This window comes from Callorhinus ursinus, unplaced genomic scaffold (genome assembly GCF_003265705.2).
Source record: "Callorhinus ursinus isolate GAN/ISIS: 27379988/994484 unplaced genomic scaffold, GSC_fseal_2.0 scaffold1, whole genome shotgun sequence".
Classification (NCBI taxonomy): Eukaryota; Metazoa; Chordata; class Mammalia; order Carnivora; family Otariidae; genus Callorhinus; species Callorhinus ursinus.
The window spans coordinates 35475317-35619495 of record NW_027397063.1 but is presented as its reverse complement, the minus strand read 5'-3'; the positions used below and the strand labels follow the sequence as shown (position 1 = coordinate 35619495).

Sequence of the window (144179 nt, the reverse complement as noted above, 5' to 3'; positions counted from 1 at the left end):
CAAGAAAATTAAGCTAATAAATATGATTAGATTTCACTGCTTTCAATTCATTATTCATAATATGCTACATGTTGTAACTTATAATACACGTTACCTAACTGATTGTTGGGTAATGTGTTCCTTTTTAAGAATGAATCATTACCCATGGACCACTTCTAAAGATGGTGTATAGGGATTATTACTCTTTTAAAAGCTCTTTATTTCATCAAATACTCATTTGAACAATTTTCTATGCACTTTATTATATATATTGATATGAAAAATTATTCAAATTAAATTGAGGTAATAACCATTGAAAATCTGAACTGGTAAAATCCTTGCGCTTAGAAGGAAAAAAGGGAAATGATTCAATGTATGCTTCTATCTGCCAGTTCTGTTACAATAAATTTTAAAAGCTTATCTCTCAATGCTTAATTATAAAACAAAAGCAGTTTAGAAGAATGCTTCCATTTTGACTTTCTACTTCAAGATATTTTCTGCTTTCTCTTTTCTCTATATTCATGTTTAATAACAGGAAAATCTTTATAAAAGAACATTTTTTTTCTTTTAGTGTCTTTATTTCTAAGAACCAAAGTACTGTTGTAGAAATTTGCAGTCTAGTTAATAAAGAACATAGAAAAGTAAGTCTGGAATATTTACTCTTTTTACAAAGCTTGTACTTGTTTTCTTTTCTTTAATAATAAGAATATGCTGGGATAAAAAAATACTTTCTTCCCCAAATCTTCCATATATCTCTTTTGTAACTTATGTGATTTTAAAGCCCCTATTTCTCCCAGAAAAGAATATTTAGGTAACATGTTCACAGACACAGCTTAAAGTAAGTCAACATTTCCTATTTGGAGTGAGAATATTTGCCCTTTTATAGTTACATTTTATGTTCACACCCAAATCTCCTGCCCAAAGTTTCTTCAGGTCTGTCTGTGAAGGAAAGGACAGCAAATCTGAATTCAAATATCTATCTCATGTTCAAGGAATCTTGGATGAAAATTTTAGTCTTCTGATTGAAATGATGAGTTTAAAACAACTTTTAAAGAAAGGGTTTCCAAACATTTACAAGGCTGGGCTAATTTTGAACTTAAGATTTGTTGAATTTGAAGAAGGCTTGTAAATGGAGCGGTGGCCTAAAGAGATAGCTAAATGTTTTGTACTTAAAATCATCAGGTCAGAGTGAGTCTTCTATCACTAAGCATTTTTGTGAGATATGCAACAAAGACTAACTAATGTCCAATTAGTCAAATTGGCTTCAAATGTCATTCAAAGCTATAGAAATTTAGAAACCTATTTGCTTCTTCAGAAATAACTTAGAAAATACTTAAAAATGTGTTATAGCATCTGAAGGAAAGTTTTATGTTCAAGCATTTTGCACCTGCTTATGTCCTATTTTTTCAAATGAAAAGTTTTATCTCACTAACAATATTTTTGATAATGCAATGCAAAATTGTCATTGACGAAATTGAAGTAAGTACCCATTTTTGTCATTGAAACACGCTGGATGATACACACCATTTTAATGAATCATATTGAATGATTTCTAATATTATGTGCCTGAATGTGTATGTAGGTATACGTGTTCACTGTACATATGAGATAAGAAAAGAGATAGACTGTTTTGTTTTATAATAATATACTACATTTTAATATTTGTTATAACATAAAGGGGAATGAAGAAGCTAAATTCTATTTCTAGTTCTGTTACTCCCTATGTGACATTGGACAACTTAATTTCCCTTGATATTTGTTTCATTTTGTAATGCTCACTCCTTTTTTAAAAAAAAGATTTTATTTATTTAATTGTCAGAGAGAGAGAGAGCACAAGCAGGGGGAGTTGGGGGCAGAGGGAGAAGCAGGCTCCCCACTAAGCAGGGAGCCCAATGCGGGACTCAGTACCAGGACCCTGGGATCATGACCTGAGCCGCAGGCAGATGCTTAACTGACTGGGCCACCCAGGCATCCCATGCTCACTCCTTTTTAAGATTTCTGAGTTTTATGTGGTACTTTGAAATAAATGGGTTTACATATAAATACATTTTGGTCTTTGGGTAATTTAGTGGTGAAATCAACAATTAAGTAAGACCTTTATAGATAAGAAAACATCTATACAACAGAAAGTCGTATGATTTCTTTGCTTTTAAAAAAGAAACTGAGTACCAAATCTAAGAGCAGAGTTATAAGGACCAAAAATGAACTAAAGGTATGGATTCTGCTCTTCTGGAAATAAATCAGAGGTATTTTGAATTTATGTTTAAAAATAATTATAAAAGCAAAATGTGTCAATAGCCAAAACAAATCCTTGAATATTATGAAAAGCAGCCAATTTTAATTTTAATTTACTGACTTAGACACATAAAAAACTGGCCCCTTTTAAACAGTTTTCATATGTTTACTTCACTTGGCATTCTAACCCGCATATGAGCTGTGACCATTTAACCAGCATAGAGTTAGAGAAGTGTGAACCTCTTGACCTTGTAAATTACTAATTACCGTTAAATTGGTTTCAATCAACTTGAGTGTAATTGAAGTAGCATGGTTCTCTGTTTAGGTGAACAGCTTATTGAATGCTTATTTTGCTACATCAAGCTGAAAATGTTAAATGATAAAGCAATGTACTTCCTGAATCAATGTGAGACATGTCTCAATTATCAACGGTAAGACTTCAAATTGCATTGTTGACGTTTTGTGTGTGTGGTATAGGTAACTATGCATAGCCAACTACAAATCAAACCTATATGATTTTAGCTTGTTAGTCGATAGTTGCAGGTAAGGATGGGTCTAATATTTTTGAGAACTAGTTTTAATTTTTAAAATGGATTAAAGTATTGATCATAATAACATTAAATAATTCTAGTATAATAGTTGGGTATATTTCATAAAAAAATTTTGAATTGGTATTTCTACCATTTTAGTATAAATTCAGTATTAGAGAGCTCACCTATTAAAGACTGCAATATGTGGAATGTATCAGAATTTTTATTTTAATTTCATCAGTTTAACTGGGTATTGGATTAAATGTCTTTCATTTATCATCTTCCGTATGTTCAAAGAAGCTTTAACCCTCTGTAGAATTTCATATATTATCTAATATTAAATAAAGTATAAAATATAATGATTTTGAAAATAAATGGTTCCAGGGAAAATATTCATATATCTTTATTAGCTTTACTGAGATATAATTCACATATCATACAATTCACCCATTTAAAGTACACAATTTAATGATTTTTTCTCCTTTAAAATAATTCCCAGGGTTGTGAAATTCCATCCAAATTTAATTTTAGAACCTCCTCTCTCCTCAAAGAGGGTATATACTCATTAGTATTCGCACCTTATTCCCTATCTAATCCCCCTTGATCCCCAACCCCAGCCCTAGGCAACCCTTAATTTACTATGTTTTTCTATATTAATGAGGTATAATTGACATACAATTTTATATTATTTTCAGGTGTACAGCATAGTGATTTGACATTTGTATACACTGTGAAATGGTCACCACAATAAGTCTAGTTACCACCTGTCATCCTACAAAGTTAATATAATATTACTGCCTTTATTCACCATGTTGTACACTGTATCCCTATGACTTATCTATTTTTTTAAATATTTTATTGTCAGAGAGATAGAGAAAGAGCACAAGCAGGGGAAAGTGGCAGGCAGAGGGAGAAGCAGACTCCCTGCTGAGCAAGGAGTCCAATGCAGGGCTAGATCCCAGGACCCTGGGATCATGACCTGAGCCGAAGGCAGACACTCAACCAACTGAGTGACCCATCCCTGACTTATCTATTTTATCACTGGAAGTTTGTACTTCTTAATTCCCTTTGCCCAACTCACCCCCCACCTGGCTTTGGCAACCACCAATCTGTTCTCTGCATTTATAAATCTGGGTTTTGTTTTTTAGATTCCACAGATAAGTGAGATCATGTATTAGTTGTCTTTCTCCATCTGACTTATTTCACTTAGCATAATACCCTCAAGGTCCATCCATGTTGTCACAATTGGTAAAACTTAATTCTCTTTTATGGCTGAGTAATATTTCAGTGTGTGTGTATGTGTGTGCGTGTGTGTGTGTGTGTGTGTGTGTATCACATCTCCTTTATTCATCAGTGTAATTTTCTTTTTGTCTCTATAGATTTGCCTGTTCTGGATATTTCATATAAATGGAATTGTCATATAGTAGTGGTCTTTTGTGACTGGTTTGTTCCCCTTAGCATGTTGGGTTTAAGATTTATCTATGCTGTAACATGTATGAGGACTTCATTCTGTTTTATTGGTGAATAATATTCTAATGTATGGGGTATACCACATTTTAAAATCAGTTCATCGGTTGATTACTGAGTTGTGTCAACTCTTTGGCTATCATAAATAATGTGGCTATAAATTTTTGTGTACATGTTTTTGCATAGATGTATGTTTTCATTTATCTTGTCTGTATACCTAAATGTAGAATTGCTGATAACTCTATGTTTAAAAAATTGAGGAACTTCTCAGGCTATTTGCAAAGGCTGCTTCACTATTTTACATTTTCACCAGCTGTATATGAGATTTCCAGTTCCTACATATACTTGTCAAATTTTAACATTTTTATAATAAAATTACACTCAGAAGCAAATGTCTTGCTTAACTCATATATTTGTCAGCACTACTAGGTTTACTATAACATCATCCAAGTTTCCTGATGTATATAAATCAGGAAATCTTCATCATAAAGATGAGACATAATATTATAGGTTGGCCTAGGCTATCTTTAAGGTAGATATAAACTGTTTGAGGAAGAATAAGGAGACATGCACAGAGCCACATTCATTTTTACAGGTAATATTTCAGAAAGCTAAACACATGTATTTTTGACTTTGAAAGATTGGCCACTTGCCCTACATATATAAATATATTACAAAACAATGAAATTTTTATATCCTATGACTCCGATGAAGTTGTAGTATCTTTATTCCATATGGATATAGTGACAAATATTTTATAGGCAAGTACTGAGTCTTTTTACTTTAGATCTCAATTTTCTTATTCCAATTACAATGAATAAAAAGAGAGAGATATAAATTTTGGTGAATTTAAAGTCTATTGAATATTAGTGATGAAATTAAATAGGACTAAGGGACATTTTAAAAAAGCAATTAAGCATCATTTGGGGCGCCTGTGTGGCTCAGTTGTTAATAAATAAATAAATAAATAAAATCTTTAAAAAAGTAAATAAATAAATTAAATAAATAAATAAAAAGCAATTAAGTATCATTAAAGAAAAAAGAAGAAATGACCAAATGTAACTTTGAATGTTTATTATTACTTTGATATTTTCTAAAAACAAAGTATTTTATTATACATTTTGATTTCCATATACTGTCTTTTGTTTTTTTGTTTCATGTGTAAAAGTGTCAAGATTTTTAAGTGTAGAATAATACACTTTGTATTTTTATAATAGAGTATCTATTTTTATACCACATACCTTCGTAAATATTTTTTGCCTGTCCATCTCTTTGAATATATAGCTAAGAGTGGATGTTTTAACTTAAGTACAGAGTGGAAAAAAAAAAAAACCCTATTTCACAGATATTTCAGTTCAGCTTTTTAGTCAAGCATAAATTCATTTTTTGTACGACATGGGTATTCCCAATTAGTAAAATAGTTATTTACCTTATAATATGGCTGTGTGTCTGGTTAGATAAAGCAAAACAAGTTTTTTAAAATTTATTTCTAAGGTTTCTATACATAATGACATAATGATTTCACTGCATTTTAAGTTATGTTCTCTATATTTAATGCGTGTTTGAATATTTTGTTCTCTGAATTTAGTATGCTAAGAGTAATTTAACACTAAATTTATATGTTGACCATAATTTAATGCCATATTTTACACAGAATTTGAAAAATTATGTGACTAAATAATAATTTTGGTAAGCAAGTATATGCATACATATATTTTGTGTGAAGACATTATATTTAGATTCCACATTTCCACTGTTTTCATGATCAACATAATACATAATACTGTTTAAAATTTCATAGTTTTAAAATATTATTCATAGTATGACAGTGAGAGTAATGTTTATTTCAAATATTCATGATATTTAAGGGTGTTTAGTTTTAAAGCTACACAACCAATTGAGCTATTTTTATATTTCATTAGGCTCAAATCTTGCAAACCAAAGAAACTCAGCTTAAATTATTAAATAGATGTCTTTCAGAATTTATCCAGAGCCTTTGATGATCATGGAGTATCATTATGAACACAAAAGAACAATGGAGTTTGAAAGATTCATTATAGCAAAGAATGATACACCAGGAATGTAAGTTAACAAAATAAACTTTAAGTTTTATTTCTAATTATACCTTGCATGAAGAAAGAGAAGGAAAATATTATCTTCAAAATTCCCTATTTTGAAAGTTATAAAATCCATGGAATTTGAAATTTACTGTATGATTTTAATCTAACATAATCTCAAAAATGTAATCCTATAAAAATTGTCAGTATTTAAGAATTAAAATAAAACTTGATTATGCATTTTTTGAAATCCAATTATCTCTGTATAGTATTCAAGTAAAAGATGTGCTTTACTATAAAACAAGTGCTGGCACTGTATATTTAGATTATTAATAATATTTAACATTTTCTGAAATTTCTCCTACCCACTCCTCAATGAATGAGTTCCTTCTGGATCTAGATTGTATGCACATATTTGTGTCACTTTTTCCGAGGAGCCATAATTTTAAAAACTCATAAAATGGTAGACATGAAAGAGCAAGTATCAAATATTTCTTACTGGAAGATATTCCTCAGAACCTTGGGTGGCAATTCTCAATTGTAAGAATCACCATTTAGCAACAATCCCTAAGAATGCAAGGATTTTTGTTTTAATATTTTTAAGGACATTTTGTTAAGAAACAACAAGAAAATAAGGACATGAGTTAGAGGTTTGTGGAATAATGCCAGAATTCTCCATTTCTGTTCATGAATATAAACCAAAAACATTGGGAAAACAAGAAATAAAAGTACAAACTATATTTTGGAAAACTAGACGAAAACAAACACCATATGCAAAGGAAATTTTTCTTAAAAAGTTTCAGAAAGCAGTGAAAACCAAACAGAAAGATGTCAAAAGTATGCGGCTAAAAAAAAATTTATGATTTTAAATCATAAAAAGAACGAAAAAAGTACATGTCAAACTTAAATGGTATACACACAGATGCAAAATCCAAATCCTTATTCCTAACAGCATGAATGGAACGTCAAGGCTAACAGCAGATATTTCCCTAGATCTACATAGAATCACACATTTATCAAGCCACAAGTGCATGAATTAAGCTTTCTCAGTGGCTCTGGGGCACAAAAGAAATTTCCCATTGTGAAAAATTCAGTTTCTTTCTCCATTTGGTAGTGAGATACAACAGTTAAAGAAATTCACATTAAAAAAAAAACCCCGAGTTTTGGAGAATAGTTTATATAGTTTTGAACACTATTGTGTGTGTTCATTTACAAAATAAATTTGTTCTAAATCACTCTTCCAGAATACAAACATGCTCACCTTCTTCTAAGAAGATAATTAAATAGAAAAGAGAACGGTATGTATGCAAAAATAGAGAAAAACATGGAGGATTAACAGAAGGTGCAAATGCTAAAGCATTAGCCTTACCCTTCCTCAAATATTGCTACTGGTTCAGTGAAAAAATTAGTACGTTAAAATATTTAAAAATTTATATAGTTAAATTTTTTTATTTTCATTTTTTAAATTATTTTAATTAAAATTTATTTTTTATTTTAAAATTTTTATTTAAAAATTTCATGAAAGATGTAAGATTCAACATAAAGGAAAACAGGGTGATACAGGTCTTAACAGAGTGCAGAAAAGATGTGGAAGGAATAATTAAAAAAATAAAGGAAAAATTTGGTATAAAGGAAAAATATGTACTGATGAAAACACAGTAAGAGAAATCTAAAAATACAGGGAAAAGGAAGAATAATAAAGAACAAAATAAACCCTGTAAATGAACAAATATATGTACATGAAAATTCCATCCAACATCCCTACCAAGGTATCTCCCAAAGAATAAAAACTTAAAAATGAAAAATGACAAATATTTACATGTTATAATACAAGCATTTTTTAAAGTTTAAATCAAGGTTTAGAAACGCTTGAAAGGGCAAAGTATTTTTCAGCAAAAAAAATAATTTAGAATGATATACATAAAAAATTCTATTAAAGTTATTGGATTTCAATGTAAAGAATCCATTTGCAGTAAGGCAAAATACAATGTCATTTATTAATAAAATGCTCATATTTCTCCAGTTGTCCAGGGCAGTGCCAGTCTAGTCCTGGTGTCCCAAGTCCAAGCATGTCATTTTTTAATGTGTTTTACTATTATAATTACTATTATTGCTATTAAGAGTTGCCTTAAAATAAATCAGAGTGAGTTAGATAGAGCTCCATTTTTGGTTCCAGTTTCTGTCCCGGTGTCCCTGATGGTGTATGAATGCAGGTGCAAAGCTCATAATGTTCTCAACTTTGACAGGTGACTGAAAGAGGAAGACCAACAGGAATGACCTTCTCTTTGACCCTTTTCAGATACACCGTAACTGCCATCTCCCCCAGCACTGCATACACGGATCTTACTGGTAAAACAAAGTGCCCCCAACAGAGGCTGGAGACTTCTTGAAATCTTGCCTTTTGCAACGATGTGGATGGAACTCCAGTCTATTTAAAAGTACTCCACTCTTCTTTCTTATCTGGCCACTTGGTGTAGCAATCAGTTGTGCAGTGTGTGTGTGTGTGTGTGTGTGTGTGTGTGTGTGTGTGTGTGTGTTGGGGGAGGGGTATTTTATTGTTTCCTCACTCTTATTTTGCAGTAAGCCATTTCTTTTTTATCACTGAGCTGATAAAGAGAAACATGTATCTTTATTCAAAAACTAAGACCTGAATTTCCACTGCTCAATAAAGTTTTTAGTGAACATGTAACTTAAAACATGTTTGCCCGCATTTGCCTAGATTACTAGTGTTTACTGTTGAGTACCATAGTGCTATCACTAACCATATGCAAATCAGAACACATGGCTGTGCTGAAGCAGCATCAGCACCACTCTCTTGATTTCAGCTCAGGTCATGATCTCAGGGTCATGAGATTGAGCCTGGCATCAGGCTCCCCACTGGATGTGGGGTTGGCTTAAGATTCTCTCCCTCTCCCTCTGCTCCTCTCTCTCTCTCTAAAACTAATAATAATAATAATTTTAAAAAAAGAAAAAAGGAAAAGAATTCAAATACGTTTTAAATTTAGGGGTACATGTAGTGAAATCAATTATCACTGCCTCTTTTAGAATCCATCATTCTCCTACTGGTTTTAAGCCTGTGTGAACACTCTGAAGCATGCTGGCAGAAATTTATTTTCTCATAGTTCTAGAGGCTTGAAGTCCAAGATCAGGGTGCCATCAGGTTGGTTTCTGTTGTGGCCTGTCTTACAGATGACAACCTTCTCGCTCTATCCTCACATGGTGTTTCCTCTCTTCCCAAGTGTGAAGACAAAGAAATGTTTGGTGCCTCTTCCAGTTTTATAAAGACACCAGTTCTATAGGATTAGTGTCTTACTCTTATGACCTCATCCAACCTTAATTGCCTCCTTAAAGGCCTTTTCTCCAAATGCAGTCACATCAGTGGTTAGAGCTATAACATCCGAGTTTGAAGGGGACATGATTTAGTATATAACAATAGTGAAAGAAATTTTTTAAAAGGAATATGACCCTTGGATGATACCCTTTTAAGAAAAAATAAACATGGTGGTGAAGATGATGGCTGAGGTTCTTACTGGTTATGGTAATGAGACAGAGACATTAGAAAAGCACAATTTGGTTGCTGTATGGTCAGAGAAGCTGTTTAAAATGTCTTTAGGGTAAGCTATGTGAAAGGGAAAATAAGTAAGCAATTATAAGTAATAAGTAAGTCATTGTAAAGAATATCAGTAATTTATATCAATGCATGGTTATTAATTTGTGTTGGTATTAACATTATTTGTTAACAGATTGCATTTTATAATGCCAATGGAGAATTTTGCTTTATAAATTGTTCTACTTTGAAAATTATTTTTTTGTTTTTATATGTAAAAATAGACATTACCCATGCATTTACATATTGGTGCTATATGAAAATTATGTTTTTGATACAAGAATTATCAAAGGAAATTCTCAACTTGAAATTTAATAATATCTTAATATTTTTCTTATTTAGATAACATCTAAATAAATAAATAAATAGATAAATAAATAAAATCTATTATTACATCACAGAGTTTATGTTCAGATCTTACCACTTAATGAATAATTCTTAATATATTTCCCATTCAAGCACATCTGAGAATTATACAAATCTCCTTTCTGTAAGTATGTCTGAGATATAAAAAAGGAAGAGAAAAGATTATCTAACTTTCTTTCAGATGAGAGGAAAGAAAGAGTTTGAAGGCATGAATGTAATATGATTCCCAACCTGGTTAAGAATAATCAGACATGTTCTTCTTGCTTGCCTTATTTTGGTAAAAATTTTTAAATTATTTTATTTTCATTAATTGCTCAAATAGAGAAAACAATCTTTTATAAGCTAGAAGTGAAATACTTCTTCTCTTTTTCTGGTTAATTCCTTCAATTTCTTGTGCTTGCTTGATTTTCATGAGAACTACAGACTCTTTCCAATACAGGTCATATATTATCATTGCTGCTTTCAGTGAAAATTAGGTAGGATTTATCCTTTTGCTTTAAGTCATGATACAAGTAATTCAACTTGAACATGTTCAGCTCTTTACCCACAGCTTATGTTAATACTTTAGCTGCTCTATGTTCATTTTCTGCTTCTGCAACTCAACCACTATTACTTGTTACTTAAGCTTTTGATGCCAGGCAGGTAGTCATAGCCCTGAAGTATGGGCTTGCTGCAAAAAATAAGTTCAGTTAAAAATACAGTGAACTTAGCATGAACTGATAAAAAGTATGAAGTTTTCAAAGCAAAAGCAGTTTTGTTTTTGTTTTTGTTTTTTAAGTGTTATATATCCAGAGGACTGGCTTCTCCAGGGATGAGTGGCAATCAAAGTAAGTTAACATATAGAAATAATTGAGTATTTGATTAAATTAAATGTTTACTATTGTACTTCAGGAAGGAAAAGGAATTTCATAATGCTGAAGTAGGTCTATGTTAAGAGAAATAAGGTGGACTTTGAGATTTATACACTGCATTAATACCAACACTCCTACTCACCATTTCTTTCCTGAAATGCAAACTCAAGCATTATCTAAGAAATCCATGTCCTTAGAATAAACCGCTATATATTTCATTGCATTTAAATATAAATTAAACTAATAAGGAAATTGCTGTTCTGGAATTCTGTGAGCAAATGATGCAGATAATTAATGAAATTATTGTTTGGCCAATTGTCATTTAGCCCTCATAAGTGTAATGAAGCCTAGGGATCTTTCACCAATGTTGACCAAAGGAGAATCGAACATGAACTTGAGCTGTTGGTACTTTGAAAAATTGCAGGTTCATTTGAAAAAGTGTACAATGTTAGAGAGACTCTACCCATCCTGGAAAGTTCAAATCAAAATTGAAAACTAGATTAATTTTGTCTTTAGCTCCCTTTCACTCCTCAGGGCTCTTGCAAGGCACTCAATATGCCTGTCCTCCCCTGGCACACATATGGATTTGGGTAATTTGTTCAGTTAATCCCTGTAAAGGGATAACTGATAATTTTCTATGTTGTTTTATACATGACATGTTATTAAGGAAATATAGATTTGGAGGCTTCAAATCCAGAGAAACAAGTTCTTAGGGTAAAATTGCAAGACTTGTCATGAAGTCATTACTCCTGGCTGCAAATCCTTCACTAGACACTCACAGATTCCACCTATTTGTGAAGTCAAAGCTATTTCAATTGCTTTTAAGAAAGCTATTCTGTAATAATAATATTGATATTAACACAAAAAACAGCTAACATTTATTGAGCAATTACCACTTGCTATTATTTGTTCCAGTCATTTTACTTCTATTAATTCATCGCTCCTCAAAATAACCCTATGATATGAGCATTGTTGCCATCCTAATTTGACATCTGAAAAAATCTTAAGGAATAGAGACATTAAGCTATATGCCAAGATTACAAAACTAGGAAATGACAGATTCAGGATTCTAACAGTTCATGGTGCTAGTAATTTAACCTGAGCAGCTATAGCTCTTTTAAATCCAGTTTACAGTGATATTTTTAGATATTCTGCTTCTCAAAATATTTTCGATACTCTGTTTCCCAAGCCCTAATCTTAACTGCTATATGGCCTTCAAATACACATATAAAATGTATTTATGTTGTATGTATTCATGAAGTTCATATATTTATGTATTTATCTCATTTTTTACTAAGGTATAATTGACATAAAATTGTAAGATATTTAAGGTATAAAATGTGATGATTTGATTTACAGTGTGAAAGGATTCTCCCCATTGAGTTAATACATCTATCACCTCACATACATATGTATGTCTGTGTCTATATATCTCTCTATATATATTTTTCTATATATTTTGGGGAGAGTATTTAAGTTCTACTCTTAGCAAACTTCAATTATACAACATGGTGTTATCAACTATAGTCATTATGTTATACATTAGATCCTCAGACCTTATTCATCTCACAACTGAAAGTTTATTTCCTTTTACCAACCTCTCCTTATTTCCCCTACTCTCTTGTCCCTGGAAACAATTTTCTACTTTTTTTTAGACTTTACATGTAAGTGACCATGCATTATTTGCCTTTCTCTGTTTGGCTTGCTTCACTTAACTTTAAATACTTTTGAGTAGAAGGCTGCAGTTTATAACACTTGCTTCAATATAAATCCATAATGTTTTTTTTTTTTTTTTTTTTGGTGGTTGTCTCTGGGCAGTGTGATTACTGGTAATTTTTATTTTTACAAGTTTTCTGACACAGATTAGTTTTATAATCAGAAAGTTATCACAATATATTGCTACATGAAAAAGATTATAAAAAGTCATATACAATATCTCACATTTGCTATTTAAAAATATATATGCATATAAAAATACTAACATATAAAATAACTCCATTTGAATAGTGGAATTATAAATTTTTATCCATTATTTTCGAAATTCTTATAATGAGAATGCATTACCTTTGTAACTATGAAACAAGTTAAAGAGGAAAAAATTCTCCTTTGCTCGCTCAGGAAGGGCCTCATATCTCTTGATCTCAATGTGACATGTTGCTATGGATCTACTTCCCACCCCAGTCCTTCTTCTGAAAGTGCTCCTGTTTCACCCCCCAACATGGGTTTCTTCATCTCCCTCCCCACCACCAAATCTATCTAAATCTCTTTCTGCTATTCAGCTCTGAAGTTCCCCAGAAATGGTTCAGGGGACCCTTCCAGTCCAGATGAGAGATGAGGAAGAGCACAAAGGTAGCGGCAGTCTGGATGGAGAGACTGGGCTGAATTTGGAAGATATTTCTAATGTTAAAGATTTTAGTCCCTGGTGGTGAAGGACAGAGAGGAACAGCGATTCCTAATCTGGGCAGCTGGATGGATGGTGATCAAGAACATGGGAAAGAAGGTTTTTTTTTTTTTTTTTTTTAAGAGTTTATTTATTAGAGAGAGAGAGCACACAAGCATGGGGAGTGGCAGGCAGAGGGAGAAGCAGGCTCCCTGCCAAGCAAGGAGCCCGATGTGGGACTCAATCCCAGGACCCTGGGATCATGACCTGAGCCGAAGGCAGACGCTTAACAGTCTGAGCCACCCAGGCATCCCGGGAGAGAAGCAGGTTTAAACAGTAAGGTGAGTTTGACACTGCCGTGGTCCTGGGGGAGATGTCCAGTAAGTGGTTAGGTACTGGATGTTAAAAGTTCAGGAAAGGTCTAGATTTGGGAATGATGAATCCATGGGTGAACAAGTCATGGGAGTGGATGCAATCAGCCAGAAGTGCTAGGAGCAAAGAGCAAACAAGGACCCTGGATGGAATCTTCGGGATTCTCTCCTAAGAGGTGAGAAGGACTCTTTTATAAAAAAGACAGGCAGACAGGCAGGCAGGCAGGCATGCAAGCCAACCTGAGTAGGTGAGGTGAATGAGAGTTAGGGAAGTGGAGGCAGCAAATATTTAGACAGTTCTACCACCTGTGGTGGAAGAGGTCACAAAACTGATGGTCTACCACGTTTTTACAGAATACTGAATTAGCTGTCAGGATTTACAATTAAGTAAATTTCTCATAAATCTGGAAATCCATAATGTTTTTTTAAACATAGCTGGAAAATAAACATACATGGAAAATAAACATACATGGAAAATAAATATACAAGTAAAATCACTCCAGGTTCAGGTTCATCCATGTTGTTGGAAATGGCAGGATTTCCTTGTTGTTGTTTTTTTTTTTAATGTTTTAAAAGACTGGTATGAATAAAATGTGTCAAAAGAATGACATGAATAAAATCTTAAAAATATATTTTCTAAATATCATTGTCTTCTAGTTTCTATGGAATTATATGCAGACACCCTTTAGAATAAACAGCTATATTTATCTCATTGCATTTAAATGTAAGTTAGACTAATAAAGAACTTGCTGTTCTGGTTAATAACAAGTAAAGTAGAGTCATTATTGATATAGTATTAGCAAACGAACCCAATAAATCCATGCATTTTTTTGTTATATCTACATTCTTGAAACTCAACAGATAAGTAAATGACAGGAAAGTTCAGTTTCCTCCCTTATCAATACCAAAGTAAAGTAGGATTTAAAGTAGCTTTGAAACTTGAAACAGAATTGAATGGTGGGTAAGCAATTTTAGACCATTATAAGGAAAAACAAAAAGCCATTTCAAATGGAGGGATAGATAAACTATTGTTTACTTTAGTAAAACTTTTATTTAAGTAAATTTACTTAACAGTATTTTTCTTTAAATACCAAAATCATATGAAAAATCTATGTTAAAATCATCCAAACTTTATGATAATGGAATGAAACATTTTTACTTTGTTTTTCATGCATCATCAAAAAAAATTATTCATCATAAATAAGAAAAAAGGAATTGATGAGAAATAGCTTGGGAGTAGTATATTAAAAGTTTCAGGTTTTAATAATCCTTGAAACAATTCAGGTATCTGTTTTATTGTTTTATTGATGATTACACTAATGCTTTATTATTGTTGGCCAAGTTTGAATGAAAATCCAAGGATAAAGATCATTTGTTTTACTTTTTTAATGAATTGAATTTGACCTTTAATGGCTCTCTTACAGGTATTAATAATAAAGAAAAATCTTTTCTGGGAACGCCTGGGTGGCTCAGTCATTAAGTGTCTGCCTTCGGCTCAGGTCATGGTCCCAGGGTCTTGGGATTGAGTGCCGCATCGGGCTCCCTGCTCAGCAGGAAGCCTGCTTCTCCCCCTCCCACTCTCCCGCTTGTGTTCCCTCTCTCGCTGTGTCTCTCTCTGTCAAATAAAAAAAAAAAAAATTTTTTCCCTATCATATTACCTCTATTTTATAAAGCATTAACTGTCCTATCATAGTCTATAATATTCTATATAATATTAACTATGGTTTTATTCACCACTTAATAAACAACCATTTTTTCCTTTTAATGTTAATATTCTACATAATGTTAACTGTAATTTTATTTACTGGTTTTCTAGACTTAAGATACACTACAGCAGAAGGTTCATTGCATCCTTAAATTTTCTTCATTTTTCTTTGATCAGGATGTAGGAGTGATACCTGTTTTATGAGGACAACATTAATTCAGCTAAAGAGTTGTTCATTATAGGACAAATGACTGCAGGTTGTTTATTCTTGTCATTTATTGGGGGCATGTATACCACATAATATTGAAATGGATTGATGGACATAGTTTACTAGTGACATTGTTGAATTGTTCAAGTTCAAGGGGCCCTTTTTCTGTCTTATGTCATTTAAACTGTTTAAACATAGCACCATTTAATAAATATATTTTTAAATTATAAATTATTATAAAAGATAAACATTTTAAAATACAAAACACAGAGTAGAAAATAAAATCTCTAGTGCCATCTTCACTACCACCAGAATGTTGTGCTGTGTTCCCTCCATTTGTACCTATTGTTTTATATTACTGATATATTACAGTAAGTACACTTGTTTACTAATTTTTTAATATTAACAATGGAACCAACTCTAATCTCCATAGTTCTCTTTTCAGAACATTTACTAGGTTGTAGTTACTTTAGTTATGTGTATCTATGGATCTCATCCCATATTCTTATTATATTTCTGAAATTTCTAAAAATTCTGCATATTGTAACATACTATTTCTTATTTACACAACAATGTTGGATTTAATATTTTCTTTAAATACTTTTGAGTAGAAGGCTGCTGGTTATCACACTTGCTTCAATATAAATCTATAGTGATTTTTAAACATAGCTATAAATATATGGAAAATAAATGTACAAGTAAAATCACTTAGATCGACAAATATCTTTCTTTTTTTAATTAATTAACTTATTTTTTATTATTATGTTATGGTAATCACCATATATTACATCATTAGTTTTTGATGTAGTGTTCCATGAGTCATTGCTTGCAAATAATACCCAGTGCTCCACGCAGAAATCTTTCCAGTATGTAGTTTTCTAATAAACTTTGTTCAAATTTATTTAGCCAACAATCATTGAATACTTACTATGAACTAGACTCTAATGATTAAGCAGTGGAATAAAAGCAGTTTCTCTGCTTAAATAACCATACATATACTAGAAGGGCAAGTTAAGTGAAAAAGTAAAAGGATAACCAAAATAATTTTAAATAGCAGTATGTGCTTGAATAATATTCATATTAATACCTATCTAATATTAATACAGACACATAATCATGCAGGATTATGTGTAGGTATGTAAGTAACTGCTGGTAAGAGACCTCTACACATTAAAGGAAGGATTTTCAGAGTAAGTTAGGCCTAGTGAGTCATCAACGAATGGAATCAGCAGTGGGAAAGATAGTGGGATAAAGATGTTAGGCTTAAGGAATATCAAGTGGAAATGCACTAAGAAAGGCACTGTATTGATTGTTTTAGGAACAGTATTAAGGAGAATCTAGGGGAAGTGAGATGGGATTCACACATATTAAAGTTGGAACAGGAAGAACTTGAAAGCTTCAAAGAGGTCATTTTTATTTTGGTAGAGATTTTGGCTAAGTTTAGTGGAAAGCAATTTAAGTCTAAATCAAGATGACAGTGGTATGATTTTTTTTTTTCCAAAGGACTATTCTAGATGCGGCGGTGGGGGGGTGGGTGGTGCGGCAGGGTAGGGGTATGGGAGGTTGTAAAGGGAACAAGTCAGCTGGGTCCACCACTACTATTCCCAGGAAATTTGGATGCCCTGGGAGGTTTCTGGGAAACTGGGTGCTGGGACTCCTGAGGCTCATGCCTGGGTGCTACGACTGTGGATGGCCCAGAATGTGCCTCATTTGGGCCCTAGATTCAGTTTTTGCTCTGTTCCTTGGGCCTGGATGGTGGAGGCACAGTCTTCAGAAGCTATTGGTTCAATTTTCTACCCTGTTTTTAGCAATCCAGGTCTTTTCTTTTTTTTTTTTTTAAGATTTTATTTATTTATTTGACAGAGAGAGACATAGCGAGAGAGGGAACACAAGCAGGGCGAGTAGGAAAGAGAGAAGCAGGCTGCGGGGAGCCCGATGTAAGGCTCAATCCCAGGACCCTGGGATCACGACCTGAGCCGAAGGCAGCCGGTTAACGACTGAGCCAACCAGGCGCTCCGCAATCCAGTTCTTTTCAAAGCCCTAGAGGGAATCACAGTGGCAAGGAAAATTGTGCTCCATAAAGTCATTTTGGGATGGAATACAGAGAAAGTCATCTGAAACCTGAGAATGAATACTGGTTTATGCTCGGAAGATGTATTTAAAGCATGGAAAGAAAATCACATTTAGAGAGTATCTGTTCAGCCATTAGCTGACCCTTAACCTCCTCTGAGACTTTAGTGACTGCACATGACAAAAAATAAACTTAACATAATTAGGACAGAAAAGTTATTAACCAAATAAATACCAAATAGCAACAACAATAACAAAAAACCTAAGGGTGGGAAGAATCTGATATGCACAGTTTGCCACTTTATTTAAAATGTGCAGTAGGGGCACCTGGTGGCTGAGTCAGTTAAGCAGCCAACTCTTGGTTTCAGCTGAGGTCAGGTTCAGGATCCTGAGATGGAGGCCCCCCCTTGGGCTCCCTGCTCAGTGGGGATTCTGCTTGAAGATTCTCTCCCTCTACCCCTATCCCCCCATTGCATGCTCTCTCTCTCTCTCATAAATAAATCTTTTTTTTAAAAAATGTACAGTATTCAACCACAACACACTTATGAGAAATGCCAAAAACCCAGAATGTATGGCTCATACCCAGGAGAAAATTAGTAAATAGATGCAAGAGAAATATTTTTGAAAACCAAGAAAAGAAGTAGAGAAACCAGGTAAGCTCCACCCTCACTGTTTACCATGAAAAGTACCTCTATTTAGTACCATACTGATATGAAATAATTTACTCTCTGTTCTTTATTGTTGAACAATTTTATTTTAAGATTTCACCATTCTCTATACTACTGTGAAGAATATTATAAATATAGATTATTTTTTTTAAAATATCTCTTTGGGATTAATAGCTCAAACAAGAATTATTTCATTCTTGTCTTAATTTTTTCATGAGTTTTAATTTTTGATGTTCTGTACACTCGCAAATTAAAAGCTTTAGAAATATATGCTCCCAAAAGCTATGCTCAAGACTAATCAACCATCTTTCCTAATTTTATAAGCATTTGTTTTTCAATATTTCCAAAATATTAACATGTCACTTACTCTTTTTATCATTAATACAAATAAACACACTCGCCTGACTGTATTTCTTCCTTGTAAATTGTTCATCCATGCCCTTTGCTTTCATTACATTCTCTGTGGTAATGATTTGAAAGAGTTCTTTTGATATTAACGAACTAACTGACTTGGCAGGAGACTTTTCATAATTTCAATATTCAAAATTGATCCACTGTTGTCTTTATAGGTTGAACAGAATTATTGATAAATCTTGTGTAAGATCTAGGAAAGAAAGTTCTTGATAAGAGGTACTTACAATTTTTATCATTTTCTGGAGATTTTATTGTCATCTTTTGTGTGCTAAATTTAAATTTTAGTTCTTGAAAAAGCTATAGAAAATTAATGAATATTAGTAGGGAAATTTTTTTCTATTTTAAGCTAGATAGAACTATACAAAGCTGGAAATTTTAGTGTAACTCCCAAATATATTTTAATAAAATGGTGTGAATTATCTTTGTTATAGGAATCACCTGTTCGGGATGCCTGGGTGGCTCAGTCGATTAAGCAACTGCCTTCAGCTCAGGTCATGATCCCAGGGTCCTGGGATCGAGCCCCACATGAGGCTCCCTGTTCAGCGGGGAGACTGCTTCTCCCTCTCCCACCCCCCCGGCTTGTGTTTCCTCTCTCGCTGTTTCTCTGTCAAATAAATAAATAAAATCTTTAAAGAAAAAAAAAAGGAATCACCTGTTCAAGAGTTTAAAAATGCTTAGTATTTTGTGAGGAATCATTGTGACATTAAATGAGATTTGTAGTTTCTTTGGTTTGTTAATTTTTATTTAATTGAACAATCGCTGGTTATTTTTATTCTAAACTGATAAAAGTCAAGATCCTATATTTAAATTAAAATAGAAATGCAGTATTTAATTTCAGTATAAACCAGGAACTAATAAACCATATATGCATTTTCTGTCCAAATAATTTTACTCATATTCAATAGACAAAACCATTCATGATGTGTTCAATATTCCCTTCTTGCTTTCTCTCTTAATTAGAGAGAGAGAGAGAGTGCATGTGCATGGGGGGAGGGACGAGAGAGAGAATCTCAAGCAGGCTCCATGTTGGGCATGGAGCCTGATGTGGAGCTGGATCTCTCGACCTGAGATCATGAACACAGCCGAAATAAAGAGTCCAACACTTAACCACCTGAGCCACCCAGGCACCTCTCAATATTTTATTTCTAAATTTGTATAGATTAATCATCTGGGGGTGGTATAGAAACATATTAACTAGTGTTATTGTTTCTGTTATAGTTCATAATTTTGAATTAATTTGTATGCTGAAATTTAAATGGCAAATTATCAGAGAATTCATTAGTATATAATCATTATTGGGATCATATCCCTTCATTTTACTTGGATGTTTCTAAACACCAAAATTAGTATTTTTGGAAAATGTCATTTATTAATGCAAATCATATTTTCTTTAATCTGTTACAGACTTGATGGTGGCTTTGTATTTGGAGATTGATACTGTATATATGCATATTGTTTATATTATACATATAGCTAAATAAACAAATTGCTTTTTCTCCAGGACACTTGCATCATATATCCATTTGTTTCTCCTTATCATGTTTCTTTATTCAAAGTTTACTTCATGTGAATCTTATAGACATAGTATTAAAGATATTTGCAACCTGATGGCATTACATACTTGCTAATTTAGTCCCATGGTTGTTTTGCACAGGAAATTGTGTGTACAGATACCTTGATTAGATTCACATTCTCAGTCTAAGTTCTCAAAATTTATCATTGAAAAAGTAAATTTACATTTCAATGTTCTCCTGCTACAGCTACAAGTTAAATTCCAATTTAGCCCTGTCAACAAAAATTAAGCTTACATATACAAAAGTCTAATCTGATGGAGTGACGATCAGGTATCATGTAGATAACTTTGAATTTGATGTTAGTTAATACTTTCTAAATAGGCAGATAATTATAAGTTACAGACTGAAGCTTAGGAATTTGAATGCTGTTATATAAAAACTTCTAAATTGAGTTTCCCAAGTTTGTGATGAAAAGCTGCATTTGTGAATCAAGTGAAGGGGGTGAAGAGAAAGAGTGGAAAGGATTGGGAATGAAGGGAGGAGAATAAACTGTGACTGACAAGACTTCAGATTAATATTCCCAGCAAGTGGCATAGTTCCTGTTTTTAAAATGCTATGAATTATTTTAAAATGTGTACTTTTTTGGATTGCTATATCATCAAACCTTTCAGGAAGGGAAAGCCTTGAAATTATTACTTGTTAAATTAATGAATACTCATAAAAATGTATCTAATAAAGTACTCTTGTCTATACTTTGCACACAAGAAAAAATTGTAAAAATGAATAACCTACCACTAATTAGAGAAAAGCCTTTTCTAAAAATTCAATCAAAGGGAGGTCATTAGAGTGTATGACTATTTGACAGAGTGGTTTTGTTAAATTTTTAGGCAATGGATTATCTACTCTAGGTACTCTAGGTATAAAAGACAACAAACACCAAAGAACAAAAAACAATGATGCCAAAACAAAGTACTAAAGAAATTTTTGAAATTTGTGTTAAATTCATAGAATATATTTTAGAAACTGTCATTTTTTTAACTGCTTTGCCATGCTTAGATTTCATGCAAGTTTGCTGGTTATTATTAGTTTTGTTTTCTGAATCAAATGCTTATGTTCCAGTGATTTGAAATATGTTAGAGGAAGTAAGACTGGCACAGGGGCCTGATGAATGTGGCAGAACCATTGAAATCATTCAGGCTGAAAATAATTTTTTCGGTATGATGACTATGGTTATCCAAGTCAAGGTTCAGGGGACTTCACTCGAGAAAGCACTGGGGATGTTAAATTGGAGCAGGGAATTAAAGAGGGAAAGTTTATAATGCCAAGAGATTAGGAGAGGATTTGTGAACAATTCTTAGATCTTAACTTTATATAGGGCCCCATGTAGAGTAAGCTGTGTAATATGTGCACTGTATTTGGGAACTAAACTTCAATCTTATCTTAAAGTTATACACAAAGTGGAGTGTACATATCATCTTTCATGATTGGAATACAAATTCTGCCTCTAACCTCATCATTCAGTACACAATTTATTTTGTTATTTGGTTGTAAGAATGTTTCAACGTTTACAGTTTTTTTAATTGACTGTTCTCATTGCCTTTGTAATTCCCATTCTCTTTTATGTGATTTTTCAAATTTTTACTTTAAAAGTTTTTGTGTTACTTTCTTTATACATGCAATATTTTAAAATGTGTATGTGTCTAAGTAGAATCCTTTTTCCTTTCATCTACTTTTCAAATTTGGGGAAAAATCTTATTTCAGCCCATGTATATGTTTAAACATGTAAAGATTTTAAAGATGCAAATATTTTTAGCATATTTATGACACTGTATCCTTAAAATTGGGAAATAAGACAGGAAAAATATGTAATTTGTTCAGAAAAAGAAGACTCCAGCCCTGGAGAGCTGACAGAGTTACTTCCATGGACAGAAAATTGCAACAGGACTGGGCACCGGCTATCCATGGCGAGCACAAGAATGGAGACTTTGGAAGTGTTCCTTGGGTAAGGAGGGACATTCTTAGATAACATAGAATGATTTAGAAGTGATACAATTTTAAAGCATATTTACAGCAAATAGTGGGGGCAAACACAGTACCGATTTTTGAAGTAATGATAGAAAATTATAATTTGAGTGGCAGAAGTGTTAATTTCTAAGCAAAACAGAGAGGGGATAAAATCAATCAAAAGGAAGATAAATAAGGTAGGCAGCAAATTGAAATGTAGAAATAAAATACACTGTATGAATGAAGTTCATAATGGAGCCTGAAGAAAATTAAGCCAGAAAATAAATCCCTCCCAGAATAAACAGATAAAACATGGAGATAAAAATAGACAGAATATGATGAAGCTGAAGATCAGTTACTTGAGTACCTGTATTGAGTATTCTTCAAAAAAAAAGTATGACAATATTTAATATATAATGGAAAAAGAATTGTCTGAGAAAAATGAGAACAAATGAGTGCACACTGAAAAATCTCACTATCACAGAAAAAAGTCCATTTTTTTCTTTTAAAATGAAATCACACCAAATAAATCTTAGAATAAACAAATTTAATAATGAAGATAAATAAAATATTACTTAATTTTGTAAAATCTGTAAAGTAAAACTTCGTAGATGCACATAAGAAGTTAACTTTATTTTTAGTGCTCTCTGTAATACTAATTTCCTGAACACAACAGGATTATGAAATAGCTTAGTTCAAAGAAGACCCACACATATTCTTATTGATATTAAATATGAAAAAGCACCTTAAACCTAAGAAACATCAATACAAATAACACAGAGCTGACTACTACAGTTTTCCTCCAGTATTTTACTAATGCAAATCCTGCATTTATGTAATAGACCTCATGCCCTGCATTGTCTTTTGAGTGTAACTTCCCAAGACTTTCAGTATTCCAGGAAAAGACAATACATTGTGTGGTCAATGGCTAATCTAGTTGAAGCAGAAATACACCATTACCACAAAGAAAGCAGACCTCTAATTGCATCTGCCATGTCCTAGTAACTAATCTATTTCTAATATACTATATTAAAATATGTTAAATTTGTGAGCTATTGTCTTGATCAAACTATTTGCTACTAATTAAAAATAAAGCTTTGTTATTTTTATTATAATTGATAATCTGCTAATCACATTATTTCACATGTCTCAAGGTCAATACATTAATATAGAAACATAAATATATAATAGATTAATATATATGCTCTGAGACTTTAGTCTTTTAATGTTGCATAATTGTCATTACATAGTCTGACTAAACAAGTTCTTTGACAATCCATCTAGATTGAATTACTAGTACGTATGATAAACCAATCTTTGCACATCCCTCATTACTTTCTATGGATTTACTTCTAAATGTGCAATTTCCAAATTGAACTAGAAGGATGTAATATTCTTCTCAACCCAAAGTTTACGAAGAAATATTATATAATATTGATAAAAGCAATAATCCCTTACTTGGTTCTCACATAAATGATGATATAAATGTTTTCTCAATGAGTACTATGCTGGATATTGACTTAAGGTGATTATGAAATAGCATGCTAATGACTAGAAACCATTAAAACTGATCAAATGATATAACAAAATTATAAACCTCTATGGTGGTCTTAAATATGCTAATAATAAATTTAAAAAAAAAAGACTTGGAACAAAAGGTGTAAATTTCATAATTTGGGCTTGTTGACTTATGAATATTTTTCTATATGTTTAAACATTTCCATAATTCCTACAGTTTCAACAGCCAACTTGTATTAATATTATTTCCTGAAGTGGAGCTCTAAAATAACTATAATTCAATATTAGTAATATTATTGATCTTTAAACTTCTAAATTAAACAGTTTCTTAAATTAACTACATTTGTACATTTCAGTGTGGTCTGGTATACTCCGCTCAACTTCAGGGAAAGGAGATATATAGTATGCAAGACATTCAATATCTAGAAAGAATAAGATATTTGAAATCATTAAAGGTTGAAATTAGAATATGTCTCACATGATAAAATATATTAAAAATTAATACCAGAGATACAGAAGGAAAAAATAGTTTATTTGGAGATGTACTATCATAGTATAAATTCAGTTTTAAAGATGGAATAAAAATTCAGATAGAACTTCCCTAACTGCTACCTATTTTTCAAGATATTGGGATCTACACAGTTGGGAATTGCCTAAAATATTAATGTGTATTAAAATAGTTGTAAATTCACTTAGCGTTTATTCACTATTATGATTTGAGAGAAAATAAATTTCATCAAAAATTCATTATACTATACCCCTCACCTCCTTCCCTCTTCACGTCCCCCCCAAAAAAACTCATTACATTATCGGTACCCTTTATATGTTAGGAAAATGCATATAGTTCAATGTTTTACAGTAGTGTATACAAACTTAAACAGTACTGAATAATTATAAGCATACCATAAAATGTGAGGATATTTAAATGTATTATGTTTTTGTTCATTAAAATACTTAGTTCAGTGCTTTTAGCATTGTCTATTTCCTTTTTCCCTTCTCTTTCTTTTGGAATTAATGTTTTCTTGCACCTTTCTAGTAAACTCCCAGACATTATTGAAAAAAATCTAACTGTATAAATTATCTAGGAGAATGACAGTGTGTTTTATGTACTTGTATTCTCCAATGCGACTATCTCATGTGTTTCACATAGTAGGTGTTCTATAACTATTGATTAAATGCAGATAATTTGAGATCTATAAATTACACACAAATCTATTTCATGCTTCCTACTTAAATGGAACAGATTAGGATATATTTCAAACAAGGCAGGTCAATTCCTTTTGTTCATTTGTAATCTTGTTGAAGTTAATAGACCCCATAATTCACTCTCTGGGAGTAAGTAACTCAGTTGAAAAGACATATTAACTCTTTCAGTGCACAATGGAACCATTCATATTTTAGAGATGGAATTACTACAAGTCACTTAGGTACTAGTGATCATATGTTTATTAAGGAAGTTTAGGATACTGAACTGTCACTTGAATAAACAATATTTCATGTTAATATACAGTAGAATAGAAAATATAAGAGCCAATATTATACCAATGATCCGATATTCTTATTGAGAAAAAGCTGTCAATTTTATTTTATTTTTTTTAAAGATTTTATTTATTTATTTAAGAGCGAGAAGCAGGCCCCCCATTGAACGTGGGGCTCCATCCCAGGACCCCGGGATCATGACCTAAGCCAAAGGCAGACACTTAACTGACTGAGCCACCCGGGTGCCCAAAAGCTGTCAATTTTAAAAGAACTTCTCTGTCAAACCACTATTTCATCACACTACTTTTTAGAGTATGTAAATGGTTTAAAGACAAGGTGAAAAATATGCAAAATGTCCTCTGTTTATCACTCAAGGAAAATATGGCCTTCTAATGAAGAGAGGCAGAAATCCAGGATATGATAGATGACCTCTATCCCCGACCCTCTACCCCTCCTCACACAGAGGGTACTCTGTTCCAAAGCAGTTAAGATGCTACTGGGATGTATGTTTTAAAAAATAAGAGGGACAAAGAACTTACTCTCCGTCTCCAAAATCCTGCAATTTTACTTTCTTTCTTAAGAAAATTTCATTACATATAGAATACAGAGAACTCATAAAGGTGAAGCATATGTATGTCATATTGCATCTGCCTACATGGGCAAAAGGAAATAAAAATTCTACAATTTGTTTGTTTTTATGTAACTTTAATGCCATATTCTTGGTCTTATGATCCTAAATAAATAAAAGCATATGGACATTATCCTCTAAGAACTGATGCTGACTTAAAAGTTAATATAAAATATCTAATTTGCTATTTAAGCCCATATGATAGCAAGAGAATTTGATTTTATTATTAATTTTTAGGAGTAAAATCCTGAATGAAATTTCTTTCTCATTGGCACCTTCTCTCTTTTATATCTCTCATATTTATAGAGGTGAATGAGCATGGAAACCAAGAGGTTGTACATTTTAAGTTTTAGTCCTAGGATTCAGGATACAAAAGTCACTTTTCCACCCTATCCCTACTTACATCTATAAACTTTAGCAAGGCAATAAAACTGTGGACCTTGGTTCTCCTCATACATAAAATTCAAGGATTTCATAGCAACTCAGTTCTATGACTCTCTAACAGCCCTTCCCTGCAAACATTTTTCTTCTTATTTATTACAGATTCCATGATTTCTCATCTTAATAATTTCCATACAACTAACTCATCCCTCTTAATTCCCTCTTTTTTTTTGTTACAATTACATGTAAATAACCAACTCTTGATGAATCAGCAAGGTGCTGTAAAAATGTACAATTTAATTAATATTTTTGATCAACTATGTAACAGGCACCTTTCAAGGCTCTAGGAAGCAGAAAATAACAAAATATACAAAGATTCCTGGGCTTGTGTTCTAATGAGGGAGACACATAATAAATGAGATAAACTAGAAAATTTTATGGTGATAACATAAATGCTAAGGAAGAAAAGATAAAGCAAGGAAAAGGCATAAGGTTCGGGAGTGTGTTGAAAGAAGATTCATGAGAAGGCAAACATTTAGTAAGACCTGAAGGGAGAGCTCAAAGAAGTTAGGACATGATCTATACTGATATATGTAGGAAGAGCATTACTAGCAGAGGGAACAGCATGTGCAAAATCCTAAGGCAAGATCAGGCTTGGCACGTTTTCAAGTTGCAAGAAGGCTAGTTCACTTAGACAAAGGATCAAGGGAAATTATTATGCGTGATTAAAGTCAGGGCAGGTAATAGGACACAAGGGCCTTAGAACACACACACACACAAACACACATGTGGCTAATGTGATGTGATTATTGGTGCTAGTAGGTTATTTAAGAACACTCACACACACACACAAACACACCTGTGGCTAATGTGATGTGATTATTGGTGCTAGTAGGTTTAAAATCTGTAAGGCAAATCCAACACCCTGGAAACTCAGATAGGAGTTGTTATATAAATGGGCCAAAAATGACCCCTATACATTAGTGCTTAAATTGGTTACTTTTTCACAGAAAGCTAGGAATGCTAGCCCTGAGATTTCCAAAGGCCCTTCCACCATTCCATGAAACCGTCTGATTCAGGATGATGGGCAACATGGCAAGACCATGGAATCACATGAGCATAGGCCTTTTGCCACAGTTTTTTGTTGTGAAGTGAGTTCTTTTAGCAGAAGCAGTGCCACTATGACAGTGGGTAAGCCATTCTGCATGTAAGCAAGCAGTAGTCTTGACAGAAGCATTGCATGTACGGAGGATAGACCTGTATCCAGACTGAACTAGTCTCTTTTATGATGAAAGCATCCAAAGATATTAACCTGCAAATCTGGTAGCTGGCTGATTGCCCTGAAGAAAGGTGCCATAATGGGGACTCAGTGTTGGTCCCTACTGCTGGCTGATTGGTCATTCAGCAGTGGCTATCAGGTCAGGTCAGCCTTTGTGAATGGAAGTCTGTTACTGAGCACATACATAACCTCCCCTCATGGCCGTTTAGTTTTTGAGCCCACTGGGCAATAATACAAGGGCCTGGGGAAAGAGGCTGACTTGTATACCCAAAGTGGGTCACCCTGTGAAATTGATTATTAAAATCCTCCTCTGCTGAGGTCACACTTTGGTGAACATTGACATGGCATACAAATATCTTCTCATTTTTTTTGCCCATTCTGAGATGTGTTTCCAGATTCTTCTTCCCTAGACCTTCTTGTCATCTCTGATTATTTTCCTTCCAAGACCTTGATCATCCAGCCAAACCATTTGGCCTGAATCCATGAGTAAGTATGCAATTGCTCATCTGACTATTTTCTCCTTGCTAGTAAAACAAGAAATCATGTGCACTGCTCAAAGTTCTGCCCACTGGGAGGATTTTCCTTCCTCGCTGTCCTTCAGGGATGTCACAAGAAGTAGTTTATAGTGCTAGAGCTCTCCACTTTCAGGTGGTACCAGCATATCCCACAGGACTACCTGGAAACCCCTGCCAAGTTTTCTCTTCCTCAGTCAATTGATTGTAGGGAATTTTCCTTGAGGCTATATGTGCAGGCTGGGAGAGAGAAGGTAATGTAGCAGGAATGACATGGACATTTGGGCCACTTTCTTAGTAATTGACTTCTGCTTTCAGAGGCTGCTGTAGTCCAGTTTTATATTATACCCCCTTGTATTTGATGAAGTGTTGCTGTGCGTGCCCAAACTTTATTGCTAGCTGTGTCAGATGGCACCCAATTCATAATGCTCAGATCACAAGGTAACTGGGGCTCAGAGTTAATATTTTATTCCCTACTAAGGGCCAGAGGACAAAAGCTGTTTCTCAAAAGGAGAGTAGTTATCTCCAGAAAATGGCCTGATTTGCTCCCAAGTCCTAAGGGTCTATGCTGTGATTCAACTAGAAGGGCTATTTGTGTTATATATGTACTATACTATATTTGGACGGCCAAATATGAACAACGAGTGAACGTGTATAAAGGCTATTCATGATTTTTCTAGTATTACTGCTGCAATTTCTTAGTTTGATTTTTTTTAAACATTATTTATTTGAGAGAGAGAGGGAGAGAGAGAGAGAGTACGGAGGGAGAAGGAGAAGCAGACTCCCTGCTGAGCAAGGAGCCCGACATGGGGCTCCATCCCAGGAGCTTGAGATTATGACCTGAGCCAAAGGTAGATGCCCACCCAACTGAGCCACCCAGGCGTCCCTTAGTTTGACTTTATCTCAACATATATCATTTATTTTCTCTGCTCGTTTCTCTCCCCTATGAAATTTCTATTTACTTTGAACTTGGTTCCCATTCTTGAACATAGTAAACACTTAACTTCTGTGTGCTAAATCCTTAGAAATAAAGTAATTTAGAAGTGGTGAAGGTTCATTTAAAGAAGGCTATGTGTTTATCCTTCCACAGTATGTGTTAAAAGATGTTTTCTGATAGTTATTCCTTTGATTTATAAAAATAATTTTTTTTCATCTAAGCTATGATATCAAAATCTGTTGTCTTTGGGAAGTATTTTTGTTTAAACCCTTAGTTTACAAAATGTTTTCTTTTTTCTAAAATGGGCTGATTCTTTCCTTCAAATAATAAGGAAAGTTAACAGAGCTAGAGAGACTCTTTAATACTGTGAAATAATTTGTTTTTGTTTTGTTCCCATTCTTTCTCCCACTTTTCTAACAGAACTTTGATAATTTTTCTGGACTATAATTTTGATATTGCTTAAATGCAGTATTTCCAAAGTGACATTTTTAATTTTTTTTCTGCATCTTGGTGATCACATTTATTGAAAGGGTTGGAAAAAAACTAAAATTCCCTTTTAGCTTAAGAATTTTTTAGTTATCTGCAAATAACTCGTTTCAGGAGTGGAAGAATCCTTGGTCATTTCTTAATATCAAAATTTATGCAGGTTTCTCTTTTGAGTGTCTTCTACATTTAAAGAGGCAATCATACAAAAGCTCCTATATTCCATACATGATAAATTCTTAGTTTCAGCCAACTCTTAATGGAGGGGCAACTAGTACAACCGCATCTCCCCGGACAAAAAGCATCGAAATATTCCGTTTTGTTGATTTATGTATCTCTTCGTATGTTTCCTCATCAATTTCTATAGTAGTCACAGTTTCTTCCACATCTCCCAATATCATATTTAAATGCTGATCATAAGCATGTAATCTGCCTTGAAGCTCTCTGTCATTTCTCATTTTCACATAAATTCGCTCATCCAGGCTGAGCCTGATGAGATCCAGGGGCTCTTCTACAGTGTTAATAGTTTGTTGCTGGGCAATATGGTTCGGAAGCGCGCGGCCCGTAGGAAGCCGCAGGGACGCCAACCGGGCGGCTGGAAGGCCAAAGGCTAGAGCATGGCCGGGCGTGAGGAGAACGAGGCGGGTGAGAGCGAGACCTAGCCGGGTTTAGGGGGCGATGCTGGAAGAGGGCAGGAGGCAAGGTGTGGGGAGCGGGGAGGCCAGACTCCTGAAAGTGGGGGGCAGAGGCTGCCTCATGCCCATCTGCCCGGAGGAGAGGACATTTTTAATTTTTAATAATATCTAGGGAGGTTCAGATAATTTGAGAATCTTGAGACAGAATCATCAAATGATTACTATTTTTTGGAATTTACTCTTTTTTATGGGAGCTTTCCACGAAACTAAATCTTTCCACATTGGTGAGAAACAGACATGTGTATTTCAAATGCATGGTATATATAAATTTGGACCAACTTACTTTTCTAATTAAAGTAATCAAAAACTTCATTTGGTTAAAAAGGGGCTCTTATAGCTCAAGAAATGCTGAATTTTGTCCTTATGGTGTAGCGATCGCTTGTTTCAATTCCAGGCTCTGTTTTGCACATTAGAAAACATTAGGTAATTGATTCACAAGTTAGCTGAGCTAAACTTGGGAAAGCACTGAGGAATATTTGAAAGAATTAAATTGAGCAGAATACTTTAACATTGGGAAGATGATAGCATCTGTGAGAGTTTGGGGAGAAATGTGTAGAGCAAATAAATAGGAAGAAAATTAAACTAAAAGTTAGTTTTGAAAAGTTTTGTAGAAAAGGGCTGAGTTTTAAAATAATGTTGTTGTCTTTACCTCATATGTTGTTTCCATGATCCTTCACTTTCTTTTTAGTGTCTCTATGTTTGGTATGAAAATTCCACATTTTATCTTTTTATTGTTTAAAAATTTTAAAGACAAAAAAAGCTCTTCTAATTTGTCCCTCATTATGTCAAAATAAAAATAATTTCATATAGCATAGATAAATATCATGAAACATTATACTTTGTTTCAATTAGTTAGGTCATATTTTAAATTAAAAATATTTTAAAGAGATATTGTATTTTCTAAAAAAACAAAACAAAAAAACCCAACTTATTGCATAGGAAAGAAAATTGAAACACCACTAATCAAAAACAAATTTTAAAATTGTAATCTCATGTAATTGAGATTTATAAATGAGTCACATTCAGGTATAATGTGTCCATGTCTTCTGGACACTTCTCCAAAGAAGACATACAAATGGCTGATAGACACATGAAAAAATGTTCAACATCACTAGCCATCAGGGAAATACAAATCAAAACCACAATGAGATACCACCTTACACCAGTTAGAATGGCCAACATTGGGACACCTGGGTGGCTCCGTTGGTTAAGCGTCTGCCTTCGTCTCAGGTCATGATCCCAAGGGCCTGGGATCGAGTCCTGCATCAGGCTCCCTGCTCAGTAGGGAGTCTGCTTCTTAGTCTTTCTCTGTCACTCCCCCTGCTTGTGCTCTCTGAAAAATAAATAAATAAATAATCTTAAAAAAAAAAAAAAAGAATGGCCAAAATTAACAAGACAGGAAACAACAAGTGTTGGCAAGGATGTAGAAAAAGGGGAACGCTCTTACAATGTTGGTGGGAATGCAAGCTGGTACAGCCACTCTGGAAAACAGTATGACATGCTATTTCCCAAAAGTTTATTTTTGCTTTTGTTTCTCTTGCTTTTAGAGGGGATTCCTCAAGACATTAAAAATAGAGCTACCCTACGACCCAGCAATTACACTACTAGGTATTTGCCCCAAAAACACAGATGTAGTGAAAAGAAGGGGCACATGAACCCCAATGTTCATAGCAGCAATGTCCACAATAGCCAAACTGTGGAAGGAGCTGAGATGCCCTTCAATAGATGAATGGATAAAGATGTGGTTCATATATGCAATGAAATATTATTCAGCCATCAGAAAGGATGAATACCCACCATTTGCATCGACATGGTTGGACTTGAGGGGATTATGCTAAGTGAAATAAGTCAAGCAGAGAAAGACAATTATCATATGGTTTCACTCATATGTGGAACATAAAGAATAGTGCAGAGGACTACAGGGGAAGGGAGGGAAAACTGAATGTAAAGAAATCAGAGAGGGAGACAAACCATGAGAGACTCTGGACTCCAGAAAACAAACTGAGGGTTACAGAAGGGAGGGGTGGAGGGGTGGAATAACCGGGTGATGTGTATTAAGAAAGGCACATGTTGTGATGAACACTGGGTGTTATACACAAATAATGAATCATTGAACACTGCATCAAAAACTAACGATATACTATATGCTGGTTAACCGAACATAATAAAAAATAAAATAAAAAATAAATTGAGCCAATGAAATTACCAATAATTGACTCATTTTGAACTATGAAAATATTAATTTCACATGGTTCAACCTAAGTGTAAAATGAGATCCAGGAAAAAAAGGTACAGCAATCTAGATGAATATGCTATGAATAAAATTGTTCTGTTTTTTTCCTGAAAAAAAAAAATTAGGGTGGTCAGAGAAGGCTTCACTGGATAATTAAAATCAGAGCCAAGACTTGAGGAATATGGGCTATAAACCATGGGTTATCTGAGGGGAAGAAAAAAAAAAAGACTTCAAGTAGAAGGATTGGCCAGTATGAAGACCTTCCACTATAGATACTGTTGAAACCCTATTGAAAGAATTTCGAGGAAGACAGAGTGCTGAGAGCAGAATGATTGAGGGCAGGGTAGTAAGAGAGAGCTTGTGTAATGACATAATCTGAATTGCACTTTAAAAGGATTACACATTCAGGCTGCTATATTGATAATAAACCAGTTAATACAGCAGTTAGAATAGACCAGTTAGAATTCTACTGTAAAATCCAGGTGTAGTTTTGGCTAGGGCATTAGCATTAGGGTTCATGAAAGTGATCAGAATATGGATATATACTGAGGTCAAGCAAACAAGAGGTTCACAGTAAAGGTAGCATGTGAAAGGAATAATTCAGTCATAACTCCCCATTGTTTAATTTCAGCAACTAGAATAATGGCGTTCCCCATTGATGAGATATAAAACACTTGATACAGAAGCCTGGGAGGAAAGATTACAAATTCTGCTCTGGATATATTAAGTGATATATATTAATCAAGTAATAAATACTAAACATTTGTTTTACAAATACATGTGCAAAGGTAATATCTACTGTACTTAAGTATAAATGTCAAATAGGCAGATGGATATAAAGTATGGTGTTCAGGAGAAAAGTCTTTACTAGCAGAACCATAACTTCATTTGTGGCAGCAATATACCTTGCTGGAAAATCAAGATTTTTGAGATTCTGAGAATATGTGGTTATCCTTGAGATTAGGTTCCGGTCAATAGTATGTAGCAGATGCAGTCAGGTATGGTTTCCAGGTGTCCTTTAAAATGAGGATTTACTTATTTATATAAAGGTCTTCTTTTCTCCTCTCCACATTTCTCTTCTTCTGCCTGGAATACAAACATTATGGCAAAAATCATAATGGCTATTTTCAGCTCTGAGGATGCCGCCTTGAGTGTGGAAGGCCACACAGGAAGAAGGGTGCAGCGGCAAGTCTAGAGGAAATTGGATCCTAGACATCATGAAAGGGCCAGGCTAGCTCTGTATTGCCTTTCTCCTGATTTCATTTTATTCAAGGAAAAGGAACCCCTGTCCTAATTAAATAACAGGTTTTGGCTTTCTCTTTTTTTTTTTTTTAAGATTTTTTATTTATTCATGGAAAACAGAGAGAGAGAGAGACATGAAAGACACACAGAGAGAGAGAGAGAGAGGCAGAGGAAGAAGCAGCTTCCCCACAGAGCAGGGAGCCCCATGTGTGTCTATCCCAGGACCCTAGGATCATGACCTGAGCCGAAGGCAGCCGTTTAACCGAATGAGCCACCCAGGTGTCCAGAAAACATGAGTTTTATACCTGAATGTGACTCATTTATAAATGAGTTTTGTTTGGTTTTGTTTTTTCTGAAAGTGAATCATTTAAATATCAAACTAAGAGAAATAGGAGCTCAAGATAGAAAGCACCCTAAGGTAGAGAGAAAAATAAAATTACATTTCACACACCAGAAGTTTGTGACTGAAAATTGATATATGTAATGTGATTCCAGGTAATTTTGTTCAAGTATCTTACCTCAGAAATATATTCAATATCTAGAAAACTTGAACTTTTAAGATATCAGGATTTTTTTTTTTAAAGACTAGGTAGTAATCCAAAATACAACACATAATGTTTCCAGTACTTGATATTAACCGCATTGGAGGTAAAAAAAAAAATATATATATATATATATAAATATATACTCATAAATATGTTCTCAGGCATCTTAAACAAATATATGCTATTTCTACAATAAAGTATAAGAAAATAAATATTTTCTAGATCCAAAGAAAAATTTAATTAAATATCCATTACCTGCTATTTCCCAACTTAAAACATTCAAGCGTAAATCATACTGCTTGAATTAAAGATTGACTACTTGATGAAAGTGAGAGAACAAATCTCTCCATAATTTTACTATCAGTTTGATTTAAAGATCCAGAGCCCCTGATGGTGTCAGCTCACTCTTCTATCTTTACCAGTGATCCAAAGTTGTGAGTTAAGATTTTCTACATCCCAAATATAAATCATAAGTAAAAATAGAAACCTGAATGTGGAACTCACCCTACGCTTAAGCTGAATGTAAAATTGAATGTAGATAGTTGATAAAACATTATGAACATTTTTTGCTTTATTAATATTACATAATAATGATTACTAATGTTCTATATATTATATTTCAATTAAAAATATTTGGTGAAAATACAAGAAAGAACAGATTGAAGACAAAAATCGAACTACTGTAATTACAGTGTGTTATGTGAAAAAGTATATAAATGACTATCTAGAACTGTTAAAAAGAAAATGTTAATGTATTAAAATACATTATCTAAATTGTGTGCTGCTAAAATTGTGAATCTTACTAAGTTTTTTCTTTTGAAATTATATTAACAGTTATTAAATTATTAGTTTAATTTAATGAGTTTAATCCTGAATCCTGGTACTTAATCATGCTGTATAAAATTCATTATACCTTACCTTTGCTTAATTTATAGCATAGATTAATGAAAATGTCACAGTTAAAAATATCTCAGCGACGCATTTGTAGAAATGATTCTGCATTTTGGTATGGTTTCTTTCTTACTTACCAATCTCTTCCAGACAAAATTAAAAAACTCTAGCTGAAAGAATTATACTACACATTTGTTATATAGAGATAATTCAATATTGAGAAGGTTTGTTTGTGTTGCTAAGGATTTTGCTGGTACCCCTCTGGCCTCTGGCCACTGAATATAGGATCCCTTTTCAATACCACAGACAGATATTCATTTAGTTTCTGATGGAAAATATGTAGGGGACTAGATTGTCCTACTTTGGGGGGATTTTTTTCCTATATTTTAACTGTGTTGATTACTGTACCAAAAAAGACCCACCATTAATTTTCAACCATTTCTCTTTTATAGACATTCCAAAAAGTTTTAAAGACCTTTTTTTTTTTTAGAACAGTTTTAGGTTCAAAGCAAAATTGAGAGGAAGGTAGAGATAGTTCTCATATGCTCCCTGCCCCTGCCCATGCATACCCTCCCCATTATCAACATTTCTCACCAGAATCCTATATTTATTATGGTTAATGAACCTACATTAATATATGATAATTATCCAAAGTCCATCATTTAACTTAGGGTTCATTCTTGATAATGTACATTCTATGGGTTGGAACAAGTGTATAATGACACATACCCATCATTATAATATTATACAGACTATAATAAAATCCTCTGTGTTCTGCCCTTTTATCGCTCAACCCCTGGCAAGAAACATAATTACTGGATCATCAGGTAAGAGTGGATATAGTTTTGTAAGAAATCGCCAAACTCTCTTTCAAAGTCGCTGGACCATTCTCGCCAGTGATGAAGGAGAATACCTGTGGCTTTACATCCTGTCAATATTTGGTGTTGTCAGTGTTCCAGATTTAAGAGAAAAAGGTACAATCTCACAGTGCTCTTGAGAGGTAGGTTGGAAACTGCAGTGTCATTTCTGCCACATTGCACGGTAAACTAAGTCACTAGGACAGGCCAAACCGACACTTAGGTGTATGGAATGGCGTGTGTTTAAGAGAAGAAAATGAATTGGTAATTACTATCTTTTACTCTATCAACCACAATCTATTATGCATTTGATTTCACTAAATCAAGCATGATTTGGTAATTTTGGTAATAACTAAATACTCCATTAATCTCGTTAAGAGAGAAAAGAAAATGAGACATAGAGGCTCCAAATAAAAATCAGTGGTAAATTGATAGATATAAATCCCATTAAATTTGTCATTGCTTTAAATGTAAATGGACTAACAGGTATTATAAAACTAAGATTTTCAGATTGGTTTAAAAGAAACATGCGAGACTCTTGACTACAGGAAACAAACTGTGAGGGTTGTGGAAAAGGAGGGGGCTGGGGGCTGGGGTAACTGGGTGATGGACATTAAGGAGGGCATGTGATGGGATGAGCATTGGGATTATGTGCAACTAATGAATCATTGAACACGACACCAAGAACTAATGATGTGCTATATGTTAGCCAATTGAATTTAAATTATAAGTAAATAAATTAAATAAATATATGCTACTTACAAGATATATATCTTAAATGTAAAGATAAAGAATGTTTGAAAATAAAGGACAGAGAAATGTACTTCATTAAATCACTATATGCAGAAAAGTTGATAAAGACTTTAAGACACAATGTATTTCTAGAAATAGAGAGACCATGTGATGGTATGGCAGAAGTAGAGAAAGCTGCTTGAGGGCAAAAGAATCAATCAATCTGGAAAATATTTTAAAATTTGCATGCACCTTATCACAATCTCAAAAGTAATTAAGAAAAAACATCAATAAAAATAAAAGTAGAAAAAGAACAAAATCCACATCACACCTGGAGGGATAGAACAAATACAAAAAAAACCCATCAAAGTTATAGAAGTTCTGAATAACACAATCAAACTCTATTTGACATATGTAAAACACTGCAACTGGCAATGTTCATGTGATCACATAGTAGATGATCAGGCTCAACAAATCTGAAGTCTGAAGACAAAAGGGTCAATGGCGATAGAGAAATTAATCCAGATCTTTATTACATGCTAAATGAATAATCACCAAATACTTGAAATTAAGAACACTTTTAAATAACTCAAAGAAGAAAACCCAATGGCAATTATAAACTACTCTGAATTAAGCATTAAAAATTAAATCAAAACTTGTGGTAAACCGAGAGGAAAATGTATAGCCTTAATGCGTAAGATGTAAAAAAACAAAAGGCTTGAAAAATGATCTAGATAGCCATCTCAAGAAGTTAGAAAACAAAAAACTGGGGAATATACCCACTGAACTTAGAAGAAGGAAATAACAAAATAGAAAACAAACATATCATGAAGTAACAACACTGCCAAAGCTGATTCCTTGAAAAGACTGAAAACATTATTTAATAGAATGATCAGAGGAAAAAGTAAAAGAAAGAAAGAAAAAAATGATATAAAATATTAAAGGAAATATCACCAAAAAATAACAAATGTGTACTAAATACAATAGTGTGTTTGAAACAATTTTTCCAATAATTTGAAAATTTAGAAGAAATGGACACATTTATTGAAATGCATAAGTTTTAAAAACTAAAAGAATAGAAAATTTGAGTTTTCAATACTAATTTTAAGAAAATAAATCTGTAATTAAAAAAACCTTCCCCAAATAAATATCCAGGCCCAAATGTCTCCCTCAATGATTTCTTCTAAGCATTTACTATAGGTCTTAAATAGTCTCTTAGAAAATGGGAAGAAGAATTGTTGAGTATTTCCATGAAGCCAGACACTTTTATTTCCCAAAACCTGACAAATACAATAAAAGAATAGAAAAGTAGCATCTGAGAGCCAGGAGCTGGCCCGGAGCTAGCCTCGTACTTTCAACAAGGCTTTGGTGTTGCTAAGAACTTGCATGGCACCCACAGGTACACCATAGCACTCTTTTTCATAAAAAATTTAACATCAGATTCAGACGAGGCCCCTCCGGGAATTCAATGGATCAAGACAAAGCAAGACCACTCCCTATTCATGTATAAATTTAGAAAAATAAATAATATTGTCCAAACTACAAAAATAGCCAAACAGTCCCATTTCTGGCTAATACAAATTACTGTTACTTCTTTATCAATGACAACTTTAGCCTCATATTGTTCTTCCTATTTTCTAGATAAGAAATATTAAGATGCCAATTAATAGCATTATCTCCACTTCCTGATAGTATCCAATCTAGGGCAAAGCCCCACTCTCTTAAATCCTAGGAAAAATCCCAGAACACAAAACAATTACCATGTAAGCAAAGACTGTTACTGGAAAGGTGTGCAATCGCCCTCATAACAATGAATGAACAAATATCACTATATTCAAATATAGGTGTTCCTCATAATCCGTTTTTTTAAGGACATTGATATATCTTATATATTTGAGCTTAGCATTTTGTAAAAATGGTGTGAGAGATGTGAGATGAGATTAGGGAGTTGAGAGAAAGGAGAATGCCAGCCCTGAAGGATTTTAAGGAGGGTAGTGCGATGATTGCTCTTGACTTTTTATAATTTTATAAGCTCCCCCCAAACTCAGACATTTCACACTGTACTAGTTCAAGAATGAAGCAAAATTCATTTCTTACTGATTTGATCCTACTCCACTTTTAATTTTTGTCTATTAGATCAATTGTCAAGCTTCCTAGAGTCACTGAATGGGTAGGTTGTTTGGGTTAAGCAATTTTATAACAATTTACTTTTCGGATATTTTATCTATATCCTATTCATTCCAAACTAGCTGACATGGAAAATTATTTGATCCAAAACAGAGTAATTCTGACTAAAATCTGACAGAAAATTTATTTTGTGGTAACAAAACACAAGCCACTTCTTTAGTCTAATCCCTTCCCACTCTTGCCCTAATTGGCTTTTTTGCTGATCTTCAAATGTGTCAGTTATGCCCCTACCCCCTCCTTGCCCTTGCCCTTCTTATTGTTCAAAACACTCTCATGGCAGACAGTCTCATTTCCAACTCCTTCACTCCAGTCAGGCTTCTGCTCAAATGTGAGCTGTTCTGACAACCTTAACGACAGGGTCACTCACAGCCTCTGGTCACTCTCTGGCTCCCGGGCATGCATTACACTTTTTTACTGCATGTGTCAGTGTATGGCCAGATTCTGTCCTAACACATCATAAAAGCTTAATACATGTTTGATGATACATAAATTAGTTAAAAAGAAATTTGGAAATCCGTTTACAAACAAAAGCTGGTATCGTTCTGTTTCTATTCCTTGTTAACCCTGAATATAGTGTTTTTTTTTAAACTTTGAGATAAGTGAAATAAAAACAAAATAAATTACTTAAACATGAAACCAAGTTCTTTTACTACTCATTTTCTCATTTTTACTTCATACTGAGCATGGTACATAGCTCTTAATTAATGGGTATGCCCTAACCTGAGAAGAAAATACTTTAAAAAAATCTTCAAGTATTTTCCCTTATCAATCTTCAAAGTTTTAGTGATATCTGGAGGAGGAGCAGCTATTGGGATGCAGGTTCATTTCAGCACGGTAAATGATCTTGAACATTCATTATAGTTTCTATTTACAGAAATTTTAACTCTTATAAATTAATGAACAAAATAGTAACTTGCCATCTTATACTATATCACAAGATAAATTGAAGGAGATGTGCTGCTTTCACCTTCCTGAAGAAACTCAAATGTGATAGATGGAATGTCAGAGCATTATAATAAATGCAAAGGCTCATAGCTTATTAATCCTACTTGCTATGTGATGGAGCAAATTAAGAAAGATTATTTCTGCACTGCATCTACTTTTAAATAGTCTTTAGCATCCTTGTCAGTTCAAAACAGTAGACTCATGGTTTACCATCCACGGTTTATCTATACAGCAAATTGGGGCATAGGAATTAGAGGTAGGGAGATAGAACTATTTAAATCAATTCACTATTCCATATTAATGTTTAGAGAATAAACTATATTTAACATACACTTATAGTTATGTTATAAATATGTGTTTCTGTGTTATATATATATTCACATATATATTGCTATGTCAAAATTTTTTTATATATACACAGAAAGAGGGAGCTTGACTTAAGGACTGCTTTGAGAAATTGAAGAATATAATTTTTTTAAAACCTCAGCTATTACTACATTTGGTATTATTTATAAATGATCAAATATCTATGCCATAAAATGTTACTTTCAGTTTTCTCTAAAGTAGAATGCCCTCTCTCTTTATGTTAAATATAATGCTACCTTAAAACACACATGAGGGGCTTCTGGGTGGCTCAGTCTTTTAAGGGTCTGACTCTTGGTTTTGGCTCAGGTCACGATCTCAGGGTCATGAGATCAAGCCCCATGTCAGGCTCTGCCCTGAGTGTAGACCCTGCTTAAGATTCTCTCTCTTCCTCCCCTTCTGCCCCTCCCTTGCTCACTCCTTCACTCATGCTGTCTCTATCTCAAATAAATAAATAAATAAATCTTTAAAAAAAACCCACACTTGGATTTTTTATTACTTTCTTGTCTGTTCCATAATCATATGCCTACCATATTCACTGTAACATATGTTTTAATATTATATATATTTTTAAGTATGTGCATTGAAATGAGCATGTAATAAAAAATATAGTATATGTAATTTGATATTTAAGCTAAAGATTTGAGATTCTTTTGATGCTTAACTTTAGTTTAAAAAAGAAAGTATATGATGACTGTGGGAAGTCTTTTTGTCTAAAACATTAAGAAAATTTTCAAAAGAATGATGAAAAAGATGGTTTTAAATTAAAATGTTTTAGCTGTTGCTTCTATCCAGTGCAGTAAGAATTTGTTTTTTAATCTGTCCTAAAGACTATGGCAGATCTAGTAATTTACAAATTTAATATATAATATCCTAAGGAATAATAATCATTTTCTGATGTGTGGATGTATTTTCTGAGTGACTTCTCTATTCCTAATCCAAACATGACTGAATCTGAATTTCTATTACGATATTATTTCAGAAGTGAAATTATGTTTATTTAATTTGTCACTTATCATAAACTGCTGGATATTTTAAATCTTATAATCATAGAGGTTGTGTTGCCTTGCACTGTAAATTCTTATTTCTTTCATCTTTGTTTTAATCTTCTGGTGGGCTTTTGTGTTTTTATGGTATCCTAGGACACATTAAAATTTTCATTATGTTTAAGGTTTTGGACTTCTAATACATTTTGTTTTTACTCAATCTGTGGTCCTGCAGACAAATATTTTCATTGTTACATAGGTAAGAGATGACCACTGAGGTTTAAACTTTTAAAATCCATGCACCAATGTGGTTAGACATCCAATTGACTAAATTAAAGAAATTTAAAAGTCTTGGATTTCCAAAACTCTAGTCAAAGTGACCTAATTTTAATCTTAAAAATGTACAATTAGAGTATGATAATAAAATCACAAGGGGAAATTTAATTTATCCTATTAAACCCTGAATCAAAAATTAATATGTGATTAAAAGAGATTGTCAGGATGAATCAGAAAATAGAAGGCTCAGGTCAAAAGTGAACAATTTATTCATTAAAATTCAGGGTAAAGAGACACTGTGTTCTCAGGAAAAAGGATAGAACTACCTTTACAAGATTCATAATTGCCTGAGTGGAATATTTCTCTAAAGTAATCGTTTCTTCTTACTCTTGATGCTTTGTAAGATTGATGCTTTGTAAGAATCCTGCTAATTATTATTTGGTTTTCCATATGTAGTAACATTAGAAAGATCTTCCAATTGAGATAATATAAGAATTGCAATTTGTGGAAAAGTTTATTTTTACTTCTAAATGAATGAAATACCAATTATAGTTATGTACTTTAGTCTCTTAGTGCGTTCTATTGCTATGTTTCCTCCCCAAGCATAATCATTTCTAGACTATAGAAATACTACTGTTCAGACTACAAATGATACATGTACAAAGGCTGTGTCATACTTGGAGTGAACTCTAGTCCTCCTCACAAGATATTTAAACTTACTACTGTGCCTTTTCAAACTTCAGTGTGGTGGCCTAGATCCAGGGATGGTTCACCGAACTTGATTCCAGCACTGTAAGAAACTTCATCGTGGGTGCCTGGGTGGCTCAGTTGGTTAAGCAACTGCCTTCGGCTCAGGTCGTCATCCTGGAGTCCCGGGATCAAGTCCTGCATCGGGCTCCCCTCTCAGCGGGGAGTCTGCTTCTCCCTCTGACCCTCCTCCCTCTCATGCTCTCTGTCTCTCATTCTCTCTCTCGCAAATAAATAAAATCTTTAAAAAAAAAAGAAACTTCATCGTAAGGGATGTGTGCAAAGGAGAGGCAGGAGGAAAATCAACATTTTAGTGAAATGTGTGTATTATATACTAACAAGTCATTTGAAAACAGTGAACATGTGGAGTGACCTTGGTGGATAGAAGGAATAAATAAAATTTCATAGAACAGTGCAAACTCTCACCCTTCAATGCTGGTCCAACACCTATTCTAATAAATAACTCTCAAGCCCATAGTACAGTTTCTGTGAATTGCTTATGTTGATGGTGTGCAGCATGTCATTTACATTCCATGATAAATAATAAAACATCTCTGGTGCCATAGCACTTCCATTATGCTCTCTATTACAGTCTGTGACCAGGTTGAAATTGAATTTCAAATTTAAAATCTACCCTGGTTTATTGCAATTTTACAACTGAACTTGAATTATTTAAACTTTTTTCATGGCATTTTAGAGACCACAGACCAGAGTGTAATTGCTAACTAATTAGATAATATGTCTGAGTAAAAGACAAATTTAAACAGATGGAAAGTTATAATATTGCTCTGATAAAGAACTGATGGATTAATGAGTTCTTCACCTATAGTACATTCAATATTCTTTCAAATTATCAGTAAAATTGGTTTCAACATTATATTGAATACCACATTGAATTTTGTTCTTTGATGCATAAAAAATCATTTTTTCTTCTGATTTTGAGTAATATTTCACTCTTTATCCAATTAGACCAAAGAATTTATGTGATCCAAATAAACTAGCTGCATATATGAGCAGCAGTATTTCAAAGGGAATATGCCCTCAGTGATTTATCAGAAAACCTTGTTAACTTGTAAGGATGATTCATAGGTTGCTGCACTCAAAAGCAAAGCAGAGTGTGTGAGAAAAACCAGGCAGAGAGGCTGGATTCTGAATTTGTATTGGTTTTAGTAACTATCAACACAATTAATACCCTAACCCCTTTTACTATGAAGTCTTGGTGAAATATGCCACTGTACACTGATGTCTAATTTTTAATGACTTAACCACCTAAAATTTGGTACTCGTGGGTTTCTCTTGATTTAACATTACTTTATTATTATTATTATTATTATTATTATTATTTAGTAAACCTTTTAGTATGTCCCAGGCACATTGCTAAAAACTTTGCATGCTTAATGCATTTTATTTTCACAGCAGCACAATAAGGCTGGTGCTCTTATTATTTGCATTACATTTGTAAGTAAACATCAGTTTATGGAAGCTAAGACAGGTAGAAAGACACAGAAGCAACTCCACCCCCAACTTTTTTTCCCACTGACTTTAAGTCATTATGCCCTGATTTCTCATTTTACATGCAGACAATTCCTCTCTCCAAATTCAGATTATAATTGTGCTAAGTGATAGGGTCACATTTTATATATATTTTTCTTTTTCCTACAGCTCTTAAAGACAGTGTTCCTAACTGATTGCTTGATTAGTCGTTTTTAAATACTGCTATGGGTTGAATCGTGCCCCCCTCAAAAGACGTGAAGTCCTAACCCCCAGTAACTGTGATTATGACCTTATTTCAAAATGGGGTCTTTGCAAATGATCAAGTTAGGAGGAGTTGTTAACATTGGCCCTAATCCAGTATGACTGTAACCTTACAAACAAGGGGAAGATTTTGACACAGAGAAACATGCATACAGGAACAAACCATGTCAACATGAAGGCAGATATCAGAACGATACATTAACAAGCCAAGGAATGCCAAAAAATTCCAGCATTCCACCAGAAGCTACCAGAGAGGCATGGAGAGATTCTCCCTAATAAGCCACCGGTAGAAATCAACTGTCAGTAGCTTGATCTCAGACTTCTAAGTCTCAAGAACTGTGACATAATCGATTTCTGTTAAGCTGCATACTCAGTTTGTGGTACTTTGATAGAACCATCCAAGCAAAAATACAAACATGCTGTGTTCTTTTACCTGAAACAAGAAATATATTACATGTAAATATGTCTGATGAAAAATATGAATGTAAATCATTGATATATTTTATTTAAAATGATGAAGATTTGGGGGGCCTGGGAATCTAAAAATTAAAAACACAGTATTTAATAGTGAAAATACATATTTTTAAAATCCAGTGACTATTAAATGTAGGATCTAAAAGTCTCATATTAAATTAAATTTCTATTTATCTCTCTTTTTTTAAGATTTTATTTATTTATTTGACAGAGAGAGAGAGCACTTGAGCACAAGCAGGGGGAGTGGAAGAGGGAGAAACAGGCTCTCCTATGAGCATGGAGCCCCCCCAGCTTATCCCAGGACGCAGGGATTATGACCTGAGCCGAAGGCAGAGGCTTAACCGATTAACCAACTGAGCCACCCAAGCGTCTCTCTATTTACCTCTTTGACTTTGAAATTAAATACAATTATGTATTTAATATAAATGTTTTAATTTACTGGACTACAGAGAAGAATTTGTTGTGTAGAATTTCCTAACTATAATTTTTCACAATTATATTTGGTCCTTTCCAAGTGTCTAATTTTCAAGGAGATTTTAAAATAATGACCAGAACTTCTGATACAGTAGCACATTTTAAAATTCACTCAAACAGTTATGCTTCTTGGAAAATCATTTTAAAAATAGAAGAGTAGTTTTAGAAGAAACGATTTTCATTTGGACCCAGGCTATTTTTTACTTAGGCCCAGAACAATGCTTGTTTCATGTCTAAATTGAATTAGGAAAAATTCAGGCTGCTTTCCAACAACAAGCATTAAGAAAGTAATTTCATCCTTGGTCTTGGATTTCTTAAAAGCAAACTCCTTTTGCTTATTTTCTATGGGATATTACTACCAGTTTTTGATGAACTGTAAGAATCCATACATTAAGAATTATTTCAATGAGAATAATGTTGAACAGAAAACTATAATATGGAAGCTACTTAGCAAAAGTCACTAATGAAATACATAATTCATTTTCATATTAGGAACATAATTGTCTAAATTCATAAGAATAATGTCAATTTCATTTAATTCTAATAGAAAAAATGAATTTTCCATAAACTTCCTTGACATTAAACTAATTGTTCTATAGAGAATCTCACTTATTTTAATTACAAATGCCCTTTTTCTGTGTGAAATGCTAAACTCATATCTAATTTCATGGAAAATATTTATAAAAATACTGATAATAATCAGTTGCTTGGAAAGAGTCTCAGAGCTTTTATTCTTAACCCCAGTAAATATTTTCAAACTTAATCAAGGTCAACAACAATAGTTCCTTCACCTCTGATCCACAGTTTCTTAATTGTTAGCTTTCAAGACCTAATTTAAAATAAATTGATGAAATAGGGTTTTAAATGTCTTCTAATTCATTTTGGCTTTTCGTTTTAATGAGCATTCTAGCAAGTCACTTTAACATCCTGCAAACTTATATTACATATGTAATTCAATTTACTCTTGGACAATAAAAATGGACTGGACAGAAATTATATGAGTATTAATATTTTGCGTTGAATATTGTTTAGTATCTTTTCAACAATATATGAAAAATATGCCAGTTTTTCCTTCCATTCATTTGATCATTTCAACCTCCTTCAGTACTAATATGCAAAATAATAATAATTCACATCTAATTATGATGAACATTTATATTTATGATCATGATCATACATTTCCTATACTTATAACTAAAATATATATCATATTTCCATACATAGTACATATTTTTTCTCATTTCATCGCATTAAAACCAATTATAGAAGTTAATGAAAAGTTTATAAATATCAGGAGTATGTGGAGAAATTTTGACATGGTCCAGTTTATAAAACAGCCTTTATGACATTAAATGTTCTGTCTCTATTTCCTGTCTTCCTGCATGTCTCTTTCTTTTAATGACAAGTTGGAAAAATCCCTTTGCCTGTATAAACATCAGTTTTCTTGTTTATGAAGTAGACAGGCTTGATGAAATACTAATGAAAATATCTTCCTATTTATGTTTAGTAATTCTATTTTTGTTTAGGAAAATATGTACTCCATTAGAATTCAGGAAATCAAAGTAAATATTTAAACTAGATTTATAGAATAAATTTATGAAATATGAAACTTTTTAGTTAATATTGGCTAACTTATGTAATGGTAAAAATAATCATAGTGGCTCTATGAACACTGTTATCTATTGCCCGTTCACATAAAGTTTGACACAGGTCCAGATGATTCTATAGGGCCATTGTGCTCCAAGAACCTAGTTACTTTGATCTTCAACTCCAAAATCTCAACATGAAGTGCTTTTCCTGGTGCCACAGCACAATAATAGAGCCCTTTAGCATTTCACACCAGCAATTACATGCTTGGGCCAGAAGTGACCACATGTCTTACTCTCATCATCCATAAACCAGTTACTTTATAAAGGATGAGGAGGTATTCCTGGAAATAGAGGTTTTGCCTGGACAGAAGAAGTCTCCATAACAAATCACATTATTATTTCACTTTCACAGGTAAAAGAAGGTAGAATCAGAAAAACTAGTAAGCTGTTCAAGGTTGGACAGTGACTTAATAAAAAATAATTTTTTTAATAAAAGATAATTTTGAAAGATAAGCATTTTTAAACCTTAATTAAACCTCAAATATTTATATGTTATACATTTTATACATTAAATTAAATATATAGCTCTTTATATATAATTTCACCTAATAAGAATCACATTCCCAGGATATGAAAATTCTGGGAAAGTGATATGCTTTCAAAAAATTTGATTACTCTCTATTCTGTGTGAATGGGAACAAAGCTTAAAAATTTCTACATGGTCATTTAAATGGTGATTTAAATCAATGTATACATATATAAGTGACAAATTTCTTTATTCATTTTTTTATTAGTGTCTCTGGTAGCTCTTGATGACAGTTTTGGAAATGATTCACAGCAGGCTGACTTTGACTTAAACTTCATACCTGTAGTAAATTTTTATCAGTCATTGCTCTAGGGAAAAGAAATAAAGATGGAGCACTCAAACTGGATAAATTAAAAAGAGTTCGATAGTGAGATTATTTACATTGTAATAACAGGCTTATAGGCATTAAACAAAGAAAATCAAATAACCGGTGGCTAGTAGAGAGCTGTTACTAGCCTTAGTTACTGTTACTAGTTACTAATTAGTGTGCAAGGGAAGACAGCAGCTATTGGGACTCGAAGGTTTGTGCCGGGAATGGCCAACAATCCCTGTACCGACGGATGAGAGATGACTCCAAACTGCTGTGAAAGAGAGAAGAAGGCGAGCGGGTCAACACTCAGAGACGAAGACCCTTTGCTCTTCTTTGCTCCCGCTTTTATTGGTCCTTCGGGATATCCTTATCACTGTTTCTCAAGCACGTGATGTGTCACAGGGGTCTGACTGAAACTGAGGGGATTTATGGGAGAGATAAAATCTAATCTGAGTGTTCTGCTAAACATAGCCTAGGGACAATCACAGGGCAGCTGTTTGGGCTAAGAGAGCTTCGGGGAAGGTAACTCCCCCCCCGCCACCCCCACCCCCCCCCCCCCCCCCCCCGCATTCCAACGGCAGAGTGGTCACGCAGGCCCATGCCCTTCTCTGAAACCCTCCCTCACCCCCAGTGGCCTCTGTGTTACATTTTAGCAAGCCAGGTATTACGGCTGATTTCATGCTCTACATTAACCACAACAGGTTTGAACGGAAAGATCCATTCCATAGTGGTCAATATGCTACCGGTCACTATTCAGAAGGGAGGAAACTGGGAAAATGGATACCCTCGAGGATATCCAGCCCTGCCTTTCTCTCCTGAGGCTGATTGGTCCTGATGCCCCAAGTTCAGATCCTCTCCGGTTAATATCATCACAGGGTAAATCAATTTTTGTCTGTCCAGTAAAAAGGCATGTTGCTTGACTGCACTGCCCTAGGGAGGGCATTTGATTATCTAACTATTCATTAAGCAAAATTTCAACTAATTTTATTATTTTCAGTCCTACCATCCCCTTCAGAAGTCTCTGATAGCTATCAAAGCAGAACTAAAACAACAATATCAATTAAGTTCTTTTTAGACATGCATATGTTAAATTTCTAATTTGTATACAAGGGAATATGCATGTTTGCTTTTGTCTAGTACATAAGGGCATATTTTTAAATTCCTCAAGAGACCTCCAAAAATGGTTAGTAAAGCAAGAGAGCCACAGGGATTATGCTGCATAATTAAGACTGTTTAGATGTGGAGCTAGATCACTGGGCTAAAAATCCTGGCTCCGTCACTAATTAGTTGTGTGAATAGGAGTAACTGCTTAGATTCTCTGAGTCTCAGTTTTCACATGTGAAAGTGGAATTAATCTATAATTTACAGCGATATTGCATGTGACATTCAGTACAGTGCCTGGAACACTAAATTTGCCATTACTGTATTAATAACTAGATTTATTTTGTTTTGCTGTATTTCATATTGGATCATCTGCAGAAAAAAAGATCACTGGGCACCAGGAATGAATTCCAGGAAGGGGAGCAGCATTGTTGTAGAGGCAACATTCTAAAGACATTTGTATTACTTTCTTGTTGTTGCTGTAACAAATTACCACAAATTTAGTGGCTTAAAATAACATGAAATTATTATCCTTATAGTTCTGGAGATCAAAAGTATGAAATGCTTTTCACTGTGCTAAAATTAAGGACCTCGATTTTAGGTGTTTGCCTTCCTTCTGGAGATTCTAGGAGAGAGTCCGTGAGAGAGTCATTTCCTTTCTTTTCCCAGCTTCCGGAGGCCACCTGCATTGATTGGCTTTGGCATTTCTTCAAAGCTATCAGTGTGGCACCTTTCATTCTCTCTCTGACTCTGATCCCTCCGTCCCTTCCTTGAATTATAAGGAATTTTGTCCTTATACTCACCCTACCCAGATAATCCACCATAATCTCCCCTTCTCAATAACTTTAATTTAATCACATCTACAAAATTCCCCTTGCCATTTAAGATAAATTTACAGGTTCTGGGGACTGGGACATGGACACCTTCAGGTGGCCTTTATTCTGCCCACCATACTTCAGTCAAACACTGATCTACCTACTGCTGTAAATGCTTCTCAGATGCAATTAAGACTAATAATCAGCTGAACATAAAATATGGATATAATTTTGGATTACCTTGGATATTGCTAATTTTGCCTATTCATAATTACTTATTTTCAATTGCCCTTTAAACCATCTTAATATATGTGGGATTTTACACAATAGACATCAAATAATTTCTCTATATTTGCTCATGTCTTCCTAGGACTAATGAGAAATACACACACACACAATACACATCAATACCTTTATATATATATATATATATTAAATATATATATATATATATTTAATTTTGACAGAGAATTAACAGAACATTTAAGAATAAATTTTAGTTCCAGTTTGGCTAAGTCTTTCTTGAAAATAATTCCGAGGATATCCCTGTACCAATGAAAGACAATCTTCCTCGTAATTGTACAAGTTAGCTGACTACAGCGCTTCTCAAAATCCATGAGTTATGAAATTGTGTGGGGATAACTGTATTAATTATATCAATAGTTCCCTCCTCCCCTACCGACCATACCTCCCCACTACAGCAAATTCTTCTCATGGAGAGATGACACTCTTCTGGGATTTCTGGAAGGGAGTATAAATACTTTCCTGGACTAAACACATGTAGATTTGGAAATTACATGACATTTCTCCACAAATTATAGAGAGTATATTTGATAATTTATTTGCCATAACCTTAAATGAATATAAATGTTTGGAGTTAATACCTTCTTTATACCATTTATACCCCTTTGGTCAGTTTCGCATGAGGACAGCTTCGTTCTTCCGCTTCTCAGGTACAACTGCTCAGCCAGGGCCACTGCAGCAGCAACAATGCAGCCCGGCTTAATCACACAAGCAGTCTCACTACAACGATCATGCCACCCGCAGCGACAACCAACACAGCCAACACGGAAAGCAGTCAGGAAATTAAAGGAATTCCCAATTTCTTTTAACAAAGTTGAATGATTCTAAAATGTCTGAAACAGAGGACCAGTGCACAGAAAATGAGCGTATAGGCTGCAGGGCGGTGGTCCAAGGGCTCCTCTGTCCACTTCCTCCAGGAAAGAGACCTGGTCGTCAGAGGAAGATGAATGCAGAGACATGGTAGATTTGGGTGCTCCGAGCAGTGAAGATTTTGTACCTTTAGATGTTGCTTTAGAAAACCTACATTTAAAACAGAGTCATCAAGGCAATGAGCTTCCACCACCTTGACTTTGATGACATCCCAATTCACAAGGTCATCTATGCTGTATTTGCCGATGAAAGTGGGGAACAACTATCTTGGGTTCGTTTGGAGGTTGTAATTTCAGGTCTGTCACTCTTGTTACATTGTCTTTATTCAAAAGACGGAGAGAAGATATATACGATAATCATTTTCACTTAACTAATTTTTATTTCTAGCAGGTAAATGTAGGTAGTAGTGCAGGGATGATCTCTGCTTCTTCTACCTTGACATGCAAAAGGCTTTCCTGACACTCCACCTTTGAACAGAAGAGGAAAACTGAAATCTCTGATGAGGCTGTTGTATTTATAAATATTAATGAATAAAAACTGCTTGGATGGTTTATCTAAAATATATATACTTTTGTCCCACCAAATTTAGGATTTGTAAATTATAAAGTACCCACTATACATTTTACCAACAGTCTATGTGTATACCTTGAAATAAGAAATCAGGGAAAGATGAATCAATAAATTTACATGTAATTTTTATTATGTAGCTCTGATGGAGGTATCATTTTCCGGTTACATGTCTTTGTAAAATCGGCTTTAATTATTATATTTTGCTTATTTATTTTAATAATTTCTTTATGTTTTAAAGATATTTTAGAGTCACGGCAAAGCTGAACAGGAGTAGAGAGTTCTTATATACCCTCTCTCCCACACATGCACAGCCTCCCTCACCATCAACATCCTACATACGAGTGGAACATTTGTTAACAATCAGTGAACTAACAATGTCACACCATTACCACCCAAAGTCCATAATTTACATTAGGGTGTTGTACTTTCTATGGGCTTTGACTAATGCATAGTGATGTCTGTCCACCAGTATAGTATCATAAAAAACAGTTTCATTGACCTAAAAATTCCCTGTGCTCTACTGATTCTTCCCTCCTCTCACCAAAGTCTGGGCAACCACTGGTCTTTTTACTGTTTCAGTGGGTCTATTTTTACTATGGAAACAGTAAAAAGATTAGTATTTATGTAGTTGCAGTCATTAGTATGTAGCCTTTTAAGATGGACTTCTTTTGTTTAGTAATAGACATTTAAATTTCCTCCATGTCTTTTCCTGGCTTGATGGCTCATTTCTTTTTAGTGGGTAGATACACCAGAATAAACACAAAGACTTCTATTAACTTTCAGTGAGATATAAAGTAGTCTAATTGTTGCCTTTACCAGTTTTAAAGTGTTTCTGTGTTTGTCTTTGCTCTCTGATATTCTGTTAAGAATATTGATAATAAAATTTTGAATCAGGTTATGAGTGATTTTAGATTTGACTGGTAAGTGAAACCATAATTTAGTAAATGCTTTATAGTTTTAAAGCATCTGCTTATTCCTATTACTAATATAAGTATACTGCTTGTATAAAATTTTCTCATTTAAATGATTTTTTACATTATCATGATATGGATTGCTACTCTGAGAGTTTTTGATTATTCTTCTTTAAAATTGTGTCTGCCACATAACAAATAGAGTATTTTAAATTAATCTTGTGTTGTCTATTAAGCATTAATTCCACTTTTAATTTCTATTATGTGTACCAAAGTGTCACTAAGACTGCTGTTTTATATTTCCTAGATTTCAAGTATTATTTAACATCACTTCTTAGACAAGATGTATTATAGACTGTTGGTGTCTTAATCATCTGAAGACTTCATTTGAACTTCTAAAGTAAAGACTCAATACAACAGTTTCTTAACCCTAGTTCATATTCTCTAAACGTTATATACATATATAAAATATATAATAAATACATACTATATATTATATATAGATTATTTGAAAACATAATTCTTGAATCTCAAATAATTTAGTGAACATTAATTCACCTTCCAACTAACCATTTGCATTGGATTATGTGTGAATTGTGATATTTTACAGCTAAAACCCAAGGGGCAAATAAATAATTTAATCATTCTTTTATAATCAAGTATTCTCCTTCATTATGAATTACTATGGCTGGGTAGTTTTATTATAGGATGTGAAACCTCTGATACATCTCACCTGAGAGAAAGGAAACTTCCTCCATGAGAGCATTAGGAAGCACCCAAAGACAATGATGTTTTTCATCCCAGGCTCAGTTATTTGCAACTCATTTACAATTCTGTCTTTGTAAACCTTCACAAATTGATATATAGCATCTATTTAAGGAAAACTTATTAATGTAAAAGGGACCAACTTAGCTCTTGAATTTCAAACGTTATCTTAATTAAATTGGTGTTCTTGTACTACACGGGCCTGGGGGCCTGGGAAATAGATGAGTTCTGTAAATCAAAATATTAATAATGCACATGAATTTTAGTTTATGAAATGTCTCTGGATCCCCAGATATAGTCGGAACTATCTTAGTTAGATAAACTATCTTGTGTTTTCATTAAGGTGCGTTTTTCCATTGATTGCCAACTTTTTGGACATTGTTCACAATTGCACTGATCTTTCAATTTTGTTAGTTCACAATACTTATAATCAAGTGTTTCTTATAGTACAGAAGTTATCTAAAGCATATTTTACTATAAATGAGGTAAATATATATGTTTATGTGTGTGTATAAATGTATATATAGGGGCAAATAGAATTCCTTCTCAAAGACTTGCAGATTTTAAAATATTTAAATTCCTAGAAAGAGTGTATGGTATGGCTTTTAATCTTTAATATGGATTTTTGTGTTAAAACAATGATTGAAAGTAATTGGTTTCCAAATGAATATAGGTATTTATTCATTCTAATTATTTTTCTCCTTTTTCTTTCACATGAATGTCTCATTTGTCAGAACATATATTCTTTTTTTTTTTTTAAAGATTTTATTTATTTATTCATGAGAGACACAGAGAGAGAGAGAGAGGGAGAGGCAGAGGGAGAAGCAGGCTCCCAAGGAGCAGGGAGCCTGATGTGGGACTCGATCCCAGGACTCCAGGATCATGACCTGAGCCGAAGGCAGATGCTTAACCATCTGAGCCACCCAGGTGCCCAGAACATATATTCTTTGATTAGTGTTCTTATATTTCATTCACTCAATGTCAAATATTAAAAATGTAAGGATTTCAGGATAATAGTGCTTTTTTATTATTTATATGCATGGTATTAACTGGATTACGGATATTTGTGATCTGTTAATTGAATTACTAAATTATAAAGAACACTAAATATAGGAACACTTAGAGATACTAAGGCTAAATATATGTCTCTTGCATGAGCATTGTATATGTAGATGCACATACTAGTTCTCTCTTTTCCACTAAATCTAGTCAGAAGTTAGTTTACATAAGGTATTAAAGAATGACAGTATATAAATGAATCTGAGTTTAAATTTCAGGTTATATATCACAATACTCATTTGATATTCTTCCAGTAAATATTCATTAAGTACGGGTAATGGCATTGTGGTGTGGCTATGTAGGACACAAAGTCAGAAAATAAACTCTTCATGCCAATATGGAGATTATATTCTGGTAAGAAAAATGACTTTTCAAAAATTTAGTTAGTGTAAAGTAGATAGCATAAGAGTACAAGTGGGTTGGATGATCAAAATTATGAGAACATTATCAGCTGAGGGACCAGAAAACCTTTATAAGCAACATTTCACCTGGCCTTTGAAGAATAATTAAGATCGGAAATGTAGAGAAAAAGCAGACATTGGAACAGTTCAGTGCACAAAAAATAACTGGAATGAAAAAGACAGAAAGGCAGGACAGTGTAGAGTGTATTCTGGGGAAATGAACTATTTATTCAGTTTGATGGCCCATGAGGATCTGATTGATATCAAATAATTTTTAAAATTCACATAAAATTAAAAAGCTTAGATTTTATTCTCTATTCCATAATACCATACTGAATGCATTTACCTAAAAGTAATGTTTAATTCCTATTTAATGAATAGTAATATAACAATGTATAGCATACATAGTAGATTGATTTTAAAAATTGAATAAAATATTTATTTGTCATTGTCATCTTCATTATAGTGGATTATAAATTACCCAGTAAAAAAATGCTTTATTTTTTCTCTCTCTCTCACAGTCTCTCATTAAAAAAGAAAAAATCAGCTATACTTATTACACTAGGCTGAAAACTATATGGTCCAATAAATATGACAAATTAATGACCAGACTGGTTGATACTAAAAATCTTCCTGATTTAAGTTTTATAATTTCTCTATCTAGTCAATGCATATTATGACAACTCAGAATTCCTTTTCAAGCAGTCAGTATGGCAGACCACCAGTCCATTTTTACTAAATTCTATAAGCCAGATGACATTTAATATACATTGCAGCTAGCAGTATGTGAATGACAAATCAGAATAGATTGCAACCAGTATGCCATCCCAGTTTCTAGTGGCTGATTCTCAGCATTTACATTAAGTTTCAGTTTGACTCACTATGGTTAATTATACCTCACCCATGCCATGTAAATAACTATAAAGTTGAAGGTTTGAGTTTAATTTTTCAATAAATAGCTATTTTGTTTATAAGTATATTATTTAAATATTTTTCATGATCAAGGTGAAAAACTTACCTGGTATGTATTAGATTTTACCTCCTGCCTGAAATATTTTATTTACTCATTAAAACCCCTTTTTTTCTTTTTAATCAAAACATGCAAGTTCATTTTTCTTTTTAAAAAGCAATCATTGATTGAGTTTAGATAGTTACATCCTCTTGTAAAATAACAACATTTCAGTTGACAATAAAAAAGCAAATTAGTTTGTCTAATATATCTGATTCCCAATGCTGCAGCAATTTTCTAATATCTGCATCTATACATATTCATTAAATTTCTCTAATATTATAAAGCAAAAGGTTATCAACAATCTTGAAAGAGTTGGAAAGAAACAGAGGTTACAAGATAATTACTGTACTTTACTTGGCTTTTGTAAATTTTCTTTTAGATATATACTTTGTATTTTTACTTTCAGTAAAAATTTTAAAAGAACACTCTAAGTAACCTTCATCAACTTTTTTGGAAGAAAATAACTTGAAACTTAAGGTGTTTTGTGGTCCTGTTAATTCATGACTGGAGGCCAGTTGGTCTAAATTTCACATCTATCAGGATTACACTTAGAAATGAATGAGCAATTCTAGTTAATTTGTGTGTATGTGTGTGTGTTTCAAGAGACAGAGAATGTTTCCCTGACAAGGAAAAGTTTGTTATACTGGATTTATTTTTCCCTCTATTGGGCTCTTGCAAATGGAATCTATGTCATGGGATTTCCCTTTAAGGAAAGACTTGTTGCTCAAGCAATAAAGCTCCTTCAGCATTTGTCTTGGGTGTAGAAAGCCAAGATCCTCCTCAGAAGGGCCCATATCCAATAACTGACCAAGGCAGCACCTAAAATCCCTGGTTATTTAGTCCCAAATTAGCTGTTTTAAATACCAATATTAACTCCCAAGCTCTTGATGGTTTTGACCCATGAGTGTTTCATGGGCACGTATCACAATTTGACTTCTGGTCCCTAATTCTACTTCTCTAACTCTTCCAAATTTGTTGACACCTAAAAATACCCTGCACACCAAACGAAAAACCCAGCCTGGAGCAAGACATCTTCAGCACACAGAGAACCAGATGACACATTGCCAGTGCTGTTTTTCTGTCTCATACATCGAAAAAAAAAAAACAGGATTAGCCCACACACTATGCCACATACTTTTTGTAATAAAAGAATATGTTAAAAATGAAAAAAATATCCAGACAGTTCTTAATGGGTGAGGGTATGAACACAGCTATTTCAATGATGAAAGCTGGTAACTTCTTTCCCGTCTGTCCCTTTGGGCAGTTTTTCTAAGGTTCTTTGTTTCCACTGAAATGTGCCCCACAGCCAACCCATTTGTTAGCAGCTCTTTTGAAGTATTTCTCATTCTGTCAGGTCAATCAACTTGTCTCTGTGCAGAGACAATATCAATTTACAGTTTAAATGTATTCATTTACTTAAAACCCACTTAAATGAAATATACAAAGCACCATTTGATAGGCACCTGGCTAAGCAGTAGATATACTGTAGGCAAAATGTGTAAAATACACCCTTCTACTGAAGCAACTCAGTCTAATGCAGAGGAAAGGCAGGTAAGCAAATAAAATAATTGTTGTAAAAGAAATAATTACAAAGTACAGTAGAGCCACGAAGGAGGGAGCCATTTATTGTCACCCTTAATGTGTTTACTGATCTGTATCAGCTATTCTTACTCCTTCAACTGTGTTACTTCTAATTTGCTCTGGATGGGTAAAATCAACAACACTGTCATTATAATGCTGTATAAAGTAAACATCGATGAATGATATTCTGTGAAGGCTCACTTTTGACAAAATACGATTTTTATTAATGACACATTTTGAATATTTGACAAAATTTTAAAAATAACTTTCTGGTTTTCATCTCTATTTCAGTTAGAAGAATTTCTGGAAAGCTAAGTCATATATCTCGTTATTGTACCACTGTATCTTCCACCAGATTGTGAGGGAGAAAAAACCCTCTGCCATTAAACCAAACAGTTTAATTTGTTTCAGAGGTAGAGATCTGTGATTCAATAGTCTTGCACACTTCATAGCTCTCACCATAGCACATACCCTCCCCAATGTATATATTAAAAGAAGAAGAAGAAGAAGAAGAAGAAGAAGAAGAAGAAGAAGAAGACGAAGAAGAAGAAGAAGAAAGGAGAAGGAGCAGGAGAAGGAGAAGATAGCAGGAGGGGAAGAATGAAGGGGGGAATCGGAGGGGGAGACGAACCATGAGAGACGATGGACTCTGAGAAACAAACTGAGGGTTCTAGAGGGGACGGGGGTGGGGGGATGGGTTAGCCTGGTGATGGGTATTAAAGAGGACACGTTCTGCATGGAGCACTGGGTGTTATATGCACAAACAATGAATCATGGAACACTACATCAAAAACTAATGATGTAATGTATGGCGATTAACAACAACAACAACAAAAAACAAATAGTTTAAGATACCAATTGATAAGCCTAATGACTTAAGAGAACAAAGAAGTGGAGAATGTGAAGGGAAAGCTTCAAATTCTTCTGGCTTCTGGGAAGAGGGATTTTCTTTAAACATCCCTGGAACTTTGCCTGAACTATTTCTCTTTTCTGTAGAGATGGAATGAATTACCCTAATGGTTCATGTGAGGAAAGAACCATGCCATTTTATTTTTTCTTCCTTTCTTCTTTTTTTTTTTTTCCATATATGGTTGCCTTCAGAAAGCCTTTATACATTCAACAAGTATTTATTTAATACTTACAATGTGCCAAATACTATACTTATTATTGGGAATACTGCACTGAGTAAATTGGACAAAAATCCTACTCCTCATAGAACTTATACTCTAGTAGAATTAGAAAGATGGTAACAAAATAAATAAGTAAAACATGAACTATTTCAAATGGTGATGAATGCAATGGAAAAAAATAAAGCAGGAAGGGGGATTGGATTTCATGCATGTGAAGAGTTTGTAGCTATTTTAAATATAATGGTTAGGGGGACACCTGGGTGGCTCAGTCAGTTAGGCATCTGCCTTTGACTCGGGTTGTGGTCCCAGGGTCATATGATTGGGCCCCGTGTTGGGCTCCCTGCTCAGTGGGGAGCCTGCTTCTCCCTCTCCCTCTGCCTGCTGCTCCCCCAGCTTGTGCTCTCTCTCTGTCAAATAAATAAATAAAATCTTTAAAAGAAAATACGATGGTTAGGGAAATTCTTATTGAAAAAGTGGTATGTGAGCCAAAAGTTTAAGGGGAGGGAGCAAATTATATGTATAACCATGGGAAGAATATTCCAGGGGAGGAAAGAACAATTACAAAGGCCTTACAATGGAATCCTAGCCAGGAAATTCAAGGAAGAGCAAGAAGATCTGTGAATCATTCTATTGCTTTTCTCCATGCTATTAAATTTTAAGAAGCTGACTTATACACATTCAGTAAGAAGGGAAGGGATAGCTGCAATGATCCCTATTTGTCATTAGAACAAAACAGGTTCCGTAAATTCTGTGATTCAGTATTAGGAATATTATGTTCTTTCTATTTAAGGCATGTTTCAATAATTAGTGTGAAATTAGTGGAAGTATGCAGTTTTTGTCTTTCTCTGACTTATTTTACTTAGCATAATGCCTTCGAGGTTCATCTATGTTGTTGCAAATGGCAAGATTTCATTCTTTATCATGGCTAATTAATATCCCATTGTATGTATATGCTACATTTTCTTTATCCACTCATTCGTCATGGACAGTATGTTTCCATATCTTGCCTATTATAAATAATACTGCAATGAACATAGGGGTGCATATATCTTTTCAAGTTAGTGTTTTCATTTCAAGAAGTGAAATTGCTGGATGATATGGTAGTTCTATTTTCAATCTTTTGCAGAAAATCCATACTGTTTTCCATAGTGACTGCACAAATTTATGTTCTCACCAACACTGCATAAGAATTCTCTTTTTTCCACATCCTTATCAACACTTGTTATTTCTTGCCTTTTTGATAATAGTCATTCTAACAGGTATAAGGTGATATCTCACTGTGGGTTTGATTTGCATTTCTATGATGACTGGTGAAGTTGAGTGTCTTTTTATGTGTCTGTTGGCCATCTATATGTCTTCTGTGGGAAAATGTCTTTCCAGGACTTCTGTCCATTGTTTATTTATTTATTTATTTATTTATTTAAAGAGTTTATTTATCTATTTGATTGACAGAGAGAAAGAGAGAGAGAGCAAGAGAGGGAACACAAGCAGGGGGTGTGGGAGAGGGAGAAGCAGGCTTCCCACCGAGCAGAGAGCCCGATGCAACTCTTGATCCCAGGACCTTGGGATCATGACCTGAGCCGAAGGCAGTCGCTTAACCAACTGAGCCACCCATGTGCCCCAGATCTTCTGTCCATTTTTTAATTGAAATTTTTTTGCTTTTGTTTTACCATTGAGATGTGTAATTTCTTTAGATACTTTGGATATTAACCCCCTATCAGATATATCACTTGCAAATATCTTCTCTCATTCGAAGGTTGTCTTTTGTTTTGTTGATGGTTCCCTTTGCTATGCAGAAGTTTTTTAATTTGATATAGTCTCACTTGTTTATTTTTACTTTTGTTACCTCTGCTTTTGGTATCAGAACCAAAATATCATCACCAAAAATTAGTGTAATATTTTGATTTTCTTTTTTTTAATATTTTGGTTTTCTATCTGCTATTAGATACTAATCAGATTTGAATGGATGCAGAAAAGGGGTTTATTTTATTGATTCACATAAATCCTAACACTTTTTAATATTCAATAATTTAGGCAAATAAATATAATATCTAGGAATTAGCTCTTAGAGCTACCTAATCTTTGTATGCAATATTTGTGTTTATAATATATATTCTTTTTTTAAGATTTTATTCATTTATTTGACAGAGAGATAGGAGAGCACAAGTAGTCAGAGTGGTAGGCAGAGGGAGAGGGAGAAGCAGTCTATCTGCTGAGCAGGGAGCCTGACCCAGGGCTCGATCCTAGGACCCTGGGATCGTGACCTGAGCTGAAGGCAGACACTTAACCAACTGAGCCACCCAGGCGCCCCTATAATATATATTCTTATTAACACAAAGATATTGCAAATTTGAATAATTTTTACTTCATAATTTTCTCTCTCCTCCCTTTTTTATTCCCTCTCTCCTTACTCTTTTCCTTTTTCTTTCTTTGTCCTAGTCTCTCTTCTTTCTCTCCTTTGGTAAGTACCTCTATGCATAATTATATGAAAGTAAATACAATAAATCTCTGGAACTCACTTCTTTGTAATTTCAATTAAAAACAGTGTTGTGAGAGGATTTTGATTTTTTAGCATTTTATTTTGCATTTTTAAAAATTTTGTTATGTTAATCACCATACATTACATCATTAGTTTTTGATGTAGTGTTCCATGATTCACTGTTTGCATATAACACCCAGTGCTCCTTTCAATATGTGCCCTCTTTAATACCCATCGTCAGGCTAACCCATCCCCCCACCCCCCTCCCCTCTAGAACCCTCAGTTTGTTTCTCAGAGTCCATAGTCTCTCATGGTTCTTCTCCCCCTCCAATTTCCCGCCTTTCATTTTTCCCTTCCAGTTATCTTCTTTTTTATTAACATATAATGTATTATTTGTTTCAGAGGTACAGGTCTGTGATTCAACCATCTTACACAATTCACAGTGCTCTCCATAGCACATACCCTCCCCAATGTCTATCACCCAGCCACTCCATCCCTCCCAGCCCCCACCACTCCAGCAACCCTCAGTTTGTTTCCTGAGATTAAGAATTCCTCATATCTGTGAGATCATATGATACATGTCTTTCTCTGATTGACTTATTTTGCTCAGCATAATATCCTCCAGTTCCATCCACATCATTGCAAATGGCAAGATTTCATTCCTATTGATGGCTCCATAATATCCCATTGTATATATATACCACATCTTCTTTATCCATTCATCTGTCAGTGGACATCTTAGCTCTTTCCATAGTTTGGCTATTGTGGACATTGCTGCTATAAACATCAGGGTGCACATACCCCTTCGGATCCCTACATTTGTATGTTTGAGGTAAATACCCAGTAGTGCAATTTCTGGGTCATAGGGTAGCTCTATTTTCAACTTTTTGAGGAACCTCCATACTGTTTTCCAGAGTGGCTGCACCAGCTTGCGTTCCCACCATCCCTGTAGGAAGGTTCCCCTTTCTCTGCATCCCCACCAAGGGTTCCCCTTTCTCCACATCCCCGCCAACATCTGTCATTTTCTGACTTGTTAATTTTAGCCATTCTAACTGGCATGAGGTGGTATCTCATTGAGGTTTTGATTTGGATTTCCCTGATGCCGAGCAATGTTGAGCACTTTTTCGTGTGTCTGTTGGCCATTTGGATGTCTTCTTTGGAAAAATGTTTGTTCATGTTTAGCATTGAAAGATCCTGTACAATTACTTAATATTTTGGGCATAATTCAGGAAAAATATCTACATTCCTTTAAAACAACTATTTGACAAAGGGATAAATTAGTTATAATGATACATTCTGTTGGGCAATAAGACTGAGGTGTTATAATTAAACATGAATCTCTCAAGCTTTTATGGAAGTCACTAGGTTTGGCCTCCTTAATTACTTTCCTGGATAAGTATCTGTCTTTTTTTAAGATTTTGTTTATTTATTTGAGAGAGAGAGAGAGCACCAGTGGTGGGAAGGGGCAGAGGCAGAGGGAGAAGCAGACTCCCCACTGAGCAGGGAGCCCAACGTAGGGCTCCATCTTAGGACCCTGGGATCACGACCTGAGTTGAAGACATATGCTTAACTGACTGAGCCACCCAGGCGCCCCTCTGGATAAGTGTCTTGACAAATAACAACACTGGCATAACATTTTATTTTTGCCCCTGTTTCTGGCAGGTTTCAACAGTCATATAGAGACTACTAAAAGATTGAGAAACAAAGGGTTGAATGGCAAATACACGATATATTTTTTATTTGATCTTTCCATGTATGTGTGTTTAGTTAAATGCATTGGCCTTAAAACCTAACCTTTTTAGTATTTCTCTAAGTATAAATTGACTTGAAAAATTCTTATATCTTTTCAATGTATTGTTCAGTGAACTCTTACTCTATGATTTTCCTCTTATTAGAGTAAAGGAAACATAAAATCAAAAGTATAAGATGGAATACCTAATTTTAAGATTTGTACAATCCAATTATATAAGTCATAAATAAGTAAGTAAATAAGCAAGCAAAACATTTGTTTTGATGCCCCTCACATTGTTTCAGAATTTCTTTTCCTTTGGTGCCAGGGGTTCTTGGTCATGCAGCTTCAAAGAATGAAGAGGTAGACCTTCACTGGATGGAGTGATGGACAGCAAAGCAAAGTTTACCGAGTGATAGTACAAAAATCCCGAAGAGAGAGGGAGACCCAAGAGGGTTGCTTTTGGGGTTTCTGGTTCTAAGGGCTTTTATGAGCTCTTAGGCAACCAGGGTGTGCTAAGGCATGCCAATCAGGGCTTTGATCACACATCCATCTACCTTTTAGGTTAATGTTCATGTGCTGATGGTCTTGTCTAAGCTGCAAAACAGGATGTTAGTGCTGTTTTGTCTTAGCTTTTCGGACTCCATGTTTTCTTACTGGAGACACTGGCCCTGATACCTAACTGCCCAACTAACTCCTAAGAGCCTTACCAGGTTCACAAGTTTACTTCTATCATAAGCATCTCATATTCTTTTATCTTTTAACTACACTGAATGTTGACGCAATTCAACCAGACATTTAAGAATTTAATCTGTAATCTGACACTTTAGCCCTTAGATCTCAGGGTCACAGTAACCAATGGAGAAAGCATGGGTCCTGTTCTAATTAAAGGGCAAGAAAGATGAGCCTACACTAGTTTCCAGATTCAGAAAGCATGCACAATGAATTCTTGCTCTCAGGCTAGTAGGACTTCTAGAATATCTGTAATGCCTCTAACATTAATTTCTTTTCAACTTGGTTAAAATAAGGCCACTTTAGACAGACTATACATATTCCTTATTTGTAAAAATTGACCTTGATTTCACACTAGTCTACTCTGTTTAAAATTGCTGTATGTTTACCTAGCCATGTGTCAAACTACTCTTTCCTTCAACAATAGACAGAATGCCTTTTTCAAAGTAAGCAAACACTGGAAGCGTTACTTCACTTAACGCTCCCATTAACTGGCTGCCTTTAGTGTTGTGCTCTCTGTGAATTAAAATTTGCAGATTGAGGCCTGAATTAAACGCACTCTTCCTTCTTTGCATATTTTTTTATCATGGACTTATTCACAGCTGTTCATCTTTTTTCCTCCACTAAGTATGTTAGCACACTGCCACCCCATATTCTTGTTTTGCAATAGATAGAAAATAATTTTCATCTGAATGATATGCCTTTAAATTTTCATTTAATTACTCCATTTAGAAAGTGGCACAAAATAATGTAAAAATCAACCTTCATCATCCTAACCAAAAACAATGTCTGGCATTCATAAAACAATATCACAAACTTTACCATTAGTTGTTTAATTCTCACAATAATCCTAAGAAATATAGTATTTTAAAGAAAGTAAGTAGTCCATCAATGGTCATCAGATGATTAATGATCAAAACTTGGATTGATCCCATGTTTTCTGATTCTAAGTCATATCACTTGTTAAAATAATATTTAAAACTTTTAAAAAGTGAAGGATAACAAATCATAGAATAAATATTAAGCATTTGTATAATTTTATAGGCACATAATACCTTTAATATCAACAACTCAAAAAAGTCAGGTTACATTTGAAGAATATAACTTCTAAATAGTTTAGGGCTACCCCTGCCTCCAAAACTACAAGTAGTATTCTAAATTCTAGTGGAAACGGGTCTCTAGCATCACCAGGCCACTTAGCCTGTGGGGAAACAGAAATATATTTACACAAGGTCCTGTTTGTAACCATGAGAACAGGTGACAATAGAATGACCGTATAATGACAGATACAAACTGGGACTATCTTAGGCAAACCAGAGTATATGTTCACCTTATCTCTAATCTGAACTTTCCCGAGTCTTAAACTCTGGTTTTTCAGATAAAATTATTTTCCCTATCAGTTCCTTTGCTAACTGAAGTAGCACTTTCTCCCTCTCCAACTAAACTGACCTTCGAAATAAAACACAGCATCTTGCCAACTTTCAAAACTTCATGTTTTTTCCCTTCTTTTATCCATCTAGCATAATGGTTTTCATATGTTTTGGTCTCAAGATCCTTTTACACTCTTAAAAATTATTGAGAACCCTAAAGAGATTTTAGTTTATGTGAGTTATGTCTATTGATGTTTACCATGTTGGAGATTAAAAAATGAGGATATAAAAATATTTATTTATTTATTAAAAATGATGAAAATATACCTTTTACATGGAAACATTTTTGTTTAAAAAATATTTTTTTCAAACAAAATAAAAATAAATGAGAAGAGTGATATGGGTTTGTACTTCATTTCTTAAAGATATGGCTTAACAGAAAATAGATCCTCATATCTCCTGCCTTCAATCTATTGTGATATATTAGTTGGTTGAAATATAAGGAGGGGGTGCCTGGGTGGCTCAGTTGGTTAAGTGACTGCCTTCGGCTCAGGTCATGATCCCGGAGTCCCGGGATCAAGTCCCACATCGAGCTCCCTGCTGGGTGGGGAATCTGCTTCTCCCTCTGACCCTCTTCTCTCTAGTGCTCTCTCTATCTCATTCTCTCTCTCAAATAAATAAATAAAATCTTTAAAAAAAAAGAAAAAAGAAATATAAGGAGGGAATCCAGCATCACAGAGATATGTAGTTGGGAAAAAGAGGACATTTGAGTAGTCTTTTCGGATAGTTGTGAACATTCTTTGCTACTACACAAAAACATAGTAAATGGTAGTTTTTTTGAAGATTAGTTGTGTTGGCCAATCTGAAACTATATGAACAAAATTTTCATAGTTTGTTACATTAAAATATATTTAAATGTCTATATATATAATTTAAAATATATTTAAAATGATCTTTTTGAACTTTGAGTGGGTTATTTACCTAAGCATTATTTTGAAATACTATGCAATGGAAATTTGGAAAATACTGCTTCACTGAGTTACATAGATCTTCCACATATTACATATTTCATGATATAATATCAAAAACTCTTCTTTTAAAAAGTCACAAGCAATCTCATAAAAAGTCTGTAAGTACTGGCTGCCAGGCAAATGGTGGTGGACGCAAGTTTTCTAAGGTCTAAATTTCACTTGAAAGCTCAAAGTTTATCATTGACAACAGCTGCTGCCATTTTTAAAGCAACAGATTTATTTTGTTCGTTTTCCAAAAAAAAAACAAAAACAAAAACAAAAAACAAAATGTTGGCCAAATAGAAAACATTGTTCATTAATCATTCATTCTTTCAAGTCAAAATGGTATTTCATGGAAAAACAACAAAACAAAAAAGTTCATCCAAGAACACAGATCATCAAGCAAATATTTTTACTCTAAACAATCATATTTTTAGTACAATATCCCACAGAATATTAAATATAGGTGTACACAGGTTATGATAAATAAAAGGAGTAATTTTACTGCTTCATAAAATACACTTTATTTTTAAGTAAAATTTTTGAAGTAATTTTAAGTAAATTTTTTTTCATTGTGAATATGTGGCCTTATAGAATACAATGACTGCTAGGATATTCTAGTGTCCCCAACTTGATTTGTCCCATGGCACCAGCAGTTTAACCCACCATTGTTTGTGTCCATCAAGGCAAATGTCAACAAAGTAAAAAGGGCAAATCACATCTCATCATTATTTTGAAAACATTCTTTGTCTATTACTCTAGAACAATGTTTCTTTAAAGATAGTGTGATGAAACACCTGGACCAGACTCCCCATTTTGCATTAAAAGATTTCTTAGGCTCCATGCTCTACTTACATAATCAGAAGCTCTGAAATTGCTAAAAATTCATATTCCTCCAGAATTCATATTCCTCTTGTAGTTCCTAAAAGAGTGAAGGTTATACAAAAATTGCAAAGTCAAAGTTTACCACTCAGCCTTCTTTCTGCTTTACCTCTTTTGTTTTTTCTTATCCACCTCTAGGATGGATCTTAATGTGGTATCGTAAGTCTGCCTTTGGCATTTGAATTACTAATACGTTTAATCTATTCAATAAATTCCTTACTGGATGTGCTTGTAATTAGTGTTTTATGCTTATATCTCTGGCCGGCTTGTAGGAAGATGTTCTTTATTCTAGGGTCCTGCTATTTTGGAACTCAGTGAGGAGTGTCATGAAGTAGGAAACAAGAGAGCAGGGAAGGTAGGAGCTTTTATTCAAAACGTCTCCTTCTTCATCCCAGTATCCCTAGACATTAGACTTTAAGCTGAAGGATAGCTGGATTGAAGTGTTCAGATATCTTTTCACTGCTCAGGAAACTAAGTGCAGTTCTTGGTGCTGAGCATGTCCTGTTGTGTCAGACATCATCCTGACAAGGTTGTTGTTTGCTTGCCTGCTTGCTTTCTTCCTCTCTCTCCATCCCCCTCTCTCCCTCTCTCCCTACATCCCTTCAAAGTTTCATTTTCTCAAGTTCTGCATGCCAGATTATAGCCAATCTATATGCAAGTTTTCTCCTAAAAGGTTTCTGGGTACCATACAACAAGGGATATCTCTACGCACTATTCAGTTGTCCCTAAATATTCTGTAATAATTTAGGCTATTTCTACCTAGAAGATCCCAAAGTGATTAATTTTCTGATCTACTGAAATCTAATCTCACCAGACTTTCCATCTTTGACATCCTTGATTAATGTCTGAAAGAGGACTCACTTTATGCCTCTAACCTTGAGTATCTCCATATTGTCTTTACTACACACACACACACACACACAAAAACCTACCAGTTAACACTTCCATTGTCTTTTATACACAGAGATCCTCCCTTCAGTGAGGCCATTTTGCAACTCCTTTTGCATTATGCTCTCTGCCACCACCACACCAGCCCATGGTTAAGCAAACTCCTATATCCTCAACTTCTGTACTAACCAGAATTTCCACTTCTTACTTAATGCTTACGTTTCCATTCTTCTTTCACTGTTTCATGGCCTCTTCTTAACCTTCTCAAGTCAGACTCATTTACACTCAGGATTTCAAAAATAGCCCATGTGCTCATGCTAAGTCCAAACACTGCTCTTGATTTCTAGGACCATATACCCAACCACAATATCCAATACTCAGATAATCATTACCTTCAAACAATTGTTGTACCTTACTATGATTAGACTGGGTTAGATGCCATTTATTCATTCATTTGTCCATCCAGCAAGGAGATATTAAGCTATCTCTTCTGCTAAAAGATAAGGAAATAAGACCCCTTGCACTCATAGGTTTACTGTAGGGTCGGGAATGATTTCTATGTAAAGAAGTAATTGCAATATAGTGTTAGAGACCCCATGAAAGATGGGTATAGAGATAACTGTAAGTTCATGAAAAGTAGAACATTTGGTTATACTTGGACAGGTCACAAAAGTTTATGGAGAAGAATGGATCTTGAGTTGTATCCTAAAAGATTAACAGGTAGTAGCCAGATGGATGGAGAGGGGGAAATGTGGAATCATATTTGTCATATCATGCCATTGCCATGTCATGAATATGATTTTATCCTTGTACTTAAGGATACAACTTATTAAGTTGTGTTTGTTCACTTACACTTCTCTCCTTGTAACAGAAACTGAACTTTTATTTTTTAATCCCCAGGTGTGGCATAAAACGTGACACATATTAGGCGTCCAGTAAATGTTTGTAATAAACTAGTGACTTCTGGTAGTCTCTGCAAGTCTTTAATAGAAGAGCTGGCACCAGAACCTAAGCCTCATTACCTCAGTTGGTTTAAAAAAAATTATATTGTACTTTGTACATATACTAGGATAGTGATAAAAAATGTATGATGTAAATGTTAACTGTTTTCCTATTTGGCTTTTAAATGGAGGTTTACAAACATCCACTAGTAGATGAGTGCCAAAGATTTTACATTTGTGAATTTTAATATATTCTTTGTTATACCTTAGAATTAATTATTTATGCAATTGTTGAGCCATGAGAAAGATGGAAGTTACACTCCAAAAGAGAATTTTTATCATTGACTGGAGACCCTTACCCCTTAACAAAAATCTCTAATGTAAAGCATTACATTACATGTAATATTTTCCTATCACATTTTTAGATGCATTTATAAACATTTAGAAATATAATGCTCTTCAGCTTTTTGAATCAGTTTCTTTGTTCCATGCCTGCTTTCATAAATAGTTTTCATTTATTTTCTGTCATGTACCTTTGGCTTGTGGTGATATTTATAATGAGTCAATCAGCAAAGGTGACTGACTGAATTGATTTATGCCAGATGGACCTATCCCCTTCACATATAAATGGCATGAACTCTATAAACCTAAGTTCTAAAGGTGTTACCCAGCTTTAATGAAAGCAGGGACATTCACCCAAGAGGAGTGAACAATGACTTTCCCCTCTGTTCCTTTATCCGTAAAGAGCAAGAAGAGTTCAAATATGTAGCTGACACAACTTTCCATTTTTTCCTGGTTGCCACCTGTTTTATATGGCTTACATATTTTAAACTTTTGAATTTATAAATATTTCTCAGAATTATTAATATCCAAAGACCCTCAGGCATTAATTAGTCAATAGACATGAATAATATGACTAACAGTTATTGCATAACTGCTTTATACCACATATTGAGGTAAGTAATTTGCAATATCATTTATTCTTCACAAGAACCTTATATAGTAAGTACTAACATGGCCAATATCATTTAGCATTTGAAGAAACAAAAGCATTAGGGAAGTCAAGTAAGGTAAGGACTGGAGCAAGGGTTTAAAACTTTACAGTCTAATTCTGAGCCCAAGCTTTAAGCACTATACTACATGATACTCTTCAGACCTTTTTATCTACTACAGTCAGGACACTCTACAGATTTATAAGAATCTTATATTCTAAACTGCAGTCAGGACACTCTACAGATTTATAAGAATTTTATATTCTAAACCGAATAAAGTAAACTATAATTTAATACGAACCTATTTAAGAGAAAAAAGTATATATATTTAAAAGTTCAAATAATCACCAGAATAAAAAAAAAAAGTGGCCATTAGTGGCAGAAAAGGAATTAGAAAAATCCTAAAATAATCTAGGCAAGAGATGAAAAAGTTCCATGACAGTGAAATGATACGGAAGCTGGTTGGAAATATGAATCTCCTGAAGAGAATCATTCTTATAACAAATAAGTATGACTTGTTATGTTTAATTTTGTTTTCTAAGAAATGTTAATAACTGGAAATAATTAAAGTGTTGTTTAATCATGGCTGTCAGCTTTAAGAATCTGTTCATTGTAGCCATGTCTCATAAATCCATTGAGAGAGAAAAGAGAGACCAGTCTGACTCGTGGAATCTTAGGGAATATTATTGGCAGCACGTTGCAAAGTATCCACGTTCAGAAAAATATTATATATGAGTTCTGCTATTTATTACAGTAATTTTGACTTCCAAAACTACTCATTACTATCTTGCTATAACAACTCATTAGCCCTAATATTTCATAGTTACTGAAATTTAAAATGTATATATATTCAAAAGGGGAAACTTCTGATGTTTGTCTTTTGGTGATTATGAGTAATTTTCTAGTACTTCTTAATGAAGCACACTCTAAAATAGCACTTAAAATGCCTTGAATTGTTGTTCCACTTTTAAAAGCTTCTGAAGGTTAGTTAGGGTATTTTAAGGCCATATATGTTTTCCCTAGTTTTAGCATATACAATAAAAAGAACAATTATGAATTTTTAGCCTTTTTCCTATTATAGAGGTTTTAACAAATGATAATATAGAATATGAACATGTTTTCAGACCAGGGCTGCAACATACAGTGATAACGCTTATGCAGTTTATAACTCTATAAGATGCCACTCACAGCATCATCCATGTGACAGCCCCACTCTAGATGGAATATTAGAAATAAAGTGCCAGTTAGGAAATTCAGACTTAGAGAACAGAAGAAAAAAATGACACATTTAACATGTTTTTCACACATCAGACTAAAAGTTTAATTCTTTTGGAATCTGGGGGTTTATATAATGAAACTTGGTCTCCTTAATATTCATTTAGATTTTGTCAGACTGAGTACCTATTCAAGGACAGAGACCCATGTGAGCCTTTAATTCTCAAGATCTGCAAGATATCTACATAGATAACCTAGGAGAGGGAGGAAATGATAAGGATTTTACATCCCAGAAGAGTAGTAGATACGTAAGAATGTGTTTTATTCCTATACTTTGAGCAGTAGGTAATAGTTCCCTTTTATTTTTTGTGCCCTCAATATAGCTGTAATGGGTTGTGAAAGTGTTTTTATATTTGATTAGGAAAATATTAGAGACTGTAAGAGTCTTTCCATTTAAATTCCACTAGAGTTGCTAGTGAAAAATAAAAAAAACAACAGTCATTGTAAAAAGCTACCTTCAATTATTTGAAAATATCTAGAGCTATATTCAACATTTACAAAATGCTTTAGTAATCAAGCAAGTCACATATCTCAGAGCTCAAGAGGGATATAAACTGCAAATAGTACTTACTTCATATTAATTTTGACCAGAATAAGTTATTCTAATGGCTAGTTAAGTAAAACCAAATAATTACATCTGAACTTGCATCTATCAACCATTCGTTTATGTCTTTTATACTAATGTCTATTTAATGCTTTGTTGTCTATTGTTACCATTTTACTTGAGAACATAAGCTCAGTATGAAAAGACCATTTTAGACTAATATAAAAGTGTTTTAATAATGTGGATAATGGGGTTTATTATTTTTATTTGAATAAATATAATTTTGAGGTGATAAGTAAAATACCTTCATTCTAGGAAAAAGTGGTACATAGTTAATTATCTTAACATTAGATATTTTTCTTATTTCTAATATGTCCTATCATTAAAAAACAAAAATTCTCAGCACAGAGAATTTAAAATTAAGGCAAGTCTGGTTTTGAAAAATATTTATGTCAAAAAACTTTCTTTCTTAGACATATTTACTGTATATCTCTTCTAGTTTCAGTGTGCTAGGTATATTCACTGGGGGTTCTACATAGGGAAGAGAGAGAAGGTATGAAGAAAGACAAATGTGGTCTCATTTGACAACTTTAAATAATACATGTCAAAATAATGTGTTCAAGCCTACGCTTCTCCCCCTAAAGTAAATGTGCCATGCTGGAAATGTTATCATGTTAGATTTTGCTTATAACTGATGTACCTACAGATTTATCTTAAGGGGATACATCCTGAAAATGAGAAGTGAGCCTGAGTTTGTAAAGAGTTATTTCTACTCACTATCTTTAAAAAAAAAAAAAAAAAAAAAAAAAAACCTTACACTTAAAATGCATTCTTTTCAGAACTGGATGTTAACATAAAAATGCTGAGGGAATAGAGTATGAACCAAGACTTTGCTTAGAGTGCTTTTCTTGTTTGCTTGGCTATTTTGTTCATCTACTGTACTATTCTAGTATCCAGTGCCACCACACCTCCAATTTAGGAAAATGGTGAATCCTTTAGTGTGATGCACAATGGGGAAAATAACTGTAATTGAACTATCACTTTACAAGAGCTTCATTTAGGGGCTCCTGGGTGGCTCAGTCGTTAAGCGTCTGCCTTCAGCTCAGGTCAATCTGATCCCAGGGTCCTGGGATCCAAGCCCACATCAGGCTTTCTGCTCAGTGGGAGGCCTGCTTCTCCCTCTCGCACTCCCCCTGTGTTCCCTCTCTTGCTGTGTCTCTCTCTCTGTCAAAAAAATAAATAAAATCTTAAAAAAAAACCCACAAAAGCTTCATTTAGTCATTTATCATTCAGGAGATAGTTGTAGAGTACTTAAATGGGTCAGATACCATACAACACCCTGAAGCTACAAGTCCCTGCCCTTTAGGGGCTGACGCCTTAGCAGGGAAAGCAGGAAGCCTGTTCAATATGTTACATATTAAGTCATAAATGCTCTGATAGAGATAGTAATACAATGTGAAGAAAATCAAGAAAGGTGGCATTACATTCAAATTACAGAGTCAAGGAAGGATTTGAAGAATAGATAGAAATTTGAAGAATAGAAGCTGGATTTAAAGGATACATTGAAGTTAGTCAGATGAAGATGTTTGGAAGAGAATAAAAGGGATGGAGGATGAAGGGCCAAAGTGTTTTAGTTAGACACAATGTTGTGTGCCATCATAGGCATGGAACTTGGAACTGCAGGTCTGTATAACATGTGTAGGAACTATGAAGCTAGGGAGATAGCTGTTTTAGGCTTAGAGTTCTTGGTTGCATTTTAGAACAATTGTTCTAATTGCAGTGATGAGGATAGAGTAGGGGAAGCTTCAAGGGCAATTAGATATAAAGATCCAGTGGGACATTAAAACAGTATCGCAGATAAGGAACAGTAAGGTTCTGGGCTAAGATACTGGTTTTTATAATACTAAGGCCAAGAACTAATTTGAAAGGTAAGAATCAACAGGACTCCTCTTTCAACAGAGATTGAAGAAGGAAGAGAAAAGATGGCTAATAAAGCAAGGTCACCAAAGAAGTAGGAGGGCAGGGACTCCAAATAAAAACTAGGGATTAGCAAATTGGAGGAGGGCTTCTTTTCTTAATTAGTTGATACTTAAAGCCGGTGAAATGATTTTATATGGAGTAAATCCTAAGAAGTGGAGTAGAAAAGTGAAGGAAATTTCATTAATAGCTTTCATTTTCTTAGTTAAGTAGAAGGCAAAGCTAATCCACTGCAGTCAAAGAGGGGATGGGAAAGGGTGTCAAAGGTTATTGGTAATTGTTTAGAATGACTGATGAAAGTAGTGGGTGAAGGAAATAATTAGGGATTTCTGAATACCTTTGAGGTCTCACCACTAAAGGAAATTATTTTGTATATTTTATTTTTTGTCTGCTTTTCAAAAAATGTGGTATAGTTCTGAGTAATAGCCAATCTAAATGTGACTTATTGGCATGGATTGCAGAAGGGAGGAAGAGTGGTTACTGGATTTGAAGAAGCTCGGGAATTTTAAAGGTAAAGTTTTAGATAAGTCATATGATAGACATTCACCTATAAGCTAAGGGAATCATTAACTCATAAAAGTGGGGGGGGGTTGGTATTTACAGTATGTTACAAATTATGAAAACATGAGAAAATACGTTTCTTCAAGAAATTTAAAATCTTATGAGGATGCTCTATATTTACGGTATCAAAGACTTAGCATTTGAAGTTATAATAGTAATTTCTGTTATTATAGCCATATCTGAAGTACTTGGAAATTCACTTTACTTTTTAGACAGTGCTACCATTATTAGAACCACATTTCTCATATCATAATAAGTATATATGCATATATGCGTATTATATATACGAGATATATTTTGATTTGCCAAGTCATCCTGAAAGGAATATTGCTGATATTTTATATTGATATGATGGAGAATGACTTTGAGTAACTATTTCTGTGCTTGCACATACATATAGTTAAAGTTGAATATTTTACTCTCAATGTGTAAAAGGAATTACTACTAAGTAGTAAAGTGATTAGAAATGACTTGGAATAGGGACACGTGTGTGGCTAAGTCATCGAGTGTCTGCCTTCAGCTCAGGTCATGATCCCAGGGTCCTGGGATCGAGCCCTGCATGGGGCTCCCTGCTCCACCAGAAGCCTGCTTCCCCCTCTCCCACTCCCTCTGCTTGTGTTCCCTCTCTCACTATCTCTCTCCCTGTCAAATAAATAAATACAATCTTAAAAAAAATAATTTACTTGGAACAAACTTTCTTCCAGATTCTTTATTAATACTTGTTAGGAAAGAAAGAGATATATTGAAAACATAGTTATCCAGTTTTTCATAAAATGGACCAAGATCAGCTGAAACATTTCTAAACTATCATGATTAATGTCCTAAACCTGAAATAATTCAAATAAAATATTATAATGTGAGTTCATTTTCTAAGCATTCTGTGCCATTTAAGTAATACTTACTCTGCAAAAATAAAAAATTGTAGAAGAAACAGAATTTGAGTAGTAGAAGTGTCTTTATGTCAGGATTTTACCTTGAAGACATCATCATAGAATATGAAGTTCTAAAAGAAATCTTTTACCTCAGAAATAAAGGGCCTTTAACCACAATCCCAAAAAATGGTTAGAGGAAATTCTTTCAGGCAATACCTGAAATACATCCTCCAATCTGAACAAATCCTGGCCACCTCTTCCTCACTCTCAAAAGGGTCAAATACAAAAGAAACATAGTATAACAAATGAAAGCACTGGAAGACAAAATGTTCTTTTTTTAGATGATGGAATTCTCTGGAAAATGAATCACATACATAGCTAATCCTGTGACTGGCATGTGGCAACAACTCAAGCATGTGTTGCATGAATGAATGAGTGAATAAAAGGAACACAAAAATGGCTTTCCTTTAGTATTAGACAAACTCGGCTGACTAAAAAGTTCTGCACCAGTGAAACTTAAACCAGCAATACTCTTATTTGTAAAATGGGAATAGTAAAACCTCTTGCAAGTTTGACAAAAAGTTCAAGTGAGACTTTTATGCATATCACAGAATAGGTTTTGGTGTTTGTTTTTGTTTCTTGTATAATAGAAACATTGATCACTGAATGTAAATCCCTTCACTCTTCCTTCTTCAACATATTTCTGGTAACTTGATCTATTAATTTCATAAGGATAAGTTTCATTAACTATGGAAACAAGATTTAGTTTTTTTCTATATATAAATTATGTTGCATTAAAACATTTAAAATTTTCTGGTAGAAGATAGAAACTTGAAAAATTTAATAGGGAATTAGAGCATGTCACTGAAACAGTACAGAAATTGACATTCTCAGAGGGAGAGAAATGCTGGCTTATAATAGTCAAACTGTAGGGAGCATTGGAACTTCAAACAACACAAAAGTTCCATTTGTGAATTGAACCACCATACTGCCCCTGAAAGAGCTTACAGCAAAGTGGATTTACACTGTTATTTGTATGCTAGGAATTCATAACCTCACCTCAATGTGAAGGTAAAAAGTGTCTTACATATATTTTCATAGTGGAAGAAGTACCCCCGAAGTCCATCCCCAGATAAAGTAAGGCTTAGAATGTTAGGAAGAGCTAGAATCAAGTTCATGGGGGACCAATTTACAAACCTGATGGCTCAAACATCTATAAATATCACCACTGGATTCTCTCTCTTGGTAAAACCGATCAGGCATGAAAATGAACAAGTGGAAGCTGTGAATGACTCCCTCTGTGAATAAAAATATATGGTCCAGATCCTAAATAAAATTGTAAACTTGGGGAGCCAGAAATGATGCAATTGTGCTGTTAAGTGGACTCGACAATGAACTCCTGGTGAGTTCAAATAATTAATTTCCCCAACCACAATTGAGATGGTCTCTAGAGTAGTGCCTCTCAAGATTGAATGTACATGTGAATCACTTTGGGATCTTGTTAAAAATGAAGATTTTGATTGAGTACGTCCAAAGTTGGGCCTAAGCTTCCACATTTCTTACAAATTCCTAGGTCATGTTAATCTTGCTGGTGTACAGAGAAAATCAAATAACAAGGATGTGGCCAAAGCCAGCCTTGGCATCAAATTGGTATCTGCAACATGTAATTGGTTTCCAGGGAAGCAGAGTATGTCAACAGTTAGGCTGCTGTGATTGCTAAATCTCACATTCTCTGGTATTTTAAAGATTGCAACAAAATGGAATAATATGATACTCACCCTAGATTGCTGAGAAATATCTTGGTTCAAAATAAAACCATGTTCTATTTAGTTCAACAATGGCAGCCTTTGATGCAGTTGTTCTAGGGAGCCTTGAAAACTAATGACATGTGGACCTCATCCCAGGTTAGTTAAATCAGAAATTCTACAGTGGATTTCAATGTGAAGTCAACCTGGGTTAATCTAGTAGTTCTTATTCACCCTACTAGAACCAAAAGCTTAGAGGAGAAAAGAATTAAGACCTAAGACCTCATGTCTCCTCAGCAATCCTCTTTTCTCAAGTTTGGACATTGGTGGGCACAGAGAGACAGACTAACCAGGAAACAGCATGAAGAATGTCAAACAGTATGATCATTTAAGCATAAGAATGAAGACATCTCAAGGGCAAAATTAAAAAAAAAAAAATCAGGTTCTACTGCTCCTTTCCTTACACCACCCCCTCCCCAGCAAATTGATAGACATTTAGTTAAAGCAAACTGCAACGAAGATAAAAGAAAACCTATTAAATTATAAACTTTTATTATCTGTCTCTACCAACTAAAGAAAATTATTTCTTTGACAGCTCTGGCTTTCTTTGGAACCCCTCACCTACAAAGAGAGGTATTAAGACAGCTAGCCAGAAGGGGTGCCCGGGTGGCTCAGTGGGTTAAGCATCTGCCTTCAGCTGGAGTCACGATCCCAGGGTCCTGGGATGGAGCCCTGCATCGGGCTCCCTGCTCAGGGTGGGGGGAGTCTGCTTCCTCCTTGCCCCATCCCCCCAGCTCCTGTTCTCTCTCTCACTCTGCTCTCTCTCTCTCAAATAAATAAAATCTTAAAAAAAAAAAAAGACAGCTAGCTGAAAGAGGTGTTTGCTTACATAACAAAAAATAAGGAAAGTGAACAAATAGAACTGGAGGAGAAAGGCCAGGGGAATATAACCACACAGGAAGGACTCATGGCATTGTTAACTCTCTCTGCAAACTCTAACTGGCATTCCATGCAAACAAAGCCTTACAGAATTTTTATTTGATGAGGAAAACTTAGATTTGCTGTACTAACTCATACTTGCTTTCATAAATAAGACATAATTCTTTCTTAAATTAACAAATGATTCTTCTTCAAATCAAAAATGATAACAGGATTCTACTCTGTGATTTATTCAATTATTTTTTAATGTTATGATTATTAAATGAAATGGTATATTTTCTATGATGCAAATTTGTTAAAGCCTGTCAAAATTCATAATATTATGTATAACCCACTAAATTCTAGTCATTGTATTCAAATATTTGCTGTTTCCCATTTATATAATGTTATTAAAAATTAAATACATATGGAAGTTTCAAATTGGGCTTTCCTGGTTTAATTAGTGATCAATCAGGTAAATGCTTGATATTTATGTTTTATAGACATTCTGAGAGTCAAAAATGCACGTTTAATAAAACATTCTTTTGATTCAGATACATATATTATTAGGTTATGGAATATATTTTCTTAAATTAAATCTCTTGTTTTTATTAATTCATTTGTTAAATTAAAAAAATCTTTAGTATGTGACTATATCTTTGTGTGAGTTTTGTGCACACACATATACACAGAAGAAAACTGGCTTATTACACAAAGAATGCTTTACAAATCTACATATAAAATGTACTACTAATTTCTAGTTGCAAATATGTTTATTTTCTATTGTTACTTTATGTTCTAGACACCTGCTTTCTCCCTATTATTATAAAGAGCGAATTTTAATAACTATTGCTTTTTACATGTCTATTGTACTGCATGCTCTGTTACTAGAAACTATCATTTGGCTTTTGCAAGTAAAGAGCAATTAAAAAACTTTGGCAATTTTCTTTAAAATACCATGTAATAAGCTACTTTTTTATTGTGCTAATAAAACATCTAAAGATATTTTTAAACACTACAATAGTTTTTTTTGGAATCTGCTTAGTCGCTGCATCATATACTGCTATCTTACTTATCACAATGTTGGAAATTGCATGGGCAGCAGGAATTGGAGACCAAAAAAGTCAGGTTTGCCTTTAATAACTATTTTGTAAAGTATTTATAAGGAGAAGTGATTAATATTAGGTCTTCAAGACATTGTTGAAACCAAATGGCTGTATCATGAATCCAGGTAGTCATACAGAAGAAGAAATAGTTCTTCCATGGGAAAAATTTTGACAAATGACCATACCTATTTATATCTTGTCTGACAGTTATTGTGGTCAGAAAAGAATATAAATTTAGATACTGTTTTAAAAATAAAGATAATCGATTTATAGTCTAAAGATGCTGTATGGAAGTGTTGAATCACTATATTGTACACCTGAAACCAGCATAACACTGACTGTTAGCTGGAATTTAAATTAAAACTTAAAAAATATATAGTTAATCTAGAATACCTTGAGTTCAAATCTCTAGATAGCATTTAGTTTAATATTTTCCACTTTGAGAATGAATTTTTTTTAAGATTTTATTTAATTATTTGAGAGAGAGACAGACAGAGATAGCGAGAAGAGAGCATGAGCAGGGAGGATAGAGAGAAGGAGGCTCCCGCTGAGCAGGGAGCCCGACATGAGACTCGATCCCAGGACCTTGGGATCATGACCTGAGCTGAAGGCAGACGCTTAACTGACTGAGCCACCCAGGCACCCCCACTTTGAGAATGAATTTAAATCTTCCCATAATATTACTAGGATATGTGTTTTATATATATTTATCTCTAAAACTTCTATTTTCATATTTATGTTTAGTTTTTAAAGCTGGGGGAGCTTAGAATCATGTAATCACACTGTATGATTTTGTAAATAATAAACCTGAGACCTAAAGAACTGAAGTGACCTTCTCAAGATCAGACAGAGGCAAGAAGAAAACTATGAATTCACCCTGGATCTACTGACTACAGTTATATTTTTGCAGCATTGGAGAACTTTCATAAATAGATGTATACGGTTGACTCTTGTATTTGATCATTCCATGACTGTGTTACCAAAAGTTTCCTTTAGGGGATTGAATTAACAATAGCATATTTGCTTTCTAAAACAAAGCACATACATCCTGGCCCTACGTAAGGTGATGTAAATACAATTTTATACAAAATTTATTTTGAGAATCTTCAATATTCATTTATATTATGGAAGTATACTAAAGCATCCCTAAAACCAAATTGTGTATTACTGAATTATAATAATTTCCAAAGATTTTAAGTAGTTTAACAGTCTTTTACTTGTCATTATTCTTTTGTTGCTATTGTTAATTTTTTCTTTGAAGCATAAGCATATGCTTTTGGAATCTACAGTGAATTAGCTAACAACTATACTGATATATAAATATGGAGAAACAAAAAAAAAATAAATCTCTCTCTCTCTCTCTCTCACACACACACACACACACACATACCCCTCAAATGATCATTTTAAACCATGTGTTGAAACATAACCAATATATTCTGAGTGTCAAGTTTAAGAGGTTAAATAAAATTTCAAATACTATTTCAGTCAGATTGCACTGAGTAACTACAATGTTCATTTATATCAGTGATTCATAAGCAGTACTTTTAGCTTCAGAACTCTGTCACCATGTTAATACAATTATGCTATTATTGCTGTCAATAAAAGCTAATCATTGAAAACAATCTTGTTCAAAAAATATCCAGGCATCATTTGTATTAAAATAAGCTCCTCCTAAGGGAACACAATAACAGGACGTTTCAACTATACGGAAATCAGCCAGAAGAGACTGAAATTCAAAAGGTTATCTTTGAAAGGCATATGGGTAAATTAAAAAGATACTCATTCTGAGTAAAATTTTAAAAACTAGTAAAAAACTACGATTATAACTGGTACTTTTCTCATTCATCCTATCAAAGGAAAAATTTCAAACTCTAAGTGATTTTTGTTCATTTTGTTGAAAATCACTTAGGTCTGTTTCAAGGCAACATTGTCCGTTCTGTGATCCAGAAATAAAGGTTATTCAAATACCCAAGAACTTTCCCACCAATTGCCTAAATGATTGTGAGACTACTGTCACTTTCTGAGCTGTGGAGGAACTATTATGATATTGTCCAAGGTCAAATGCCTGCAGTGCTTTATCTATGTGTAATGCCCATGATGTAAATTTTAAGTGCAGGCAATGAAACAGACTTGGTGTTTTTGCCTGTTTGTTTGTATAATTTTTCTTTGTCTTAATGTCAGCTAAGTTTATCATTCTATCAAAACCTGATCCAGAATGCAAGGTAGATCCATTTTATGTGGTATGTTGGAATACCACTTGTGAATTTTTTATTAGACCAATTTGTTGCAAATAGGTAGGACATTCTTCCAAAAGAAGATGCTTCCATGCTCATGGATTGGAAGAATTAATATTGTTAAGATGTCCATACTATACAAACTCTACCAAAATTCCTAAGGTATTTTTCACAAAAACAGAAAAAACAATCCTAAAATTTGTGTGAAATCACAAAAGACCTCAAAGAGCCATAGCAATTTTGGAAAAAAAGAAAAAAAGAAAAATGAAGCTGGAGACACCACACTTCTTGATTTCAAACTATTACAAAATTATAGTAATCAACAGTCTAACACTGGCATAAAAACAAGAGACATAAATCAATGAAACAAAAAGAAACCCCAGGAATAAACCCATGCATATATGGTTGATTAATTTATGACAAAGAAGCCAAGAATATACAATGGGTAAAGAATAGTCTTTTCAGTAAATGGACTTAAGAAAACTGGACAGCCATATGCCAAAGAATAAAATTGGGCCACTGTATTATGCTACACAAAAAACTCAATTCAAAATGGATTAAAGACATGAATATAAGACCTGAAACAATACAACTCCTAAAAGAAAACATAGGAGATAAGCTCTTTGACATCAGTTTTTGCCATGATTTTTCAGATTTGATACCAAATACAAAGCCAACAAAAGTGAAAATAAAAAAGTGGTATTACATCAAACTAAAAAGCTCCTGCACAGCAAAGGAAACTATCAACAAAATGAAAGGCAACCTACAGAAAGGGAACGATCTTTGCAAATCACATATGTGATAAGGGGTTAATATCCAAAATATATGCAGAACTCATACAACCCAATAGCAAACAAAACAAAACAAAACAAACCCCCACAAATAATCCAAATAAAAAATGGGCAGAAGAACTGAATACACATTTTTCCAAAGAAGAACAAGAAATGGCCAGCAGGTACACGAAAAGGTGTTCAACAAAACTAATCATTGGGGAAATGCAAATCAAAACCACAATGAGATGTAACATCTCACATCTGTTTAGAATGGCTATTATCAAAAAGACAAGCAGTAACAAGTATTGGCAAGGATAAGGAGAAAAGAGAACCCTTGTGCACTGTTGGTGGGAATGTAAATCGGTACAGCAGCTACTGAAAAGAGTGTGGTATTTCCTCAAAAAATTAAAAATAGAACTAACTACTATCTGTTCCAGCAATTCCACTTCTGGGTATATACCTAAAGGAAATGAAATCACTATCTTGAAAAAATATCTGCAACCCCATGTTCACTGAAGCATTATTTACAATAGCTAAGACCTAGAAACAACCTAAGTTTACACTGACAGATGAATGGAGAAGATATGGTATATACATACAATGGAATATTGTTAGCCATAAAAAGGAAGGGAATTCTGCTATTTGCAACAATGTGGACAGACTTTGAGGGCATTATACTAAGTGAAATAAGTCAGACAGAGAAAATACTGCATCTTTTCACTTATGTGTAGAATCTAAACAAAACCAAACTCATAGATACAGAGAACCTGTTGGTGGTAAACCGGAGATGAGACTAGACGTGGGGAGGGGGGCAGGTGAAATGTGTCAAAGTGGTCAAAAGGCACAGACTTCCAGTTATAGGATAAATAATTTCTGGGGAGGTGCTATACAACATGGTAACTAAAGTGAACAACACTGTATCATATCTTTGAAAGATGCTAAAAGTGTAGGTCTTAAAAGTTCTCATCACAAGAAAAAATTGTCACTATGTGAGGAGATGAATGTTAGCTTACTATGGGAATTAAAAAAAGAAAAAAGATGCTATGATTGATTACTATTTTTTTTAATTTATTTACTTATTTTAGAGAAAGAAAGCGAGAGAGCGCGAGTGGGAGGGGCAGAGGGAGAGGGAGAGTGAAACCCAGGTAGATTCTGCGCCCAGTGCTGGTGATTGAGCAGTGTGAGGCTCAGTCTCACCACCCGGAAGTCATAACCTGAGCTGACACCAAGAGTTGGATGCTTAATGGACTACACCACCCAGGCGCCCTTGATTGCTATTTTGTAACAAATGATATTTGAACTAACTAAATAAATGAACTAAAGAAGAGCAAGAACATTCTTAAAAATTTTGTATATTTGTAGGATTTTTTCTGCTTAATTGAAGGAGCTATGAAAATCCAGCAATTCTTGATGTTTTAAATACTACTGTGGATGTATCTGATCTTTCATAAGTAAATAATAGCTTCTGGTCTCTTTTTGTAATTTTCTAATTGTTTAATTGTGAAATTTTTACCTATATAAGTGTCAAACTAGGTACAAAATCAAAATAATATTTTGAAATAGATGAAATTTTCTATGACTTTTTCAATGCTGGTACGGAGAATTGGAAAGAAGTACGTAGAATTAAAACATTTAGTTATTTTTGAAATAGGTATATCTAGTTATTTTAAAATTTGCCATTTGTCTATACTAAATGGTATAAATATTTTCTATGCTTTCATTTGTCTTTAATTTCTTCTTATCATAATCTTTTCTATCCAGACCATACTACCCTAGTATATGGTATGATGTGAACAAAAATTTTTTTACATGGATTTATTTATATACTTTTTTTACAAGAACTACTAAAATGCAATTCAAGAAGGCAGTAGGACAAAAATTAATATATAAGTAACATTCATTCATGGAAACAGCATTCAGTTAGAATTTATAATGGAAGAAAGAATCCCAAAGTTGATATTATCCGGAAAAATAATAATGTAATTTTTCCAACATTAAGATAGCATTATTTAAACCACAGCAATACAGCCACCAAAATAACTGAAAAACCGGCTAACAGAAGCCTATAATAATGGTTTTATTTTTCTAATATGGTAAACATGCAACATATGAGCTTTCTAGGACTGGTGAAGTGGCTCAACTATGCCAGCAGTGTCTCAAGCTCTTTTAGACTTTCTGTTTCATTATGTGTAGGATGTGTCTTTATTTACATATTTAACTTGTAATCATAATCAAGCTGTTATAGATAAAGCAACAAATAAAATTGTTCAGTGCACAACACACACACATCACATTAATAAATATAGTTATTTAAGGATGAAATAAAAACAGTATTTTATTCTTCAATGTACATGTATTTTTTTTCAAAGCTACTAAATTAGACATAAACACATATATAATTATTTGGAACTAAGTACTTAATAAGCAAAATGATTTTTTTTTTCAGTATAAGCATCCTGAAAAAATTACAGAGACACTAAGGGCATTGTAAACTAAGAGAATTTGGAGACATTTTCTATAAGGTCAACTTCTTTTGGAAAGGAGTCTGGTAAGTCAAATTTTTACTTTTTGTAAAAATGGAAGCAGGCCAAAAACAGGCAGATGGGACTTGAATATTTTCACCTGTTGGTGCTGTCAGTCAAACTTCTACGTATGCCTCAATCTTATTTTCCTATTCCCATACTTTATAAAATTGAAGTGAAGATCTGTGAGTAGATTTGTAGAGTAAGCAAGAGAGGGAATATCTTATGTAGCATGCTGGACATACCATCATTTATCAAAGAGGATATTTTGTCACTGAAAAATAAGATAGAATTTTAGCAATGGCAAAAGGATACCCTGTGTGTTTGAAGAGTTCATAGTTATAAATATTTGGCTAATGACAAACATATTTTTGTTTTACTAAAGAAAAATCTGCATCAATTGATTTTAACTAGCCTGAAAATCCATTGATTTGCATATAGAATATAACACTTGTTTGACTTTATATTGCTAAAATAAAGGAAATATGTTTTTTTAAGATTTTATTTTTAAGTAATTTCTACACCCAATGTGGGGCTTGAACTCAGAACCCCGAGATCAAGAGTCGCATGCTCTACTGACTGAGCCAGCCAAGTGCCTCAGGAAATATATTTTTTTAAAGACCTAATGGGACAATCATAGTAGCAAGTGTGAAGTACATGATGAACATTTGATGTTTCAGAGTTCTGGCAACTACACTACAGACCTATTCAGAAGACTTGGCTGCTACTCCACACCAGCCAATCTTTCCATTTACTTTCATAATAGTAAACAATGAGGCTTTTATTTTATTTTGTCTGCTGAGCTCAGAAAACATGTTTAATTTTCCAGTATTTCAGAAAGTAATAAATAAATAAAGTAAATAAATTCAAGTAATAAATTTGCTATCTTCTTTCCTAGAAATATAGTACTAAGAATTAAATAAAATAAAGCACTCTGTATCTGCTTTATATTTTATAAGATAAAAAGTCCATTGTGAAACTTCAACTTGCATATTGTTACCATAATTCACTTTTTTTTTAAAGATTTTATTTATTTGAGAGAGAGAGAATGACAGATAGAAAGCACGAGAGGGAAGAGGTTCAGAGGGAGAAGCAGACTCCCCGCTGAGCAGGAAGCCCGATGTGGGACTCGATCCCGGGACTCCAGGATCATGACCTGAGTCGAAGGCAGTCGCTTAACCAACTGAGCCACCCAGGCACCCCATAATTCACTTTTAAAGGGCTTCTGTATGCAGAAATAACTATGATAATATACCTAAAAAGTAGCAACTTTTTGTATAAAAATTAGTGTTCTTATCTATTCAAAGAATACTCTTGTCTACTCTGTAGTTGCTTTTCAAGATGGGGATAATGGTTTAATGATTCAGATAAGTTTAAGTAGCCTAAATAATGTTACCTTACTTTTACTTTAGGGTGTTTTTTTTATTTTTCAATATGTTTTCTATATCTACATTCATATTTTATCATACATAATTTTTCATTATGAGATATACTTACATACTACACATATTTAGTTAGTTGCAAGTATTTCTCATCACAACTATTCCAAAAACATATTTTGTTGATTCAAAGTGTTCATATACTTATTAGCAACTCTTCCACTCATTCACCTTTATTCAAAGTGGATTAATAGCTATCCCATCTCATGCAATGAATCTTAAGCTTTGATGGATATCAAAGTGATCCAGTAATAGTCTTTCACTTTTATTTCCCATTTGCGGTAAACATGACCCAGATCTTTGGCTGAATCCAGGAGAGAATATGTAGGCCCAGGCCTCCCCATCATTCAATGATTTGTTCTTTTTTTTCTTTTTTCCTTTTGGTGTTATTTTTTTAGCTCCCTGGTGAGCTATGATTCAAGGAGGCTGAAGAAGAACCTTGCACAGATCAAACTTACAGAAGACTCTGGTATAAAATAGAATACCGGTGAGTGTATTTATAGCAGCAAATATAACTAACAAATAGGTCAGCATTCCACCAACCTTCTTGCTGTTGACTGATCACTGCATTTTCTTCAGGTCAAAACACACACACTCAAACACTCCATATTATCATTAGATGTTTCCTTATGAACACAGAATCAAGGAAAAAAAGAGTTGATCACATGGAATCAGGTTTTCAGATATGACAGTCACCTGTTCTATCAATAGCCCTTATAGGGAAACAGGTATTTTCTCATCTGCTGAGCACTAGAAGCTCCTTGTAAGACTTCGACTTAATACTGACAAACTCTTGCTCTCATGCTCCCCTTCATGGTTTGTTTTAAGAGCCTTTTGCCAAGTCTTTTTTTTTTTTTTCAATTTTATCCTGACAAGAACACAGCGTGAAAACTACCCTCATAAGTGTGCATTAATTGTACAATATTGTACAGCAGGTCTCTAGAGAGTATTCATCTCACTTAACTGAAATTTTATACCTGTTGTTTAATAATTTCCTTTCTCCCCATTTCCAGCCTGTGGTAGCCACAGCCTCCAGTCTTTGATTTTACAAATTTGACTATTTTAGATACCTCACTTAAGTGGAATTATACAGTACTTGTCTTTATGTGTCTTGCTTCTTTACTTAGCATAATGTTCTCAAGGTTCATCCTTCCTTTTGAAGGCTGAATAGTACTTCATTGTGTGTATATGTGTGTTTGTGTGTCCGCATGTGGGTTTGTGTGTGTGTGTGTGTATTGTGTGTACCACATTTTCTTTATCCGTTATTTGTTGGTGGACATTTAGGTCATTTCTGCATCTGAGCTATTGCCAAGTCTTTTTTTAAAAAGATAACATTCAGTGGTATGTTGGAGCTGGCTGAGACAGGTTCTGGAAAGGAGATTGTTAAATGTTCAGAAATTTTGCAACCTGCTTGTTAAACCACCTTGAAATCATCCATGGTGGGAATATTTACATCACAGGAATTGGCAAATGCTGTATAGCTGGGCTTTCTCCTGCCCCCTAGGAGATCCAGTTTACCAACACCATTGATACATTACTATATCTATTGATTAGGTATAGCAATATTTTAACACAATCAATTCTCTGACTAAAACTTAGTCAAATCAATTGCATTTTGGATTTTCCTAAAATTCTGCAGGCATAGATTTATGTTACTTATGATGGTTCAAATCTGAATTTCACAGGCCTTAATTGTAATATGGCATGATCATTGATTAAAATTTAATTCTGAGACGGTAAGCTTATCTGGTTTTGAGGGTATATTGTTACCCTGCATTTACTACAAAAGTTACCAAAACAAGCTATAAAACACAAGACTTCATCTCATCTTTGTGTAAAGATTATAAATTACTTCTTGCTTCAACTTCTATTAGCCTCCCATCAGGGCTAGTAGAAGACTATATACTGCTGCTTCAAATCTCTCTTTCTGACTTTGACCTCCAGACCTTTTATTTTTATTTTATTTTAAGATTTTATTTATTTATTTGAGAGAGAGCTAAAGCAATCACAGAGTCAGAGGGAGAAGCAGACTTGCCACTGAGCAGAGAGCCTAATGCCGGGCTCAATCTCAGGACCCTGAGATCATGACCTGAGCTGAAGGCAGATGCTTCACTGACTGAGCCACCCAGGTGTCTCATAGACCTACTTTTAAAAGACTTACCTAATTAGGTTAGTCTCACCCAGGATCATCTTCCTTTTGATTTACTTAGAATCAACTGACTTGAGACCTTAGTTACATCTGCCAAACCTCTGCATATAACATAACAGAAAATCAAAGGAATGTTATCCCATCTTATTCACAAGTTCAGTCCCTACTCAAGGGGATAGGATTACACAAAGCATGCATATCAAGCGGTGGAAAACCTAAGCCATCCTAGAATCCTGCCTTTCACACAGGATTGTGTATCTTTTACAGAAGAGCAAACACAGACATTGCAATGTTAACTGAGGTCATATTGGTATTAATTTGCAGAAGCAAGAATTCAAATCTAGAATGTCTGACTCCAAATACCTTGAGTTTATTTTTTAAAGTTTTTATTTAAATTCCAGTTAATTAACATACAATGTAATATTAATTTCAGGTGTACAATTTAGTGATTCAACACTTCCAAACAACACCCAGTGCTCATCACAAGTGCCCTCCTTAATCCCCATCACCTATTTACCCATTCCCCCACCCACCTCCCTTCTGGTAACCATCAGTTCATTTTCTATAGTTAAGAATCTGCTTCTTGGTTTGTCTTTATCTTTTCCCTTTGCTCATCTGATCTGTTTCTTAAATTCCACATATGAGTGGAACCTCTTCTTTATCTATTCATTAGTCGATGGATATTTGGGCTCTTTCCATAATTTGGCTATTGTAGAAAATAGTGCTATAAACATTGGGGTGCATGTATCCCTTTGAATTAGTATTTTTTGTATTCTTTGGGTAAATACTTACTAGTGCAATTGCAGGATCATAGGGTAATTCTACTTATAACTTTTTGAGGAAACTCCATATTGTTTCCTAGAGTAGCTGCACCAGTTTGCATTCCCACCAATAGTGCATGAGGGTTCGCCTTTCTCTCCATCCTTGCCAACACCTGTGTTGTTGATTTTAGCCATTCTGACAAGTGTGTAAGGTGATATCTCACTGTAGTTTTGATTGGTATTTCCCTAATGATGAGTGATGTTGAGATTTATTTCATGTGTCTGTTGGCCATCTGTGTGTCTTCTTTGGAAAAATATTTATTCATGTCTTTTGCTCATTTTTTCATTATAGCGACCATTTTTTGGATGTTGAGTTTGATAAGTTCTTTACAGATTTTGGATACTCACCCTTTATTAGATATGACATTTGCAAATATCTTCTCCCATTTGGTAAGTTTCCTTTTAGTTTTGTTGATTGTTTCCTTTGTCATGCAGAAGATTTTTATTTAATGAAGTCCCAATAGTTCATTTTTGCTTTTGTTTTCCTTGCTTCTGGAGATGTACCTAGTAAGAAGTTTCTATGGCCGATGTCAAAGAAGTTGCTGCCTGTATTTTCCTCTAGGATTTTAATGGTTTCCTATCTCATATTTAAGTCTTTCATCTGTTTTGAATTTATTTTTGTGTATGGTGTAAGAAAGTGGTCCAGTTTCATTTTTCTGCAGGTTGCAGTTCAGTTTTCCCAACACCATTTGTTGAAGAGATTGTCTTTTTCCCATTGGATACTCTTTCCTACTTTGTTGAAGATTAATTGACCATATGGTTATGGGTTCATGTCTGGGTTTTCTATTCTGTTCTATTGACTTTTGTATCTATTTTTGTGACAGTACCATATTGTTTTGATTTAAAATGTAGTAAAAAATTTTTAAGACTATGTGACAGAGATTGTACATGGCTTGCAAAATCTTAAATATTTATTGTGTAGTCCTTTACAGAAAAAAAAAATTGCTGACTCTTGATCTAGTGTGTTGCTTCAAGATCACACTCCTTACTAAGTGCATGTCCTTAGGCAAGTTACTTAAAACTCTTCATCATCTGTAAAATGGGAGCAGTATTGATCCTACTTCACAGAGTCATTGGGAAGACATATGGATTTATATTTGTAAATGTCTTCACATGTGGAGAAAATTTACAAATGTTGGCTCTTGATAAATGTCTGGTTGCAATATAATCTATAAAATAAGGCACTTGGACTTAATGAGGGCAATAACCATCATCTGATTTTATAGAAATAGTAACTTTTAAGATATTGTTGAGAGGCTTAAATAACATATCTGGGTAAAAGTATGAATAAAATTCGTGGAAGTAAATTAAGTTAACATATGCATGTTGTGTGTGTATGTGTGTGTGTATGTGTGTGTGTGTGTGTGTGTGTGTGTGGCTTTTTCATACTAGCTACCATCTCCTTTGTGAGTCCTGTATGCTAGAAATGTGCTAATTCTGGCACATTTTGACTGGTCCTCAAAATAACTGTGACAGGAAGATTTTTATCAGATCCTAATCCCTGTAAAATAGTTTGAGATCTAGATAAACATGGAGGGAGATTGTTGCAAAACGCTTCAAGGAACAACACATATTAAAAAAAAAGTACAGAATATGCACAGCAGGATTGGGTTACAAAAGAGTTTGAACTGTGATGCATTTGCAACCAGGACTTATGGCAAGTGTCTGTAAAGCAAGAATAGCCAGCCATGCAGATAAGTTCAAAACTGCAACAATGGGGCCAGACCTTTTTATGCCCACATGAATCAGTTTTCAGATGGGGCTGACTTTGGAACAAGCAGATCTCTCTTGTGGAGAGTAATTCTTGGGAAGAAACAAAATTATAAAACTTTAGCCGGCAACACTCCTAGTAAGTGGGCTCCTCCTTCATCCTTAAAGGAGGATCATTGTGGTATACCACAGCAATTACTACAGCCAAGACTTCATGCAGAAATACTTCATTATAGCAAGCTGGCCTTGGGCACAGGTCTTTAAAATTCTCGTTTATCTCTTACCTGGGGAAATTTACATGGGGAAGAATAGTGAGACAAACTATAGCTTCAGTGTCAACAGCTGGCAGTAAAATGTAAGTGATATTTATTATTTTTCTTCTTTATTACCCATTTTGGATGTCCCTCAACATCAACTAGCACATTGACTAGTTTAGGTGGCATACGTGGGATCTGAGCCCATGGTCACTGTCCCTCTCTCAGGTTTTCGCTGGCACAGTTGTTCATTAACCATCAAAATTGATCAGTAAAATGCCAAGAGGTATTCCATGAACCACATGGGTGCCGAACATATTTTTCTCTATCCCTTTACATAACATTAACCCTACTTTATCCCGATGATCAAACACATTTACCTCTCCCAGGCTGGTTACTGCCCTCCTTGATCTGTCTCTTGCAACAAAGAGCCTGAAGAGTCAGCACAATCACAGTCAAAATGCCAGGACCGGAGGGTATTATGCTAAGTGAAATAGGTCAAGCAGAGAAAGATAATTATCATATGGTTTCACTCATATGTGGAATATAAGGAATAGTGCAGAAGACCACAGGGGAAGGGAGGGAAAACTGAATGGGACGAATTCAGAGAGGGCAACAAACCATGAGAGACTCCAGACTCAAGAAAATAAACTGAGGGTTATAGAAAGGAGGGGAGGTGGGGGGATGGGGTAACTGGGTGATGGGTATTAAGGAGGGCACGTGATGTGATGAACACTGGGTGTTATACACAACTACTGAATCATTGAACACTATATCAAAAACTAATGGGGTGCTATATGTTGGCTAATTGAACTTAATAAAAAAATGCCAGGATTTTTTTCAACAAACTACTTCTAAATTTATATGAAAAGGCAAATGGACTACACTGGACAAGCTGATGTGGAAAAAAAAAAAGAGCTAAGTTGAAGAACTCACCTTACCTAATTTTGAGACTTCGTACAAAGCTACAGTAATCAAGGAAATGTGGTTTTCACGTAAAGTTAGACAAAGAGATCAAGGGAATGGATTAGAAAGTCCAGACATAGACTTTGTCTTAGTCCACTCAGGCTGCTATAACAGGATATAATAGATCTGGTGACTTATAAACAACAGAAATCTAGTTCTCATATTTGGTGGCTGGGAAATCTAAGATCAAGGTACCAGCAGTTTCAGTGTCTAGAAACAATATACTCCTTGATGTATAGATGCACTGTGTTCTCATATGGAAAGGGGCAAGGGAGCTCTCTAGGGTCTCTTTTATAAGGGTACTAATGTGATTCATGAAGGTCTGTCCTCATTACCTATTTGCCTACCAAAGCCCCACCACCTAACACCATTACACTGGGGGTTAGATTTTTCACTTCTTTGTAATTTATTATTATTGGAATCCATCTAAATGACAAAGGCTTAGCTATTTTATAACTATTGAGAGAATTCTATGCAGCATGGAAAGATGTCTTTGAGTAAAAGTAGGTAAAAAGAACCCCAAAAACAGTATGAAAAATCTGAGGCCATTATTTTCATTAATGAAAAATATATGAAAATGCATGTTAAAAATTCTAGAATATATGGGGTGCCTAGGTGACTCAGTCATTAAGCGTCTGCCTTCGGCTCAGGTCATGATCCCGGGGTCCTGGGATCGAGCCCCACATCGGGCTCCCTGCTCAATGGAAAGCCTGCTTCTCCCTCTCCCTCTCCCCCTGCTTGTGTTCCCTCTCTCACTGTGTCTCTCTCTGTCAAATAAATAAATAAAATCTTTAAAAAAATTCTAGAATATATATATCAAAATGTTATCATTTTTTGTTACAAAATTATGAGTGATCTTTGCATTCATATTTACATTTTTCTGTATTTCTCGATTTCTTTTCAGTGGGCATTTATTACTTACAAACAAAAAAGAGGGTTTTCTTTGTAGCTATTTTTTTTAAGATTTTGTGTATTTATTTTAGAGAGAGAGCATACACGCAGGAGGGGGAGGTGCAGAGGGGGAGGAGCAGAGGGGGAGGGAGAGGGAGAGAATCCCAAACAGACTTCCCGCTGAGCATGGAGCACCACTCAGGGCTTGATCTCACCACACTGAGATCATGACCTGAGCTGAAACTAAGATGCAGACACTTAACTGACTGAGGTTAATATACACATCCTAGTGGCTATTTTTATGTTAAATGTCCTAAACATATTATCTAGATTTATACAGAACAAAATTTCTTAGATGTATATTTAAATTGCCTCACAGCAAGAAATTTTTAATCATAGAAGGGGCTATATAAAGCTCTAAGTATTTGCTGCATGCCACATATTTCAAAAATTTTTTTTGGAAGTGATGGGATTATATTTCCCCATTGAAGTTAGACAGACCTGTAGCTTGTAGCTTGCTTTAGTTAATAAAATGTAAGTACCCATGAAATGTGATTCTTCCTGGTGGAAGCCTTAGGAACCAGACATGAATCGCCATGTTTTTTTTCCTTCTCTGCAATAATCCAATTTGTGGCTATTCCCTCAGCCCAGAACATGGAGATGGGAGACCACAGATTAAACCTCTTAGCCAAACTACAAAAAATACATAAAGTGAAGAAGAAATTACCTTTAATGGTTTTATCATATCATCTTATTCCTCCCATCAAATATAGATACTCCCTAAAGAGATTTGCATATGAGAGCAATATGACATTTCTATTCAATATCTGTGACTGTCACTTTGTCACAGATTATAGAGGTTTACTATAAAAGAACTTCCATGCTACCTGATGGGGTTTTAGAATATAGGTGAGCTTCAGTGGCGTGAGGTCCAGGGCTGACGATCAAGAAAGAATTCTTAAAAAGATATCTTTGGTGCAAAATGCTAGTTTATTTATTTATTTATTTATTTTCAAAATGCTAGTTTATTCAAGCTTGGGGACAGGACCTGTGGGCTGAAAGAGCTGATGCCCCAGGGTTGTGAAGGGTGGCTGATTATATACTTGGGAGTTGGGGGGAGGTGAGGAAAAGGGAGGTTTTCAAAAGAATAAAGAGGACCTACAACCCACAATATACCAGAGGCCTTGCCATTGTCAAGTTAAGGTTGTTTTTCCTTCTAGCAAGGCATTAACAGTAAGATAGTTGGGAGCTCCTGGAAGAACATTACACTTTGCTTGCTTCAAGTATCTGTTAATGGGCTGCAGATTATAAGGACATTTAATTGTATCTACTTTCCCTTCTGGAAGCTAGGACATTGATAGAAATGCTTTGTTCTTGTAAATTGCTAAAATATTTGTAAACTGAGGGAGACTAGACTTGGAAGATTGTGATCTCTATAAATTGACTGTTTTTCCTTTAGGGCAGCCAGGAGTGCCTGAGGAATGTCACATAGATCCCACTGGGCGGGGTGGGGGGGGTATTGTGAGGTGTCAGCTTTTGTCTGTCCTCAGCTAGCTTTCTGCTCCCTCATCACTATCCTTCAAACAACTCTGCAAGGGTTAATTTGAAACGGGATAGATTTGAAGAGTGTTTGTTTGAGAGTGAACAGTACTAAATACAGTGTTTCTTCTGCCTTCATGGTTTAGTTAACAGCTAACTGCTCTGTCATTATGTTATTTTTATATGAAGTAAAGAAGAATCAGGGAAATAGATTTTCAGAACAGATGAAACAGAAAAGAGTTTTGTAGCAATAACTGGCATTATGAAACAAGTAACAAAAGAAAGGAAATGACTTTAAATTGGAAAGACACAAAAAAGTAGATGTGAAAATGTATGAAAAGAAGGTGTTGTGCCAATGTATTTGAAGCAAAGATTCTTCCTGAAAAGTAGCCAAAGAAAAAATTACATATTTAGAAAGAGTAGTTTGAGAAGATGTTTTATATAAAAGAAGTCAAAAACAAATAAACAAATAATTCTTGATTTAAGCAAAGGAAAATGACAAAGAAAGAATCAGGAGGGGTAGTCAAATTATAAGTGACCATGTAACTTTCTTTTGTTCTTCATTTTTGTGTTGCTCTGATTGTCATCTCCAACTTCTCCTCTTCCATTTTTGTTTACCATTATAACCAGATATATTGTATTTTTGGTGTTTCTCACCATGCAAAACCTTGGAATGATAATGATAAATTTGTTGTTTCTTTTGGTGTTTTGAATTTTTTTAATAGCAAATATTTTTTATTGTAAATCAAATTAAAGATTGTGTTTTGTTTCTTGGGCTCCTGGGTGGCTCAGATGGTTAAGCATCTGCCTGCGGCTCAGGTCATGATCCCAGGGTCCTGGAATCGAGTCCCGCATCGGGCTCCCTGCTCAGAAGGGGGCCTGCTTCTTCCTCTCCCTCTGCTGCTCCCCCTGCTTGTGCTCTTTCACTCTCTCTGTCAAATAAATAAATAAATAAAATCTTTTTAAAAAAAGATTGTATTTTGTTTCTTTTGTTGATGGTAGCTTTCCATATCTGAGAAAGATATACAGTGCATAATTTTATTTTTCTATATAAGTCTTACAACTTAGTTTATTTTTAAATTTTTGTAAAGGAAATTACTTCATTATTCTTAAGGTTCCTTATTAGTCTTCTTTTATTTTTCTTTCTTTTCCTCATTTTCTTTGTCCTCTTTTTTTTAGAAGTAAAAAAGGCAAAAGGTAAAATAGAAAGAATTGATACAATCCAAGGTAACTAGAAATTCAGAAATGTAGGAATATATTACCAATTTGATATAAATATGAAAGAACATCATAATTTTTGACTGCTCAGGATAATTAAAAGTTTTGTTAAATTCTTTTCCCAAATAATCCCCTAAGCAACTATGAGACTATAGAAAAGCATATTATTATAAATATTGTGACAATATTTTGTCTTGTATTCATTTTGTTCCACTGAGAAATAGTTATTTTTCTGCTCAGAGTTGTGAGACATTGGTGAGCTTGAATCAAATCAAAAGACTATCAGGAATACAACTTAAACTCTGCAGAAGAATGCTTGCAGCAATATTGCAATAAGCAGGGCTGTTAAAAAACACACACTCACACACAGTCAATTAAGCCATTGGATAATAGATCTTTTGTGTTCAGGTAACTAAATAAGCTATTCATTTAAAATATTCATTAGACCTTCTTTGTTTTCATTCACATTCAAGGATTTCAAAGAAATTGACAATGTTACTGTTTTCTCTAAATGATCTTCTTCTATTATGACTTATTGTAGAGCTCTTTTTTACTCATCTGCTTATGATAATGATAATGCTGGTTTCTCTGAGGGTAATAAAAGGAAATTACATGAGACTTACTCTCATTCCCTTGTGATAATTCTTTTCTCTAGTCTACAGCATTCATATTTGAGAAAATGAAACCCAGTGCTTATTTTTATGTGGTGACTACCATCATAGTCATTTTAATGTAATCACATTATTTACCATCTGTTTTTTGCTTAGCCAAAATTGATTTTCTATATAGTTCATTTGGACACTTGAGACAAATAAGCTATTTATTTGTGTCAGTTTAATGTCTTAGTTACTAGAATTTTAAAAAGAAATTATTTCTCACAAGACAATATATTTCAAATAGCATTGAATGCAATATATTGTTGAATTATGCCATTTTATTTTATTGTTTCTTAAAAGGGGGATTATGTATATGGTTCATTGTTTTCAAGGCCTTATATAATAAAAGTGACAATTTATTGTTTTAAAATGAACACTGATTTTTTTTTTTTTTTTTTTTGTTTACCCTAAAAAAAAAAAAAAATGAGGCAGGGTTTTTCTAATGTCTTGAAGCTGTTTCACTTTACATGACCTCCTGAGCAGTTAATTCTGTTGTCACATAACATCAATATGAGAAAAGTATAAGAATGCTTTAATTGTTTCTATATTGGACTAAATTTAACATAATACAGTATAATTATGCATAATAAATTATTTACTTATCAGTGTTGTGTCCATCAGCTAAAGACCACTAAGATCACACAGCCAAACACGGTTGGGTTGATCACTTTCTCCAACAAGAAGGAACACCATGAGGAATATGAGGAATATTAATGAGAGGCTTCCACACTGCTTTTGAAAGGATTTGAGCCTGTGGTAGGTGGATTTTGGAGATGGTTCAAGAAAGCAATGTTTGCTTGTTTGTTTGTTTTTTGCCTTTTGTTTTCTGAATTGGATGCTTTCAGAAAGTAAGAATAATTCTATCATCAGCTATTTTAGTTTCATTCAGTGGATGGGAGAAATGGAGCTAAGTTAAAGCTGCAATCAGTAAAGAAGTAACAAACAAATTAGCTAGAAAAAGTAGTTTTTTTGTCATGTGTGTGGTTTGCAAAGGGTTTTCGTTTTTGCATGTGAACTGACAAACAATCTTGTGTTTTTATCTGATGCTCTGTGAAGTTTTTTACACTCAGCTGGAGAATACCATTGTCTTGCTTTAGTCACAAATCAGCTGGCAGCTTTCAGGGTTGACTGCAATTCACTTTCTTATATGTCTGCTTCCAATGATGATTGTTATGGACTGAACGTTTATGTCTCTCCAAATTCATGTGTTGAGGCTCTAACTCCCAATATGATAGTATAAGAAGGTAGGTCATTAGGAAGTAATTAGCATTAAAGGAGGTCTTGAGGCTGGAGTCCCCTTAATGGTATTACTGCCTTTATAAAAAAATGTAGACAAATCAGTGTTCTTCTCTCTCCACCACATGAAGATACAGGAAGAAGGAAGCTATCTACAAGCCAAGAAGAGGCTTCTTATCAGACAGTGAATGTGCTGCCATCTTGATCTTGCACTTCCCTGTCTCCAGAACTGTGGGAAATAAGCCTCTGTTGTTTGTGCCACCCCGTCTATGGTATTTTATTATAGCAGTCTGAGTTGACTAAAACAATGATCAAATGTTTAATTCTTATATGCATTATTATAAAAAAACTAGTAATCACCATATGACATTATGATTTATATTGACTTTTTACATAAAATTATGATTGATGTCATTAATTGATAATACCATTAATTAATTACCTGTTTGGGATGTTTTTGGTGTCACATGAATATTGACATGGTGTAACAAGTGAGAAATCAGTTTTCACCTATAATCAACATATAATGTGACTCTTCCAGCCAAACAATGTTGAAAAAATCACTCCCAGTCCCTACAACACACAGAAGAATATGTGTATAAAAGAAGACATAGGATGAAGACAAAGGATAAAGACATATAGGAATAAAGTCTATAGGTTAAGGGAATAGAGCTACGAAATCAGAATTATTTTAATAAAGAAGGGGACCAAATATAAAAATAACATGTATAAGAATAAAAGAGAATTCTGTATGAATCAGTGTTAAATATTCAGTAATTTAAAACTGTTCTGAGTAAGTTTTTAAACAGACACAGCACTAAGAGTCTTAAATAATAACGGCATACTGAAAAGTGAATGGGATAGTCAATGGCATAGTTTTGATTAGGACAAGAATAAGTCAGGCAACTGTGGTTGATTATCACTATGCTTCTACTGATGTAAATAGAGACTGATACCAGAACTCAAAATATTTTTTAATTCCTTGACATAAAATGTTATCTTTCATTACAGGAATGTTTCCAGTCTTTTTCAACAATTCATTTTGGGATATGCACAAATCCCAAGATTAAAAACCTTTTGAATGATGGCTAACTATATCAGCTAGTCCAAGAAAGCCATATATTCTAGTAAAGATTTCGATACCCAGAATGGAATCAGTGTAAGCAGCAGCCTTTACATGGTTTGTTAATGCAACTTATTTCAGCTATGTATGCAGATTATGAAAATGGTGAAATACAAATATGGAATCAAAGATGAAGAAAATACATTGTGTGTGTGTGGTCACATTGTGTGAATAAAATCAGGATCACATAAAATCAAATGAACACTCAACATAGTTTACCCATAAAATATAGTAGTAAATATCAATTGAGTGGTATTTATGTAATAATATGATAATACTTATCAAATTGCTATAACTTTTTTTGTTCATTTATCAAATAATCATTGAATATTTGCCATATTCATGTGTGTAGCATACTTGCTAGTCTGCCAAATGCTACTGCCCAAATATGTTTTTTAATATGTTTTTTCTATCTAGTAGAATAAATAAGATCCAAACACAAACACTTGCCACAGTAGATAGAAATTGAAATATATTAGAATGGGATGGAATGAAGGAAAGAAAGACTTTATCCCATACAGGCAAGAAAGTATTAAGAGAAAAAAAAGGACATTTGAGTCAGGCTAGAAAGATGGTGAGGCAATGCCTTTCGTACTTTTGGAGACCATAAGAAGGACATTCAGTATTGTGAAAAGAGCAAGAAAACAAAAACAAAACAAAAACAAAAACAAACAAACAAACAAAAAACATGGAGGCAAGGAAACTTAGGGAAGCCAGAGAATAAAGTAAATTTTTGGTTAATTTTGTTTGTTTTTGCTTTCTGTTTGCTAGTGGCAGTACTATATTTCAGTTAACATCAGGGTATTTGATAAATCTGGCTAGGAGTTTATCAACTTCATTAACTTTTTCAAAGAACCAGTTCCTGGTTTCATTGATCTGTTCTGTTGTGTTATTTTAGTTTCTATGTCATTTATTTCTGGTCTCACAAATGAAAGGAGAAATAACAATTATTACCAAGAAATACAAACAATTGTAAAAGAATAGTATGAAAAACCATATGCTAGCAAATTGGACAACCTGGAAGAAATGGATAAATTCCTAGAAACATATAAACTACCAAAACAGAAATAGGAAGAAATAAAAACCTTGAACAGACCAATAACCAGCAAAGAAATTTAATCAGTAATAAAAAAATCTCCCCAAAATAAAAGTCTAAGATGGCTTCACAGGTGAATTTTACCAAACATTTAAGGAAGAGTTAATACTTGTTCTTCTTAAACTATTTCAAAAAATAGAAAAGGAAAGAAAACTTGCAAATTCATTCTATGAGGCCGACATTACTCTGATACCAAAACCAGATAAAGACTCCATTAAAAAAGAGAGCTATAGGCCAATATCCCTGATTAACATGGATGCAAAAATTCCCAATAAAATACTAGCAAACCTAATTTAACAGTACATTAAAAGAATCATTCACCATGATCAAGTGGATTTTATCCCTGGGTTGCAAGAGTGGTTCAATATTTGCAAATCAATCAATGTGACACACCACATTAATACAAGAAAGGATAAGAACCATATGATCTTTTTTTTTTTTAAAGATTCTATTTATTTGACAGAGAGACAGCGAGAGACGGAACACAAGCAGGGGGAGTGGGAGAGGGAGAAGCAGGCCTCCTGCTGAGGGAAGAGCCCAATGCGGGGCTCGATCCCAGGACCCTGAGATCATGATCTGAGCCAAAGGCAGATGCTTAACGACTGAGCCACTCAGGCACCCCCCCATATGATCTTTTCAATAGGTACAGAAAAAGCATTTGACAAAGTAGGACATCCATTCATGATGAAAACCCTCAACTAAGTAGGGGTTAGTAATAAAGGCCATTTATGAAAAACTCACAACTAATATCATCCTAAATGGGGAAAAAATGAGAGCTGTTCCCCTATGGTCAGGAACAAGAGATGGATATCCACTGTCAGTATTGATTTAACATAGTGTTGGAAGTCCTACTCACAGCAATCAGACAACAAAAAGAAAGAAAAGGCATACAAATCAGGAAGGAAGAAGTAAAATTTTCACTATTTGCAGATGACAAGATACTCTATACTGAAAACTTGAAAGACTCCACCAAAAAACTGCTAGAACTAATAAATGAATTCAGTAAAGTCACACGATACAAAATCAATGTACAAGAAATCTGTGGCATTTCTATACACCAATAATGAAGCAGCAGAAAGAGAAATCCAGGAATCAATTCCATTTACAATTGCACCAAAAATACCATAAGATATCTAGGAATAAACTTAACCCAAAAGGTGAAAGACCTGCACTCTGAAAACTATAAAACAATGATGAAAGAAATTGAAGACATAAAGAAATGGAAAAGCATTCCATGTTTATGGATTGGAAGAACAAATATTGTTAAAATGTCTGTATTACCAAAAGCAATCTATGCATTTAATGCAATCCCTATCAAACTACCAGTAGCATTTTTGATAGAGCTAGAACAAACAAATCTTAATGTGTATGGAACCACAAAAGACCCAAAAGCCAAAGCAACCTTAAAAAAGAAAAGCAAAACTGGAGGCATCACAATTCCAGACTCAAGTTACGGTACAAAGCTGTAGTGATCAAAACAGTATGGTACTGGCACAAAAATAGATACACAGATCAATAGAACAGAATAGAAAATCCAGACATGAATCCATAACTACGTGGTCAATTAATTTTCAACAAAGCAGGAAAGAATATCTAATAGAAAAAAAAGACGGTCTCTTCAACAAATTGTGTTGGGAAAACTGGACAGCAACATGCAGAAGAATGAAACTGGACCACTTTCTTACACCATACACAAAAATAAACTCAAAATGGATTAAAGACCTAAATGTGAGACAGAAAACCATTAACATCCTGGAGGAGAACACAGAGAGTAACTTCTTTGACACTGGCCATAGAAACTTCTTTCTAGATGTCTGCTGAGACAAGGGAAACAAAAGTAAAAATAAACTATTGGGACCGCATCAAAATAAAAAGCTTCTGCACAGCGAAGGAAACAATCAACACAACTAAAAGGTAACCTATGGAATGGGAGAAGATATTTGCAAATTACATATCTGATAAAGGGTTCGTATGCAAAATATATAAAGAATTTATAAAACTCAATTCCCAAAAAAATGAATAATCCAATTAAAAAATGGGCAGAAGGCATGAATAAACATTTTTCCAAAGAATACATACAGATGGCCAACAGACACATGAAAAGGTGCTCACCATCACTCATCATCAGGAAAATACCAATCAAAACTACAATGAGATATCACCTCACACCTGTCAGAATGGCTAAAATTAACAACACAAGAAACAACAGATGTTGGCAAGGATGGGAAGAAAGGGGAACCCTCTTGCACTCTTGGTGGGAATGCAAACAGGTGCAGTCATTCTGTGAAACAGTATGGATATTCCTCAAAAAGTTAAAAACAGGGGTGCCTGGGTAGCTAAGTCAGTTAAGCAATTGCCTTCAGCTCAGGTCATGATCTCAGAGTCCTGGGATAGAGCTCTGCATCGGGCTTCCTGCTCAGCAGGGAGTCTGTTTCTTACTCTCCCTCTGCCCCTCCCCACAGCCCGTGTTCTCTCTCTCTCTCTTTCTCTTTCTCTCTCAAATAAATAAATAAAATCTTTTTTAAAGAAAGTTAAAAATAAGGGTGCCTGGGTAGCTCAGTCTTTAAACATCTGCCTTTGGCTCAGGTCATGATCCCAGGGTTCTGGGATCAAGCCCTGCATCAGGCTCCCTGCTCGTCGGGAAGCCTTCTTCTCCCTCTCCCACTACCCCTGCTTGTGTTCTTTCTCTCGCTGTGTCTCTCTCTCTCTCTGTCAAATAAATAAATAAAATTTTTAACAAAAATAAAAAAGATTAAAAAAAGTTAAAAATAGAACTATCTTATGACCCAGCAACGGCAGTACTAGATATTTACCCAAAGGATATGATGCCCTGTTTATAGCAGTGCAATCTATAGTAGCCAAAGTATGGAAACAGCCCAAGTGTCCATCGACTGATGAATGGATAAGGAAGCTGTGGTATATATACATTATGGAATATTACTCAGCCATAAAGAAGAATGAAATCCTGCCATTTGCAATGATGTGGAAGGAGCTAGAGAGTATTATGCAAAGCAAAATAAGCCAGTCAGAGAAAGACAAACACCATAGGATTTCATTCATATGTGGAATTTAAGAAACAGAACAAACAAGCAAAGGGAAAAAAAGAGAGAGAGGCAAACCAAGAAATGGACTCTTAAGGGTTGAAAACAAATTTTTGGTTATCAGAGGGGAGGCAGGAGGATGGGTTAAATATGTGACGGGGATTAAAGAGGGCACGTGTGTTGAGCAGCAGGTGTTGTGTGGAAGTGCTGAATCACTAAATTATACACCTGAAACTAATACTACACTGTGTGTTAACTAACTGGAATTTAAATAAAAACTTAAAAATAAAAAAAGCCCAGTGTGGCTTTGGATTAAATCTGAGCATATTATCTACATGTGGATGTAGAAAAAAAAGAATAAAAATGAAAAAAATAAATAAAATTTAAAAAATAAAAATAAAAAGCAATTTAAAAAAGGAAAAAAAATTACTGTACTTTAAAAATGTCAAAATCTTTTAAGTTCTCAGACTACACAAAACATGAAGTGGCTGAATCTGTCTTGTAGGCTGTACTCTGTGATCCCTGTGCTGGACTGAAAGAATCTACTTTCCTTGCCCCTGGTTACCTATAATGAAAAATGTTAGAAGAGAATATTTAACCTCCTATTGAAAGTTCTTTGTACTACATTACTTGTTGTCTCTGTAAACTAGAGATAACAGTATCATTAAGTGGTCTTTACTTATTGCTATAAACATAGAATATTCAAGTAGACAATACTAAGATGCATCTTGAAGTTGCTAGGAGTTAAAGATTAAATGTTTGAAAATCACTTTCTCAAAGATGGAAATATGAATCTTAATATCAAACTATTATGGTTACACAGGTGCTCTCATTTAACTAAGGGATGACTTGATGTTGAATACATAAGACAGTTTATAATATGATCTTATGTCTACACAGAGATAGATTTTTAATCAGAGAAATCAGCAGTCCTTCAAATTAAATGCTTTAAGTACCATTTTCAATTAGCAATAACACTCTGTAAGTGTCCAATTCAATCTCACTTAAATCTTTATTTGAAACACTAAGTGCGATGGTATGTCCAGTAGGTAAGATATAATATTTACAGTTTGAAGATTTATGCTGGAGAAAAGAAGAAACTTTGTGCTCAGAAAAGCAAATTTTGTTTTGTGACTCTAATTTGTGTTTGGCATCTAAACCATGTTTACTGCTAATTAACACATACTAAATCAAAAGTATAATCAAGTGGGTTTCTATATTTCTATTACATACTTATATATTTATATGCATATATATACTTTTATATAGTTATATATTTATGAATATACTTATTTATATGTTTTCAATATATATTAATAGAAAGATGAACACAAAGGTAAAGAAGCCTATAGTTAATTATTTGCCACAATTTGTCCTGTCTATGAACAGTCAGGTAAAGAACAGTTATTGTTTTGCAGTAATATGCAGTAAAATGGCAAATGAATCGGTTATACTAGTGTGTATTAAAAGAAAGATCTCACAAATCAGTGTTAAATAAATATACTGGTGAAATCATAATACAATACTCTGGGAAAGAAGTTTAGAAATCATCTAGTATAGGGGAGACGAACCATGAGAGACTGTGGACTCTGAGAAACAAACTAAGGGTTCTAGAGGGGAGGGGGGTGGGAGGATGGGTTAGCCTGGTGATGGGTATTAAAGAGGGCACGTTCTGCGTGGAGCACTGGGTGTTATACGCAAACAATGAATCATGGAACTCTACATCAAAAACTAATGATGTAATGTATGGTGATTAACATGACAATAAAAAAAAGGAAATCATCTAGTATAACATAATATCCAAGTGAATTCTTACAATAACTTTTTTTGTGAATTCTTTTCTTTATAATCTAAAACAAAATAATTCACTGAAAACCATATTCTATAATCCATAAAGAGGATATTACATACTAGAAGACAGTAAAACAAGCCTATTCCTTTCATATCAGTATTTCCTCCAGCTTCATTCCTAATACCTGGTAATGTTGAAAAAATAACAAAAGAATAAAAAGTATCCATTATATCTTTATTAATCACAATCTCAGGAGATGATGTAAAATCCATGCAATATTAAAATTTTGATCAATATTGTGTCATAGCCAGATTCATATACAGGGAATGGAGAAATCCAGATTCTGGGGGTGCTTTGTAGTTTCATTAGCTACATAAATCCCATCCATCCACTTGATGAGTCATCATGCATAAGTTTTGATGAGTGTTAAACTCTCTAAACATTAATTTTTTATCTGTGAAAAGGTGACATGAGATTAGAGAATCTTTATGAAAATTTTCAGCTCAGAATTCCCAGGGATGTAGATCTGACTTAAAATTCACAAGCAAGTTTCTAATGAAAAAAGCTCTCAGTTTTAATGGAGTATCTTGTATTTGTATTCTGTATGAGCTTATAGACAAAAGCTGAACCTAGGTATCTGCTCTTCCTGAATCAACCTGATAAAGTCCCTATGGTCTTACCCAAATAGGCAAATGAGTGTGACCATGTAAAAACATTTCTGGCCATGACTCATCCAAGGTCAGCTCATGCTATTCCCATGTCTGAAGGGCTTATTGACAATTTAGGTAAAAGAATCCTGTTTGGGAACATCTAGATGTATCATTTTATTATAAATATTTCTGTTAACATAAAGCATAAAATTATAAATATTTCTGTTAACATAAAGCATAAAAGCATGAAAGGTATTGCATATAACTATTATTCAAATCTAGGATTCTTTATTTCTGTAGCCAGAAACCAATATAGTACCTAATGCTTAATTAGTAGCTTTCGACACCACCCCTACCTACTATATGTCTGACTTTTCACATGTAAATCTAATTTTCTCTCTTTTTAAAGGCAGTGGTATGTGCCTAGAACATGATTTTGAAATTGCAATTATATTCTCAGATAAGACTTTTAATCAACTTAATCATACCTCATGACTAATGGGAAAAGCATAGAATCAAGATTTATATAAGAAAACCATGGAAGTGTTGAAATTCCAATATTAAGTTATATGTCAGCTATATTCTAAATTAGAATAGATTTACACAGTGCTCATTTTCAGAATATAGGCATTTGAATGGAGCCCAGTACATGAAACCTTATTTTCACAAAAGTATCATTTCTCTATTGATATTTTGTAACTGTCTGAAATTATGTATTTTATTCCTCAATTCTAAATAGAAATATTGATAAGAAAAATTTTGAAATCTTACAGGAAGCTTTATTTCCCAAAAGGCTGGAACTAATCAAAAGCATTCCAGAAACTACCTAGACTTTCATGATTTTACTTGAAATATTTTCAAGTTTTCAATCTTTTGCCTAGACTATGCTGAGTATTATTCCAATAAGATCACAATTTTCTTGATTGAAATAATGTCATTTGTGATATTTAAAAGGGGATATATTTTATTCAAGAGGATATGACTTGCTTCTTATCTTTTGGTGCCCATTATAATCAGACTCACTGGTGCCGCCATTTATAAAATATTTAAACCTAAAAAGCAAATTCAGCAAATTCTGAATGAATACTACAAGAAATTGTCATCCAAAAAATCTTCTAATTGTTTATTAACCCCATAAGTGGGGCTGGAAATAAGATAATGACCCCCAAAAAAAGATAATATGATTTCTCCAAGCTATTTTTCATTAATAATTTTTAATAGTGGGTTATTTACTGAAATATAACATAACAGTACATTAAACTGAGGATATTTTGTCATAAAAATCTCATAATAAAGAGAAATTTTATGATTAAAATATTTTAATAAAAATTATATAAGTGCTTCATGATTTCAAGGAATTATATAAAAAGTATGTAAAACATGTACAAATTGAATATTATTACAATATTACAAGTGGAAAAATGCATGCATCTGATAGCATATTACATGTTTTTTTTTAAAAACACAAAACACATTTGTAATAACTTTTGTTTAATGCGTTATGTGTTTTATATTTTCAGTCTTTAGTAACTTCCAGGAGGGACAGGATTTTTTTTGCTTAGTACTAAACTTCCTCTGCTTATTAATCATAGAGCTTGAAAAATATATTTTGAATGAATTAATGATTCAGGGAATGAATTACTGTGGGCTGGAATGAATCAAAGCAGTCTCCACTTCCCCTTTTCAGAAGGAAGTGATTTTTGAGCCTCAAAAAATGAACATGTGGAAGTGATTTTCATATCCCTCCTGTACTCTATCTACTTTAACTCAAGAAAACCTTCCTTTGACTGACAAATCAGAGTTTTGAACCTAAAGATCTAAAGTTTTACTTAATAGGGCCCATTAACCCACTGACACCCACATGAAGTAACGTTTTGGTTTCCTGTCTTATTTCTATAATGGTAATGATTCAGACCTAAAAAGGACTTCTTCAGGTAATTGTGTCCAAAATTTAAAATATGTTCCTATGAATACATGTTTCTAAATCTCTCTCTTTTTTCTTTTGTTTTCCAGTTTTTACCGTGGTACAACTTTCCTCTGACTGAGTAGTTTCCTCATAGGTATTTATATTCTTTCTGTCTGGGTTTTACAAAAGTTCTGACAACTCTAGAAAATGCATTTCTTCTAGAAATGATGATTGAATAAAAACTTAAAGTATGTCTACCATATATAGATGTTTCTATTTAAAAGCTCTGTTATAGTCTACATTGGAAAAAAAAATCACTTACACGGTTGATCAGTCCATTATTTACTGCGCCAGAAATACTTTCAGTAATAAATTTTTTTTCTTATCGTCCCATTTATAATTGTACAAGTACTTCTTCCCCCCTTCAAATCAATTAAATAATGTTTCAGATAAAGTAAAATAAAAGAGATAAAATCTGGGTTATTACCTGGCTTCAGAAAAAATGAACATTTATTTTATTTCCTAGTAAGGAACGTGGATACAAAGAATGTTAGTGTGAAAACAGAAAAATTTCTCAATGGAATTACTTTTTTTCTTGTAAAAAGTGATTAGATTTATGACAGAAATATGATCAAATTTATGACATAGTATAACTCTCCTCTTTAAATGCTAAGGTATGAGGAATTCCCTTTTATATGATGTTTATCATTTTTTCTCAGTAAAACAGAGAAAGCAAGCTAAAAACATAAAGCAATCCTCAAAAAAGCAAGTAGATGCTTTGAGAGCATTCTATATTCTATATTGTATTTTAAAATATCTTAAAGCACTTTGGAGCCTTCTATATTTCTACCATTTTATAGAGATTACAAAATGCTTACAAATGCATACTAAGAAAAATGAAAATTATTTTTTTAAAAAATTGAGACCCTAATGAGGAAGGGAACTATTACTAAGTAACTACTCTGCTAAGTACTCTGTGTTCTGTGTCACTTAATATCCCAACAACCTTCCCCTAGTAGACATCCTCACCCCATCTTACCAATGAGGAAAATGAAGTTCATATTATTTCATTTGTTGAAGTTAAATGAAGCTAGAAAGTTTTAAGGCCACCATTCGACCAAGAGGTAATGTTTGTTTCCTTCATCTCTGTTGTTCATATCTTAGTCTCCCCTGCTATCATGCATTCAGTCAACAGATGTTTATTGAGTAGCTACTGTGTTTAATGTCCTGTTCTGGTCATCAGAGTGACAGAGGTAGTGAGGGAGTCTGTTTATAAGTCCACCTTCTGTCTCTTTAAATTGCATGTGTACATAATCGTCTCCTACTTTTGAGTTAAATAATTCTTCTTCAATAATTATCATGCTCCCTCAAATTTGGTTCCTCTTCTGAGCAGATGTGGTCTACATGTAGTCAGACAAGCATAAACAGGTACATAATATTAGTTTTCTCTTACTATATATATTTCATTCACTCTTAAAATAAACCAGATGACTGTCATTAAAACACCTAACTCCCCCACACTTGTGGGGCAGATATAGGTCATTAAACACCTCTCTAATTTTATTATATTTATTATGTTATATATATCTATATTTATTCACAATTATTATTAACAATTATTAACAAGCTCTATTGCTGGAGATGTTAAAATATGCCTCAGAAGGCAGCTGGGTAAGGGCTTTTAGATTGCAAATTGATATGGCTTTCTCACTGTTCAAATTGCTTTGAAGTTTTAAATGAAATAGAAAAACAAAAAGAACCAGTTCACCTTTGATAACACAATAGTTAAAAGCCTAGTGTATCTATCTACAAGATACAATTGCCAAAAGACCTGTGACTTCTTTTTCTCTACAAATTGAAGAGATGCATCTTGGTTCAGTATACAGGCCCAAATAAGTGGCAAGTCAATTATCTGATTTTAAAAATGGTCCTGAGTCAATTATCTGATGTTTTTAAGTTGGGATTTTCATTCATGCATGAAAAATAATTTATCCATTTGGAAATTTGATAAGAAATCTTTGTATTATAAACTCAAAACCAGATTTATATAAAGTATATATTTTGTTTTGAATCTAGTTAGCCATGACTTAAATAAAAAGTAAATCCAGACAAACTTCATTACTTCTCAAATTATGTATTGAACCATTGGCTTATTTCATTTTCAGTGAGTTAACTATAAGGAAAAATATTGCAACTGAAGATAAGCAACTTATTTTCTACATATAAAACTATTAGATATTTTTGGCATACCTCCAAGATGTTTGTTTTTCTTATCATTATTATTTTGATTGACAGTTCCTTTAACACATTACAGAAATAAAATAAATTTCATAATTATTATGGCAACCATTTCACAACATTAAAATATTCAGCCACATTTAGAAAGTCAAGCTTTTAGGACTTTCCCAATATTTCTCTTACTGTTGAAATTGATAAGAATGCCTTGAAATTCTTCAGATGAGCTAATTATAAAAGGCAAAGGAGGAATTTATAAATGCAGGACTTGACCTGATTTTAAGTAACCAACTAAGCCCAGAGCAATTAACTTAATATTAGAGTTTGTGTTCCTTCAATTTATGACCAACCAAAACCTCATATATAAACCTTCAAACTGCTGGTACATTTACTCATATTTTAAAAAGCAATGTCTTTTGATGTGGGAAACAAAGGAAGAAGAAAAAATGACTAAATTTCCTTACTACCTGTAGCCCAATGACAAGTCCTTGAAACAGGCAGAGTGACATTCCTCTAGGGACTCAACTGCCTCAATGTTAATACTTTGTTAAGGCAAAAGGCAATCCTAGCCTGAGGCCCCCACCCGGACCCCCCCAGAATCCTGTAAGTCTACTTTAACATATAACATTCCTTTGGGAACTTCCTTTATCTGTAACCCCCCCCCCGCCCACAAGATACGTGTTGGCCCACCATATATACATCTGAAGGGTCTCACGACTAAGGTTTTATTAGACGGTAATAAATGACCTTTTCCCAACACTAGCTAACCCGCTCAAGGTCCTGGAAACCTTGCTTCCAAAATTCCTTGGAGACTTACGCTATCCCTAACCCCCTCCCAACTTGAAAGTGCATAATGGGCCACTCCTCATGACCCCGGTGCAGCTCCTGCCCACGGGTCCTGTCCCCATGCTTTCACAAAACCACCTTTTGGCACCAAAGACGTCTCAAGAATTCTCTGTTGGCCATCAGCTTCAAACCCTAATAACATCTTTCCTACATCATTTTTGATCTTATATTATTTCTTGCTATTTTTGCAGTTATTTAATATTTTATTTTTCAAAGCATTTGAGCCAATGCCTCAATGTAGGCATGTGTATATAATTAAAATATATCTCTACCAGAATTAGTCTGAGACATGCCTAAGGCAAACCTCCCTCTGTATCTCTGAATGTTCCAGATCTCTTAGACCCTGTGGATCCATATTATTAAACATATTTTTAAAGGTAACTTCACCTACATTCCCCCTATGCTTCTATTTCTATTAACCCCAAGTTTGGTTTCACAGGTATATGAGTACAGATCCACATCAGCAATAATTACATCCTAGCTCTTAGTATTGTTTGTGTGTGTGCGTGTTAAGAAATAAATGGTAATCCTACTGTTGATGAACTATATTTTAAGAACAAAAACGAAAAGTGAGATATAGTTGCAATATTTTCAAGTAGTACCTGATGATTCTTTATTAAGTGTCAGACAAATTTGATGATTTTGGTGATGGTGATGGTGGTGGTAGTAGTAGTACTAATAGTAATAGTTTAGTAATTTTGTGTAGAATAAAAGATCAAAGTAAAAGGAGAATGAAGAAAAGAAAAAGATTGGAGAATAAGAAAAAGGGAAGAGTGAGCAGAGAAAGAAAAAGATGGAGTGAAAAACAGTTAAAATGATGAAGTACCAGCCATGAATATCTTGCTTAATAATAGTTATTAGTCTCTCAAAAAAACAGTATTTTAGAATCTGTTACCATTTAAATGATTAAACGTATATGCATATAAAATTCATTCACATAAATTCAAGAAAATGTCCACGTTATATCAGTTGATTAAATTTGGTTGATTTAATTGAATGTTTAAAAATAATTAATTAATATGTATTGTATTGACTTTATCACTGTTTTATTAGTATACTTAGTACACTTATGTTTCTAGTTCATCCATTTCATGCACCTCATTTAACAAAGGAAAATGTTGGAGATTTTAAATTTCACTTCGTGGGACTCTGTCAGTGCTCCGCTCATATCCGCCAGGATTCCTTTACCATTTCCAGGTCATCTTCGGTGTGCTTTCCCTCCAAGGGTCTCACCTACTATTCCCTTTCCAAACAGCACATAGCTAGAAGTGTCTGGGAGGTAAGTTGCTCTGCAGGCTGACTCCTTCATTTTAGGGTGGAACAAACTCTGAGGCAAAACTTACTTGCGGAGCCAGTGCTGCAGCATGGTATCCTGTCTGCGCACTGTTGCCACAGCTTCCAAGTCCCCCTTTCGCTTCCCCTGACTGCTGCCTCTCGGAAGCACTTTCTTAGCAAATGACCCGCACACACATTTTTGTCTCAGGTGGCCTCTAGGGAACCTGACTTAAAACAGTTGTGAAACAAAGATATGAATTGAACAATTAAGTTTTGGATATTTTGTGAAAATAAAAAATTTAAAAATTGTATTACCAAGACCAGAAAATACTTAAAATGGGCATATGTAAAAGCCCAAACTGAATTAACGGTTTTTCCTGCTAGTTTTGGCTTGGGTGTTTTGGAGGTGAGTGTAATTTCAGTGGTTCAGAGTTAGAGGAGAGATTGCTAGTTTTTATTATTAATGCAAAATACAACCCCTAAAAATTATATAAGTATCACACTCGGAAATTGAGAGTAATGAAAAAGTTGGTGGTACTTATGATATTATATGGCATCAACAAATTTAATTACTACTATACAAAGATGAAATAACAAAGTGTTTTAAAGAGAATTGTGTGCTATATATGTATGTATAGTGGAGATGACTAGACCTGTGTTCATATCATTCTGTGTGCCATAACGTTTACATCTAACTTTACTGTAATATTTTTTTTCTTAGTTGATGGACTTTATTTTCTCATTATGGCCTTTTTATATCCTTTCCTTCATTTTTTTAAATTCCAGTATAGTCAACATACAGTGTTATGTGAGTTTTTTAGTTGTGGTTTTGATTTGCATTTCCCTGATGGTAAGCAAAGATGATGAACATCTTTTCATGTTTCTGTTGGCCATCTGTATTTCTTCTTTGGAGAAATGTCTGTTCATGTCTTCTACCCATTTTTTAATTGGATTATTTATTTATTTATTTTTGGTGTTGAGTTGTATAAGTTCTTTCTGTGTTTTGTATACTAATCCTTTCTTATATATGTCATTTGCAAATATCTTCTCCCATTTAGTAAGTCATCTTTTAGTTTTGTTGTTTCCTTTGCTGTATAGAAGCTTTTTTTTTTTTTAAAGACTTTATTTATTTACTTGAGAGGGAGAAGGAGAGAGCATAAGTGGGGGTGGGATGCACAGAGGGAGAGGGAAAAGCAGGCTCCAGAGGGAGCAGGGAGCCTGGTGCAGGACCCTGGGATCATGACCTGAGCCGAAGGCAGATGCTTAACCGACTTAGCCACCCAGGTGCTCCTGTGCAGAAGCTTTTTATTTAGATGTAGTTCCAATAGTTTATTTTTGCTTTTGTTTCCCTTGCCTTGGGAGACATCTAGAAAAATGTTGCTATGGCTGATGTCAGAGAACTTATTGCCTGTGTTCTCCCCTAGGATTTCTATGATTTTAGGTCTCAAATTTAGGTCCTTAATCCATTTTGAGTTTATTTTTGTGTATGGTCTAAGAAAGTGGTCCAGTATCATTCTTTTGCATGTAGCTGTCCAGCTTTCCCAGCACCATTTGTTGAAGAGACTTCCTTTTTCCCATTGCGTATTCTTGACTCCTTTGTCAAAGATTAATTGGTCATATCATCATTTGTTTATTTCTGGGCTTTCTATTCTGTTCTATTGATCTATGTGTCTATTTTTGTGCCAGTACCATACTGTTTTGATTACTACAGCTTTGGGGTATCTGGAAATCTGGAATTGTGATGTCTCCAGCTTTGCTTTTCGTTTTCAAGATCGCTTGGGCTGTTTAGGGTCTTCTGTTGTTCATACAAATTTTGGATTGTTTGTTCTAGTTCTGTGAAAAATACTGTTGGCATTTTGATAGGGATAGACTTTCTATATTCTTTTATAGTGCCTTCCCTTCAATGCAGATACTTTATGTGTACTATAGTATTTCAAGAGGAAAAAAATTAAAGTGAACTTGCCTGTATATAGAGATAGAAGCATTGAAAATTTCTATCTCTTCAATTTCTAATTTTAAAGCTTTTATAAATTATTTTTTAGCAAATGTATTCAAAAAATATTATTGATATTCACTTTGGGCACAGTCTATAGAAAGAATTATTTGGACATTCATAGTTCTGTATTCTTTATTAGGAACCTTGGTATCATATGCTTCACACAAATTACTTTTTAGTCAAGAATGAGAGATCCTAATTCTTTTTAGACTTTTATAAAGGAAATAATGCACAAAATTATTTACCCTATGTAATAAAGAAGTCCAGGGAAAGCTGGCTTAAAACACAGCTGGATCTGAAATTCAATATATATTATTATCAGGACAGTATTTCTTTACATTCCTTAGCTCTGCTTATTTTACCCACATTGCCATTCCTTTCACCTAATTCTCAAGTGGGCTGGTTCTATTCAGCAGTAAAAATGGTGACAGGCAGTACCAAACTTATGTTCTGTCAGGTAAGCAATTCTGTAAAAAGTGCATCCCTTTTTCCTACAAGCTTGACATAAATCCATGTGTCAGCTCAGGAGGTCACATAGAGATCTAACCACTGTATCAAAGGAGATGTATAACCTAACCTAAGCTGAACCATATGCATTAAGAGATGGAAAAGCTCTGTAATCAGAAGAGGAAGTGGATATCACCTAGATAAAAGCAAAATGTTCAGGATGTCCAGGATAGTATCAGACCCAGGATGTCACCGGGTTAAAGTCCTATCTTCAAATTACTGGATAGTAGAGTGTTCTCACGTACCCAAGAAATTGATTGGAAACCAGGCAGAAATCACAAAACTGAAATCCAGGAAATGGAAGAAGGTGGTCAATGTATATTGACTCTCTCCAAGTTGGTGTGTTTAGTCTTACAAGAAAATGTGCAGTTGAGTGCATCTGACAAGACTGAAGCAGTTTTTTTCTTTTCTTTTTGAAATTTCTAAAGTGAGACTCATTAACAGCTCTCTTAGTCTTTTTCTCTTTTATCTTTATGTACATCATTGTTGATTACATCTTACCTATTTTCAAATTTATAGCATTTGTAATAGATGGTGAGATTATTTATTTTATAATATAGACAACAATAGATTACTTATTCATATCAATTCATTATTTTATTTGTCAATTTTTTATCTGTTTGGCCAATATTATTAATTGCTTACCAGGTGTTGGGAACTATTCTTAAGATAGGGCATGCAAAATTGTTAGCACTTATTTTCTCTTCTTAAAGGTCTCAGTGTCTAATTACAAGTGATACAGGTAAAATATCTCAGCAAGAACTGTATTCCATCATATTCACCTTTATAGTAAATGTATTTCACACAATGTCTGATACATAGTAAATGCTCCAGATCTTTCATAAATAGATCAGTAAATGCACAAATGCATAAAACTGGGTGATGGGAATTAAAGAGGGCATATGATATGATAAGCACTGGGTGTTATATTCAACTAATGAATCACTGAACATGATATCAAAAACTAATGATGTACTATACTTTAGCTAATTGAATTTAAATAAAAAAATAAAATTATTATCAAACATACTTTCTGTATATATAAATCATTGAAAAATACATAGAACATTTAAAATACATTTCAGACAAATCATATTTTTCCTCAAATTAAAGGGTTAGACTAATACTCATTTATGTAACTAATTATTTAATTAACCATAAATATTCTTTATCCTTGTTTTAGAAGGAATTTCATGGAGTGATTTGGATAGCTTTTTTGTCTTCAAAATTATGTACTAATTTAAAATGATGAAATTGTTTCCTAAGAAAATGTATTCTACTGGTATATAGAGATATGTAAATAATTTTATTATCCTTCCATTAAAATTATTACCATAGCATTTACTTGTGGACAACATTGATGAAATGTTCCCTTTGATGGCAGAGAAAACTTAGGTATTTGAAATTTCACATTTTGGTGTTTGATTTCTCTTCATATCACTTACTTGACATTAAAAAAAAATAGGTATTCAAAAAAAGTTATTCAAATTAGATAGATGAATGTGAGTTCAAGAGATCATTGGGAATTAACTATTTTGCTCTGATAAGGTTGATAAAAGTACATGATATGTATTTACCAAAAATACTGGTTATGTAAAATTTGTACTTTTCCAGAGGCGAGATCTTGGGTGCAATAAAAACAAACAAATAAATAGTTAGAAATTAGATGTTGTTAGAAATTAATTAGATCTCACTGAGAAGCAGTAAGGTAAAATTTGGAGTATTGAAAATAAGAAAATACAGAAACTAGTTTGGGATATGAGAAACATTCTAGTTATATATAGCAAACAACATCTTTAGGGGGTATATATTTGTTTGGGCTTTCATAACAAAATGTCACTGGCTACATGACTTAAAGAACTGAAATTTATTTCTCATAGTTCTGGAGGCTGGAAAGTCCAACTTCATGGTCCAGCAGGGTTTGGTTTCTGGTGAGGTCTCTCTTCCTGGTTTGTAGACAGCTGCTTTGTCCTTACCTGGCCATTCCTCTGAGTAGGCACTAAGGGAGAGAGGCTGCTGGGGAGTTTGGATTGGTGCTCCACTTTATGACCTCATTTAACCTTAATTACTTACTTAAAAGCCTCATCTCCAAATACAGCTATAATGGGTGTTAGGGCTTTAACATTTTGAGGGGATACATTCAGTCCATAATAATGTAAGTGATACCTTACAAAAAGATACTTATTTTAATTGTATTCCTGTTTTTACTTTCCCGTGAATTCTTCCTAATTTGTTCACTCAGTCTAAAAATAATTAAAGAAAATCAAATTTTCTATAGTCAGCATGGTGACTATAGTTAATAAAACTGTATAGCATATTTAAAAGTTACTAAGAGAGTAGATCTTAAGTTTTGGTCACAAGAAAAAGTTTTGTGACTATGTATTGTGATAAATGTTAACTAGACTTACTATGATCATTTAGCAATATGTACAAATATTGAATCATTAAATTGTACACCTGAAGCTAATGTAACATATGTCATTTATACCTCAATAAAAAGAAAGAAAATAAAATTTTATCATTTACTACACTGAATTTAAGAAATGCAATTTTATACTATTTTTAAACCAAAATTGCAATAGGAAATACTATTAATTTCATTTATATAATGGTATTCAAGTCCATTAATACTATTTGCAGTTTTTCTTTAAAGCTTTCCTTAAAAAAACATTGGAAAACTTCTGTGGAAATTTGAATTTGGACACAGAATAATATTGTCTGCTGGGGGATAATGGAGAGTATCTATTGGTTTCTGCCCCCTGCTTTCTAGCACAGAGTTTCTGAAACCCTTGTAATTTCCTAAGTGATAGGAGCACTAGGGGCATCTTTTTTCCAATATTTGGTCTTTGACTCCAGTTCCTGACACAGAGCTTCTGAAACCTTTGTAGTTTCCTGGGTGATAGGAATGTCTTTTGTTATAGTGAGGTGACTCTGGGTGGGCTGCTGGATGGCTCCTGGATAGGGACTGGTCATTGAAAGACCAAGCCATGATTAGAAGCTTGAAGATTTCAGCCCCATCCCCCATTTTCTAGAGAGGGGATAAGGACTGAAAATGGAGTTAATGATTGATGCCTACCTGACTGAGCTTTCATAAAATTCCTAATAGTAAGGGTTCAGAGAACTTCTAGGGTGTGAACATGTGAAGGGTATGGAAGCTCCCACACCCCTTAGCACATATCTTGACTTACTCATGTCTACCATTTGGATGTCCCTTTATTATATCCTCTTATAATAAACCACTAAATGTAACTAAAATGTTTTTCTGAGTTTTGTAAGTCACTGTAGCAAATTAATTGAACCTGAGGAGGGGATCGTTGGAACCTTCAACTGTATAGCTGGTTGGTCAGAAGTCCAGATGACAGTCTGGGTTTGGGACTGTCACCTGAAGTGGGGGTGGAAGACAGTCTTATGGGACTGAGCCCTTCCCTGTGAGATAGTGTTAGAATTGGGTTAAATTAGAGGTCACCCAGCTGATGTTGTGGGAGAATTGTGTGGGGGGAAAAACCTCCACACGTTGGTGACCTGAAGTAAAGTGTTTTGTGTCAGTAGGAAAGGAGACTGACAGGAAAGAAAAAATGTAGGAGGAAGAACTGTTTTTTTTTTTCCCTACATAGGAAGGAAAAAGCTGAGTTTTTTTCTTTTTATCCATATTTTTAGTTTTTATACACATTTAGAATTTCTCCATCTTCTTGGAAAATGAGGGTGTTGTCTTTGGATCTTGCACAGAATGCTTGAACTGAATCAACAAATACAATTTTTACCATTAGATTTTGTACCTTGAAAAAGTTATTTGATTTCTTAGCTTCCTCAGTTAAACAAAAAAGGTGAACATACAAGGTATATTATCTCTTTATTCTCCGGTTTTCTGAGAAACAAACTGGGGGTTCTAGAGGGGAGGGGGTGGGGGATGGGCTAGCCTGGTGATGGGTATTAAAGAGGATATGTACTGAATGGAGCACTGGGGGGTGTTATACACAAACAACGAATCATGGAACACTACATCAAAAACTAATGATGTAATGTATGGTGATTAACATAACATAATAAAATTTTTAAAAAGTCACGCACACACAAAAGAAGTAAGTCATAGGTGTAGAGTTTGAATATCGAAATTCACCAAATGTTGGGATGAAAATTTAGATGTATCCAACTAAAATCCATACTCTCTCTTCAAACCATGTTAATATCCCAAATCAAATCTTTTATAATAATACTTTCTTTGCTCCATTATTCTGACCCAGTTTTACATTGTCTCTTCTTAGTTTCTGTTGCATTACTGACCACTAGAGGTCTCCCCACTTTATGGAAAGCTAAACCCCTGCCTCTAAATCTTGCCTATGTGGTACCTGATCTCTGTTCTTGCTTTCTCTGTTCTCAACGGTGCAGAAGCATGTGGTGAGTTGATCCTACTCTTCCATCAATATTTCTTCTAACTACAGGTTATTAACTGATCCTATAGGTTCCCTGAATCTGTCCCTAAATCCTGAATTTATGAAGTCTGAGGCCTACTCAACTAGCAATGGTCATTGGATTTTGGGATCAGCAGCCATATCGAAAAAACTTCCATTCACATACCTCCATTTCTCAGATAAAATCTTTACAAACAAGTCTTTGGTGTAGAAATTTTCCCCAAATATAACCATATTCAAAACAATGATATACAACTCAGAAAATATTTGACTTATGTATTTTTTATTTGTTTTGGATATTATTCCTGTGTAGTTACCAACATAATCCTTTTGTTGTTGTTGTCATCGTTGTTGAAAGTTTCCTCTGTTTCTGGGATCATTTGCTTGCTTGGCAGGTGGTGGGAAATATATCTTCACATCAAGAAAGTTTAAAATATGCATAGTATATAAACACCATACTTTAAAAAAAAAACAGTGTTTTTATTCACACTGATCCTTTTAAATGTCTTGGTACAGTTTTATGAGTTGTGATATAATTGTAGGTAAAATACATAAAAATTAGTTTTTTCCAGTGTTATTCATAACACCCTTGTCTTGTCTTAAAAATTAGACATTATTTAGTTGTGTGTACATTATTTTAATTTTGCCATATATTCATATTATTGGAAAGCTATAGACCCAGTGTTAAGAAATGCTTATCTCAGGGTAGTGGAAACATATGTAATAAATAAATTGTCTAATTTGTGCCTTACTCTAACTTCCAATGTTCTACATTGGAAATGGATTTCCTCTGTAATCAGCAAATAATACATAATGATGTTTCAATATGATAAAACAGTATACACATAAGAAAATATTTTTCGGTAAAATAACTTATAGTATTTATTTATGTTTAGGATGAAATAATCATGCTGTAACAAATTTGTAATCTGTAGTATGTATTTTAGTAAGAGAAGAAGACATAACAATACTTGAACTGCTTTACTAGATGAAAATGAAAAACTACTATGTAGCTTTGCGGAAGATATTTATCTTCCTTAGGTAGTGATTCTTTATTACATGCCCCTTTGCTGATTTCTTTGGAAAATATTTTTTTTCCATTTTAAAGCAAGTTGATTTTTATATTTTCTAATAACAATGAAGGAATTTCTATAAGACACCACAGAATGAATACATGATGAACCAGAAAAAAAAGTAAAGAAAGCAAAAGATAACTCTCATCACACTATGCCACAAACACAAGAGACATTTATTTTGTGCCACACTGGGGATCATATGTTGAACAAGGAACGTAGGATCTTGCAGAGCAAACAGCATTGTAGAATAGCATGAATGTGAAAGTACATGGAATGTTCACAGAACTTAAACATTGCATGGCTCACAGATTTAATATAATACAGTTTTGTTGCTGAAGCATAGGCTTCTGGTTTACAAGCATAAACATCACTGGTCATATTAACTGAAGAAAATATTCTAAGTTTTCAATGAAGGGAGAGGTTCAGTTTGTATAAGGTGATTTTAGGTTGCTGATGGGCTAAGAGTAAAAAAGCATCTAATGGTCAGTTAGAAATATTCTTTCACAGTTTAGGAAGATGTGGGGAGTTGTAGATCTGGAAATCTACGAGAGTATTTTTTAATCCATAAGTGTAATTTTGCCCAAGATGAGACACTTAGATTTCTCATCATCCAAAAGAAAGGAAATGCCAACATCCTAAGGATTTAAAAAGCAGAAAGAGGAGGAATGCAAACAATATAGACTGGGAAGTAGTCTTTAGTTAGTGTAGAGGCTATTTAGGCAGACAATGGTGTCTGAAAACCAAAAGAGAAAATTTCAGGGACATAGGTCAACCTTGTTTTATAAAGCAAAGTGGATATAAACTTTCACCATTTCACAACTATGAATGTGCTATATATTTTCTGTCAATCAATATTAATAATTTATATTTTATATGAAATACTACTCTAGTGGAAGGAAATAATCTGAGGTGTTAATTGATATTATGTTATATTATATATTATATTATAATATATTTTACGCCAAGAGTTAGCAGCTCCAGGCCTTCTTTTTTATCTTTATGGAAGAATATCATAGCCAGTATCCACATGGGAAAGAACCTATCACCCAGAATTACAACCAAATTTCATCTCTCACTACAGAATAGTTTGGTGAAAACTGGGGTTCAGAATTGATCTTCCAGTGTTGTTAGCTTTGTAGCTAATTGTATTACAGGAGAGCTTTGGAATAAACTGTACTAGGACTCTGGAAAGGTCAGCTTTAATGTGCAGGGACCAAAAAGGTAGGTGAGAAGTTTTCAAGATTAAATTTAATTATATATACACAGCAAAATGCAAATTTTGATATATATAAGTTTGACTAGTATGGATTAGGAAAAACAATGCTGGACAATAAAAAAAGAAACTGAATGACATATATGTTGTTCAGATTTGCAGCCAACACATCTTTAGAACAAATGCATCTAAATCTTCTAGTAATAAATCGTGACGAATATATGGATTTGGGGAATGTAATAAAAGAAAAGTTTATATAGTAAATGTGATAGTAAATGTTATATAGTAAATGTTTCTTGCTTTTTTCTTCATTGCTATACTGAGAGATTTAAAAAAAAATTAACATTTCACCATTCTGTTGGAATTAACTACAGCCTTGGCTCAACTGTTGTTACTGAAATAGAAATATACTGGATAGACAAGTGTTTATGTTCTTGAATATCAGAAGTAAGAAACCAAAGAGAATTATTAAAAGGAAAAAAAATTAGATTGATTTTAAATGATCTTTCTTTTTTTGAGATCTATAATAAAAATTAAAACTTTTTTCTCCCTTTGTCTTTTACTTGAGGTTATCATATAAGAAAAGCAATCAATGTGAGAAGATTAACAGAATAGGGAGCTATAATGAAAAAATGATGTTGACAAATTAAAAAAAAGGTATTTATCTTTGGAGAGATAAATAGATGCATATACCTATTTTTAAAGGTATAAATTTCCTTTTTAAATGTTACTTGTGGGGACACCTGGGTGGCTCAGATGGTTAAACATCTGTCTTCAGCTCAGGTGGTGATCCCAGGGTCCTGTGATTAAACCCCACATTGGGCTCCCAGCTCAGCAGGGAGTCTGCTTCTCCCTCTGCCTCTGCCTCTCTCCCATTCTCATGCTCTCTGTCTGTCTCTCTCAAATTAATAAATAAAATCTTTTAAAAAACTGTTACTTGCAGGGTGCCTGGGTGGCTCAGTTGATTAAGCATCTGACTCTTGGTTTTGGCTCATGTCATGATCTCTCTGTGGTGAGCTCGAGCCCTGCCCATAAGGGGCTAGGCACTCAGCATGGAGTCTGCTTCAGATTCTCTCTCCCTCTCCCTTTCCCTCTTCTTTTCCCCCAGTTCATGTGCTCTCTCTATAATAAATAAAAAATATTTTATTTATTTATTTTAGAGAGAGAGCAGGAGTGGGGAGAGGGACGGAGGGAGAGAATCTGAAGCAGACTCCCCACTGAGCACAGAGCCCCAGGTGGGCCTCCATCTCACGACCCATGACATCATGACCTGAGGCAAAATCAGGAGTTGGTTGCTCAACCCAACTAAGCCACTCAAGCACCCCAATAAATAAAATCTTAAAAAAAAAATAAATGTTATTTGCGTTGATTTTTTCATACAGTCATTATTTTATGTGTTTACCTAATAGTTATTTATTAAGGGTCTTTTATTGTAGAAATCACTCCAAGTTATACAGAAACTCAAATCTCAGGGACCCTGTGGGAAGCTTATCATGTACACAAATTTCAAAGGGTTTCACCATGTTCATCACTTTCATGGGACAGACACTGCTTGTCACAGGACCACAGCTCTTTCAGATGTCATGAAACCCAGTCTCTCTGTTTGGACATATTTTTGTTAGATTGGGGAAGTTGACAGAATATGGTTGCCACATAGGTCACAGGGCTTAACTATTTTAGGGACATAGGTAGACGGAACATTGGTTGAAAGGACTCTGCTATAAAAGCAGGTGTTGACAGAAGTCCTGTGCCAGTCAGAAGGACAACAGATATGTCTTCTCAACACAACGTGTATGGGCATGTTCACTCTAACAAGAACAGAGGATCTATTGGCATTGGCTCAGGAGCCATTATGCTCTGGGACCTGGAGTCCAGGAGCCTTGTGAGTGCAGGCTCCTTTCACTCCAGGAGCTACTCTGGGTCTGTTCTTCTTCTAGATCCCAATCCACTCTACTCCCTGCTCCCAAATAACCCTAACCCCTGAAGACTGGGTGCATGAATTGCTTTTCCTCTCCTTTCTCCTCAACCTGTTGTTTAGTATCTCCTAACTAATCTGATTTCTTTGGGATTATTTTTTTTTCCTGGCAAATCAAAAAACTTCAAGTTTTACAATTTCCATGTGTTTTCAAAAAATTATTTCTAATGTTAAAAAGGATAGTAAAGCAATATTTCTTGTTTCTTTCTCATTGGTTTCTTGATAAAACTATTCTGTTTCTCTGGATAGGCGATGTGGGTGTGTCTGACCCACTACACCTGCAGTAATTCACCTTGGAAGGCATTTGGAATATGTGTGAAGTGGCTTTGGTTTCCAAAATGACTGGGTCTTTTATTGGCGTTTAGTGAGCGAGGGTAAGGAATTCTAAAAATCCTGAAGTGTGGACCACAGAAAGAGAAAAATTCTCCCACCCAGAATAACAATAGGACCCTGTTAGAAAATATTGAAAGAGAGAAGGCTGCTTATAGGAATTGTAGTAAAGAAAAACACAGCAGTACATTTTGCAGAATATTTCCCTACCTATCATAGTAATTCTAGTATAATAGAGAACACTAGAGATCATTGTAGATAGGATAATTTGTAGAGATTAAAAGAGGTAGAAATTCACTAACTTCATCTAATAGAATGGTGGAATAGCTCATGGAAAGTATAAATTTAGAATGTTGTTGGTAAATAGAGAGTTCTTATTATGTACTAGGTTAATGATGAGAAACAGCAGACATGCTTTATAAACAGGGATCTTGCATAGTGCTGATTGTAGGTGCTCTGTAATTTTTTTTAAAGTTTTTATTTTTAAGCAACCTCCATACCCAACGTGGGGCTCAAACTCACAACCCCAAGATTAAGAGTCGCATGCTCCACTGACTGAGCCAGCCGGGTGCTCCTGTAATTTTTAAAAAGGACATGCATTAACTAATAAAAATATTATTAAGAGTAAGTTCTGGTATATACACATAAAAGTGAAATGTTTCTAAGTTTATAATATAAGATACTGAAAAATATGTAGCATGGTATTTTGGAGAGCTGTTCCTCTTTTTAACCAGCTATTTAGTTTACTTGACACAAAATACAACGCTGTAATTTTCTGTTACTGCTGAAATTTTCTTTTTATTTCTTTTCTTTTTGTTTCTCTTCTTTAAAAGACGATAATCTAGCTCTTTCTTTTATTGAGGTTAACTTCCAGCTATTGAATAGTTGGTTAATTATTCAATGCACTTTTCTTCATTTACTACAACATGTTCAAATAGCACTGAAATAATTCTATAGCATAAGTTAGATTTGGAACTGGCCAGATCAAAGCTTTACCAATTAAAACAAACAAACAAACAAACAAACAACAAACAAACAGTTAGGACCATTAAAAAAAAGTGAAGTGCCAAATGCACTTTTCTGGAGGACTATTAGCAGCTTGATTGTCAAGCAAACGGCGAATCCTTTAGGAGGTAGAATGTGAGGATAGATTTTTTTTACTTGTTTTCAAACCAAAAAAACTTTCTATCTGGTTATGGTTTCTTTATATACTGAAAGTTTAATATTCTAATTGTGTTATATTTTAGCACATTTGAGCAAACACTGGACAACACAGAAACACAGAAAAAGTCTGTGTCTAACACATATAAGATGTATTCTGTAGTTCCTATTTCACTATCAGAAGCAAGGAAAACTGAAAAGAAGCAAAAAGTTACAATGTCGTAAGAAATAAGCAAATGGAGATATAGAAACAAATATGTACTCAGAATCAGGCAGCTTGGGTTCCCATTCTGGATCAGTCAGTAACTGAATCTTGACCTCATGCTTTTGTAAAAGTATGTTGAAATAGGGGCATCTGGGTGGCTCAGTCAGGTGAGGGTCTGACTCTTGATTCCAGCTCAGGTCATGATCTCAGTGTCCTAAGATGGAGGCCTGCCTCCTCTGGCTCTCCCGGGCATGGAGCCTGCTTAAGATTCTCTCTCTCCTCTCCCTCCAGGTCTCCTTCGCCCCTCTTTCCCCTGTCCCGTATACCCGCGTGCACTTTCTCTCTCTCTAAAAATAAATAAATTTAAAAAAAAAGTATGTTGAACTAGAGAATGTCTTAAGATTCTTCTAAGACTGAATGCTTATGCTTCCATATTTAATTAATTGTAACTAATTAAAAAGAACTGGAGTGGCCCGAATTTTCTGGACTATCATGGCACATATTCATGAAGTAATCCATAAGTTAAATTTACTTTCTCCTTTCTGTCCATAATTTGAACATCACATGCATTATATTAGAATTATTTTTACATGTTCATTTACTCTCAGTGGATTTTGAGTTTCTTGAGGGCAAACAGATAATCAACTTCTAAGGTTTATATCTAGCACAGTGGCATATAGTAACTGCTTACTCAAAACAAACTAGACTAATACAAGAACTGTAATAAAGTCATGGATGAAAATAAAAATTATTCTCAGGTCGAGAATTTGAATATTCCTTGATGTTGACCATAATTTGCCTAAGATTGTGGTACTTCCTATATCAAGTACTACAAGAAGCTCTGTTTCTTTTTGCTGGTGTGTTTTGTTTTGAAAGAATAATTCAGCATTTATCTTGTTAGTTGTTCCTGAACAGTAATGAAAGACTGAGATCAAAATAAGTAGTGGTTAAGCTAAAGAGAAGACCACTACATCCACAGAGAGATTAGGATTTCACATTGTTTTTACCCATTGGAAGACAGGAAAAGGGCACTGATTATCTGGCAGTGGTTTAGTTTGAAAGCCATTTCCATAATGCATAGACATTTGTTTACACAGCTTGTTTTGTCCTTGTATTTTTCGTAAACCAAAATTATATATCAAAAGCAGATTGTTGTAGCATCAGTGTATTATAAAGCTTGCTTTCCAGTTTTGGTAATTGTAGGACTGATTTCTAGCTCATTTGTTTTCATAGCAACACCCATCACCAGTTTCCCAGAAATGGAAGTGGAGCTGGCAAAGTGTTCACAAGTGATTTTATTCCCCTATTGAGTATAGAAAATATAGTCGTACATTTCAAACTGCTATACTTGTACTATAATTTTACCGGAGTTGTCATAGAGAAATATGCCATGTGAAGGATCTTGGTGAAGGGCCCCACGTTGAAAAGAAATATTCACCAGCTTCAGTGAATATCGACATATCTTATTAACCTTAACCTGTAAAAACACCTCTTTCTCTGACACTCAAATTGGAGATCCTCCATGTGGGTCAAGATAGAGTGGAAGACAAGGATTATGAGCAGAAGTGATAGTGTGCCAACCCCAAGCAAATATTTCAAGAGGCATTCTGTGGTTTTGGCAGATCCTGCTGTTTTCTTAATGCCGCAACAGTGGTATGTCCTGAAAAGGAGTTTTTCTTGGACTGGACCCTAGAATAAGAAGATCTGTGGAACAGGGTAGCCAGTCTGTGGCAACTGATATGCAACATACAAAAGTAATATTTGTTGCTGTCAGCCACTGAGATTTTTGGGGTGGCTTATTCTTACAGATGATTCTGACTCAGAGCCTGGATTCCTTACATTATGACAAGAGGGGCCAACTTAAATTGTATAAATATTTCCCTCAACTTCCACTAGAAAGAACAACAAAGAAGAAAAAAAGGCAAAGAAAAAAAAGAACAACAAAGAAATTGATTTTTTTCAAGATTTTTTTTATTTCTATCCATGGAAAAATAAAGGATGAAAGTTTGAGGCCTTGAAAGTTTGAGACCTTGGCAGTTAAACTAATAAGAAGATAGGGCACACATAATATCCAAGGCAAATACAAGATTTGTCTTTCCTTATGTGCATGATATATTTTCATTATTTTTAGAGTTTTTATTTAAATCGTACTTAGTTAAGATATAGTGTAATATTAATTTCATTATTTTTTTAAATGTGGCCTAATTTTCTTTTTTTCTCTTAATTTCTTATTTAACTAATTTAGAAATAGGTTGTTTGATTTCCAGATATTTGGAATTTTTTTTTCCTAATTTAATTGCTGATGGTAAGAGAATATTTCAAATTTTGGTATTTGTTTTATGGCTCCAGGTGAAGTCTACCTTGGTGAATGAATAATGTATGCAGTTGAAAAGTGTGGATTCTACAATGGTTGACTGTATTAGCCTATAAATGTAAATTAGATCAAAGTGGTTGTTCATCTTTTTTATCTTTACTACTATCCCTCCCCCTTTTTTTCTTACTGAGAGAGGAGTGCCTCAAATCTCTATTTTGAATTTGCTTATTTTTTCTTAAATACTTCTATTTTTTTATTTATTTATTCATCAGAAAGAGAGAGAAAGCAAAAACTGGGGGGAGGGTCAGAGGGAGAGAAAGAAGCAGACTCTCTGCTGAGCAGGGAGCCCGATGAGGGGCTCAATCCCAGGACCCCAGGATCATGACCTGAGCTGAAGGCAGATGCTTAACCTACTAAGCCACCCAGGTGCCCCTTTTAAATACTTTTAATTTGCTCATGTTTTTGGAAGCTCCAGTATTTGGTGCATACACATTTATGATTGCTAGTCTTCCAGACAAATGTATTCTTTTATTACTATGAAGTATTAAATTTACCTCTGGTAATACTCTACATCTTGAAGTTTATTTATATTATGCTATTATTGCCACTGTAGCCTTCTTAGGCTTATTGTTTGTATGGTCCATGTTTTTTTATTGTATTTTCATCCAGTGATTTTATATTTAAAGTACATCTCTTTAACACCAATGACTGCTTTGTTTATGGTTTTTTCTTGATAAACACTATTTTATAGTCATCAAACTAATGCAGTTTGACTGTAACTATTAGTAATTTATAATACCATACTAGAGGAACCCTAGTTGTAGGACAGACAGAAAAAATAATAAGGAAGAATTAATGTTCTCTCTCACTTTCCCTCTCTCTCCCTGTCTCTTCCTCTCTTTTTCTCTTTCTCTCTTTCTGTCTTTCTCTGTCAGTGTGATTCTTGCTTCTGAGACATTCCTGGACTTAGAAGGAATTCAGACCTTTGTCGTGTACTCAACTGTCACTAGTTGGTAATGTGATGATTCAGTTGTAGACATTTTGACGATGGATTTATATACAATTAATATTTCCCTTCATGATAAATCTTGTGTAAGTGAAAATACCAAAAGATTACATGTATGTATGTATTAAGTATATATTAGATTAAGGTATATAGACATTTCATTAAATGCATTTTACTTTAAAATGAAATTATTTCTCAATTAATTAATATTGTATTAGCCTAAATATTTTATTTTCCTGAAACTAAGGCTTTTTTCCCTGACATTCAGTTGAGATCAAAAGCATATTTCTAAGTAATATTCAGGTTCCAAAATAATATGCTAATATTTCTACTTATTATTTCTCCCAGTAAATGCTGCTAGATGAATATGTTTGAATGACATCATTACGTTGTGAGGCTTTATGTTATATTATGGCATTGTTTTTGGCAAATAGACATGCCTATGGAATTTCTTATTAGCTATTTTATAGTGTTATTTATTATTGATACAACCTCAATTGAATTTACATTTAGCTCATGTTACTTTCTTGGTAATAAAAAATGTATATATATTTTCAAATGTTTTCTTCTTTAGATGTTCTAAGTAAAATTTTCATCATGTAGTTCATGCATAGTTCAAGTTAAAGATTGGTTTTTCAAAATATTTTCTATGATATAATATCTGCAAGCCAGGAAATGTGTTTTCTATTGTAATGGTATATTTGTGTAAGTGATTTGGATTTAACAGCACTGAATATAAGCCAAAAAGTGCAAAATTTTATAGGCAGCTAATTACACTTGACTTCTTGCATTTTCGGAGGTATAATCCAGCAGTTGTTTGCTATTATTTTATTTTTTATAGATTAACACTGGTATTATTACCATTATATAAGTTACTAAGAAGGTTTTATAAACAAATTGATGTGGGATATTTTTGTTTTGCGAGATTGATGCTGCAGTTATATAATTATTAACCCTGTTTCTTAAGACATTGCAAAATCATTTCTTAGTCGACACTGTATTTAAAAAAATTTTTTACAAGCCCAAATTATTTTTTATACTTGGATTTAACAGACATAAATTAATCTGCCAAAATACTATAAAACTTTTAATTTCTGTATTTGTCTCCTTCAGATATGTAATTAATAATTTGAGAATAGCTCTTGTTCATATGTCTTTGAGTAGCCCTAGGATATAAAGATTTTTCAGGTCTGTCTGCCAAATTCTCTGACCAGTCTCATTTAAATCATTCCTTAATATGGGTTTTAAATATGTTTAAATAAAAACATTATTTATACTTCAAATTACAACTTATCACTTTTCCTATGAATTTGAAGTTTTTATTCAGAACTTCCAAAATTGCTAGTACCTAGAATTGATTTTTTTTTCCATCATGAAAATCCTTAATACCGAGAATAACAACACTCTCCTACATTTGACTTCGTTAGTGTGACTTGATTTACCATCACAATAGTAAACCATTTATAAACATACCCATTTTCAGAATTACTAACTGCTGATATACCCACCACGATAACAATGCATCTAAAATCACTGAAAAACCGCTAAGTTCCAAGCCTGTATTTTTCAGGTGATCTGGCTTGGTTTGTTAGAGGGATGCAGATACCCTTAGATCCCAGACAATGAAATCTAACTTTCCTGGGATTAAACAGTAAACAAATCCCATCAAGAGGGTCTAATCAAAAGAGTTGGACATAGAAGCACAAAACTACTATGAAATAAGTGAATAAAAACCAAAGAATGCTCATCTGAGTTTTCATTAAAGGATAGAAGGTAGAGTTTGGCAAAAGTTGTTAGTTGCTCGAATGTGTAAAGGAGTATGTAGAAACAGGAATGGGACAATTCGTGGCAGGGAGAAATTTGTTTATAGTGTACTTGAAATCTTCTTTATGAGTAGGGAAGAAGATGTTAAGAACCATAACTTGATTTTGAGGTAGACGAAATCATAATTTAACCTAGTGTACCCCAAAAAGATTATAAATGCATATTCTGCAAAAGGAACAATTGGAAGCCTGTTGATAAACTTAATTGTCAGAGAAGTCTCCTGAAAAACTTTCCAGAATTTCTTCTTGAAATACATTTGTGCATTTTTGAGATTACATTTATATGTTTATTTCTGAGTTTAATCCTCCAGTGTGAATGTAAATAACAAATGGAGTCATATAGGTCTGAAAATAGAAGATGGAGGCCACAATAGAGGTGAACATTTTAAAACATTTGAATGCCATTTAAAATAAAGTCTTGTGAACAATATTCAACATTTGACTTTGACAGATTAGAAAAGAACACTGGAAAAGTCTTTAAGTATTTCAGCTCCAAAATGAGTTATTTTGGTTCCAGGTATAACCAACATGTCTAAGAATATTTAATTATATAAAAAAATTCCAACTGGATACCAGGTCAAAAATCAAACTTATTTACAATGCCATGGTAAATCTTGGCCTTATAAATAAATCTAGTTTAGAAAAACAACTTAATTCAAATAGAAAAATTTATAATTATATGTTTCAAGCAAACTTCATTTCTTTGCTTTACTCTTTCTACTACTAAATTAAACTTAAGCTTTCAATTTAGAATCATAGAGTGAAAGTATGTTTTAAAATAAACTACCTTTAAAAATGTACTCTAAATTCATTAAAATGAGTATATATCATTCTAATATAATTTTTCAACTGCATTATAACATGATATGAAATATGTTAATGGCAATAAAGCTATTATTAGCAATGGCTATTTTATTTTCAGTAAAATTGCCTGTAAAGGCCATAGATCAAAATGACAATTACCAGCTTTCCACATTAAGAGGATGAACACATATGACATATAATATAAAAGAAATGCCCCAAATATAAAATAAATTACTTCTATCTTACAAACTAATAAAGGAAAATGACTTTTAAATCACTCTAAACCCTTAAATTACTTTTCAGTGTCCACTTCATACATTACACTGTAAGTTCATTATCACTGAGACATATGCTCTGCTAACTGCAATATGAAATAGCCTTTTAAAATTTATGGTCGAAACTATTTGATGAGTTACTGTGAATATTTTGCTAACACATAATATAAATCTAATGATTTTAAAGAAGTGTACTTTCTAAGTTGTAGTTTAGGTGATACTTAAAATAGTAAAACTTTAATTTAAAAAGTTCTTAATAAAAACTTCTTTACACTGGATCAGATTTCAACTTATTCTAGTTCCTGTTACAATTGAGAAAAGTAATCCTGGTTCATACCATCCCTAAACCAAATGTTATTAAAACTTTCTCTAATTGTCAAACATCATATTTTAGTTTTATGAAAATATGTTTTATAAAAACTATGTGGCATTATCAAATATTAAATTATATTATATGTGAGTCCCTAGGTAAAAGGGAAATATTTAATTTTTCCCACTTAAACATCTAGGCAAAAATGCAAAATGCCATTATCTAATATTTATCATCTAGCACCATAATCTGTATGTTTTAGAAGGGCAACTGGTAATGTCAATGAAAAGGGATATCAGTGAAACATTCTTTTCACTATATTTACAGCCTGTATAGAGATATTAGAAACAGAATGATCTCACTTACCTGTGGCCATTTTGGCGTAACATTAAGGAAAATATTGGAAAATTCTCCAAAAATGTCTTGCTGATTGTTTTACTGATTATTTGTTACAGTATATAAAAATTTAGTATATAAATAAAATTTAGTATAGATTTGTGTTGTCATTCAATATAACATCTTTTCCCTAAAAGGGGATTGTCTGTTGTTTAGCAGCATCCTGAATACTTGAAGAGTGGGTATCACTCAAGTTTTAGTCTTTGAACTTAAGAAGCAATACTTTAAAACTAAGGTTTTAAAAAATATATTTATTTTACTGAAGAATGTCAGGGACTAAAATGATAAATAAATGTGAGGAGATATTTTCAGTGTCTAAAATCAAAAAATGATTAGTGTCTAGAATAGACAAGAACTGTTAAAAATCAGCAAGAAAGAAAACAATTATAAAAGAAAAATTATACATGAAATGAGTAGGAAATTTTTAAGAGCAGAATCTAACAATGCTGATAAGATGAACCTATAAACCATTGCTGTAGTGGGATGAATAATGGACCTCCAAAAGATATTTCTATGTCCTAACACCTGGAACCTGTGAATATGATCGTATTAGAAAAAAAAAAAATGTCTTTGCAAATGTAATTATTTTTTAATTTTGTTTTAAGGATTTTATTTATTTGACAGAGAGAGAGAGCACTAGCAGGGCAAGTGGGAGAAGGAGAAGCAGGCTCCCTGCTGAGCAGGGAGCCCGATGCGGGGCTCAATCCCAGGACCCTGGGATGACCTGAGCCGAAGGCAGACGCTTAACCAACTGAGCCACCCAGTGCCCCTGCAAAAGTGATTAAATTAAGGATCTAGAGAGGAGATTATCTTGGATTTTCTGGATGGCCCCTAAATTCAATGAGAAGCATCCTTAGAAGAAAAGAGAAGACACACCAAAGGAGAAGGCCATGTCAGGAGGCAGAGATTGGAGGTATGCAGCCACAAAGTAAGGAATGCTCAAGCTACTAGAAACGGAAGAGGCAAGGAAAGATTCTCTACTAGAGAATTCAGAGGGAGTGTGGCCCTGCCAACACCTTGAATTTGTAGTTTTAGCCTCCAAGAACTGTGAGAGAATGAATTTTTCCCGAAGTGCATTTTTTTAAGCCTCCCGGTTTGTGGTTGTTATAGAAGCCCCACGAAATGAATACAATTGATAGCCAGAAAAAATAAACGTCAAACAAGTCATTACACATATTACACATATTAGACTGAAAAAAAGAATGAGAGTCTAGATGGTTCCAAGTGTTGGCTGGTATGTGAAGATACAGGAATGCTCTTTCTACCTGATGGGAATGTTAACTAGTGCGACAATTTGGAGAGAAATCTGTGTAGAGATATTCCATTTTTGGCTAAATATCCCAGGGAGTTTTTACAAATGTCCCGAAGTAGACATGTGTAAGGATGATTTTTATAACATTGTTCATGGTGGTGCAGAGGGTGCAGAGTTGGAGGCAACTTAAATATGCATTACTGAGAGAGTGGAAAGAAACAATGTGGTGGATGCAAATAATGGAAATACACTCACATAGATATATACATATATACACATATATGTGCATGTATATTCAGGCAACATGATGTATTCACATAAAAATATAATAAACACACTGGGTAATATACCAACTGCAAGATTTATAAGATGGATTTTGTACAAATCAACAATTTTCTTTCTCAGAAAATAATATTGAAATTTCAATATCATATCACTAATACCAGCTGGGAGAGATCGAAATAATTTAGGCAAGAAAGAATATTTATTTTACTGTAATTCAACTTAGAAAACTAATAAAGCCTCAGATGGTTCAATATGTTTAAATTACTTTTAATTAGTCTCACTGAAGAAGGATAGTTTAATTTGAAAAGATCAGATATATGGATTAAAACACAGGGTTCTATGTATTTAACACAAGAATGAATCCTATGAAAAGAAGATTTATCTTTTGTGTGTTTTAGTCCCAAAGAAGTTTGATTTATTGAAGCCAGCTTCTTCTTTCAGTAAAATTTTAAAAATGGAAAATTTTCCAAAGAGAAAAACTTCTTTGCAAACATAGAATGCAAAAGTAAAAAATAATCAGTAAGGCTTATCTGTGAAGAGTTTCATAAAACATGTATTTGTGAATCATCTTGGTATCTGTCTATATCATCTCTCTTTCCATCTTCACTCTAATAACCATCAGCAAATTTAACAAAGGTGGAAATTCAAAAGGGATTCTCTATTTTCTGAGAAATGCTTAAGCTGAATAATAATAAATATGCTATTTGTTTTAATAAAAATGAGTTTACAGGTGACAATTTATCATAACTGTACTATATTTACCCTTTGTGTCTTTACAACTTTTCTTTTTATATTTAATGAATTCTAAACAAGTCATTTTGTATATTTTATTCTTCCTTCCTGCTTGACTGCCTGCCTTCCTCTTTCCCTCCCTTCCTTCCTTCCTCTCTTTCTTTCTTTTTCTATTTTAATTCTAGTGTAGTTAACATACAGTGTTATCATTCAGGTGTACAGTTAGTGATTCAACAATGCTGTACATTGCTCAGTGTTAATCATGGTAAATGTGCTCTTAATTCTCACCACCTATTTCACCCATTGTCCCACTCACCTCCCCTCTGGTAACCATCAATTTGTTCTCTATAGCTCAGAGTCTGTTTTTTTGGTTTGTCTTTTTTTTTCTTCATTTGGTTTGTTTATTAAATTCCATATATGAGTGAAATTATATGGTATTTGTCTTTCTCTGACTTATTTCACTTAGCATTATACTCTTTAGATCCATCTTTGTTGTTGCAAATGGCAAAATTCCATTATTTTTTATGGCCAAGTAATATTCCATTATGCCTATATACCACATTGTCTTTATCCATTCATCTAATGATGGACATTTGGGCTGCTTCCATAATTTGGCTATTGTAAATAATACTGCAATAAACACAGGGTTACATGTATCTTTCTGAATTGGTGTTTTCATATTCTTTGGGTAAATACCCACTAGTAGAATTACTGGAATCATACGGTAATTCTATTTTTAATTTTTTGAGGAACCTGCATGCTTTTTCCACTATAGCCTCATCGGTTTACATTTCCACCAAAGTGTATGAGGATTTCTTTTTCTCCACATCTTTGGCAACACTTGTAGTTTTTTGTGTTTTTGATGTTAGTCATTCTGACAGGTGTGAGGTGATATCTCATTGTGGTTTTGATTTGCATTTTCCTAATGATGAGTGATATTGAGCATCTTTTCATGTGTCTGTTGACCATCTGTATGTCTTCTTTGGAGAAATGTCTGTTCATGCCTTCTTCCCATTTTTTTAATTGGATTATTTGCTGTTTTGGTTTTGAGTTGTAGAAGTTCTTTATATATTTTGCATACCAACCCTTTATTAGATATGTCATTTGCAAATATCTTCTCCCATTCAGTAGATTGTCTTTTAGTTTTGTTGATTATTTCCTTTGCTGTGCAGAAGCTTTTTATTTTGATGAAATCCCAGTAGCTTATTTTTGTTTTTGTTTCCCTTGCTTCAGGAGACTTATCTAGAAAAATGTTATGGCCAGTGTCAGAGAAATTACTTCCTGTGCTCTCTTCTAGGATTTTAATGGTTTCCTGTCTCACATTGAGGTCTTTAATCCATTTTGAGTTTATTTTTGTGTATGGTGTAAGAAAATGTTCCAGTTTCGTTCTTCTGCATGTTGCTGTCCAGTTTTCCCAACACCAGTTAAAGAGACTATTTTTTTTTCTCTTTACATACTGTTGCCTCCTTTGTCAAAGATTAACTGACCATGTAATTGTGAATTTATTTCTGGGCTTTCTATTCTGTTGTATTGATTTATGTGTCTGTTTTTGTGCCAGTACCATACTGTTTTGATTACTACAGCTTTGTATTTTAACATGAAATTTGGGATTGGGTTACCTCCTGTTTTGTTCTTCTTTTCCAAGATTTCTTTGGTGGTTTAGGGTCTTTTGTAGTTCCATACAAATTGTAGGATAATTCGTTCTTGTTCTGTGAAAAATGCTACTGGGGTTTTGGTAGGGATTGTACTAAATATGTAGATTGCATTGTATAGTATGGATCTTTTAACAATATATTTTTCTTTCTAGCCATGAGCATGGAATATCTTTCCATTTGTTTGTGTCATCTTCCATTTCCTTTATCAGTGTTTTATAGTTTTCAGAATGTAGGTCTTTCACCTCCTTGGATAAGTTTATTCCTAAAAAAATTATTATTATTGGTGCAATTGTAAATGGGATTGTTTTCTTAATATCTCTTTCTGCTACTTCATTATTAGTTTATAGAAATGCAGTAGATTCTGTATATTGGTTTTATATCCTGCGACCTTACTGAATTTATTTATTAGTGCTAGTAGCTTTTTGGTGAAGTCTTTTGGGTTTCCTATATAGAGTATCATGTCATCTGTGAATAGTGAAAGTTTTACTTCCTTTCTTACCAATTTGAATACCATTTATTTCTTTTTTATTGTCCAATTGCTGTGGCTAGGACTTCCAGTACTGTGTTGAATAAAAGTGGTGGGAGTGGACATCATTTTCCTATTCCTGATCTTAGGGAAAAAGCTCTCCTTTTTAACCATTGAGTATGATGTTCCCTGTGCATTTTTCATATATGGCCTTTATTATGTTGAGGTATATTCCCTCTAAACTGACTTTGTGAAGGTTTTTATGAATGGATGTTGTACTTTGTTAAATGCTTTTTCTGCATTTATTGACATGATCATGTGGTTTGTGTCCTTTCTCTTGTTGATGTGATGTGTCACATTGATTGATTTGTGAATATTGAACCACCCTTGCATCCCAGGAATAAATCCCACTTGATCGTGGTGAAAGATTTTTTTAATGTATTGTTGGATTCAGTTTGCTAATATTTTGTTGAGGATTTTTGCATCAGAGATCATCAGAGATACTGGCCTGCAGTTTTCTGCAGTTTTGGCCTGCAGTTTTTTGTTTTTTTTTTTTCTCTCTCTCTCTATTTTTTACTTTTTTGGTAGTGTCTTTTTCTCATTTTGGTATCAGGGTAATGCTGGCCTCATGGAATGAATTTGGAAGCTTTCTTTCTTCTTTTATATTTTTGGAATAGAGAAGAATAAGTATTACTGCTTCTTTAAATGTTTGGTTGAATTTTGCCTGTGGAGTCATTTGGTCCTGGACTTTTTTTTGTTGGAAGTTTTTGATAACTGATTTAATTTTATCACTGGTAATTGGTCTGTTCAGATTTTTTCTACTTCTTCATGAATCAGTTTTGGGATGTTATATGTTTCTAGGAATGTATCCATTTCTTCTGGATTGTCCAGTTTGTTGACATGTAATTTTTCATAAAATTTCTTGACATACTTTGTATTTCTGTGATGTTGGTTATAACTTCTCTTTTACTTCTCATTTTGTTCATTTGAGTCTTCTCTATCTTTTTAATGAATCTGGCTAAAAATTTATCAATTTTTGTGATTTTTTTCAAAGAACCAGCTCCTGATTTCATCGATCTTTTCTATTGGACTTTTTTGTTTTGTTTTGTTTTTTGTTTTTTAGTTTCTCTTTCATTTATTTCTGCTCTGATCTTTATCATTTATTTCCTTATACTAATTTTAGGTTTTGCTTCTTCTTTTTCTAACTCCTTTCCATGTAAGTTTAGGTTGTTTATTTGAGATTTATCTTCTTGAGGTAGGCCTGTATTGCTATAAACTTCCTCTTAGAACAACTTTGGCTGTATTCCAGATTTTGAACCATTGTGTGTTCATTTTTTTGTTTGTTTTTTTCCATGTATTTTTTTTTTATTTCCTCTTTGATTTCTTGGTTGACCCATTCATTGTTTAGTAGCATATGATTTAACTTCCATATATTTGTGGTCTTTCCAGATTTTTCCTTATGGTTGATTTCTAGTTTTATAACATTGTGGTCAGAAGAGATGCATGGTATGACATCAATTTTTCTGAATTTGTTGAGGCTTGTCTGATAGGCTAATATACAATCTATTCTACAGAATGTTCCATGTGTACTTGAAAAGAATGTGTATCCTGCTCTTTTACAATAGAATGTTCTGAATATGTCTGTTAAATCCATCTGCTTCCTCTAGTTAACTATTTATTCCATCTAGTGTATTTTTATTTTCAATTATTGAATGCTTCATCTCTGGTTGGTTCTTTTTTATGTTTTCTGTCTCTATGTTGAGGGTCTCACTGAGGCCCTCCACGGTTTTCTCAAGTCCAGTGAGTATCTTTATGACCATTACTTTAAATTCTCTATCAGGCATGTTACTTATCTCCATTTCATTTACGTTTCTTGCTCTCATTTTGTCTTATTCTTTCATTTGGGACATATTCCTCTGTCTCCTCATTTTGTCTAACTCTCTGTCTCTGTTTCTATGTGATAGGAAAGCCAGCTATATTTCCTGCTCTTAAAAGTAGTGGCCTTATGAAGAAGATGTCCTGTAGTGCTGTGAAGTACAACGTCCCCTATTCACCAGAACCTGGTTCTTCAAGGGTGTCTACTGTGCATGTTGTGTGCATGCTACTGTTGTGATTGAGCCATATTTGCCTTCAGTACAGTCATCTGCAATGGCTCTCTTTGCCTGTTGTGAGCAGGGTTTGGGGTCTGTGTTGTTAGTGGGCCACCTTGAGCTTGAGTTGAGTCAGACCACTCATTTGCCAGAGATACAATAGCACCAAACTGCAGGGTGCTTTCCCTGTGTTGTCTCCTGAGAAACATTTATTGCTATGTGGGCTGTGCAGTCAGACTTGATGTCTACCTCTAGCCCACTGCTTGGGCCACAGTTGGACTGGTTTGTGTGGTTATCTTCCCCTCTCTCTGCTGCAAGAGTCACTTTTGAGTGGTGCTGGCCCTTACTGGGGCTCCTTTCTTACTGTAGGCTTGTAGCACTGCTTTGGATGGCTCTGGCCAAGGGTATATTGGAGGGACTGGTCTACAGGAGAGCATAGTGGCAAGGAGCATGATTTTAGCAAGATTCACACAGATCTGCTCTGGGAGGAGCCTGGAGCTGCTTTAGAAAACTGCTGCAGGGGTAGGGGGAAGATCCTTAAAAGAGCACAAGGTGGGGCATGCTGTTAGTAAAATAGGTGGAGAGTGTTGGCACTGTGCTGGTTCCCACAGGTGTGCATGTCTCTAGGCTGGGGTGTGGGGAGGGAAATAGCACCTGCCAGCTCCTTTATTCCTGGAGCAGTCTCCTAATAACTCATGCCCCTCCAGCCCTGGCTCTGAGATTAGTAAATAAATTTCCTTCTCATATACCCCAGGTGTTTTTCAAAACACTGCTTCTATGTTGAATAATAGTGGGGCTGTTTGTTGTCCTGCCTCTTTAACAGGAACTCAGCTTCTTATCAGCCTCCAGGCTCTCCCAGAGCTGAGGCCACTGATTTTTAAAGTCCTAGGTGGTAAGCCCCACTGATTGTAAAAACTTGTGAAATTAGACACTTCTGGTTTCCCAGACCAAATGTTAGGGAGATTCATCTTTCCCATTTGGGTTTAACATGCCTGGGGTATTTGGTGTGAGATTCTATTTATCTCCCCTCTCCACACCTGCAGTATCTCTTCCTCTTGTGGACAGGCCCTTGGGTCCATTTAGCTCCCAACCACCACATCTCCACTCTTCTTACTCTCTTTGATGTGAACTTTACTCTACATTTTGCTGTGGAGAGTCTGTTCTGCCAGTCTTTGGGTTGTTTTCTGGGTTATTTACACTGATGTGAGTGTTATCCAGTTATATCTGTGGGATGAGCTCTTCCTACTCCACCACCTTCCCAGGAAGTCCAGGGTTCCATTTGGATGGAGCCATTTTGTTCTATCAACATGGTGAATCTGTATTTCCTAAAGAGAATCTGCCTTTGCAGCCTATATAATTTTTACTGCAAAATATTAAACATATTAAATGTTAAATATATAAATATTAGCCAATTCAATCTGAATATATAGTTATTTTCCAGCTCTATCTTGCATTAATTTAATAAAAATATCAGTCAAGGTTGTTTAAAATGTTTTGAGTTGTACATGTATACATGTATAACTGATATATATAAATATACATATAAATAAATATATAAATGATATTTATTTACTTATTTCTTTCTTTATATATATATATAGAGAGAGATGTGGAGAGGGGCTGAGGCAGAGGGAGAGAGAGAACTTTAAGCAGGCTCCACAACCAACACAGTGCCAGATGCAGGGCTCAATCTCACAACTTTGAAATCAGGACCTGTGCTGAAACCAAGAGTTGGACACTTAACTGACTGAGCCACCCAGGCACCCCTAAGTAAATAAATATTTAAAGAATTGGGTGTGTAAACATAAACACTTATAGTTAAATTTATATATATACGCATATATAACATAACATAAATAACATTATTTCTATATGTTGTATATATGTTTGTATGTGTATATATCAATATATGTCTAGATGTAGATATGTAGATATTTATATTTCTAATGAGAAACAGTGCCTATAATTTTCTAGGTATGTTTTCCATCATAATCATATTTATAGTGATAATAGTCATTTCTGAAAGTATCTGAATTTTAGACATTCTCTAATCCTTTTCTAAGACTAAATAATTAAGTTGTCATGTAGCATTTAACACTTTTCTTATGAGCAAATATTATATAGCTCTACATAATGAGAAATGTATTTCTATAATATATTTATTTGTAGTATAAAATAAATAATATTCCTTTTAATATGGTACTCCAGTTGCCTATATAACACTGTAAAATAAGCTCTTCAGTACAAATGAGATCCACATGTTTTTCCATACTTTATTCTGTATTTTTTATTCATATTTATGCCTATTGCATTAAAAATTTATTTCTGGACAAAAATATTTTTCTGACTGGTTGTCATTAGCTACTATAGAGTAGAAACCTAAGTAGAGATTCTTCCTTGATTCAGGGAATACAGATCTCTTTTGCTGATCTCTTCTCCTACTTTTAAAATATACTTGTCTATGTTGTACATCCAAGAGAATATGTTTGCCTGTGTGTGTTTATATTGCTTATTTATTGAACTGTGCTACCAGTCTTTCTTATATAATATGTGCTTTAAAATTTTAAATATTTTATTTTCTTGGGTATCTTAATATGTCTTCTTAAAAATGATTATTATGTGTTAATATACTATAAGCAGTTTGTAGTGTATTGGGTTATAAAAGAAATTATATGATTGATGACTAACATGAAATAATTGGATAATAAAATCTAAGAGTTGGAAAGAAATTCAGTCATTCATTTCTTATTTTATTGGCCTCTAAATCCTCCTCTGAGTAGTTTTTTAGACATTCTCAAAGACTACTACTAAGAGGAACCATATCATCCTCCAAGGCAGTTCATTCTTTCTTTTGTTTGGTTCAAAATTTTACCTTATTTTGACCGAAAATTTATATCTGAGAGGATTCCAGACAATAGTATATGCAATTCTTGTTATCCCTTTTTCACTTGATAATCTTGCAATTATCTGCATAGTTACCAGTGGACCCTCAGAATCTAGAATGGATGACTAAACATATCCTCTGAAAAACAATTCTGCTCAATCATTCTTTTCTCTCCCTTTTCCTATTCCTATAGGAATTCTAATATGTGTTATCAAGAAATGGATCAAAACTCCAGGATTAGCTCTTTCAGTACAAATTAAAGCAATTTATTTAATTAATTAATTTATTTAAAGCTTTTATTTATTTGTGAGACAGTGAGTGAGCACAAGCCAGGGAAACGGCAGGCAGAGGGAGAAACAGGCTCTCCGCCAAGCAAGGAGCCCAATGCAGGACTCGATCCCAGGACCCTGAGATCATGACCTGAGCAGAAAGCAGACGCTTATCCCAAATTAGAGTAATTAAAAAAAATTTTTTAGGGCGCCTGGGTGGCTCAGTTGGTTAAGCGACTGCCTTCGGCTCGGGTCATGATCCTGGAGTCCCAGGATCGAGTCCCACATCGGGCTCCCTGCTCGGCGGGGAGTCTGCTTCTCCCTCTGACTCTCTTCCCTCTCGTGCTCTCTATCTCTCATTCTCTCTCTCTCAAATAAAATAAATAAAATCTTTAAAAAAAAAAATTTTTTTACTCATATTTTGACAAAAAAGTAAAGAGGCTCTCAAGTGGCCCAAAGAAGCAGGAATATATTTCAAGACAACAGGTAATCTGATAGCCAATCACCAGTAAAGTGATAGAATGGATATTGGGCACCAGAGCTGGAAGTACAGGTTCTGGAATCCCACATGAAATTTTTACTTCATGGATTTTTTTTCTTTTGTTCTGTTTTTATGTTTTTTATTCTTATTCCACTTCAGATCATCAGCTCTTTCCAGTCTTTTATCCTACTTAATCTTTTCTTTGTCTCATCACTTTACACATGTTTCCAAATGACACTTTCACATTTGAGTCTACATGACCTTACTGCTTTAGTTTCTTGTAGATAAATCAGTTGGTTTTCTAGGATCTCAATTCCAAACTCCCAGGAGGGGCAACTTGATTCAATTCTAAATCTGTCCAATAAGCTGGAGTTTACTGGGGTGAAGGGAGGCACAGATTTACATTAGCAGAAGGGATATAGTTGAGGTAATTTTTAGTCATAGGTATGAGATGAGCAGGTAATGAAGCATCTAATACAGAACGACTGTCATCTTTCTCAATTTAGACATCATATTTCTTTATTATAATTGTATTCATGCAACTGAAAGTTAGTTATTTTGGCACACACAAGAGTCTATTAAATTACATTGGAATATATATAATTTAGTCAACCATAACTTTTCTTCTTCAAATAACTTTGCCTAATTAATCCCTAAAAAAATGTTCAAAATGTATGTGTATTTTAAGAAAAAGGGAACTAATTGGAAGAAATATTAGATAAGATTGTTAAAGCTGCAGAAAGACACCTGAAAGAGTTGAACAGCATTTCTTGACAATTTGTTACTGCCTCTTTCATAAGAGTTATGCATGTTTATATATGGACAAAATCTAGTTAACATATACACACACATTTTTACATACCCCTTCATATTCATTCCTCATTGGGTCTATCAGCCTATTCTTTTAACTTTATCTCATAGCTTTTATGCAGAAGGTTCCACCCCTAACTCCAACATCATCTTTTCAGCTCTGCTCAGAGGCCACCTAAAATGTAGTATTATAATAAAGCATTTATAGTTCACTATTCTGTACAAGATTGGTATTTTTAGTCTTTTGTGCAAAATGTATCTCATTTCTTTTTCATCCAATGTCAATAAAATTAATTCATGATTTTCTTTATTTATATATGGGTATGTATATTATATCCTATATATAAATAAATATATAGCTCACAGGGAATGTATATGACTTGTGTGTATATATATTTCATAGAATTTTTGTTAGTTTTCTATTGCTGCCTAACAAGTCACCACAAATTTAGCTGCTTATAAAATACAAATTATCTTACTGTACTACAGGTCAGAAGGTGGAATAGGGCTCATCAGGATAAAAGTAAGATATATATTGGCAGGGCTATAGAACTTTCTGAGACTGTAGTTTCTACCAATAGGTAGAAACCAAGGAGGTATTATTCATGCATCCAATCACTCAAAGCATTTTATTAGGAACTCTTCTGGACACAAACTGTAGAAATACAAATAAGTTAAGTTCCCTTTAAATAGAAACACTTTTATATGTAAATGCAATTAAAATTGTTCAAAATTTAATGAACTCTCTTTATATTAATGGCCTACTTGTACCTGGAAGTATACAATGCTGGATAGCATAGTAGACATTCAATTTTTATTTGTTTGGCTTGACAGACTAAATTAAGCTAAGATTTACTGAATTTTTATTTAGGTGAGATAAGTGAGAGGTTTGTGTGTGTGTGTGTGTGTGTGTGTGTGTCTGTGTGTGTATACACACCCATATATATATATACATATATGGGTGTGTATATATATGTATGTATCACTGTATATCCTATGGGTTTCTCTCTATATTTGTATCTATCACTGAGACAAGTGTGCATTTATATATGTGTGTGTGTATACCAATGCTTTGTAAGACAGCTATGTTTATTATGATCATTTAATAGATAATACAGTTAATGATTAGAAACATTAAATAACATAAAGTAAAAAAAAAGAAACATTAAGTAACATCTAATAAGTGATAAACTCAGGACTCTAGGGATCAAACTTTAACCATGATGCTTGGTAAGTTCCAGTCTTTGACAGTAAATTAAATTTAGGAATTGGTAAAATTAGATTTGTCTAATATATTTTGTAATACAGCTTGAAAACAGATTAAAAATAGTCACATATCTTTAAACTTTCTAAATTACATTAAAGATATGTTGTTGAATTTCTTACTTATATATGCAATCTAATAAAAATCTTTAGAAGTAAAAATTATTAAATAAGTCATGTCGAAGGGAAGTGTAGTGTGTTTTCACGTTGTGGTATTAAATAAGCTCTTTGAACTTTACTTGCAAAGAGTTCTCAAATGCCATTAGTAGCATTTAAAAAAATGTGAATCTAGAAATTACTCATTACATTTTAATTTTAATTTTACATTCAATTTTAATTTTTATATTATTTTGATTTTAAATGAATTTTCAAACTTTATGTCAAATAAGCACATCTTAACCTTGAAATGTTAGATGTATTCAATTTTTTCTTGATAAATATTCTTCAGGTAATTTCATTGGAAGGATAATATCGATTTTCTCAAGGATAAGAGTTTTATTCTGCCCATATTTACAATACTTGTTAATTAGAATTGAAATAAGTTATTATACTATATATAATTATAATTTTTATATTGTATAAATTATAAAATTTATTAATATTATCTCACATACTGACCTTTGAGTAATTCCACATAGACTTAAAGCATTTTTATTCTTATACCTCATAAACAGACTTTTTGGTGAATATCATAACTGAAGCTATTTTTGTATTATATGAGATTGGTTTGTAAATTAATTTCTTTACAGTAGCAGAAGGAATGATTAAAATAAGCACCAAATTAAAATGAGTACTATTAACATGCCTACATCTGATTTTATGATATCCCTTTCTAGAAACTATCCATTCCCCATATAGAGAATGGTTTCATAAAGAAGAGAGTGGTTTGTATGTAAGTGATCTTCACATTATATTCATAAATACCTCTAATCACCACAATTTTTGGCTTCACTTTAATTTCAGTTAATCATAACCAGTTACTGAAAATCCAAATAAGGATTAGCATTTGGTAATAATGTCAGTGGCCTACCCAAGGATCTTCAATCATTTAATTTGTTGCATAATTTGTTTAGAAAATTCTTAGAACAGTCTCACATTTAACATTTTTAAAATTCTTTTCTTACCTTTAAGGCATTATAAACTATGGTGACTCAAGACATTAAGACAGAAAATATATTATTCAACAAGTCACGATTATGGATGACTGAAAGAAAAAACAATTTGCCAATGCCATAGAGAGCAGAAAGGAACTTGAGTTACATAGTGCTTTATTTCCTAGATTCACAATCTCTTTGGAGACATGTTAAATCCAATGATGTTTTAAAAACTATTCGGAAGGCAGCAAGCTTTTATTTAGAAGGCAGCTTAATATTATACTTAATGACTAAATAACAGACTATTTTGTCATCAGTATTTCAATTTCAAAGGCAGTGCCCCCCATTTATCTAAATCACTGAGCTCAATGTTAAGCAAAATTCTTCCTCAGTGAGATGGATAATGACTTCAGTTAAATAAAGTATTTTTGATTCATGTGTAGCAGCTCTCTCCAGTGAACGTCAACTCCATTTTTAAAAATTCTGTGTAATGAAACACGTTTTATGAAAATGTTTTAAAAATACCTTTCTGAGAACATCTAAATTACTCTCATCTTGAATTAGTGACTTAATGGAAAGCAATGATATCCAAATGTGGTGCAGCACACAATTACTAAGTTTCCAAGTGTGGTGACATCAGTTATAATTTTGTAT

The 144179-nt window shown here is 33.8% G+C and overlaps 1 pseudogene; it reads right to left on the bottom strand.

The window, feature by feature from the left end:
- Window positions 1-29888: 29888 nt before the first annotated feature.
- LOC112817880 (U6 snRNA-associated Sm-like protein LSm3 pseudogene) lies at window positions 29889-130224 on the bottom strand (annotated as a pseudogene).
- Between the last annotated feature and the right edge of the window lie 13955 nt (window positions 130225-144179).